At 51.2% G+C, this 142,254-nt stretch overlaps 1 protein-coding gene across 1 annotated transcript; it reads left to right on the top strand.

The window, feature by feature from the left end:
- The first annotated feature begins 52,257 nt into the window (after window positions 1–52,257).
- Ptprf (protein tyrosine phosphatase receptor type F) lies at window positions 52,258–137,070 on the top strand. The gene is made up of 33 exons (XM_059254847.1): window positions 52,258–52,367; window positions 58,816–58,895; window positions 65,702–65,837; window positions 72,906–73,051; window positions 73,243–73,384; window positions 85,295–85,483; window positions 93,858–93,968; window positions 104,515–104,784; window positions 107,231–107,812; window positions 108,001–108,137; window positions 108,598–108,742; window positions 112,413–112,718; window positions 113,320–113,513; window positions 117,580–117,697; window positions 117,774–118,352; window positions 119,036–119,133; window positions 119,312–119,565; window positions 119,651–119,744; window positions 120,192–120,410; window positions 120,775–120,929; window positions 123,474–123,589; window positions 127,846–127,943; window positions 131,455–131,578; window positions 131,682–131,857; window positions 132,532–132,651; window positions 132,874–133,028; window positions 133,106–133,391; window positions 133,493–133,671; window positions 133,886–134,012; window positions 134,246–134,371; window positions 134,536–134,690; window positions 134,797–134,932; window positions 135,405–137,070. The coding sequence occupies exons 3-33, from the start codon at window positions 65,747–65,749 to the stop codon at window positions 135,471–135,473; spliced, it is 5,697 nt and encodes a 1,898-aa protein (XP_059110830.1). The 5' UTR covers window positions 52,258–52,367; window positions 58,816–58,895; window positions 65,702–65,746; the 3' UTR covers window positions 135,474–137,070.
- The last annotated feature ends 5,184 nt before the right edge of the window (window positions 137,071–142,254 follow it).

The raw sequence follows: 142,254 nt of genomic DNA, 5'->3' as shown, positions 1-142,254 counted from the left end.
AAAGATGATACAACATGGAAATTAATGTAACTCTTGGAGGGTTTTATGAAGGGATTGTTTATGAAGGCTTATACAGGGTACAGGGAACCCACAAGGGATTGCACAGTTATTCATTCAGGGCTAATAACCACAGCATTATTAATACTCCTAGGCCTGAAGGAGGGGTGAAGAGAGTGAACAGTTTTCAAAACGCACATGGAAATACCTGTAGAGCCAACCAATTAGAAAGAAGAGGTGCTTTTGGTCAGGGGATACAGCCGGCCCACGAGGACGCTGTGTGTGAACCTGAACTGCTGGGCCCAGAGAAGAGTCACGGGCAAGGAATGGAATGATCTGTCCCAGGGTGTGCAGGGCAGCATCCCTAGGCAGAGAGCAGGGAAGCAGAGAGGGTAGAAAGGGATGGAGAAGGTAAAGAGTAGATGTGGCTGGCGTGGTGACTGTCCTCGTCTCTCCCTGTCTTTGCTGGGGACTAGTTGTTCTTTCTTTCTTTCTTCCTTTTTTTTTTTCCCTAAGATTTATTTATTTATTATGTATACAGTATTCTGCCTATATGCCAGAAGAGGGTACCAGATCGAAATTATAGATGGTTGTGAGCCACCATGTGGGTGCTGGGAATTGAACTCAGGACCTGTGGAAAAGCAGTCAGTGCTCTTAACCACTGAGCCATCTCTCCAGCCCTGGTTGTTCTTTCTTTATTCCATTATTCTCCTCTATTGTGTTCGTCACACTTTTGACGGCAGGGTCAAAAACCTGAGGGGGAAAAATGGCTTACAAGAGAAAGTTGATTTGAGCCTCCAAGCTCATATACTTCAGTGGCTGGTCAGTTGGCAACACTATGGGCCTGGGATGAGACCGAATATCATGGCCGGGAGAATGTGATGGAGCCAAGCAGCTTACCTTGTGGTGGGCAGGAAGCAGAGAGAGAGAGAGAGAAAGAGAGAGAGAGAGAGAGAGAGAGAGAGAGAGAGAGAGAGAGCGAGCATGTGACTGTGCTGGGGGCTGCTGGGTGTTTTACCTTTGTCCTGTCTTGGCCCCCACACGATTGGACAGTATTGACCACATTCAGGACTGGTCATTCCCTCTCAGTTGCTGCCCAACATGGCAACTTCCTCAAGCTCTGCCTTCACAGATGCACCCAGAAGTGTGTTTTTAACCTCTTAGGTATTTCTAAATCAAATCCAGTTGTTAATCAAAATTAACCATCATATCCATGATTTTGACATTCTTTCCTTACTCAGTGGTTTCTATAGACACAGAAGATTATATATAGATTATATATGAATTCGTATACCTGACATGCATTCATATGTGTATGCATAGACTAAAGTACATACACATTTTTTTCTCATCTATCAACTAAACGTCTAGAAGAAATGACACATTGATGTTAGTGCCCACATCTAATGCTAAGTCTCAAAGAAAACAAGGCTCCTTGAAAAATGGATGACCTGGGACATATGAGACCCTGTCTCCAAAAATCAAAAGAACCAACAGTAAACAAGAAAAGTAGTGCATTACAGAAAAGAATGGGATGGTGGCACACACCTTTAATCCCAGCCCTCGGGAGGCAGAGGCAGGCGGATCATGATTCTCCATGCCTATTATCTCAGTACTTGGGACACTGAGGTAAAAGCCTGGCCAGCCTGGTAGAAGCATCTAATGGGGAAGGAGAAGTCTCTCTCTCACAGCAGTTCTGAATGATTGATGTAGATGCTGTGCCCCCAAGGAGCCACAACATAATTCTCTACTCATTCAAGTATGGCCTGACCATCATGATTCTTTCAAAGAATACCAGAAGGGAAAGAGGAAAAGGAGTAATTTCATAGTGAAGCAACCTAGCAAATACTACCTCAGACCAAGGTGAGTGTGAGAGAGATAGGTGGTGTGGTAATGTTCCCCTTGATGCTCGGTGATAAAATCATAGCTTTAACACCCATCTTCCCCTCAGACACAGATCATCTGGCTCTGGTGCACGCAGGGAAAGAAAATCCATATAATTCCAACCTAGCCTTGACAAAAATATCAGACAAATCTGGACTGAGGGACAGCTTACCAAGCATGCCGCCCATGCTCCTCAGGACTGCTAGGGGTGTAAAAATGAGGAAAGCTCAGAAAGCTGTCAGAGGCAAGAGAAGCCTGAGGAGACACAGATGAACGCACTGGAGTATCTCAGATCAGGTCCTTGATAGGAAGAGATGTTAGGTAAGAATTAAACAAATATAAAATACAATCTTTAATTAACAGTGTATCAGTGCCTGCAACCCCAACGATAGGGAGGTGGAGGCAGGGGGATCAGAAATTCAAGGTCATTCTCAGGGACATGACCAGATTGGGAAACATAATGCCCTGTCACATAAATAGATAAATTAATTAATTACTAAATTAATAAACAAACAAACAAATAAATAAATAAGAGACAGGGAGCTAAAGAGATGGTTCAATGGTTAGGAACACTTGCTGATCTTTCAGAGGACCCAGGTTCAATTCCTAACATCTATGTCAGCTGATTCATAACAACCTGTAGCTCCAGTTCCTGGGAATCTGATGCCTCTGACCTCCAAGGGTATAGACACTCATGGATACATACCGACACATAGACAAATAAAGAAAAATAAGCTGGGTGGTGGTGACACATGCCTTCAATCCCAGCACTTAGGATGCAGAGGGAAGTGGATCTCTGTGAATTCAAGGCCAGCCCGGTATACATAGAAAGTTCCAGGCCTGCCAGAACTATATCGTGAGATCCTATCTCAAAAGAAAAAGTATCAATGGTTGTTTCATTAATCACGACAGAAGTGTAGTAAAATGTAAGATGTTGATGGAGGATAACAGTGTGGGACCCATGGGAGCTCTCCATATTGTCCCCTCAGCTTTTCTGCAATAACTATTCTGCAATTAAAATAATATTTTTAAAAATATATGACTGCTGGACTCACTACCTTAGATTAGCATTTTTATTCTATCTCAAACAATAAAAGGGCTTGACAATAGTTTACTTCCATTTCCCTCCCTACTGTATAATTCTTGTCATCTATTTTATGTCTATGTCTGTTTTAAATTCCATAAAGCACTATTTATTGATTTGTTTGGTTTTCATTTTTGTATATTGCTGTAGTGGGTGAGGGTTGCATGTGGAGGTCAGGAGATAGCTTTGTGAAGTCAGTTCTCTCCTTCCTTTACGTGGGGTCCAAGGATTGAACTCGGGTCAGCAGGCTGGCACAGACAACACTTTACAGACTGAATGGCCTTGCCAGCCCTGATTTAGATTTTTCTGAGATTTTTCTCATGAGGTAGCCCTGGCTGGCCTAGAACTCCCTAAATAGGCCAAGCTTGTGATCCTCCTGTCTCTGCCTCCTGAGTGCTGGAGTTACCGGTGGGCATCACCACACCCAGCTTGGTCCTTGTTGCTTAGAGTTTTCAAGACAGGTCTTAAGTATCCCAAGTTGAGCTGGACCTCACTTGTACCACGGATGACCTTGAGTTTCTGATTCCCCTGCCTCCTGAGTCCTGGGATTACAGTCATATACCTTGACAACCAGCTTAGGCACGGCTAGGAATCAGCCTCATACGTACCAGGTAAGCACTCTGTCAACTACATCCTCAGCCACAGCCTGTTGTGTTTAAACACACACACGCACATGCACGGAGTAAGTGCAGGAACTTATATGCGGTAAGTGTAAGAGGAGCTATCTGGATGCATTTCTCCTCATCCTGCCTAGTCCTTTCCGTTTCTCCTGCATCATTATGCTTTAGGCCAGAATTCTTTTTTCTTTACCTTAAGTCTCCCTTCTTTCCTCACTCTCTCTCTCCCTCTTCTTGGTCTCTCAGTGTGTCTATCTCTCTCTCTGCCCCTCTACCTCTCTCTGTCTCCCCCACCTCCACCTGCCTTCTCCTCTCGTTATGTTTCAGTATGTTGCCTAAACAGGCCTTGGATTCCTGAGCTCAAGCAATCCTCCTGCCGTAAGCCCCTGAGTAGCATGGGAGGACAGACGCGCGCCGCCCTGCCCAGACTGAAGCTTCCCTTAATCGTTTGCGGGAGAGCTCATAATGATGAGTTCGCTCAGCTTTTGTTTGTTGGGAAATGCCTCTGTTTTACTTTAGTTTCTACAGTGTAGTTACACTGGATTTAGATTCTAGAGTGGCAGCTTTCAGTTGTCTCTGCCATCCACAGTTTCTGTTGAAGAATCAGTCATGGGCCTCGATATCGCCATGTGACTGTCACATGTCCCTTCCCTTCTTCAGCCATTAGGAAGACACTTTTCTTTCTTTCTTAAGATTTTATTGTTATTAATGCATATGTCTTCTTGTGTGTGTGTGTGTGTGTGTGTGTGTGTGTGTGTGTGTGTATGTGCACCACATGTGGGCGGGTAGCCACAGAGTTCAGAAGAGGGCAGGCATGGGATTCCCTGGTGCTGGAATCACAGGCTGTTGTGATCAGCCTGATCGGGGTCCTGAGAATGGAGCCCCCGTCCTCTGCCTCTAGAAGAGCAACAAGTGTCCCTAACCACTGGTCCCTCTCTCAGTCCCTGGAAGAGATTTTTTTCCTTTGGTCTCCATCAGTTTGATGTGCCTAAGCATGGCCTGTTCTGTTACACACACACACACACACACACACACACACACACACACACACACACACACGCTAAATAAATAAATAAATAAATGTACAGAAATATTTTGAATGTGCATCCTGTAACTATGGTTACCTACCTGTACAAGACCTGCACAAAATCGGACTCTTAAACGTTCCTTCACAGATCAGGGTGGGGGGAGGAGGTGTTATGAGGCCCCACCCCCTCCCTGAGGCTCTTAGCTGTTAATGGTTGCCTGGGTAAGAGAGGCCATTTTCTTCAGTGCTATAGCCATTGTTAAGCTAGCCATACTCCAGGAAATAACCCCCCACCCATGCTCATATAAGCAACTCTAATTAAACTTAGTGGGTCCAAAAAGAAAAGAAAAGGGGCGTGTGTAGAAAAGAAATTGGTTAGGAAGAATGGGGTCAGCAGGGGAGGGGGTGGTAACGAGAGGGGAACAGGGTAAGTCAGCACGGTGCATATGTGTACCAAAGTGTCAAAAATGATGTTCAATTTAAAAACTTAATTGAATAAAAACTGCTTGAAAATTCATTTCCTATGTTGACCACTTAAAAAAAAATAGGTATTTTTTAAATGTGTATGAACTCATATTCTTTGGAAGTTTGTCAGTGGGAACTGAGACCTCTATGAAAAACATGTTCTTCTGTGGGAAGTCTGTTTTATTTTGCTGGCAACTGGGGGCACTACAAACTCGGAATCCTGTTAAATTTTAGGCTTAAGACATTGCAAAAGCGCAGTACGAAGACATCATTTGCCAGTGAGTGCAGGCCTGTGGCGGGAGACAGGATGCTCGCTGCCTTTTCTGCTGTTGGGACTTCTCTAGCCTCCTCCCTTCTCTACTTTATCCTCAGCCAACTTCCTGAGTGGGTTTCAACCCAACCTCCCTACCCCGTTAGGACTCAGATTTCAACTCTGTTCTCTGCATTTTGCTTGGCCACAGGGACTGGCAGGTGTCACTTGGCAACACCAGCTCCAGCTGGAATTTTCCTGGTATAGAACGCTCTCCTTGTTTCTGATAATTTCCCTTCCTTTCCTGACAACATTGCCATGCCTTTAAAAAGAAAGATGCTTTTTGTATTTCATCCAGCATTTTAAGTACTCTATACTGGGAGAGGTTCTTCAGACAGCTGTCGCTGGAAATAGACTACAGTCAGCCTTCGTGAGGGATTGGCTCCGAGACCACCCAAGGTTGCCAAAATCCACGGATATGAGCCCCTTATATAAATGGCGTAGTATTTGCATATAACCTACACATACTTTATGTCCAAATTACTTATAATCCCTATTACAATTACAATGTAAGTGCTAAACGAATCGTTGTTATAAAATACTGCTTGGGGAGCAAAGACAAGAAGAGATGTTGGGGCAGGCGTATTTCTTTCCCAAGTATTGGCAATCCCGGGGGCTTGAACCCATGCAGTTTGCCTACTTGGGATTTGCTTTATAAACGTGAGTGAGTGTGAGTGTGTGTGAGTGTGTGTGTGTGTGTGTAGATCAAATGTGTGTGTGTGTGTGTATGTAGATCAAAGGACAACTTTCAAGAGAAGTTTTCTACATCCACCTTGTTTTCTGTTTGGTTGGTTTTGGTTTTTTTTGGTTTGTTTTTGTTTTTGTTTTTTGAAGGGGGCTATGATTGTTTTGTTTTCTTTTGTTTTTTAATTTTATATGTATAAGCCTGTATGCCTGGTGCCAGAGGAGGCCAGAAGAGGACATTGGATCTCCTGGAACAAGAGTTACAGATGGTTGTGAGCCACCATGTGGGTGCTGGGAATCAAACTCCGGTCCTCTGCAAAAGCAGCAAAAACTCCAAACTGCGAAGCCATCTCTCCAGCCCTGTCGTTCTGTTTTGTTTTTTGAGGCAGAGTCTCTCTTGTTGTTTCTGCCATCCTATGTACTTAAGGGCAGTGGGCTAGAAGCTTTCTATTCTCCTGCCTCCTCCCCCTCCCCTCTCATCCACAGGAGTGCTGGGATGACAGCTTTGTGCCACCTCATCTATCTTTTTGTTTGTTTGCTTGTTTTTCTTTCTCTTTTCTCTTCAAGACAGGGTTTCTCTGTGTAGTTTTGGTGCCTGTCCTGGATCTCGCTCTGTAGACCAGGCTGGCCTCAAACTCACAGAGATCCGCCTGGCTCTGCCTCCCAGTGCTGGGATTAAAGGCGTGCGCCACCACCGCCCTGGCTCATCTATCTTTTTTACACAGATTGAGTGAAGGGAGCTTATGTCACCAGGCAAGCACTTTTACTCACTGAGCCATGTGGCTAACCTGGAATTTGGTTTTATTCACTTACTGTCTTAGGGTTTCTATTGCTGTAAAGAGACACAGTGGCCCTGGCAATTTTTATAAAGGAAAACACTTAATTGGGACTGACTTACAGTTCAGAGGTTTAGTTCATTGTCATCATGGCAGGAAACATGGTGGCACACAGGCAGACATGGTACTGGAGAAGGAGCCAAGAGTTCTACATCTGGATCAGCAGGCTGCAGGAAGAGAGAGTGACACTGGGCCTGGCTTGAGCATCTGAAATGTCAAAGCCCATCCTCAGTGACACACTTCCTCCAGTAAGACCACACCTACCCCAACAAAGTCATAACCTCCTAATAGTGCCACTCCCATGAGCCTCCGGTGATCGTTTTCATTCAAACCACAACATCCACTACTTATTTAGATTATTCATATTTTCAGGAAAGCATGTGCACATGAATGCAGGTACCTGAGAAACCCAAAAGGGTCAGAGTCCCCTGGAGCTGGAGTTACAGGCAGTTGTAAGCCACCCAGCATGCATGCTGGGAATTGAATGCAGGTCCTCTGTAAGAGCAGCATGGGCTCTTCACCATGGAGGCCTCTCCCCAGCCCCTGGAATTGTCTTTAATCTGTGAGGCAGAGGCCTCAAAATCCTGCTACTATTTTCATTCCTTCCTTTTCCTCAGAAACGATACTTTAAATCGGTTTTGACAATAGTTTCCCTGTCTTAGTCAGGTTTCTATTGTTGCAATGAAACACAGATACCAAAAAGCAAGTTGGGGAGGGAAGGGTTTATTTGGCTTACACTTCCACATTGCTGTTCGCCACTGAAGGAAGTCGGGACAGGAACTCAAACAGGGGAGGAACCTGGAGGCAGGAGCTGATGCAGAGGTCATGTCGGGTGCTGCTTACTGGCTTGCTCAGCCTGCTTTCTTATAGAACCCAGGACCACCAGCCCAGGGATGGCACCACACACCATGGGCTGGGCCCTCCCCACTGATCACTAACTAGAAAATGCCTTACAGCTGGATCTTGTGGAGGCATTTCCCCCACGGAGGCTCCTTCCTCTCTGATGATTCTAGCTTGTGTCAAGTTGACACACAAAGCCAGCCAGCACATCCCTCTATGTTTTTCCCCCCTCATTGCTGGCTGGATATCTAAAAGAATAATAAAACCTGCTTGGAAATGAAATATCCCTAAAATAATACTCTTGGCCAGTTTGGTAGCTCTTGATTCTTTTCTATATTGCTTTATAACTAAACTAACAAGCACTCAAAATCTGTGTAGCAAAGTTCTTTTTCTAGCAATCCCAACTAACCAGCCTCCCCAGTTCTAGGATTATAGGCCTGCACCACCACTCCCGGCTTTTTATGGGGATCCCAGCTCAGGTCCTCAGACATGTACAGCAATCACTTTACACCACCCCAGCCTCCCATAACTCTGGATTCTTAAAACCTGAAGTCATACTGACCCAGAGAGTAGGAACAATTTAACAAACAAGTCAACTGTATATCAACCAAATTCACACTGAAGGAAAAAAAAAAAAAAGCTTGTTGCAAGGGCAATTCACCATAGAGTGAATTATATATCACTCAACCCCATTCAGATACGGACAGACAAACACTGAAAGGAAACATCTGTTGTGATTTTCCTAACATAAATTTATATTTTCAATCATGTGAAATTGTTACTTGGAAAGCACGATCAAGGAAACAATAATTTCTGAAGCCCCACAAATGCTGGTTTTTATTTGATTAGCTCTCAATCAAGCTAAAAATACCAAAGAAGAACCCGACAAGTAAACTCCTTATCCAACAGATCAGTCTTACCCACAAGGAAAGCTATGGGAAAAAAATTAAACATAGTTTTAAAGATGATTTTTTTTTAAACTATAATCAGTGAATTAAACTTTTGAGGGAAAGACTTTCCAGTTCTTCTTTTACGGTAAAATTTATAGACAATAGAATATTTAAACTTTATTGAGTTTTGACAAAAACATATATTCTAGTAATTATCATAATCAACATTAAGCTGGGTGTGGTGGCACATGCCTTTGATCCCAGCACCAGGAGGCGGAAGCAGGCAGATCTCTGTAAGTTCAATGTCAGCCTGATACTTATGGAGTTCTAGTCCAGCCAGGGCTACATAGTGAAACCCTATCTCAATTTTTTTTTAATTTTTAAATATTTCTACCACACAAAGAATTTTGCTCATGCTCTGTCCTAGACACCCCCTACCCCTGTAGCTAGCTATTAGGGACCACAACTGATGTCCAGCACCCCAGCCTGGCTTCATGCAGCATTTACACCAGAACTCAAGGAAGGGCATTAGTAAATATTTCCAGCTTCTTAGGCCAGGCATAGTTCTCACTTCTCCCCATAGTTACTCCCCCTTGCCCCTCTTCCTTCTCCTCTTTTACAGCCCTGAAAAATGAGAAAAATTTGGGAAGTAGTGGCAGGCAGATCTCTGTAAGTTCAAGGTCAGCCTGGACTACAAGTTCCAGGACAGAAGACAGTCAGGGCTGTGGGATAGAGAGATTTTGTCTCAAAGTGACAATATAATAATAATAATAACAAATTAATTTTTAAAATGTAAAGATGAAATTGAGGTTGGAGAGATGGCTCAGTGCTTAGGAGCACTTGATAGACACAGGTTTAATTCCCAGCATCCACCTGGTGGCTCACAACCATCTGTAATTCCAGTTCCAGAGGATCTGATGCCTTCTTCTGATCTCCTGAGCAACAGGCACACACAAACATACAGACAACAAACCCATACACAAAAAATAAAAATTTAACTAAAACATAATTTATTCACTTTTAAAGGCCACTCTTTTTCATTTTTTATTTATTTTTATTGTATGCATATGATGTTTTCTGTTTGCATGTACGTCTGCGCATCACATGCATGCATTGTCTGTGGAGGCCAGAAGATGGAGCTGGATCCCCTGGAATTGGAATTACAATACTTGGGGGCTGCCATGTGAGTGCTGGATTTGAACCTGGGTCCTCTGGAGGAGCAGGAAGTACTTTTAACCACTGAGTCATCTCTCCAGTCCCTAATTTTTTGTTCTTGTTTAATCTGAGTCTCAAGGTATAGCACAGGGATATAGGACTTGTCCAGCATATTTGAAGCCCTGTGTGGGACTAACTATTCTGTTTGTTTGTTTGTTTGTTTGTTTTTCAAGACAAGGTTTCTCTGTGTAGTTTTGGTGCCTGTGCTGGATCTCACTCTGTAGACCAGGCTGGCCTCAAATTCACAGAGATCTGCCTGGCTCTGCCTCCTGAGTGCTAGAATTAAAGGCGTGCGCCACCACTGTTCGGTTTCATGGACATAGATATGATTATCTTTGTATTTACCCAGCTTGAAATTTTCTGAGGTAAACGGATCTAGGGTTAGTATAAAATTCAAATCAAATGTGGGACATTTTTCAGGCAGCACTTCTTTAACTGGGATTTGAATGTCTTCCTTTCCAGTCTCTTTCTCTTTTCCTGTGGGGTCCCAGCTATGCGGCTGTTACCTCTTGACCCTCGCACACACGTAGTTGATGAACTGTACCTCTGGGTTTTCTTCCTGTTTCCCGTTCTCTGCTTCAGTTTAGATCAGCTGAGTGTTTACATGTTCCACAATCTTTTATTTGAATGCATCTAAAATGCTTAATTTTCATACAAATTTTAATAGATTCATAGCAATTGGGCATATTTGTGAAGTTCCCTTGACAGTTGAGCACATGCGTACAACATGCAATCAATGATCAGACAGGGTGTTTGATGTATCTGTTTCCTCAAGGACCTGTCATTTATTTGTTAGAAACACTTGAAATCTAACCATTTGCCCATCATAGTGATTCTAGTGTGCTTTAGGACATTGGATATTTTTTCTTCTCCTCTACTTGTGTCCTGTGCTCATTAACCAACATCTCCCCATGCCTCTCCTAATCCTCCTCCAGAGAGCTGGTAACTACTACCAATCTGGTTTTGGTGTGTGTGTGTGTGTTTGTGTGTGTGTTATGTGTATGGGTGTTTGCCTGCATTTATGTCTGTGCACCATTTGAATGCCTAGTGCCCCTGGAAGCCAGGATTAGGGCATCAGATGCCCTGGAACTGGAGTGACAGATGGTTGTAAGCTATCGTATGGGTGCTGGGAATCAAATTCTGGACCTTTAGAAGAGCAATCAGTACTCTTAACCGATAAGCCAACTGTGTTTTGTCTTGTTTTTGAGACAGGGTATCCTGTAGACCAGGCTAGCCTCAAGCTATGTGGTCAAAGATAATCTTAGACTCCTGATCCTCTGCCTTGTAAATACTAAGACTATAGTCATGTACATCCAGGTTAATTTTTTTGTTTGTTTGTTTTTTTCGAGACAGGGTTTCTCTGTAGTTTTGGTGCCTGTCCTGGATCTCAATCTGTAGACCAGGCTGGCCTTGAACTTACAGAGATCTACCTGGTTCTGCTGGGATTAAAGATGTGTGCCACCACTGCCCAGCAATTTGTTCTTTTTTTTTTTTTTTTTTTTTTGGTTTTTCGAGACAGGGTTTCTCTGTGTAGCTTTGCGCCTCTCCTGGAACTCACTTGGTAGCCCAGGCTGGCCTTGAACTCACAGAAATCCGCCTGGCTTAATAGTTCACGGGCTATAAAATTTACTTTTCTAAAGTGTAAAGCCAGTTATTTGCAGTATTTTGTTAAGACTGAAACAGCCGTCACTGTGTAGCTCCAGGGCATCCCCCATGCGGAAGCCACCATTAATAGCGGTTTTCAGCTTGCTTTCCATCTCCAGCAAACTCTCACTCTGGAGCAGCGACATCATCTTCCCTCCTCCATCAGCACTGCACAGAGGCGACAACAGCTCCCCCACGGCCACATTTGTGGGGTCACAGGAGTACGTGTGATGCATGGGATGGGGTGCACACATGTAGTCAAGGGAGGGTGTTGGGTGTCCACTCCATCACTTATTCCCTGGAGATGGGACCTATGGTGAAACTGGAGCTAGGCTGTGCAAGCTGCAGGGTCCTCCTGTCTTCACCCCCTACAGCTCTGGAGTTGCCAGCATGCACACATCCAGCCTTTTATTTCACCTCTCTATCTATCTATCTATCTATCTATCTATCTATCTATCTATCTATCTATTATTTTTGTTTTTTTTTTTTTTTCAAGACAGGGTTTCTCTGTGTAGCTTTGGAGCCTGTCCTGGAACTCACTCTGTAGACCAGGCTGACCCTGAACTCACAGAGATCCGCCTTCCTCTGCCTCCCGAATGCTGGGATTAAAGGCGTGTGCCACCACCGCCACCCGGCTATTTCCTTTATTTTTGTTTTATGTGTTTTGCCCGCATGTATGTTAGTGTACCATATTCATGAAATGATCAAAGAGACCAGAACAGGTCATCAGACCCCTGGGACCGGACTTACAAACGTTTGTGAACCACCATATATGTTCTGGGAACCCAATCTGTGTTGTCTGGAATAGCAGCCGGTGTTCTGACCACTGAGCCATCTCTCTAGCCCCTCTATCGTGTTTTTTGAGGCAAGGTCTCTCACTGACGTGGGGCTTAACCATTTCAGCTAGACTGTTGGCCATCAAACCTCTGGGATCTGCCTGTCTTTGCCACTACCCTGAAACCCATCAGTGCTGGGATTACAGGCACCATGCCACCCCATCTGCTTTTTACATAAGTTCTGGGGGGATCCAACTCAGATCTTCGTGCTTGCATGGTCAATGCCTTACCCAATAAGCCATCTCCCCAGTCCAAATCTTATAATTTGGTCAAGTACAATTTATTTATTTATTTCCTCTGGTTGCTTTTGCTTTAGATGTTATACCTAATAAGCTCTAGGTCACAAAGATTTAGTTCTGTATTTTCTTTTATGTATTCTATAGTTTTAATTCTTACATTAAAATCTTTGGTCCATTTTGAGTTGATTTTTTTGTTCAAGGTGTGCAATAGGAGGCCTCAATTCATTTCTTTGCAGAAATTACCAGCCATCGTTTATCAAAAGACTATTCTTTCCCCTTATTAAATTGTTTTAACATCTTTGCTGAAAATCAATTGACCAGAGACCCTTCATTTTATTCTGTCATTTTTTTTCTGAATGACTACCTTTGTGCTGGTGCCATACTGTGCCAATTATTATAGCTTTCTAGTATATTTTCATTTTCTTTTTTTTTTTTTAACATAGCTTGCGACATAAGTATTTAATAAACTCTGACACTATGAAAGGACACAAATATGTCTGTCTATCCTAACAGCATAGCTCGGTAACAATACTTGTCCGGGGGAATCTCCATAAGGAGTTAAATAACAGTTGATTTACATGTAGAAAAAAAGCTGTGCAACATGGGCGCGGAAGAATAATCAGTGGCCCTCCACTCTAAGGTCTGTCTACACACTGGAATGACAGACTCCACAGAGATGAACACAGATGACCTTGAAAAGGGCTATCTTGACACTTCTGTGGTTCAATCTCCCTTTTCCTCACCTCATTCACCGCCTCATTTCCCTTCAGTGAAGGGGTTGGATCAGCTCTCCCTGGTCTAAAGTCCCGTGATTCCGTTGTGTTGCTCAAAGTGACACAGCTGGCCCAAGGCAAAGCGAGAGCCAGGAATGTGTGACAGCTAAACATTTTACTGCTTCCGAGAAGATGGAGCATAAAATAGACAGGCCACAGTATTAACCACAACAAAACCCTTGGGCCAAGAAACAGGGCATGGAAATGCTCTCATGTCACGTTTACAGATCTGAGCTAACATTTCCAGTAGAACAGCTCTCAACCTAAGATTCCTTCTGAGCCCGAGATTGTTTTTACCCCGAGATCTCTCCCTTGCTTCTTAGCCTAAAGGCTCCTGGAATCCTGGGGAAGCTTCTCCCTGAAGGTGTAAGGACTGACAAGCTGCTCAGGAAGCAGAGCAAAGATAAACTGTGTTCCATAGCATGAAAAGAGCTTCCGTCCTCAGGTCCAATGTGGGAACAAGATGACCTGAGCCTGGAGAGCCGCAGAGAGACAGCCTTAAGCTGCTTCCGGACCATAGAGCTGCAGGTGTGGCCAAGGAGAGGCTGGGTCTAGATAGACAGCTACAGATGAATTCCTTGGTATTTCTTTTTCTTTTCTTTATTATTTGTATGGTGGGGTGTGTGTGTGTGTGTGTGTGTGTGTGTGTGTGTGTGTGTGTGTGTGTTTGTGTGTGTATGAAAGAGAGAATGTGTGTTCGGGCAGGCATGTGCTGTGGTGTGCACGTGGAGGTCAGAGGACAGCTTTTAGGAATTCTTCTTCCATCACGGGTTCCAGGCACCTGAACTTAGGTCAACGAGCTTCAGAACACCTTCACTGGCTGAGCCTTCTGGCTTGTCTTAACTCAGTAGTTTTTAACGATGAGGGACATGCCTCGCTATTTCACATATCTCTAGAAATCCTCAATATATAATAGTTTGAATGTCCTACAGCTTGATTCTCACAACTTCATACCACACAGGGAAGGCAGCCAGGACCCAGCATGATGAAGGACTCCCCTGTAGAGACAGCTAGAAAAGTTTGACCTGAGGTCTGAAGAGGGCTACACAGTCTAGATGACGAGGCCTTGATGGCCTCTGCTAGACGACACCAGCTTCCTAAGGCACCGAGGCGGTCAGTCAAGAAGGCTGAATCCTGACCTCCAAATGTGCCTGTTTCTGTCATGTCCTTCCTGGTCCTTATGACAGAGGGGAGAAGAGGCCGAGTCAAGTCTGAAACACTCCTGGAAATGCTCTTTTCAGCCGCTCCAGACTCAAGGGACTCAGCTTCCTACAGGAAAATGAGAGGAGAGGATCATTGGCTCTGTCTGCTGGCGACACACTTAGGCTCTTCTGAAAGTAACAGGAAAAGGAGCAGCCCCCTGCCATCAACACACTGGAATGAAGGAACAGTACTCCCAGAGGCCCTGGCATATGGCTTCTTAGAGACCTTTACCACTTTGTAGCAAAACAGTTTTGAAAATCAGTGGAAGAGGACTGGGGTCCTAGCTCAGTGGTAGAGCACCGGGCCAGCATGCATGAGGCCCTGGGTTCAACTAGGGGTACAACGAAGGAGACAAAGGAAGGAGGGGGGGAGAGAGGCAGGGAGGGAGGGAGGGAGGGAGGGAATTGTTTTTTAAATTTAATTTTCAGAATTCATTGCTAATGTATAGAAAGAGTTGATTAGGGGCCTGGAGAGACGGCTCGGCGATTAAGAGCACTTGCTGCTCTTGCAGAGGACTCAAGTTGAGTTCCTAGCACCCACATGACAGCTCACAACTCCAAGAGATCTGATGGCCTCGCTAGGCACTGCACACTCGTAGTGCACAGACACACATTCGGGCAAGCACTCACACACATAGAAAGAAAGAAGTGAAGTCTCAAAAAAGAAAAAGTGTCTGACAGAATTCATTAGTCAAGCCACCTGGGTCTGAGCTTCCCTTCTTCCTCCCTCCCTCCCTCTCCCTCTTGTGGAGGTACTCTACCATGGCTACACACCCGGAAATAGACCTTCACATTTGTGGAGATACAATTGTTTACAGAATTCCATTATAATCTTTTATTCTATTTGTTACACTTTAACACCCAATTTTAGTCATTTGAATCATTTTTCTTTTTTTTTGGCTCATTTTTGTTGATTTTTTTTTTTTTTTTTTTTTGGTTTTTCGAGACAGGGTTTCGCTGTGTAGCTTTGCGCCTTTCCTGGAACTCACTTGGTAGCCCAGGCTGGCCTCGAACTCACAGAGATCCGCCTGGCTCTGCCTCCCGAGTGCTGGGATTAAAGGCGTGCGCCACCACCGCCCGGCTCATTTTTGTTGATCTTTTAATCTTTAATTTTAAATGCATTTGTTTGTTTATTTGGGGGTTTAGATAATTTTATGTGTATGGGTGTTTTGCCTACATATATGTCTATGTACCTACCATATGTGTGTCTGATGCCCAAGGAGGTCAGAAGAAGGCATCAGATCCCCTAGAATTGGAATTACAGACAATTGTGAGCTACCATGTGGGTGCTGGGAATTGAACCTAGGTCTTCTTCAAGAGCATTCAGTGTTGTTTTTTTTTTTTGGTTTTTTGAGACAGGGTTTCTCTGTGTAGTTTTGGTGCCTGTCCTAGATCTCGCTCTGTAGACCAGGCTGGCCTCAAACTCACAGAGATCCACCTGGCTCTGCCTCCCGAGTGCTGGGATTAAAGGTGTGCGCCACCGCTGCCCAACCTGCATTCAATGCTCTTAACTGTGGAGCCACCTCTCTATTTGGTGTCCCCAAATTATATATATAATTTATATTTATAAATTTATATATAGTGCATATGTATTGTTTTTCTTTTTCTTTTTCTTTCTTTCTTTTTTTTTTTTCGAGACAGGGTTTCTCTGTGTAGTTTTGGTGCCTGTCCTGGATCTCATTGTGTAGAGCAGGCTGGCCTCAAACTCACAGAGATCCGCCTGGCTCTGCCTCCCGAGTGCTGGGATTAAAGGCATGAGCCACCACTGCCTGGCTTGTGTTGTTTTTCTGTTCTGTATTTTATTTCTGTTTTAATTTTTGTGATTTTTTTTTTCCTTTAGCTTTGGTTTTAATTTTATCTTCTTTTTACAGATTTTTTTAAAAGGTACAAGTTTGGGATATTAATTTCTGATCTTTCTTCTTATTTAATGTATGCTTTTAAATGATAAATCTTACACTCAGGAGGCAGAGGCAGGCAGATCTCTAGGGAAACCTGTTCTATATAGGGAGCTCTAGACTAGCCAGGTATACATAGTATACATGGTGAAACCTTCTCTCAAAAAAAAATTTTTTTAAAGGGGACTGGAGAGAAAGCTCAGCAGTTAAGAGCACTGGCTATTTTTACAGAGGACCTGGGTTCAATTCCCAGCACCCACATGACAGCTCACAGCTGTCTGTAACTCCAGCTCCAGGGAATCATACACCCTCACACAGACATACATGTAAGCAAAACACATAAAATAAAAATTAATTTAAAAAAAATTTAAGCCAGATGATGGTGACACACACCTTTAATCCTAGCACTCAGGAGGCAGAGTTGGGCAGATCTCTATGAGTTCAAGGCCAGCCTGGTCTGCAGAGTGAGTTCCAGGACACCCAGGGCTACACAGAGAAACCTTGTCTCGAAAAACAAAAACAAACAAACAAATAAAAAAGTTTAAAAAAGGCCGGGTGGTGGTGGCGCACGCCTTTAATCCCAGCACTCGGGAGGCAGAGGCAGGTGGATTTCTGTGAGTTCGAGGCCAGCCTGGGCTACCAAGTGAGTCCCAGGAAAGGCGCAAAGCTACACAGAGAAACCCTGTCTCGGAAAACAAACAAACAAACAAAAAAAAAAAAGTTTAAAAAAGGAAAAAAGCTACAAATTTCCCCATGGATATTGTTTTCTTTCTTTTATTTTTTACTATAAAAGGCCTGTTTTTTAAAGATTTATTTGTTTTTGTCTTATGTATGGGTCCTCTGCAAGAGCAGCCAGTGCTCTTAGCCCGCTGAACCATTTCTAGTCCAGACTCTTCCTTCTTCGAATCCCTAGGTTGTGGGGATTTGTTGTTATTACTATTGGTTTTCTTTTCCCATGAAGCAATTTATAGCTTCCCCTTTGATTTCTTCTTTGGTTCCTTGGTTAACTATGAGTGTGTCCTTCATGCTCCGTGTGTGTGAACACCCACATCCCTTCTGTTAATGATTTCTAACTCCATCTCACTGTGGTCAGAGAACATCCACGGTGTGAGCACAGTCCTTGAAAACTTACCAAGACTTGTTTTATGGCCTGTCATATGGTAGCCTGAGGTCTAGCCTGAGTTCATGTACACTCGGAAAAAAATGTGTTGTGTTGGGTGGAGTGTTTTGCAGACATCTGTTAGGTCAAGTTTGTTTATGGTGTTGTTATCTATTTCTTTACTGATTTTTCCATCTAATTGTCGTTTTCCTGTGTGAGTTGGAAACTGTATTCAGTGTCGAAGGCTGTTCCTTCTGCCAAGTTTCTCGTTTGGGTCCTCTAGTGAATTTTTATTCTGATTGTTACATTTTTCAGCTTGAGAATTTAGTGGGGTTTTACAAAAATATCTGCTTCTTTATTGATGTTCTAAAGATGGCAATACAGCATTTCATACTTTAGTTTGTAGACGTGGCTTCCTTTGAAGAAGACTTTAAATCAACAATTTAAGGTCTTTGCCTAGGAAACCCATCAACTGGGCCTCCTCGGAGACAATTTCTATTTATTACTTTATTTTGATAAATACGTTCTTATTTCTTTGCTTCTCTCATAATTTTGGGGTGAAAAAATGGGCTTTTTTATACTATAATGTGGTAACCTAGCAGTTATATTCTTGCCCCTTGCTGCTGCCAGGGTTACTGCTGTTTATCAGTCAATTATTGAGTGGTTTCTCTGAACTAATTCTATAAAATCTGAATTCATCAACATACGTGGCCAACAATGTCTCTATTCGGTTATTTCAATGGCCAGCTAATGTTTGATCAGAAACTCCCTTAAATAACTAGAACCTAGGAATTCTAGTCTTTGCCAAATATTAGCTGACCATCGAAATACTGAACTTCATTTATTTTATGTGTATGAGTGTTTTGCCTACATATATGTATACACACCACATGCATGCCTGATACTCTAGGAGGGCTTTGGGTCCCCTGGAACTGGAGTTATAGGTAATTGTGAGCCAGGTGCTGAGAACTAAAGCCAGGTCTTCTGAAAGAGCAGCACGCACTCTCAACCACTGAATCATCTCTCCTGCCTCAGGCCTCCTTCTTTTTTTCTTCTTTCTTAAGATTTTATTTTTAACTGTGTGTATGTGTGTCTATGTGAGTGGAGGCCACATTTGTGGGTACCTATGGAAGCCGGGGTGTTGAATGCCCTGGAGCTTGAGTCACAGGCAGTGACATGGCACTGGGAAGTGAACCCAAGTCCCTTGGAAGAACAATACATCCTCCTAACCTCTGAGCTGTCTCTCCAGCCCCCAGCCTTTTTCTTTCTTCAAATCAGGTGTTGTTCCCCAAACACAGTACCACCTGAGAGAAGATAGTTTTCCCTATGATCCATTGGATATTTGTCTGGAATCCAGGCTCTTCCTTCCTCTCTGGCACTCTGTTCACTGGAAACCATGGTGTGTTTCTTTCCAGCAGCTCTGCATCTGGATCAGGAGTCTCTGAACTTCCACTATCAAGGAAGTAGGGTTGAGATTAACATCCCTTTCCTCCCAGCAGGCCTCGGGCTTCTGCGCAAATCAGTTCACCTTCTGCTCAAAGACCAAGCCTCCCTATCAAAGGCATATGTAAGAGTCTTTGCTTTTACGAAGCCACAAAGCTTCCTTTTCACCCTTCTCTTAGGACAAGGGACGCCTACCTAACAACTACAGCCATAAATAATGGATACCACCGGTCTGCCCTTCCTGAGTGGAGGAGGGCTGCCTCAAGGGGAAATATTAAACACACCCCAGCAGAGGACGGCAGCAGTTCCTCAGCACTCTACATATGGATGCGCTGTAATTTAATTGATTGTTCCTCCACTTTGGGATATTTGTTTCCCTCCTTTTTTATTATTATAAATAATTCTGCAATGAATGCCTTGGCATGGGTACAAGATATTTCTGTAGAATAGATTCTTGAAAGCAGAATAGTTGGGTCAAAAAACATATGCATTTAAATGTAAAACGTCTCCAAATTGCCTTCCAAAAATGCTTTCCTGAATTTTATTCCCTTGAGAATGTCCGCTTCCTCACTCTATCATCGTCACTATATATTAAGAATCATTTTTCACTGTTGATATTAATATCATTTCTATTTCCATACCCCTGATTACAAGCAAGGTTGAACATGTTTTTATGTTTATTGGCTGCTTTTCTTCTCCTGCAAGCTGAGGATTCATAGCCCTTGCTTATCTGTCTATTGGGTCGTTTGTCTGTCCTTATCTCACACGTGATGTTTAATGCCGAGGTATTCTGACATTGTAGTTGTTAACTGATTACTGCAGACAAATAGACAAGCTATCAATTTTAGGAATTTGGTCTCATTCCTGGCGCCCTTCCTAACATTTGTCATGATTTTAATAGTTTTAAGTTGATTATCTTTCTTTCTTAGGAGAGCCAACATATCGCTTGCAAATAACGTTTTATTGTGATTACTGATGTATTTGGGCTCATTCCTATTGCCTTGCTCCACATTTCTATTGGCCACTGGTTCTAGTTCCTCGTCTGTGGCTGTGGCAAACACCATGACCAAAAGCAACCTTGGGAGGAAAGTGTTTATTTTCATCCTATACTTCCAGGTCATGGCCCAGTGTTGAAGGAAGTCAAGACCGGAACTCATGCACTAACCTGAAGCAGAGACCCTGCAGAATGCTCCTTCGGTTTGTTTTAACTTCTCGTACAGCTCCGGACCACCTGCCCAGGGAGCGGCACCTCCACTCACCCAGAATAGACTGGGTGCTCCTGCATCAATTAGTAATCAAGACAATCCCTCACAGATGTGCCCGCAGACCAGCCTGATAAAGACAATTACTTGACCAACACTTCCTGTTCTGGAGATTGAAGGCTGTGTGGAGCTGGCAGTCAATGCTAACTAACTGGGACCGGTGCTTTCTGGTTTCTTCCATCGCCTTCCCTCTTGCTACTCGATAGAATTTCTCTCTTTCCTCCTCCTCCCCGACCCTCCCCTTCCTAGTCTGTTCTCAAAGCTGTAGTATCTCAAAGCTGTGGCGTGTGCTCCACTCCTGACCTACACTTCTAGACCCTTTTTCTGTTCTTCTGTGGCTCTGCATCTCAGTCCTAGGCTTTGGATGGCTAGTCGTACATATTTTGTTAAATAGTCAAAGCAATTTTGTTTGTCAATGTCAAGAGTCAAGTCAATTTATAACCTCCCCCCCAAACACTATCACATCACTAATACACATTGAACTCCACTGCGCACACCTCACTTCCCTTGTTGAATTGAAATCACTTGAGAGTTTAGCACTCAATTTTTGAAAAAAAAAATTTTTTTTGCACATTTCATGTCTATCACAAAGAGATCCTTTATTTTCTGCTCTTTGCTGTGTATAATGTTCTGTTTTCTTTTGACATCACTCATGATTTAAAAAGTAATAATATTGTTTTTAATTTTGCTGCTGATTGACTTTTGTATTTACCGAACCTAAACGTCAAACCTTATTTCTCCTGAACCTCTATTTCTCTGATGATAGAGGTCAGGAACGGTCAGTAACTGCCAACCCCCTTGCTTATGGCCTCCATCTGTCTGATGAAGATTCTTGGTGCACCTTCACCAGGCTCGCCCTCTCCTCACACATTCTCAGTCTTTTTAAATGTCCCATGGGTTTATAAATTCAGCTTACATTTCAATCATAGACCTGTTTTTCAAACCATAGGGTTTTGGGTTTTTTTTTTTTTTTTGGTTCAATTCTTACAACATATTTAGTTGGTCTCTGTGCCTGCCACCAGACTTTTCTATTGTAATGCTCCTATTCCAAGTTCTTAATTTTAATTCATCTCTTGAACAGCTGAAGTGTGTCTTCAAGCTGTTTGCTTAGGGGAAACGCATGGGTGGTACATTTTCTACCCTTCTCTGTAAATATGGAATATATTTCTGTTGTTTTCCCACATGAATGACAACTTGTTGGGCAAGGGATTCTTCTGTTGACATCTTTCTCACTCAGAACTCTCGGAACGATAACCATTGCTCCTTCACTCCTGGTGCTTAGAAATGTCAAGGCAGCTGGGCATGGGGGGGGGTGGCAAACACCTTTAACCTCAGCATGAAGGAGGCAGAGGCAGGTGGATCTCTGTGAGTTCAAGGTCAGCCTATTCTATAGATGGACAGCCAAGGCTACATAGAGAAACCCTGTCTTGAAAAACCCAAAACGAATAAATAAATAAGTAAAATAAAACGTCAAGGCAAAGCCCAAGCTCCTCTTTGTAATCTCATTCATGTGTAGTTCCAAAGCAAAGTTTTCCCTCCACTTCACAAAACAAACTTTTATCTCATTGGTAAGCTATGTCTCCATTTCTTTCACTAATGATAAAAAATATCTCTTTTTGTTTTGGTAAATGTCTTTTAGCTACTGTCCTTCTCTCCATCTTCCATCACCAAAGTCAACAAAACAGTCTTCAGATTGTGTTTGCACCCTCACTCAGCCCGTTCCTCACGTTTGCTACTCCTACTTGTGCCTTAAGGGCCTGCCTGTGTCTTTACTGATGTGAGCATTGACCTCTCATTGCCCTGCAGTGATCCAGGCTCCGTAGTGTGCTGCCAAAGCCTCAAGAGTACCCCGACTTCCAGCTTCATCTACCACTGTGCTCCCCCCGGTTCCTGATGATCCAGCCACACTGGCCACCCCTCACTGCTTCTTCTAGGCCACCTCACTCCTGCTTTCTGGGGCAACTCCTCTGGATTCTTCAGATCTCAGTTTAACTGTTGCTTCCTCAAGGAAGCCCTCCCTGATGTTCCATTATGGCTTGTTCTAGTCCTAAACTTTTTTTTTTACTTGTTTGTTTGTTTGAGACAGAATCTCTCTATGTAGTCCTAGGGGTCCTGGAACTCACTATATAGACCAAGCAAACCTCGAACTCACAGAGATCTGTCTGCCTCTGCCTCCCAAGCACTGGGATTAAAGGCATGTGTCACTATGCCTGGTAACCTTTTTTTTTTTACTTGTAAGATTTATTTTTAGGGGGCTGGAGAGTTGGTTCAGTGGTTAAGGGCATTTGTTGGTCTTACAGAGGACCTGGGTTTGGTTCCCAGCACCCAAACTCACAACCACCTGTTAGCCAACATCCTCTTCTGAAGGGCATCAGATATATGCCTGGTCTACACAGCAAGTTCCAGGCCAGTCAGGGCTACAAAGTGCGACTCTGTCTCAAAAACCAACAAACAAAACGATTTCTTTTTAGTTATGTGTATGCATGTGGCGGGGGTGGGGGGTGGGGTGGGGGGATATGTGCCCATGAGTTCAGGTGCATGAGGAGGCTAGAGACGTCAGATCCCCCTGGAGCTTAACTTAGGTCCTCCACTAGGAAGCAACCATGTGCTCTAAACAACTGAGCCGTCTTTCCAGACCCACCCCAAAATGTTTATCTTTCATTCATTGTTTACAACAAGTATTTATTGAGTGGTTACTAAGTGCCAGATACTGTTCTAGATATGGAGGATCTGTCAACAAAAGCGACAAAAGTTTCTGCCCTCCTGGAAGTTAGTTTCACAGAAAATCTTTCATAGAACTTCTTAGAAATATTAGTTGAATTGATTGTGAAATTATTTTCACTCTGGTTCCCTCTGTGAAAGGAAGGATCAAATCCATTTGTTTCACTTTATTATTTTTTTTCTTTTTGCAGTGCTATTTATGGAACCCAGGACCTCATGCAAGATAGTCAAGTGCTGTACCACTGAGCCACACTACCAGCCGTCTGTTTACTCTTGCAGTTCTAGTGTGTAAGTCAATGCCTGGTAGACAGTGCACACTTGATACATGCTTGATGGGTGAATTAATGCTTTTTGTAGAAGCCAAGACTTTTGGTGTTTTTTTTTTTTTCAAATCGTAATCCATCTCAAACAAGCTCCAGCCCTAAGTAAATAAATAAATAAATAAATAAAACGGAGTGGATTTATGAGCTGGCTGGCTGGGTAGCCCGTGGGCAAGTAGCATCATGCACAGCTGGATCCAGAGTCTTACTCGATGCTGACAGAGCCACACACTGCTCCCCTCCGAGTGTTGATCTTATTCTTTCCAGCTCTAGATGGATTTCCTCCATGTTGCCAGGGGAGATAGGTACTGACAGTTCCAAATGCACATAGTCTCCGCTTAGCAACACCAGGAGAAAAAGCCCTCATTTCTCTCGACATCTGTACATCTGTACTCAAAAGCCAGACAACTGGGGACTTGTGCCTCTCAGGTCTCCTGTCCCTACCACCTAGCCAGGAGATGGAGTACTCTGATTGGTCAAAGCTTGGGTCCGCCTCTCCCTGAGGGTCTGGGGCAATCTGCTAGGGAGGGCACTGCAATGACCTTCATTCCAGCACATTTCCCTAGAGGAATAGCAGGTGTTGCCAACCACGAAGGAGGAGATGTTACCATGAGGACAAATACAGTGTGAAGGGTTTCTCGCACTCTTCACTTCCCACAGCCGGTGGCTTTGTACGTCTGTCTCCCTCCCAGCCTGTCCCTCTGTCTTGTCTTGAGTAGCTGTTTTTCTGTTGGGGCCCTTTGCACTTGCTCTACACAGAGCTTTGAGGACAGTAGACTCGGATGGCCCTTTTGTATTTGGGGGAGCTCCACCCCCTTACAGTAATAATGTCTGGAGGAGAGCTTCACAGACTCAGCTACAGCACACCATTTACCTCCTGACATTCCAAAGAGCAGAACTTCCTCCACCATTGATCTGATTCCAGACTGAGGAGCAATCATTTTGTCTAGAGGGAGACTATGCACATGCCCAGTTTCCTGGCTGTTTCTGAAACCCAGGGCCTTAGAAGAGTGCTCTACCAATGAGTAACACCCTCAACCTCTTGTGCCTGGCACAGCTAGAGCTGCTTTTGGACACATGTGGTGTCATTGACATCATTTGCTGCCTCCTCCTACTTCTCTTCCTTCCCCCCCCCCTTTTTTTTTTGAGATAGGGTCTCTCTATGTAACGGGTCTTGAACTTGCTATGTAGTCCAGGCTGGCCTAAGCTCCTGATCCTCTTGACTCTGCTTCTCAAGTACTGGGATTACTAGTATATGCCACCTCATTTTAGAGGCTGTAGCTCCCAGGGTCACATTGTTCTGATGGCAGAGCACACTGTTCTATAACACAGAGTTAAAAATCGAGCTTTTGATTGTGATAAACCTGTTTATTCACTTGCATGTAAGCCCAGTGGAATAGTCCAAAGCCAGACAGGATGTAGGACAAGTCTTCACTGCACAGAACTGCCCTGCGCAGGACCCCCAGCATCCCTGAGACCTGACTCCAAGCTGTCAATGCTATCCCTCAACCATCAAGGCAACACAAAATGTCAGCACAGGTTTTCCAAGCACTCGGGGGACTGTCTCCACACAGCTTCTCGTCTTTTGCAGACTTTGAACCTGGGTTTATCATTCCCCACACCTACGTCCTGAGTGCCAGGAAGGCGGTGACTGCAGTGTAGAGCGAGGACAGGAGGACACACTGGCCTTTGACTTAAAATGTCCCTAGTAGTTTCATGTCATTTTGTAAAGAGATTGAGAGCAAAGCCCTCAAGACCACACCAATGGCTCAGGGTGTCTCAGTATGTGTAGCAGCTTGGCTTCAGTGATTTTACGCTCACACACACACATGACTCGTCTACTATGTCTCAGAGGCTGAGCATTAACAAGAATGCGCATGTCTATTATCAGATGCCATTTTCCCTTTATTTCCCCTTTATCTTACTGTTGGGACTTTATTTGAATTTGTTTATGGAAGATTTTATTTTGGTTTATAGTTTAAGACCAGGGCAGCCAGGTAGCAGTGACGCCTGCCTTTAATCCCAGCACTCAAGAGGCAGAGGCAGATGGATCTCAGCGAGTTCAAGGCCAGCCTAGTCTACAAAGTGAGTTCCAGGACAGCCAGGACTGTTACACAGAGAAATTCTGTCTCAAAAAAAAAGAAAAAAAAAAGAAAAAGAAAAGAGAGAGAGAGAGAGAGAGAGAGAAGAAAAGAAAGGACCAGGGCAGCTAGAGAGATGGCTCAGTGGTTAAGAACACTTGCAGGGGACCTGAGTTGGGGTTCCAGCACTCACATGCTGGCTACTATCAGATGATAGTATGCACACACAGGGCGCACATACATACATGCAGGCAAAACACTCATACACATAAAGTAAATAAGTAAATCTTTAAAAAAGGTTTTTAAAAGAACAGATATAGTCCATCATGATGGAGAAGGTATAGTGGCAGGTATGAGGCCACTGGTCACACTGTGTCTGCAATCAGGAAGTGGAGCTTCTACGGGTATTTTGACATTTGAATTTGTTAAATATTCAAAACTGTGTGGTGTGTGTGTGTGTGTGTGTGTGTGTGTGTGTGTACGTACGTACGTATGTACGTACGTACGCGCGCGCGCATATGTATATGGTTATATTATTTATAAGATTATATATAGTAAGCAGCATTATTTATGCATTTATTTCAAGATAGTAGAGGGGATGTTGTGAAACATTTGTTATAAATGTGTATTGAGTGTGATGGAGTTGAGAACACTAAGTGTAGGAGTCTGGCAGATGTCAGCAACAAGTAGGAATCTGTTGTTGTTGAGAACTATCTGATTGCTGGACACTGAGGCACATGCCTATCATCCCAGGCACTCAGAAGTTCTGAGGCAAGAGGATCTTGAGTTCAAGGTCAGCCTGGGCAATCTAAACGTAGATTCAAAGTCTTCTAAAGGTGAGAAGTGAGATTCTATTTATGTTATAAATAAGTAAAGGTGGCTCATGTCTATAACCCCAGCAGCGAGGAGTTAGACAGAGGAAGATCAGGAGTTCAAGACAACCCTCAGTTTCAAGATGAGTTTGAGGCCAGTCTATGAGATATGATCATCTATGTCAACAGATACGTGAATGAACAAATGAATGTAAACTTAAGTAGGGTGGAGACTGTCAGCTCAATGGTATAGCATCACCTAGCATTTGTGAGTCTTTAGGTTTGATTACAAATAGTGAGGGGGGGTCTCACTTTCCTTAATAATAGATCCGCGGGCTGGAGAATGACTTAGGGGTGATGGATGTGCTTACCAAGCAAGCACGAGGACCTGAGTTAGAATCTCCACAACCCACGTAAAGCCAGACCTGGTAGTGCAGGTTTGTAATCTAAGTGCCCTGGTGCGGGGGATGGGAGGCAGAGCCAGGAGAATCTCTGGAATCCAGCCAGACTGGTGTACACAAGGGCTAACAACCAGGGAGAGCCCCTGAGCTCACAGAATGGAAGGCAAGGACAGGCATGTGAGACTGTCCTCTGATTTTCACGTGTGCGCTGGGGCAAGTGCACACCCTCAGTCACACACTGAATACACACACACACACACACACACACACACACACACACACTAATAACAATAACAGGGGCCATCGGGATAGCTCAGCTAGTAAGCAGCACTTGCCTAGCAAAGTCTGAGTTCAGTCCAGGGAACCCACAGTGAAGAGAGAGAATCGGCTCCCAAAAGTTGTCCTCCGATCACCACGCGCACACTGTGGCACGTGTACCCACGCTCTCGTTCACAGACAACAATAGTAAAATGACAGTTAAAATAATAGTAATAACATTAGACCCATAGTAAAGGTATGTGACCTGCCTTTTGCCCGGCTTGCCTAGGTCCTAAAAGCAGGTAAAATTCAGCTTTCTCCACCTGTTTCCTCACAGATATCAATCACACCTAGCATATCTTATCTGCTAACTAGTCAGACAGCCCTGGAGATGGAGACTCCTGGCAATGACAGACTCCCACAGGCCTAGGGAGATGTCTTCTCCCCTCAGCAATGGCCTCTTAACTTCATTGGCTACTACTTCTGAGTATCATTAAGGGCTTCTTCTTCTTCTTCTTTTTTTTTCTGATGCCCTTATACCTATAAATGACTCACAATTCATTGGTCTAGAATCAAATTTAAAATAAGTGCTATGTTCTCAGGTCTGTGTCCCCCCAAATCATCTCCTGGACAGGTGGGTCTCATTCCAGCCAGGCTTTCTGCAGGTCCTGGCTATCAAGGAGGATGTCCACCATTGCTGAGCAGGAGCTGGTTGCTATCTCTGAGTCCAGAGCGATCCTTCCACACCAGATGCTCCTCACCCTCTCTCTCGGAGTCAGGTTCGTCCTGGAAAACGGAAGAGTGGGCACAGGCCTAGACATTTGGATTCCAAGCATGGGGACCTTCCTCACATCCACCGTTGAACTTTTGCTGGATTTTAACAGCTTATCATGTTGCCAGCGGGGTGGGGATGGGGGGTGGCTATACCAGGCTGGGCTCGCTCCCCCTCTGATAACCTTGAGGCCTGTCCTAAAATGTTGTTGTGTTCCAAAGCCAAAGAGCTCTGGTGGCAGTCAAGGAAAATTCAGACTTCGATGAAAGTTCTGTGAGAGAACAGGGGAGTCTGAATTCCCATAAGCTCCTTCCAGGAGGTCTTCTGCCCACAACACCTGCTTACCCCTCCTCCCCCAACCCTAGCCTTCCCCCCTTGCTCTCCCCTTCCATAGCAGCTCCGTCCTATAACTCAGTCAGCATCATCCTTACAGAGGCCGCTGACAAGGTCCCCTGGCATCTCCTGAGGCCTTGAGTCATCTCCCCACCCTCTCTGGCCTGGAAGTCCTTGTGTGACAAAGAGGAACTGGATGTCATTTGCTTTGTCCTAGAAGCAACTCTGGCAGGAGCCCAGCCCCACAGTGCCCTCCTCTCATCCTGCCTCACCCCTGCCTGCATCACGGTAACTTCACCTAGGGATGTCCTTGTCATCCCCAGCCTGAACTGAAGGGGACTCAGTGGTGAGACTGTGGAGCATGTGTGACTGCTGTAGGCAAGTCTGCAGTCCTGGGACTCCCTGGGAACAGAGCCAGCAAGCGCCACAGTTTGGAAGAGGTGGCTTCTCCAACCATCTCAGTCCCGATCCCCACTCGTTTACTGTGTTCTTTTCCCATCTCGGTCTGCCACCAGATGACTTTCGCTGCCATCACCCACACATGTTTTGGGGACAGTGAAGAGTGTCATGCCATAAAGCCCTGGGCTATCCTGGGTGTCCCAAGACTTTTTATTATTACACTTTTTTATTTTAAAGATTTATTTATTTATTATGTATACAGTGTTCTGCCGCCATTTATGCCTGCAGGCCGAAAGAGGGCGCCAGATCTCATTACAGATGGTTGTGAGCCACCATGTGGGTGCTGGGAATTGAACTCCGAACCTTTGGAAGAGCAGCCAGTGTTCTTAACCTCTGAGCCATCTCTCCAGCCCTTATTACAATTTGTATTTGCCACAGCGCTGTGTGGAGGTCAGAGGACAACTTGCAGAAGTCAGTTTTCTCTTGCTACCATGTGGGTATCACGAATCCAACTCATGTCATGAGACTTGACAGCAGCAAGTGCCACTAAGCCAGCCCTCTCTCCCTAAGACCGTTTGACCCTTTCTGGGGCTGATAGGGTGCCCGAAAAGCACAAATCCCAATAGAACAAACCGCCACCTCAGATAACTCAGAGGTGGTATTTAGCCAAGTCCAGGACCTGACTGAGGTGCCCTCAGACTAGGGCCTGTGTCTTGGTTACCTTTCTATCGCTGTGACAAAACACCACAACCAAAGCAACTGGAGAAATAGAGCATTTGGGGCTTCTGGTTACAAAGGGTTGGAGTCCGTGCTGGTGGAGTGGAGGTACGGCAACTGGAATTGCTGAGAGAGAGAGAGCTTACACCTTGATTCGAAGGCAGGAGGCAGAATGGAGGTGGAGAGAGAGAGAGAGAGAGAGAGAGAGAGAGAGAGAGAGAGAGAGAGAGAGAGAGAGGTGGGATGTTGCTAGAACAACCTCAAATGTTGTTCCCAAGAAGAATCAGGAGGGAGATGGATGGGAATCAAGAACAGGAAGGAGCTGAGAGGACTGTCACACAGGGATGACTGTGGCTCTGTGCCATCGGAGCTTTGCATAAGAGGATTGCCCTGGCAGGAAGCAGAAGGGTTCTAGTACTTATGGCTCAAGCTCCTTCGCTTCTGCCCCTGCCCCACGCAGCTTCCCAGGCACTTACACTCGGTGTATTGACTCGCAGTGGGTCCCAGGAGGCTGGCTCACTGTCTGGCAAAGGAGGGAATGAATGCTGTTGGAGGTGAAAGCACTTGACTTGATGATGTGCAAAATGATCGAGGGGTACATGGGCAGCGCACTGACGGCTCCGGCCGTCAGCTCTCTATTCTCTCTTAATGCAAGCTCACTCTCTGAGGCCTGCGTGCTATCACACTTCTCTGGCACACTCTAGCCACCACTTAAGGCACCTCCCCCTCCCCCCCAGAACTCCATAGTCTGTATGCTGGCATCTATTCTACCTTCGGGAGAAGAAGCTGTGCAACCAGGGCACGTACATATCTACCCCCACTACTCTCCCCTTCAGAAGGCGATCTGACCCTTAAGAAATATTGTCAGAGGCTGGGAGCAGATACTGATCTTGCAAAGGACCTGAGTTCAGTCCCCAGCACCCATGTCCAGTGGCTCACAGCCTCCTGTAACTCCAGTATGCTAAGCACCCACTCCACCCACTGAGCCACATGTCTCCAGCCCTTGTGTTTTTCTCCCTCTAGTTTAAGTGTGTGGAAAGGGCTTCCCGTATCTCCACGGATGTGTACTGGGGTCAAGGCATTCTGGGGCCTCCATTCCAGAGAGTCACCTGCCGCCTCCTCCTCCTCCTCCTCCTCCTCCTCCTCATCCTCATCCTCATCCATTGGCTACTTATTTCTCAACAAAAGAGAAGCCTGGCCTTTCTTTGATGTCACCGGAGCATTTCCTGTCTGACTGTGGATTCCACTCCCCAGGGGCATCCCTTGGGTTTGCTTCAAGGCATCACCTTAACAGCTCTGGCTCCCCAGCTGCATGTGTCTAAGCTGTCAAGAGATCCTGGCAGCTGTCCTCTGTCAGATATGAAGTTTTCTTTTCTTATTTATTAAAATGCAAACTTTTCATTTATATTCATTTTATTAATTATTATTATGGCGAGGGTGAGTGTGCACCTGCCAAGGCACTTGTGTTTAGGTCAGAGGACAACTTTCTGGAGGTGATTTTTTTCCTTTCATCTTTACAAGGGTCCCAGGGGTCAAACTCAGGTCATCCGGTTTGTACAGCAAGTGCTTTTACCCACAGAGTCATCTTGCTGGCCCTGAGGTTTTCTTATTGCTCGGCTACCTTCTGCCTAGCTGAGGCCACCAATTCCATCTTGAAACCCAGTGTCCAGACTGAGGCCCTGGCTCTGCAGCTGGGTGAATTTTAAGGAACCTCTTGGTAGGACTGAAAAGAACACCAGGGCATAATAGGCCAAAAAGGGGATTTTTTGGTGCTGGGTGGTGGTGGTGGTGGCGGCGGCGGCGGCGGCGGCGGCGGCGGCGGCGGCGGCGGCGCACGCCTTTAATTCCAGCACCAGGAGGCAGAGGCTGGCAGATCTCTGAGTTCAGGGGTTAGCCTGGTCTACAGAGTGAGTGAGTTCTAAGGACAGCCAGGGCGACACAGAGAAACCCTATCTCAAAAAAACAAAAAAACGAGGGGGTGGATTTATTGGCTTCTAAAGTGGCAAGTAACAAGGGCAGTTAGCTTCAGACTTAGCTGGAGCCAATTTCATAACCAAAGAGAGGACACACTGTCTAAGAGCCTGAATGCAGATGTCTCACCCCGTTCTAGAAGGTCTGACACTGTGGGGAAAACCTTGGCTAAACTGGCCTCTGAGCCCAATCTCACCCACCACCTGCCTTGTAAATACGTTCACTGGAGCACAGCCATGCTTACTTGGTGATATATGGTCTATACATGCTACACATGACCTATACCTATTGAAATATTGTCTACCTCCATGGTACTGAGTGGTTGCAGCAGAGACCCCATATCCCACTGAGCTGAAAATACTCACAGTAGCCTCTTTATGGAAAAAGCTTGTCAACCCAGGATTCAAACAGTGTCCTCAAGAATCTACCTTAGTCCTTGCCTGAAGGATGTTATCAGGTCCCCTCTCTACCCCCTTGAACCGTGATTCCCCTCCACCCCCCTGTAGGGAGATAAATGACTTCTGAGTGGACCAAAACAACAGATGTCCTCTCACCAGGCTCTGAGCTTGTTATCTGTGCAGCGTCACCCTGAGCCTCCATGGTGACAAGCCACGAGCACACTGAGGAGACTGTCCCTGTGTGGCCCCTTGTTGTCAAGGCCAGACAAGATCAATAAGTGGACATGGCTCCAGCCTGACTCTCAAGATAGATAGAGCACTACCAGAGGCATGAATGAGGGCATCTGTGTGCCACCCCACTACTTGTTCTAATCTGGATATGGCACTCCAAGAATACTTAATCAAGTTCTGTTAACTCCTTGGGGAAAGGGCAATGCCCTTGGGAAGAGATCTTCACCTTGCCAGAAGAAATTCTGATGGTAAAATGGACTTAAAAAAATAAAAAAACAAAACCCTCACAATGTCCCTGTGAAAAGGCCTAAAAACAGGATGTCTAAAAACCTGAAAAGAGTCCACCATAAAGGATGCTTCTTGACCACAGTGGATTACCTAGGCACAGGAGAAAGCATTTTCATCCCCTTCCTTCTGGCTTTCAAGGACAACGATCAAGTGCTCCATTTCCTAAGCGCATCCATTCCGAGTCATGTCCAGAGAGGCTGGTGAGTGAGCAATGCTCTCCACATAACACACTGGGCGCAGGTGTCGAGTTTTATTTGGATATTCTCTGCCATCTTGGACCAGAGGAACCATGCCCTAATTAGCCCCAGCATCTGTTCCCTCCCCAAGGCCTGAACTCATCATGCGTGGACCTCTGTGCTTCAGGGCAGCCTTTTGAAACGGTACCAACTGCTTCCACCGTCCATTCATGACGCGCACAGCATCCTGTGCAATATCCAGTAACTAGGGCACTCTCAGTTATTCCCGGAGTAGGGCTTCCTGGCTGCTATAGAGCCTTTACAATTTCCTGCCTGAAGGCCTTGCTTCCTTTACACCATCAACCACAGCTCCACACCTTTCTGAGCTCTTGGTTAATTCCTCACCTGGGACAATGCAGTAGATCTGGGTAACATAATTCAAGGTTATAAGTACAACTTCTGGGGGTGGTCCTTGCTGTCAACCCAGCATTTTTTCCAGAGCCCTTTCCCATGCCTAATAGCCTACAGTTCCTCATTAGAGATGACCTCGGTGACATGAGGACATAACCTTTGGAACACAGCAGCTGCACCTTCAGAACATGTAATAGCCATGCTAGAATTACAGGCCCAGGAGCCTACGCCCTACATGGCTTCTGATCCCCAGTTCAACCCTGGAAGTTGAAGAACATAACCTGGAACAGCTGGACAGATGCTGCACACGCCTCAGATGTAGTCCTGATCGTAAGCATCAGACTTGAAAACCCTAGGCTACCTGTGGGCGTGGTTCATAGTATGCACAGGTTTTCCCCACCCCCAGCACTGCAAGAAGAGGAGGGGTGGGGAAACTTCACTGCCACATGGGCTCCAATGAGCAAATGTCACAATAGCATTGTGTCCGTGAAACTAATACAATACCACTTTTCATCTACTTGTCCTTAATCAAAGTTGTTCGTCGTCATCTGCCCGCATCCTTTCCATTCATGAAATGGTCCTCCTTTATTCCATACGGTTTTAGGGGGTACTGATTCCCCACTCAGTTCTTCCTCCAGGCCCCGAAAGTATGTGATACTGGCCTGCAGACCAGTCTATTTCATTTCTCTAGCCACAGTGGTTAACTGGGGAGTGAGCACATGACCAACCGAGAGGGCCAATCAGAACCTTCTCTGTGAGTCTCCCCCTCTCCCGCCACGCTGGAATTGTCAAGAAAGTGCTCTCGTGTCCGAGAGTTCAAGTTGAAGCTCCTAGTGGCCTTTCACGGTCCACATGAAGGACTTATTTTGCAATAAGGAGATTGAGGAAGCCGGGTGTGGTGGGACACATCTATAATAACCCTTGCATTTGAAAAGTAGGGCCTGGAGGATCAGATATTCAAGGTCGTCATCAGCTACATAAGGAATTCAAGACTAGCCTGGGCTACATGAAACATTTCTCAAAAAAAAAAAAGTTTTTAAAGTAGAGAGATTGAAGCCAACTGGCGAGATGATCTAGGAAATAGGCAGAGAGGAGAGATGGAGAAGACAGAGGAGAGGCTGAGTGGTCCTCAGCTTGTGGACCCGGTCACTGTGGAATCTCCACACTTTTAGGGCATTTCCTCAAGTATTGTAATCTGCCAATCTACCATTTCATCTTGGTTCAAGACTAGCTGAGACCTGTGTTTCAATAGCAACAGATAAGGAATCTTGAGAACTTATTGACATGAGAGATTTGGAGAGGATACAAAGCACTGGACTGAATATAATTATTTTTCTGGAGCAAAGATTAGGAGTAATTTAAAAGGAGAGAGAGAGAGAGAGAGAGAGAGAGAGAGAGAGAGAGAGAGAGAGAATATTAACCATATGGAGCTAAGATCTTATTTCCAGTTACATTCCTTCTTAAATCTTGACATCCTGATATTGAGTAGTTTGTATGCAAGAAGCTCTCCTGTGATAGTCTACTCTAATTACAATATTTTATTGTTTTATAACCCTTAACCTTAAGACTATGATGCTTGTTGATTGTAGAAAATTGTATTTACACACTGTAAGTTTGTTATAGGAAATTGAACTTTCCATCAACCTCGTAATATTTAACCCACTGAGCGTGATATCAGTGTTCTTATTTAAAGCAGTACAAGAGCGGGAGAGCTTCTTGGAGAGTTCTAGGAAAAACATTTGTAAGGTTTCTTCTTTCTCTTTGCATAAATATGCAAGGCCATAACTCAGTAGATAGAGTTCTTGCCTAGCATACACAGTACCCTGGGTTCAATCCTTGGCACCACATAAACTGTGTGTGGTAGTGTAAGCCACATACTTGGGAACTGAAGGCAAAAAGACCAGAAGTTTAAGGTCATCTTTAGACTATGTTGTAAATTTGAGGCCAGCCTGGGATGCTTCAGAAATGGGAAGAAGAAGAAGAAGAAGAGGAAGAAGAAGAAGAAGGAGGAGGAGGAGGAGGAGGAGGAGAAGGAGGAGGAGGAGGAGGAGGAAAAGGAGGAGGAGGAAGAGGAGGAGGAGAAGGAGGAGGAGGAAGAGGAAAAATTATGCAAGAAAAACAAATATTGATTGTAACAGAGTCCTATTAAAAACACAGTATAGGTCCTGAGAGATGGCTCAGCAGGTAAAGGCGCTTGCTGCCAAGCCTGACAACCTGAGTTCAATCCCAGGGACTCACATGGTGCAAGAAGAAAACCAAGGCCTGAAAGTTATCTTCTGAGCTCCGCACATGTGCCTTGGGGTGTGTGCCTCCCCTGCCCCCACTAAATAAATAAATGTAATTTAAAATTTTAAAACACACAGCCAGGCGGTGGTGGCGCACGCCTTTAATCCCAGCACTCAGAGGTAGGCGGATCTCTGTGAGTATGAGGCCAGCCTGGTCTACAGAGCGAGTTCCAGGACAGCCAGGGCTGCACAGAGAAACCCTGTCTTAAACAAAACAAAACAAAACAAAACTTAAAACACAAAGCAGGATGTAAGTTGTTTCTTCTATTTATAAATAGAATATTTATAAATATTGCTCTGTTGATTCCAGCCATCGTGGACAGAATCCTGGCTAGTGCACCTTCCAAAGAGAGTGTCAAGGGAGCTTAGATGCCTCCTGCTCTGAACACTGTACCCTCACAGGTGCGACTGCCCCCGGAGAGCCTTAGTACCGTCTCTAGCTCGGCACTAGCACTATCTCTAGGGCTCCAGGATGTCCTTGTGGCCCACTAATAGTGTGGGGCTGTATGGGATAGGTGTTAGCAGAGTCCTTTCCTGTGCCTGAGCCTACCTTCCAGAAGCCCAGAGACCCCATTCCTACCCTGCCTTCATTCTCTCAGTAATGAGGGTTTAGCCCCGACACCAGATCCCTGACCTATGTGGATTCCTATTCTTCAGGCATAGGAAAGTCCTAATCCTTTCCGATGAAAATAAAAAGCAGGAAGTTATGCTATATCCTTGAACCCACCAGCAATCTGGAATGCACGGAACAAGCGATTCCCGCCACAGACCAGCTAATTCCAATGTGACTGTAATCCAGACCAGGCTTGGGGAAGGGCAACGGATCTGCACACCCTCTAGTGAGGACTGTTCACCACTCTGGAGGAGTCTTGATTTGCTCCTCTCAGCTGTGTCTACCCAGCTGCCATCACTGGATTCCTCCCCTGGAGGCCGCGGCTGGCTGCCTGGACCATCCGCTCTCATTTCCACTCTCCACCTGCAGAGCAGGAGTGAGTGTTAACACAGCTGCCGCCATGTGTGGCCTCTCCTGTCAGTGTTCTTTACCCCGCGGTGTGTTTTTCCGCACACCTCAGACCCCATGAGGGAGCACATTGGCTAGATTCACTGATGCGCTCGAATCTGGTCACAGCTGCTGGCAGCCATGCTCAAAACTTCTAGATGATTCCACTCCAAACGTGAACGTTTGTGATAAAGAAACCATACTACTAACACTAACCAGAAAAGAAAAAAAAAATCACATCTAAAGCAGGGAAAATGTATGAAGTTATTGTTGACTTCTGGTTTGAGGGTTCATTTTTTTTTAAAGATTTATTTATTATGTATACAATGTTCTACCTGCAGGCCCGAAGAGGGTGCCAGATCTCATTACAGATGGTTGTGAGCCACCATGTGGTTGCTGAGAATTGAACTCAGGACCTCTGCAAGAACAGCCAGTGCTCTTAACCTCTGAGCCATCTCTCCAGCCCTTGAGGGTTTATTTTAACTGGTGTGACAGTGTCCCCAGAACTGTTTGCCGAAGTGGCTGACCCCCAGCAGCACTTCCGTGTTAAAAGCCTTTCCATGACATCTCCCACTGGACCTGAAATGCCTACATGCTCAATGTCAAAAGCAAAAAGCCTTCTTCCACCCCCAGCCCAGCTCTCTGGTTTGGGGTGTTGTATGTTCCCGCCTGTGGGCACCTGCCTCTACCTCCCGTGGTGCAGGCACTGAGCTGGTTTCACTCTAGACCAGGAGAGGACAATTAGTTGGTAGAACATCATGGTCAAGGACACACTTCTTAAGTTTCCCCTGCCCATGCCCTCTGGCCATGTGTCCTGTGAGTTTGTCTCTGATCTGGATCCAATGGCCACATGACCCTTTGCTGTTTTGTTTTTTTTTTTTTTTTTTGTTTTTTTGTTTTTTTGTGTTTTTTTTTTAAGATTTATTTATTATGTATACAGTATTCTGCCTGCGTACCAGAAGAGGGCACCAGATCTCATTACAGATGGTTGTGAGCCACCATGTGGTTGCTGGGAATTGAACTCAGGACCCCTGGAAGAGCAACCAGTGCTCTTAACCTCTGAGCCATCTCTCCAGCCCGCTGTTTTGTTTTTTTAATCAGGTTTTTACTGTTGTTTTGTTGGAGGTTTTATTTTGTTTATTTTGAGACAGGGTCTCACTACACAGCCCTGGATGGCCCAGAAATCACCCTGTAGACCAGTTGGCCTCAAACACAGAGATCTGCCTGCTTCTCCTCTCTGAGTGCTGGGATTAAAGGCATGTGTCACCACACCTAGTTCTCTCTCTCTCTCTCTCTCTCTCTCTCTCTCTCTCTGTATAAGATTTATTTTATTTTTATTTATTTATGTATATGTGTGAGACTATGCATACATGAATGCAGGTGCCCTAGTGGCCAGAGAGGACGCTGGATCCCTTGGAGCTGGAGTCACTGGTGGATGTGGGTGCTGGGAACTGAACTCAGGTCCCCTGCAAGAGGGGTAAGCACATTTAGTGGATGAGCCATCATCTCCATGGCCCTTTGTGACTCCAGGCTTTCCGTGTTCCACAGGTCAGGGAGGCAGATGTGGGCACCAGGGGAGTTTACCACACCACATCATAGCACCTGTGCCAGAGACCCAACGCTCAGGTGGTAGTCCAGATTCCACCACCCCTCACCACACAGTGCTCATGTCGTCAATCATTCAGCTTGGCCGTTCTAGTGAGGCAGTCATACTTCAGAGTTTGAGAGTAATTTCTCCTAAGATGCAGCTAGATACCACTGTTGGGTTAGAATGCAGACAATGCCCAGCCTTTCGCTGAGGCTGTTCGTTTTGTGTCGATGCCTGTGTGTGTTAGTGCAGGTCCCAGGGAAGCCGGCAGGGAACCTTGGGTGTCTTCTTTAATTGCCTTTCCACCTTCTTTCTTTCTTTTTGGTTTGATTTTTCGAAACAGGGCTTCTCTGTGTAGCCCTGGCTATCCTGGACCTTTCTCTGTAGACCAGGCTGGCCTCGAACTCAGAGATCCTCCTGCCTCTGTCTCCTGAGTGCTGAGACTAAAGGTGTGCGCCACCACTGCCCAGCAGCCTTTCTCCTTATTTCTTGAGACAGGCTCTCCTACTAAGCCTCGAGCTCACTGAATGAGTTAGACTGGAGACCAGTAAGGCCCACAGGTCCTCCCGCCCTTCTCCCAGGTACCACCTGCCTAGTTTCTTGTTGTTGTTGTTGTTGTTGGTTTGCATGGGTCCTGGGGAATTGAACTCAAGTCTCCATGCTTGCAGGACAAGCACTTTACTGACTAAGGCACCTCTCCAACCCCAAGGACCAACCGGTAACTCATACTAGTCTGTATTCCTTTGAGTAGCGTTCCTACTGTCCTAAGCCGGACTGGAAGCCAGTCTCCACACAGCATGAAACTCCCCAAATACAAACCCAACTCGCATGTCCTCACACTGCCGACACACAGGGGAAGCCCCTGAGAATCACACTCAGAACCTGTGTTCCCAGGGCAGGTGAGACGGCCCAACAGGTAGAGGCACTTGTGGCCGAAAGCTCTCCAGGCCCCACGTGACAAAAGGAGAGAAACAGCTCTTGAAAACTGTCCTCTGTCCTCAACACACTCTAAATAAATAAATGTAATTTAATTTGTAAGATAAAATCCACGCTCCCTCAGCACTCCCATGCCCAGAGGCGGTAGTCATCCTTTCCCATTTCTATCCATCCCCTCCTCCAGCTCCCTCCCTCTACCAGCTCCCAGCTTCCCCTGCCAGGCTGGCTCTGCCTCTCTATTTTGTATATCAGCATCCTGCCAGCCAGAATATACCACTCAGCAAAAGAGAAGCCAGCCAAAGGGCTCTTTACTCAACAAAAGCCCAGTCATTAGCTAAACAGCGAAACTAACCAAATATTGTTCCTGGAGTGTGTCCTGGTGGGCCTCAGCTTGTCCTACCACTCCACATGCAAAAGCTGGGAAAAGCTGGAATATATCCTGCATCAGTCTCTGCCCCATTCAAAAAAGAAAGAAAAACAGCTAAAACTTAGACTCCTCCTCTCCCAAACCCTTCTCTCTGTTCTCAATGTGTGGCGTGCAGAAGTCTATTTAAAAGTTATTGCCAAGGACGGGACAGTGTTACTCCCTCGATGACTTCCGGACCCAACCCTGGATTTGTTTTGCTGTTCTCTTGGTGCTCAGTGCAGTGATGGGAGCGTACTCCAGGCTAGCCCACAAAACTTCTGCTAATCCCAGAGCCGGGGTTACAGATGTGCACCCCTGCGTCAGGCTTTTTATGGGGGTCCCTGGGCTTGAACTCAGGTCCTCAAGCTTACAGGGCAGGGACTTTCACCTGCTGACCCATCTCCTCACCCCAAAATTATTTTGAATTTTATTGAATTGCAGTTACCTTTTATTTAACTACTCACACAAAATAGTGTCTACAACGACAGCCCAACTGCTGCTTAGTCCCTCCTCTGACAAGGAGCTGCTCCGAAAACCGAGTACTTGAAGGTTATTTTTCATCTTAGGCACCACAACAGATCTCAAAATCAACCATGTTCCCCTTTCTCTGCTGGCTATAGGAAACGCAGCCACACCTAGTGTGCACCTTCCCGTGCGTAGCTTTGTAGGGATGGTTTTTATGCAGTGCTGGGGATTGAACTCAGGCCCTTTGCACATGCTAAGCATGTTTTAGGACATCTACAGGCCCCATGGGTACCTTTAGCTACATATTATCACACTCAGTCCATTTCTTTTTCCTACATTCATCTTTCTGTTTTGGTATTTAGGACTTGTTTTTATTACACACACACACATACACACACACACACACACACACACACACACACACACACATGTCTGTGTGAGTGTGCAGGTGCCCACAGAAGGCAGTCGTGTGTCGTGTTGGATCTCCTAGAGATAGACTTAGGTTGGTTGTGAGCCACCTGACATAGATGGTGGGAATCAAACCCAGGTCCTCTGGAAAAGAAAGAAGTGCCCAAAACCCCCCTGAGCCATCTTCCCAGCCCCTGTATTTGTTCTGAGACAGGCTCTTGCTGTGTAGCTCAGACTAACATGAGACTCACCATGTAGTATAGACTAGCCTTGAATTTGTGTCAACCCTCACACCACTGCTTCGTAAGCACTAAGATTGCAGGTGTGCACCAACACACCTGGCCAGGACTGCAGGTGTGCACCAACACACCTGGCCGGGACTGCAGGTGTGCACCAACATACCTGGCCGGGACTGCAGGTGTGCACCACCTCACCTGGCTGGGATTGCAGGTGTGCACCACCACACCTGACTTGTGTTTCATTTTTTAAGTCTATAGTTGAACGATTTTTGGTGAATTTATAAAGTTATACAATAGTCAGCACAATTTAACTTAAAACCACTTGCATCACCCTGAAAAATTTTCCAGTCAGTTACCATCAACCACCACAGCTGACCACTGTCCACATTCTGTCTGTAAAATTTCTTCTGAAAATATCACAGAAACAAAATGACGCAATATGCACGCCCCTTAATGAAATCTATTACATTTCTTAGCCAGGCATAGCAGTGCAGACCTTTAACCCCAGCTCTCAGGAGACAGAGGCAGGAGGATCTTTGTGAGTTCAAGGCCAAGCCTGGTCTACACAGTGAGCTCCAGGACAGCCAGGGCTACATAGTGAGACCTGGTCTCAAAACAAACAAACAAACAAACAAAAATTCTTACATTTCTTCAGTTATTGTGTTTGTGTGTATGTGTGTGTGCACATGAGAGTGCCACAACATATTTCAGGTGGCTCACAACACGGGTGGGGGGCAGCTTGCAGGTTTCAGTTCCCTCATTCCATCGTGTTGGACCCAGGGGTCAAACTCAAGCTATCAGGGTTTGGCAGTACCTTCATCTGCTGAGCCGTCTCGGCAGACACCCCCCCCCCCTTGATTTAAATATCTTTTTTTCCTTTAGGAGAGAACACAGGGTCTGTCTCCTGCTAGCCTTTGCATGCAGAACTATACATAAATCCCAAGCCCACAACATACCTCTTACATCCCATTTCTTCCACCGAGTATATTCTTCAGGTTCCTCCATAGACATCATTTTCCCATTGCCTGTTCTTTTTATTGCTGAAGAGTGCGGTATGCTATGGATGGGCTACATGTTGTTTAGTGATTCACTGAATCATAAACATTTGGGTTGCTTCAACTTTGTGCCATTACGGCTGCCTCTGCTCTGAGAATCAACATATCAATCCTTCCATAGGCATATGTTTTGATTTCTCTGGAGCACATACCTGTAAGCGACATTGCAGGGTCACACGGTAAAACTATATTAAAAATCTGACAAGCTGCCTTTCAAAGCACTGTAGCATTTTCCATTCTCATAAGCTACATGTATGAGGAAGATTCTAGTGTCTCCACGCTCTCATCGATGCTTGCTATTGCCCGTCTTTGCTATTGATCGGAACTATCCTAGTAGGCGTGAAGTGATATCTCACTGTGGTTTTGATTCACATCCTCTCTCTTTTTATACCATGTCAGAGGTTGCATCCAGAGCTTGTGTGTACAAGGCAATTGTTCTATCGAGCAAAAGCCTCAGCCCCTTTGCTTTGCATTTACCTAAGGACTAACGATGATGTTAACCATCTTTTTTCCTTTTTTTCAGACAGGGGAATCACTGTGTAGCCCTGGCTGTCCTGGAACTCACTCTGTAGACCAAGCTGGTCTCAACTCACAGAGATGTGCCTGCCTCCGCCTCCCTAGTGTTGAGATTAAAGAGTATGCACCACACCCACCCACCTAATGCTTTTTTTTTTTAATTACAAAATCTTTAGACTTAATAGAGTATTTTCTTATTGTGCCTTTGCCCTCAGATCCAGGAGCTCTTTGCCTGATCAAAGCCATGGAAACACAAGTCCTATGTTTCCTTAGGGATCTGCAGTTTCAGTTCTCGTCCTGATGTCAGATCCATTGAGTGGATTCCGGGGCAAGTCTGAATTCACAGTGCACATGAGTGAGTATCCGGTTTTCTGAAAGCCATTTGTTAAAAAGAGTGTGCTTTCTGCACCAAATTGCCTTGGCACCTTTGTAAAAAAATCAATTGGCCATAAATACGAGGATTTCTTCCTAGACTCTGGATTCCGGTCCATTGATTTGTAAGCTTGTCCTCAGACCCACACTCTCTTGATTACTGTCCTTGTATTCTTTTTTCCCTGCGTCTTCATACACTTATCTTTAATTTTATTTAACTGGGAAAATATATCATTCCCAAATTGATATTAGCCTTTGGCAAAAATGTAATTGAGGCTTCCTAAAATCAAACCATCAAGGCCTCTCTTGTGAACATCATTGCGAAACCATTAAAGGGACGACAACCATATTCTTATTCAAACAAACCCCAAAGGGGATCAAGAAAGGAACAGACATCTACCCTTGCCACAATAATCGGATTTACTGATTCTCAGGGAATAGGGAAGACACACTGCTAATTAGGAGGCAGTTAAGGAATTATCTCCCCTCTCAGTATAGCTTTAGAATGTACTAGACTGAAGAAGTAATGTCTGTCTTTGAGCTGCAAGTCTGAAAGTATTTTATTTAGCAGGCTCAGGAAAGAAGCCAGTAACAACAACAAATACTGAAAAGAAAGCCATGTGTGGTAAGCCGGTTGGTGCCCACTCAAAGCTTAGGAGGTAGAACGGCGCCCTTACCTCCTAGAAACACCTTTGAGAAGCGGTTCCAATCCCAGCATTACTCAGTCTCTAAATGCGCCCTGCAGATAAGACCAGGAGAGGTGACTGGGAAAACGGAAGGGCCCCAGGGAGATAGTCTAGACCGGGAAGGAAGGAATTGTTTCGTTCCGCTGTTGTTTGAAACAGGGTCTTGCTCTGCAGACGCGCTGGCTTAGAATCTCCTATAGAGCCCATGATGGCTTCAAAATCGTGGCAATCCTCCTGCCCCAGGCTCTCAAGTGCTCAGATCCCAAGCCTGAGCTACATGAGGTAGGGAAGAATTTTCTGAAAATGAGAAACTCTTGTGTTGCCGGGGTAGGGAGGACTGAAGGACTGTAGAGGAGAGGGTGGGAGGGGAGGGAAGATGGTTCAGCAGGTGAAGGTGCTTGCCGCCAACCTGACGACATATGTTCAATCCCTAGAACCCACAGAGTAGGAGGAGAGTCTGTATGGCGGAAGGAGAGGCAACCCCAGGAAGTTATCCTCAGCTTCCACAAGCACACCTAGGCTCACACCTCTCTCCATTCAAATGAATATGTAAATTTAATTTGTAAAAGTCTTTGTAATAAAAAGAAGACAAGAGAATAGAGATAGCTTCTTCCCCAATCCCTCTTATGCTTTTTGTTTGTTTGTTTTTTGTTTTGTTTGATTTTTTGAGACAAGGTTTCTCTGTGTAACAGTCCTAGCTGTCCTGGAACTCACTGTGTAGACCAGGCTGGCTTTGAACTTACAGAGATCCACCTGCCTCTGCCTCTGGATTACAGGCATGCACCACCACCGTCCGGCCTCCTCTTATGGTTTTAAAACAGAGTTTTGCTATACTGTCCAGGCGGGCCTCCAACTAGTGGCAATCCCCCTGTCTTAGCTCCCAAGTGCTAGGATTACACGCGTGTGTCACCATAGCCCGCCCCATTTGCCTAGAGAATCTTTTCTTTTTGGTCTTTGGGATATCCTAGTTATTACCCCGATGCCATGTTCTGTCTACATTGTGAGCCATCTTTTAAGTTACATTATCAGGGTCTGGGTCAGGTGTGGCTCAGCTGGTAAAGTGCTTGCCTAGCATGCAGGAAGCCCCAGGTTCAATCCCCAGTACCACATGAACCTGGTGTGGTAGTGCATGCTTGTCTTCCCCTTACCCTCAAGGTGGAGGTAGGATGGTCAGGAGTTCAGTTCACAAGGCAAGCCTGAGTTACACGAGCCCCTTTCCAAAATCAATCAATTAATTAGTAGAAGAAAAATTGCACTACTCTCCTTTAAAGGGAGTCACATGTGATAGACCACGATCAGGAGATGGTCTTGGGGAAAATAAAGGTGATGTGGTGAAGGGTGGGGAGCTAGGGCTCGGGGGAGGGAGCAGTATTTTCTGGAGATGGGACATCTTCAAGTTCCAGGTGCTGACCAACCTCAAGAGGTGACCCCTGCAGAACTTAAGACGTTTACACCGTGATGAACCAGCTCCCAAGGAAACAGCTCAAACGGAATGTCAGACTGGATCGTCCTCGCTGATGAGAGCACTAACAAGAAGACACGGCGGTCTAATTCTTTATCTTTTTAAATAAAAAGTTCTCATGCTTGCTGTAACTGTCTAAATCAGCGGTTCTCAACCTGTGGGTCACAGCCTTCAGAAAACACGTATTTCCAAGTCTTAGGAACCCCCGACCATACATTTATTTTCATCGCTACTTCATAATTCTAATTTTGCTACTGCACAGTGTCTTAGTTCCTAAGACCATCTGAAATATGTCTTTTCTGATGGTTGCAACCCACGGATTGAGAACTGTTGTTTTAAGTGATTTACGTTGACTTGGAATGTTTATAACTTACGAGTGAGGCAGCAAGGATATCACCCACATTCTACATTGCTACTGTTTCATATAAAATAAACTAGTAAAGATTTAAAAGAAAGACTTCTGCTTCCCTGTTGAAGTTAGATGAAGCTCACCTACATCGGGGAGAGGTAACCTACATGAGTTTTTTCCTTTGTGTGTTTGTATGGGTGTGTGGTGTATACGTGTGCCGCCTCACACACAGGGAGGTCAGAGGACACCTTTCAGGAGTCAGCTCTCTCACACTCAGATCACCAGAGTCACGTGGCAAGTGCTTTTACCTTCTGAACTATCTCAGCAGTGCCTATATGAAATTCTGAACTGTAATTTATAACGAATATATTCCAGTCGTGTGACAAGCCTTTTTGGCAGGGATCACCTCTCTTGATGTTGGTCAGCACTTGGAACTTGAAGATGTCCCATCTCCAGAAAGTATTGTTCCCTTTCCAGAACCCTAGCAGCTCCCCACCCCTTCACCACACCGCCTTTCTTCTCCCCAAACCCATCTCTCAAGCCTGCGTTTTTCACTCAGCTCTTTTGCTTGAGGCAGAGTCTCATTATGTAGCCAGGTTGACTTCAAACTCATGATCGCTTGCCTCATTCCTGAGGGCGGGATTCCAGGTGTTCACCACCATGCCAGTTTACCTGAATCCTTTTTGAAAAGAGATAAGAAGAGGCAGGGAGGAAGGGAGGAGGCACAGAGAGAAAAGGGAGAGAGAGAGAGAGAGAGAGAGAGAGAGAGAGAGAGAGAGAGAGAGAGAGAGAGAGAGAGAGAGAGAGAGAGAGAGAGAGAGAGAGAGAGAGAGAGAGAGAGAGTCAATAAATCTTGGTTGAATGAAGGAACTGTGAGAGCCAGATGGCAGGAGCCTGAAGTGAGCAGGCTTTTCCGTGAGGCTGCAGGAGTAATGATCGGGGAGTGGCTTTGGGAGTGAGAAGGGGCTGGACCGGCCTCTGCTCTGTGATTGTGGAGTAGCAGCCTCCCCTGGGACGGTTGCTGCTTCCTTGGTTAGGCAGGAACTGGAGGGAAGCTTCTCTGAAGGGGCCTGAGAGTTTAAGACATAAGGGAAGAAAAAGTAGAGTTAGACTTGGCTAGGGGATGTGCCAAAGGAGGTTGGTGGGGGGTGGAAACGGCTTCCGTTTAAGTTTTGTTGAGGTTTAGCCAGTATGTGAGATGGGGTGAAATGGGCTTGTAAATGCTTCTCCAAACTGATGCTATTAGAAGCTTGATTATGCTAATTCTAAAACCATCAAATTGCTTCTACGCTCTAGAACCTAGGCTGTCTCTGATTAAGTGCTTTACAAACATGATTCTGTGTCCTGCTTCCAATTCTGCAGAATTTTATCCCCTTCCACAGAAGAGGATAGGAAGGCTTAGTGAAAAGAAATGATCTGCACTGTGGGCGTCATTCAGACCCAGGTCAGCATTCCTCAAATGTCAGGCTCACCTTCAGCAGTCTGGTCTGTCCTCACTGAGTCTCTGGGTGCTGATGGCAGCGTATGGGGAGCCTCTGAGTGCTTGGGGGGCATCCGGCATCACGTGCCTGCGCAGCTTCAAGAGGTCCGTCCTGGCTTCTGAAGCCCTTCACTTGTATTGCCTGGTGTTCCCTAGATTCCACCCCACTTTCCACAAAAGACCCAGGATCCCCAAAGATAAGAACCCCCCAGGGTGATGCTTATTGTAGAGCAGCTGACCAGCAAGTACTCCTCCTCCGCCCAGGGGTGTGGCTCCTTGTGCACATCTCTGGTCTTCCTGTCTCCCAAGAAGCTTTGTACGCACTCTCTCTCTCCCTTTCCCTCTGTTGCATGCACTTAATTCACTAAAATCCATTCCTCCAAAAACAAAACGAAATCAGTGCCACTTGGTTGCTTTAGCACAGATAGGAGAAGGCAGGAGGGCTCATTCAGAGCTGGGGTTTCTGCCAGCCAGATGTGATGAAAAGGTGGAAAGGCAAAGGAGCTTGGGTGATTGACAAGGAGCTTGGATGATTGACAAGAGTGTCATTAAGAGTTAGGCTTTGGACCCTAAATTGGACATGGAGGAGAAGGAAGGAAGGAAGGAGTCGACGATGCACCGGGAGATGCAGGGGTAACCAGCAGGAGAGTTTGATGAGGACAGCAAGGTGCAGCCGGGGCTGAGGGAAAGGCCCAGTGTGTCCTGCTAAGGAAGGGGCCTCGGACCCTCAGTAGCTCAGGGCCTAGTGGAATGCTTGGTTAGGGTGGATGAAGCTTGGGTCCCAGCCCTTGAAGCACTTTAACTAGTCATGGTGGTGCTGGTCTGTAATTCTAGCACTTGGGAGGTGGGAGCAGAAGGACCAGAGTTCCAGATCATCCTCAGCTGTATAGAGAGTTAGTGGGCACCGTGAAACCCAGAAAAAGATGGAGGGGCAGGGGAGGGGACAAAGAGGGAAAGCAAGGGGGTGGGGGAGAGATTTTCACATAACTTATAAGAGATGAACATTGTAATGACAAGGTCAAAAAACTGGTCTGTCTAATGGGCATGGAAGTAACTCAGTGTGGTGGCCGGAAGCAGGCAAGGCTGCTGGGCAGTCTACTAGGCTGAACATGGAGACACAGCCACTGGACTGGGCAAATTCCAGGCAGTCATTATAGGGCCTGGGGAACCCATCTAATGCCAGATGCAGCAGTGGCAAGATGGGAAGTGGAGACAGGAGAATCCCCAAAAGCTTGTAAGCCAGCTAGCCTGGCACACAGAGTGGTAGACAAGAGATACAGTCTCAAAGACCACAAAGACAGAAGACAGACAAGGTTCTCTGATTTCCACATGCTCGCCTGCATTCCCATCCACACATGTAATGGACACACACCTCATACACACACAGAGTGGTTACGAAGAGGAAGTTAGTGGGGCGATCATCCAAACCTGAACTCTGAACTGCAGCGGGCCCCGAAGTGAGCCAGAGATGGAAGAATGAACACATTTACCGGGAAGGGAGCAGAGAAGTGCCCGAGTCTCTCCCACTCTGTGTGTGTGTGTGTGTGTAGGGGGTCGCTCGAGGGAGGGAAGGCAGGAGGGACTTGAGCATGGCGGGGAACAGGGTATAGCAAAGAGGATGCAGTGAATGGGGGGCGGGGGGCGGGGGGGAGCGGGCAAAGCCCTGAAGGAGCCAGAGGCCCTGGGAGACAGCCACTGCCAGTCCCCTTGAAACCCTAGGGATGGACAGGAAGGAGCAGTTGTGGGTGGCTTCGCTTGGTGATAAGGACATTAGGGAATCCTGCTAGGGTGAGGTCATCAGCAGCTTGTTCCATTCAGAAATTAGCTCCTGTATCATGCCCCCACCACAGTGACTCACTGGCAAGGAAGCAAAGACATTAGCCAGTCTTTGTGTTCTCGGGCCTCAGCCTTTCTTTCTCTCCCATCTGTACCTGGGAAGGCAGGCCGACAGTCTGGTAGTTCTGCCCTCTGAGCTCTTCCTGACATCCGAGAGAGGACAGCACTGTGATCCAGGGGGAACTGACTGTCCAGATGCAGGAGGTAGGTAAACAGCATTGTCTACCCCCAGCCCCGGGAAAGCGCCTGTGGGTGATGGAGAATGCCAAAGACTAAAGGCTGCTGCAGCCTTGTGAAGGGTCTACAGGAGGAGCTGCCTTGAAAGAGCTTGGGATGAGCCGGGTAGTGGTGGTGGCTCATGCTTTTAATCCTAACACTAGGGAGGCAGAGCCAGGTGGATCTCTGCGAGTTCGAGGCCAGCCTGGTCTGCCGAGTGAGATCCAGGACAGGCACCAAAACAACACAGAGAAACCCTGTCTCAGAAAAAAAAAAAAAAAAAGAAAAAAAGAAAGAAAGGAAGGAAGGAAGAAAGAGCCTGGGATGAACAGGGGATGGGGATGGGCAAGTGAGGCCTTGTAGATGGTGTGTGTGTGTGTGTGTGTGTGTGTGTGTGTGTGTGTGTGTGTGTGTGTAAATGGTGGATACACCATTACAGTGATGGTTAGCGTTTATGTATCTGTTTTAAATCTCTCCCTGCATGGCTCCCTCATGGGAGCACAGAATCCCCAACTTTAGAGCTGTGCAAACCCCCAGAATTCTTGGACTTTTGGCAAGCAGAGGGGAAGACAGCTGTGAGAGACACCAGAACTCCCGCTGGTCTGGTGGGGTGAGGGGTACTCATGCTGAGTATAATTTGATTTCAACCAACTAAGAGATGTACTGACGTCATGAATTTGAGGAGCGTCCAGTGGGCCCAGGCTCTGGACAAAGGGTGAAGAGGGAGTGAGAACTGACATCTGGCGCTCCACGCACCCTGCACCCTGGGGCTGGCACATAGCGTGACACAGAACTACCATGAGACATTGCTTGGCCTTCACATATGAGCACAAGGACGTGCCTCCCCTCCAGGCCTAGGAGCAGGGCAGCAGGGCAGGTCCACATGGACCCTGGGCTCAGAGTTTGGCAGTTTGGTCTGAGCCCTGGCTTCTTTTCTTTTTACGCCATCTAGGCCCGGCCACCAGAGATTTTTTTTTTTTCCTCATCATGTGGCCTCGGGCCCTGAACCTCTGGTTTCATTCCCTTGAGTTTCTGTGCTGTTCCAGGTGCTGAGATCAGAACATGGGGGTCCAGAAATCTGCCCTGCCTTCGTATTTACTATATAAATTGGAGACCAACAGATAGATGAAAAATGGGCTAGAGACCAATAGTTTGAGATTCTGAGATGCCTGCCGAATGTATCTCTGAGAGTTTCAAAGCGCAAGTCTGGTTGGCTTAGAGCCAGTGGGTCTGCCACCTTTAGCTATGGGGTGGGGGTGGGGCAGGGCTCCTGCCCTCCTGCCTTGTGGATGTCACATTCACTAAACAGGGCGGACATGCAGGGCCACCAGACAGGCCTCATACTGCCCCTCAGGATGGTACGCTGAAAAGACAGGAGAAGTGAGCCCTCTTCTCCTAGATACCAGGCCCCCGAAGGCCGAGGTGTGGAGGTCTAAGCCCTGATGAGGGAACTTTTTCTTCACCTGGTCTTCCACATCTGGTGGCTCCTTGTGAACAGAAAGGGAAAGATGTATCTTCTTCATTCTTTTAATAAATGTATACCAGGCACCTGCTGCGTGTCAGGTCCCCTTGTTTGGCCACTGGAACAAGGCAGCGGATGAAGCCGGCTCATCCCTCCTGCGCTTACAGAACCCACAGTCTTAGAGGAATAATGAAACACAAACAGATGTAGCCCGTGATGACTTAGGTGGAGAGACCTCACTAACCCAGCCCAAGGCTTAGGTGTGGCTTCCTGGAAGAAGCCAGGGTCCTTAGCAAGTATGACAATTCCCTCCAGGTGCAGCACGTCTAGGGAGGTGGAGATGGACGTATAATGATGTATAAGAGAGTTTATGTCAAGTTTGGTTTGGGGTGGGTTAATATAAAAGTCGGAACCAACCCGTCAATCTCTCCCCGACCCCTAGTCGTTCTGACTCCTTTACAACATTTGCAGGACCGATGACCAATTGGGAAGGAGGATCTGTATTGTCTTTCCGGACCCCGAGGTCCTTGCCTGAGAAGAACGGGGACAGACCCAAGCTAGGAGAGATGGGAGCTCTACTTATCTGGGGGACAACACAGAAGTGTCATGGAGAAGTTGGCACAAGGGGCTGGGGCTCACAAGAGATCCAAGGGGTGGAAGGAGGCAGAAGGAGAGGCCTAGTACAGAGCCCTGGAAATGGAGAAGTACAGCAGGGTAATTGGAAACCCAGTAGCCATGAAGGACAGTGTGAGCCAGGAAAGCCAAGCAAAGAAGCTGTTTCCAGAAGGCCGCAAAAAGCAGGCCGGAAATTATATGTTTTGAAGTTGGGGGACTAAACAGTCAAAGTTCTGAAAAACAGACAAAATATATTTAAAGATGCATAAAAATTGCAGCAGCTCTCCCACAGCACAACAAAATTACCCGTGGGTGAAAAACCACTGCCTTTACGAACATTCATTTTTGATCTGTTTGTCATCTGGGCCAAATTGCCCAGATTCACGGGAGCCAGGCCTATTGCCTCGTCATACACCAGGGGGCGCACTCGCACTGCTTGTGAATACAGGTCCAAGACAAAAGCAGGCTGGGAATTAGGTGTTACCCTGAACTTGATCCCTCAACTCAGATCTAAACCTAGCAGGAAACCGCTGAGATGTCAGAATCTAGGAGCCCCAGCAGTCCTCAGATCTTGTTTTTGTTTCTCATTTGATTCTAAACTCACAGGAGAGCCGGAGAGCCCTCACAAAGGGTCTTACCTGACCCAGGGTAGGGGAGAGTATTTCATCTTCCCTTAATGGTGAAGTCTCATAGGGTAGGATTTGGCGCAGAAAAAGGAGGGTGTAGCCAGGGATGACTTTCTAAATGATAGTTGTATGGACTGGGTGTGAGGAGCCTGAAGGCTTTGGTGCCAAGGCTGGCTGGCTCTTGTTTGGAGATTGCCAAGTCCCTATAAGCGCCACTAGGAATATAAATCTTCAGGTAGGTTATCGGTTTAGTCCAGAGCAATCCCCAGCACTGCATACACTGGACACGGTGTCACGCGGCGCATTTGAACTCGGTATGAGTGACATGAAATTCAGGTGAGATTAGGTAGCTTTGAGTTGGTACAGCTGTAGACAAGGAGTCTGAAATTCAGTGTCAGGGTTTGTGTTGGACCTGGGTCTTGAGACCAGTGATCAATTTATACCTGTTGGAATTAACATAGACACTGGGGTGTTGGCCAGCCTCTGGGTGGGGCTGGCGTCAGGTCAGAGCTGTGGAAGAAGAACAGTGTAGAGATAAAGGCTTGTGAGGAGTATCTACAAAGCCAGTCCTATCTTGGGTTGCACAATTAGAGTTGGGTCAGGTTATTGTACAAATGATCACGAAGGCAGGGAGGGGTATTGAGGTCTATGTTAGGGCGTTTGTTGTTGTTGTTGTTTGTTTATTTCCCTCTTCTGGTGACCTTATCCCACTTTTGCTACTGAAATTGATAGTTCCAGGGTTGGAGAGATGGCTCAGCAGTTAAGAGCACTTAAAGCTGCAGAGGACTTGGGTTTGGTTCCCAGCATCCACACTGGGTTGCTCATAGCCTCCTATATCTGGTTCCAAGGGATCTGAAGTCGTGTAAGGCCTCTGCCAGCACCTGCACTCACACGGAGCACACACACACACACACACACACACACACACAAATAAATAAATAAATAAATACAGAAATAAATAAATAAATATTTTGTAAAAAAAAAGTGAGAATCCCAGTCAGGAAATGTACATATCTGGGATGGAAATAAACCAGTGAAATTTTACTTAGGAGCTCAGACTCAGGAAAGCATTGGGGCAGGGTGTGAGGTGGCTGCCTTAGAGCTTAGTAGGTTTACTTGGAGTCCATTCAGACCAAGAGTTCCGGCCTCTGTCAATATCAAACTTAGGCCAGATAGAATGAATGAAACCATTTAGGGTTAGAATCTCTAGCTGGGGTTAATATACTACAGGGATGCAGATAAAAATTACTACTTGTTTTGGTTGCTAGCAAATTTAGGGGTCTGGACTCAACATTGGGTTCAAAGGTGGCTCTGGGCTGAGTATCAGATTTCCGTCTGTATTGGGGGCGGGGGGGGGGGGGACCCTAGAGAAGTATTAGGTTCATGTGAGGATTTGGGAGGGTCTGGACTTGGTCGTCGGAGTTTGGGTCCATCCACGCTCATGACTGAGGTTTAAGCTCAATCCTGGCGTTGCAGTCGGTTTAGACTTGGGGTTGGTCTGCAGCCTCGTTGGGCCTACGGCGGCTTCACTCGTCTACAAGCGAGAGTGCACGAGGGGAGGGGCGGCGCCGGGGACGCGCACGGCAGGGGCAGGGACGCGGGCGCGGGCGGGCGGGCGCGCGCGGCTGGAGCTGGCGCGGGAGCGGCGGGAGCGGTGGCGGCGGCGGCGGCGGCAGAGGCGGCGGCTCCGGCTCCAGCTCCGGCTCGGGCTCGGGCTCGGGCGGCGGTGGCGGCGGTGGCGGGAGCGGGCGACGGCGGCAGCGGCGGACTGGAAGCGGCGGCGGCCTCAGCGGCTCGAGGGGGGACATGCAGACCGACGGCCCCCGGAGAGGCGGTGAGTGACCCCCCCCCCCAGCCCCCTTCGGGCCCCTCGGTGCTCGGCCCTTCCGCGCCGTCCCCGCCCTGCCCCCGCGCCCGTGGAGCGGAGCCGGGGGCGGGCCCGGGGGCGCCCGGAGGCTGGGCCGCGCCCCCACCTGCCGCGCCCGCGATCTCGGCCGAGCCCCCGCCGCACCTGAGCCGCAGCCCGCGCCCCCGGTGCAAAGTTTCCCCGCGCCGGTGGGCGCCGGGTCCCCCCCCACCCGCCGCGGTCGCGCTCCGGGGGCGGCCTCCAGCCTCCCCCGCCGGCCCCGGGCGGGTCCAGGCCGCCTCCCCGTCCCACGGCGCCCCCTCCCCGCCGGCGGAAGAGCCGCAGCCGACGCCGGGTCTCGCGGGCGACCGGGCGCACGTGCGGCCCCGGGATGCGCGGGGCGCGAGTTGGGAGTCGTCCCCCCCCCCCTTCCCTGGTCTCCTCCGTGCGGAGCGCGGGCTGGGGAGGGACCGGGAGGGCGGTCCCAACCCCCACCCCGAGCGGCGCCCTCGAGGCCCCGGAGCCACTCGTCCCGGGAGGACGGGTGCGCTCGGACCCGCTCCGAAAGTTCACTCAGTCGCCTCCCGGCGTCCCGCCCGGTCCCGTCCCGTCCGGGCGTGCCCGGTCCCCAGTCTCTGCGCCCGCGTCTTCGTCTCGGCGCCTTTCTCAATTTCCCTAGGTGTCTCTTGTCTCCCTGTCTCGCTCACTGCCTCCAGGTCTCAGTCCCTGCGGTCCCAGCGTGTCCAGCTGTGGGTCCCTCTTGCCTCCCAGGCTCCGTGTTCTCTCCCCGAGTATCGGGTTCTTCTCCCCGGTCTCCCTGTCTTCTCTCCCCAGGTCTCTGTATTCCCTCTCCCCAGGTTTCCGTGTTCCCTCTCCCCGGGTCTCCCTGTCCTCTCTCCCCAGGTCTCGGTGTTCCCTCTCCCCGGGTCTCCCTGTTCCTGCTCCCCGGGTCTCTGTGCCTCCATGTCTCTGTAGTTCCTTGGTTGTCTCTCTGCTAGGTGTCTCTGTATTTCCCCCCCCCCTCCCCGGTCAGGCCCCTTCCCCCACTTCTCTGGAATGCGGCCCCTCTGGTTCTTCTACCCCGGGAGGGGGAGGGGCTAGCCCTTCTCCCCATTTCACCCCCTCCCTCTGCAGGGCCCCTGAGTTGGAGCCCGTGGGGTGGGAGCCCTACCTGCCCCTAGCTGTGGAATGGGAGGGAGGACCACCCTGAGAGCAGCCAGTCAGGGCTTGGGGGATGCTGGATGACCTAGGGTTGTTGAGGAAAGCTCCACTTCTGCTTCTGAAGGGACAAGAGTGGCATCCTGAGTGACCTGGTACTGGCTCTGGCCTGGGAATACAGGGAAGTGTTTTGCGGTGGAATGGCAGTTTCTGGATGAGGGACCCGGTGTGGAATCTGATAGGATCCAGAGGAGAGGTCTGACAGGAAATCTGAGGGATTCTGTTTGGCTCCTTATTAACTCTTGCTTCAGGGAGTGTGAAAACCCTGTTTTTACTGATTGTATGCATCTGCCTAGGGCTTCATGGACTCCACAACAACCCTTCATTCGCAGCCAGGGCTTAGGCCACACACCCCGCCTTCATTCCCAGTCTCTGCTCACCCTCCATTCTTCCGGTGCACTTCACCTTCCCTGCAAGAAGGAGCCCCATGCAGAAACCTGCGGTGCTTGCACACTCACAGCACACCTGTGCACCTGCACACTCAGTCTCTTCTTGCGCACATAACTTCCTTGCATATTCTAGTTCAGACTCTTCATGGTTTTGTTTTCTTTGAGTTACAGTGTTCCTCTTCCTTTAATGAGGAGAATTTTAATAGGATTCTCACTTCCTTTCCTCCTGCAGTGGCTGACGCCCCTCCCCTCTGTCCAGTCAGTCTCCTGTGTTTAGGGCTATGGAAAGAGGAGTTCCTTTCCATAGTTGTGGGTGCTGGAGAAGCAGTTTTCGGGGAGGCGGGGAGGACTGCTGCAAGGGTAGACTGGCTGAAAACCCTTCCTTGTGAATCGTGTTGTTGTGCAGCAAGATACTGTCCTGCGGTTTTGTGTTTTCCCTATACTTCTTCCCGGCCACCTGTACTGGGAGTCGGTTTGAGGTCCTCAGTGGGGGAGGTAGCCCCCAGACCTAAACAACTTCTGTGCTCCAGCTTGTACAGCAAAGGAGGCCTCTTTGGGGTCTCAGCTTCAGTTCCCTGCAGAATGGGGCTGGTAGTCAAGTGTAGGTGGGCCCCAGGGCTGCTGTGAGAAGCCCAGAGGGCCGCGTGGCCGTGCAAGTCAGCAGTGGCAATCACCTCGTGGGAATGCAAAAGCGATTCAGTAACCCATTATTGATTGCTGACCCTGTGCCAGGCACAGGGCTAGGCACTTTGGGCATGGCGGTCTGGCTTCCTGTGGGACTAACAGCTGTGTGGAAAAGGAAGCTTGTCTCTTAGCAGCTGCTGAGTTGAGAGCATTAGCCACAGAGAGTAACTGCCATTCCAAGCTGAGGTTAGAAGATTGGAGGAGTCCGTGTGAGACGGGAGAGTTGCAGGTTCAGGGTGAGATGATTCTCAGAGGAGACTAAGAAGGGGCTCTCTGGAGTGGGTTTAGACAGGTCAGTAGGAGTTTGCCTGTTGGGAAAGAGAAAGGATGCTGCAGATGAAGGAAAAAACTTAAGATGAGCCGCACTGGAAATGATGCTGCGGGAGAGCCCTCGCGAGCGTGCGTGCTGAAGGCCCTGGATTCAGTTCCCAGCACTGCAGAATTAATTAGTTTACTCAAAGAATTTAAACAGCGTGCGTAAAGATTGAGAGATGTTATCACTTGTGGCCTCTTCGGAGACATGGCAGTTCACAGAGCCTTGGATGTTCTGTGAGGTATCCGGGAGAGACACTCATGGCTTAAAGTTTGGGTGGAGACGTGGGTCATACTACAGATTTCTTCACTAGAAGATGGTTCTGGGCTATGGAAAGTTCTGGGTGGAGACAGGATTCCCAGCAAGGAGGATGCTGTGTGCAGAGTGTCAGGTGAGGGGAAAGGCGGCTTAGGGGGCAGGGTGGCGCAGGGCCGCCGAGAATGCACATTTGTTGACAGGACAGGGTGGTTTGTGGGATGTGGAGTGAGGAAGTCCTGAGCTAGGGACCTGGCGAGGAAAGGCCAGGCCAGGTAAGTGTTGAGCCCAGGCCCCATGTGTTGTCTGTGAGGCACTTGGGTTTTGGTGACGGGGTTTGGTATGAGGCGACAGTCTAAGCCAGGGACACCAGGAGTTACCTGGGAGCGATGTTCTCTCAGGGAAGACAGCTGTCAGCAGTAGCCAAGAGCTGACTTTGTGAACTGGAGTTTGAGTTGACCTTGAACAGTTTGCTAACCACCTCCGGACCTCATTTCTCAAATGGGTATGCTCAAACACCATGCATGCCTCGTGCATGGGCTTGTTAGGGGGACTAAAGAGGAACAGGAAGCGTTTGGGACAGGGCCTCACATCTTGTATTGTCCCCCAGTGGTGGCACTTGTTTTACGGTCATCCGTAAAAGACGAAAATACACTCCTCCCTCAGAATCACCAGATCCCAGAGTTGTCTTTGGAAACACACACTGTCCAGGCAGAGGTACCCACAGCAGCCGGCTCTGAGCTGGGCCTTTACAGGTGGGGCGCTCAGCCAGGCGGGGGCAGCCACCTGGTCCCCCAGCCTCATCTTCGCCGGGAAGTGTGTATTTGACCTTCAGGGTGCAGGTGGGTGTGAGAAGGCTGGAGGTGGGGCCCTGGAGGAGAGAGCTCTTGATGTGGATAGAAGGGGATTCTGAGAAGGGGCATCCTCTGCGGTGGATTGCCTCGCTTCCTCCCAAGATTCTTTGCTCTGTCTTTGCCTCCAAGGTCCAGAGGCACCAAGTCTGGGTGCACTGGGGCTCTGGGTCTGAGAACTCGGAGTTTGTTTCCTTGGCTCTGTGTTATCTGCCGCCGCTGCTGGGGACTGTTTGTGGTGCAGCCCCAGGGCTGCCTGGAGGTTGCTTCAGTCTGTGTCTGTGCCCTGGGTTTCTACTTGCTCCTCCTGGTCCCACTGGTGGGCCGGGCTTCAGCCTGGCAGGTGACGCAGAGCCCTACAGGGGCCAGGTTGGTGCAAGGGCCTTCTACGTGATCTTGGTCATGACTGTTAACCAAGCCTGGTCTGGGACCTTTCTGGGTGTTGTACCCAGTGTGAATCCTCACTGAAATCCTATCCAGTTAGGCCCTGGCTGAGCAGCTGTCCGGTCTCCCTTCCAGATGTCAACGCCAGTTTGTTCTCTGGGTAGCTGGCCATCTCGACTGTTCTAGGTCTGTCCCCTTGTGGGTCTGGAGTGTTTCTGGGGGCTGCTGGGGGCTGACCTGAAGGTGACTTGATCGTCAGGGTTGGGGCTCTTTGATCCTGGACTGGTGTGATCCAGAGTACTGTTCTAGAATACTGTCTTGGACTATTCTGTGTTCCTTGGCAAGGTGTGTGGGGGGGGTGTCTTGGCAGCCTCAGGGTCCTGTGTTTCTAAGACTATTTCATGGCCATTTTGGGCGTGTGCCTTTTCTTCAGATATGGATTCTTCTTTAGGTAGGGCCTGTCCCAGTCCTCAGGCAGGAGGCCCAGTGCTGCTGGTATGGCCTTGGGTGTGACACCATTGCTTTGAACACTACCCCTCTGCCTGGGTTCCTGCGAAACGGTGGAGCTAACAGCCCTGCGTCGAGCATTGTGAGGCTGGGCCGGCATCTCCAGACAAACGGGCCTTTGAGTTTGCAACACGGAAGCTGGTTTCTCTGGCCAGACCCGCTTGGCAGCCTGCTGCAGAAGCAGCGGCCACTGGGAATGTTGTGGAGAAATGCGGTGGACTGGGGGTAGGAGCCCATACCGGCATCCTGCGGCCCAGGGCCTTGGGTTCTGATCTGGCTGGGGGTGGGTGGGTCTGGTGAGGCCTTGAGTGAGTCAGTAACTTTTTACCTAAGAAGACTCCGTGACTTTCCAAAGATGACTTGTCTAAAGTAAGGACAAAGGCCTGGAGGGGTGGGTGGCTCAGCAGTTAAGAGCACTGGCTGCTCTTGCAGGTGTCCTGGGTTTGGTTCCTAGCACCCACATGGTGGCTCACACCATCTATAACTCCAGTTCTAGGAGTCTGGTGCCCTCTTCTGAATCTGGGCACCATACATGCATACAGATGGTGCTCATACATACATACAGGCAAAAAACACTCATACACATCAAATAAATCTAAAAACAGTTAAAGTAAGGATGATTCCCTGGTGCGGAGGTTTGTCTGTGGATGGTGATGAGCATCGGGCCTGGGTCAGTGAGGATGTTCCCATCTCCCCTCACAGTTTTCCTGTTCAGGAAAGAGCCACAGTGGCAGGACTGTGGGATGAACGCTGCTGGAGAGGGGCGGGGGTGAAGCCCAGAAGGAGCCCTAAGTGGGCTGTAGCATGCTTCAAGTGGGCATCAGCAGAGTAGCTGAGCTGGTGATGAGGTGATGTGGGCGTGGCTAAGCCCTACCCCCACCCAGGACCATGCGCATAGTGAGAGCTCAGTGATGATTTTAGAAGGAAGGCACAGGGCTCTGACGCTGTGTGTGTGCCAGCGGAGGAGGCATCCAGGGGCACACCTTCATTTTAAAAATTATAGAGAAGCAGAAAGTCAAAAATAAATATTGCTCCTGAAGTGACTCTGAAGGCTGGTGTATGTGCTGGGGCGTGTCCTGGCTGGGCTGTTTTCTGTGAACTCATATTCTCACTGTGTGTTGACTGAGCACCTACTGTGTGCTGGGTTCCTAGTGGGCACTGGGGATAGTGAGTTGAGCCAGGCAGGTGTGCCCCATGTGTTTACTGAGCTTATTTTAGTGACTCGGAGTCATGTAAGTAAATGAATACGTTTGTGGTCACTGCTTTGAGGCAAAGTCCAGGCATGTAGTTGGTGATGTCATGGTAAGCTTACTTGAGAAGTGCTGTTGGATCTGAAATCTGAGTGGTAACTGGTCAGAAGCATACAGGTAGCCTGTTTTAGGCGGTAGCACACATCACGGGCAGGGCTGGGAGGCAGGAGGAAGTAGGGCACACTTGAAGATTGGAAGAGAGTGCGCTTGTGGCTGGCTAGTGAGGGGAGAACCTGGGCAGGTGGGCCCCAGAGGTAGGGTGGGTGACTGCTCTGCTCCAGGGTCACTGTGGGATTCAGACCCAGATTCTGTAGCCATGGTTGGAGACTTGGCCTGTGTTGCTCACGGGCATAGGGACGTAGACAGATGGGCAGGCACATAGTAGGTGCTTAGGGAGCATCAGACAAATGCAGTAAAGTAACCAGATGGATATTTGTACTAAAAGGGGATCATCTGACACCGACAGATCCATAACCTGCTTTTCTTTTCCCTGCATAAATAGTGTGTTTCAAGTCTGTCTGTGTCAATTTATACTCTGCTTTGATGGCAGTCTTGATGTTGTCTCATCTTTTCCCCTCTGTCCAGGAAGGAGCGGAGGCCCTGGTGCCCTGCCCTCAGTGCTGACTGTCCAGCAAGAGTGACTGATAGAAGCAAGCAGAGACCCGGTGAGTGTGCCCCAACATGTGGCCAGGTGCATGGTTGTGGTAGGGGGGCGGGGGAGCTGTGGGCCAGGCTGAATGGTTTGGACTTTCATGCTATAGGTTGTGGAGGGGATATCCAATGTACATGTGGTTGAGCGATGGTCGAGGCCTGGACAAGGAAAGAAGAGAAGGGATTTGAGTGTTACTTAAGCAGGTGGAGTAGATGGAGACCACAGTGAAGGATTGAATGTGGGACGTGAGAAGGGGAGGTGTCTGGCTGGCGTGGAGGACGGAGGTGAGTGGGGAATGATACACAGCCCATCAGCTGCTGTAGGTGTGACATAGGCTTCTGGGTAGCACCAGGGTCTGTCTGCTTCTCCATTTGTCGTGTTTCTGTAGGGAAACAAGACTGTCTGTCAACCGAAGATGCTGTAGAAGGGCAGGGTACTCGGGGTGTGGGCTGGGATTGTAGAGGACAAGACCAGGAGTTAGTTAGGAGTCTACATGGTGGGCTGGGATGAGAGACTGAAGGCTGGAGACTTCCTCCAAGGGTGCTTCAGAAGCCCAGAAGGTTCTTAAGCCGACAGCATCCGGTTCATTCATCCAGCTGTCCCTTCATTCACAGAACACTGGCTAGTGCCTCCCATCAGCCAGAAGAGCAGACAGCACACATGGTGGGCATGATTGGATTTTTTGTTTTAAAAAGGGATTATTTATTTTTGTGTTATGTGTATGAGTGTCTGCCCCCATGTATGTGTATACACCACGTGTGTGCCTGGCGCTCCTGGAGGCAGAAGAGAGGGTTGGATCCCATACAGATTGTTGTGAGCCCCTATGCGTGTTTTGAGAACTGAACCTGGGTCCCTAGCAAGAGTAGTAAGCATTCTTAACTGCTGAACCCTGTCTTCCAGCCCCCAGATCTGCACTTCTGTGAGCTGAAGGGACCGTGGTTGGCTTGTGTACAGGATGGATTGGAAGGGAGGGACCAAAGGCAGGAAGCCCACGGAGGGGATGAGAGGTAGTTGGGATGGAGGAGGGGGAAGTTGAAACTTCCTGGCAAGATGGAGGTTTGGAATGAGTAAAGAGACTTCAAGGATTTGCTGACCTGGATGACAGGTTGTCCCCGAGCTTGTGGGCTTTCTCTGTAAGCTTCCTGAAGACAAGACCCACATGCCTCATGGCCGTCACCCTGTTCACCGAACAGTTCTAGATAGATGGTTAAACAAAGAGGCCATGACAAAGATTGATCTGAAGCCAGCGCGGTGGGTCAGCAGGTAAATGTGCTTGCTTCCTGACAACCTGAGTTCGATTCCCAGAACCCAGTGGTAAAAGTGGGAGCAGAGAATTGACTCCACAAAGTTGTCCTCTGACCTCCACGCAACCACACATACAATTATAACAAATTTGAAAAAGAGAAATGGGTCTGGCCCAGATGGAGAGCAGTGAGGATGCTGTGAGTCCTCACACTCGGTGAGGTGGGCAGTGGGATTATGCGGAGGGGCACAGGGGAGGACTCCTGGTCGGGAAAGGTCAGGTGCGGAGAATGTGTATAGGGATGTTAAGCGTCCTTGTGTTCATCCTTAGGTGAGGGTCCAATCTGCCTATAAGCCCAGTCTTGTCAGAAGAGGCCCTAAAAAAGGAGCCCTTGTGCTCTGGTGAGAGCCCATGTGAATGACACGTCTGGAGGGTGGAGATGGGTGTACAGGGCCCCCTGCTTCTAGAGGCTGAACTGATTTGGGGGGGAGAGGAAGATGCTTTGAGATTCTAAAGACCAAGAAGGTACTGATAGAATGTCAGGAACTGCCTTTGGTTGAAGGTGTGAGCAGTTCCAAGGGGGAATGGGTCCTGGGGCTGGGGCTAGGTCAGGCTGTCGGCTGTATAGCTTGCCCCCTCTACCAGGGTTTCTCAGTCTTGGTACTATAAACTTTTTAGACAAGGTGATCCTTTTTTCATGGGCCTGAACTGATGTTGTAAGATGTCTCACAGTATCCCAGGTTTCTTCCCATTAGATGCTAGTAACACCTACCTCCATCCCCAGTCCTAACAATCAAACATGTCTCCAGACATTACCTCATGTCCTGTGGCAGGGCCGGGTCACCCTGGATTGAGAACCACTGGTTTGTCTCACCTCTTGTGATTTTACTAAACTGTACAACCTGGGAACCTAGGGAGAGTCATGTGGGGGAAGATTTACATTGGTGGATCCCTTGAACCCAGTTCTGAAGTGGAGTGAGTGTCTGGGGCAAGAGAAGGAAGGGCATTGTTTGCAGTAGAGATAATACTGGGTACAGAGGCCCCAAGGCAGCAGGGTTGGTGAACATTAATCCGAGGGGTCCCACCACACCCCCCTAGGAAGAGGCCTAAGGACTTACGGAACCCATGTTGGCCCTTTCTGATTTTTGTTTAGTTTTGTTTTTGTTTCTTAACTCGGCCCCTGTTAGGTCCTTGGCTTCCATTCCCAGAGATTTTGACACCCCTGGTTTCTCCTGTGACTCCCCAGAGAGTCAAAAGCTGAGAGATATAAAAGGGGCCTCAGTGTAGTTAGAGGACCCCCAGTTCTGGAGTGGGAGGGAATGTTGTTCCTGGCTCTTCACACAGACTGGCCGCCCGGCTGGAGGAGGTAAGGCAGTCTCAGGCTCCTTCCTGCCAGCCAGCTCCTCTGGGCCGGGGTCGAGGCCGAGGCTGTGATTTATTCCCGTCCTAACCCAGTGGTTGGTTTGGTGAGAGTTGGAAACATGTTGGTTTTCCCTTCCCAAGGGTGACAGGGCCCGTTTCCGCCTCCGCGGCCGCTGCTGCAGTACCACGCGGTAAACTGTCCAGGATATGACAAAGCGGCTCGGTTAGCTGCCGCCACAGGTTCAAAGATGAACAGCTCTTGGCTCTCCCTGCCTGCCCAGCATGCATCTTGTTGCTTAAGTCTTGGCCTCTCCTTGGCTGAGCACACCCTGGAACCCTGGATGCCCCTTCTTCTGTCCATGTCCATGTTTGGTCTCCAGTCTCCTGGGAGCCACGTCCTGGCCTGAGGAGGAGCAGTGGGGAAGGCCAGAGGAACAGGTGGTATTTGGAGACTAATTAATATTTGTGAATAATAACTCATGCCCACGGGAAACAAATCAATCTGTGTTTGTATATTCATGAGGGGGCCTTGAGAATGATCCCAGCTGTTTTCCATCCGGGAACCCCTCAGTCCTGGCGTCTCATGGTCTCTTGGGGGCCCTCTGGCCCTGGCAGGGATGGTTAGAGTGGACCTCATGGAAATGACATGCATTTTCCATGATACACATACATGAGTCCTGCGGCTTGATGCTGTGCCCGCCGCTGATCCCTTCTTCCTCAGAGCAGGGATTCCCAGGCTTTTCGGTTTCACATCAGTTCAGCTTCCAAAAGTGCTCAGGGCCAGACAGGGGGTTAGCAGTTTTTTATTTTGCCAAGTAAGGACATTATTAAAAAAACAACTACTATCTGCTGTCCCCATCACTTCATACAAGAAAGGACATTTTAGCACCAAGGACAAAATTTGAGAATAAAGGACATTTCTTCCTAAGAAAGGGCAGTTGGCAGCTTTACGGTGGTGTGGCGGTGAGAAAAGATACATCAAAGCCATTCTGAATGTAGAAAAATTACACTCAATTATATCCTATAATATCATACGCCATGTAATTGTTTTCCTGCCCAAGTATGTCAGTTTGGTAGAACCAATGGCCCACAGTACAATTCAGAGATGAGCTTGAGAACCCAAGTGTTTGGGCCTTGATTTTATCTGAATTGTCCAGACTCACCCATCCACGTTGGTGGAGTGGGTGTCTGTTCTAAGAACTGCCGTATTGGGTGGGTGCACAAGGTCCATGGCTGTCCAGCAAGGCAAACTTGTTCTGTAGGGGACCTGGAGATCAGGGTGTGGGCAGGACCAACATCTAGACTCAAGCCCAGGCCTGAGACTCACGGCTGCTCACCTCTCTTCTGGTGAGGGAGGAGGCCCTGGATCTGGGAGCCGCCTGGACTGCCCGACACCAGGGGCAGGCGCTGTGCCCAGAGTCCAGGGGTGGAGCAACTTGCTCACACCAGGAGCTGCTGAGAGGGAGAGGCCCTGGCTTGGAAGACTGTGGTTGCCAGAGCAGTTCCCTGAGATTGTACCCATGTTTATGTCTGTCCCTGAGGTCTCCTGGTGTTTCTAGTTGTCTGTATCCCTGTGTCTAGGGATCACTGGGAGCAACTCTCTTGGGAGGAAATATCTCTATTTTCAACTTAGAAAAAGGTTTTAACATTTTTCTGTGTATGAGTGTTTTGCCTGCATGTATGTCTGTAAACCATGTGTGTGCCTGGTACCCACAGAGGCCAGAGGAGGGCATTGGATGCTCTGGAACTGAAGTTGTCGACAGTTGTGAGCTGCCGTATGGGTGCTGGGAATCAAATGTAGGTCCTCTGGCAGCCAGTGCCCTTAACTCTGCACTGTCTCCCCAGCCCCTGTTTTCAATGCTTCTGCCTTCTTCCTACACTGTGGATCTGAACAAAGTGTTCTGAGCACTCTGCCTACATACTCAGGGGGTCTTGAGTCCCCAAGAACCACTGGCCTTTGCTTCACTAGGGATTGGGTTCAGAGGCCAGAATTTCACTTACCTGTTCTGGGAGTGAGATACTGTGATGGCTTTATTTATTGAGTGGCACCTTGTTCCCCTTTATTTAATAGTGACACCCCTACCCCCTGTCTGTGAGAGTTACACCTCCATGGCAGTGTACTGGGGAGTCTTCTCCCTGTGATGTCCTTATCAGGCAGCTATAAGCACAGATGTCTATACCCTCTGTGTACACCCCCATGATGTCTGGACCAGACACTGTTTCCATGTCTGCTCCTGGGAGTCACCATGCTGTGATTGCTGTACCAATTGCTGCAGCTACAGGAGATTAAGGCTCTGTAATTGTACTGGGGAGTTCTGTCCCGTGATGACTGTGCTGTGCGTTTTGTACCTTGGAACGTCTATTCTGTTTCTGCTTTTATGTCCATACCGGGGAGATGTGCCTCTGTGATACTCGTCCTGAAGATTATGTCCATATGGTGTCTGCACTGCGGGGTGGGGAGAATGTGCCTGAAATGGTCGCGCGCGTGGAAGTTAAACTCTGACTTTGTGATGTCTCTCCCACGAGACCTGCCTAGGCCACTCGTCTGACCTGTGGTGCGACACACCTCTGAATTGTACCCTGGGTATCTGTACCAAAGCTAGAGTCCTCTCTGAGAGCCATGTCCCCATGGTAACCTGGTCAGGCAGTTCACCACCTGATGTCTTAGCCACACTCAGATAAGCACGGTGCTGTGAGGAACAAGCCCAGATAGGGCCTTCATCCTGACATGGCAGTGTATGGCCTCATTGAGGACTGAACCTCCTCAGCTCTGTGATCTCTCAGCGGAACCCACAGCCCGGACGGAATAAGGAGTGCTGGACACCACACCATGTCCTTCAGCGTTACTGCTTTTGCTGCTTCCGTTTTACTTCAGTTTGGGCAAGCTCCCGGGACAGGGAACTTCTCCCCTCCCCCGTGTCTCCAGCCCCTGCCTCACTTCACAGTGCCACCTGCTTTTTCCACCTTTGCTCACCGACTGCTTATTCACCTCATGATCTTTGACGGTCCTAAGTTCAGATCAGGGTTCAGGTTCCAGGAAGGAGCAGAACCATGTTTGCGCTCCATCCCTTGGGTTCACCTGTTCCCTCAACTTGAAAATTCTCTTAGCACTGTGGGGCGGGCCCCAAGGTGTGTCCACTGTCACCCCCCTCATTATACTCTGTTGTGTTTTCAGAGCATGGGTGAAGGCCTGGCCATGTGCCAGTGCCCTATATGTGGCAGTATGGGCACTCTGCATGTCACCTGAAGTCCCCAGGCAAGGAACATGGAAAAGAGACCTTTAGACCTTTAGGAACATGAAAAAGGTGGTGGCGCACGCCTTTAATCCCAGCACTTGGGAGGCAGAGGCAGGCGGATCTCTGTGAGTTCGAGGCCAGCCTGGACTACCAAGTGAGTTCCAGGAAAGGCGCAGGGTGAGCAGGGTCTTGAAGGCTTCAGCTAGCTTCCAATACAGCCATCCCCATCTGCTTTGGATGCCTGGAACAAGGGGAGAGGGAGGAAGCATGGATGTTAAATCTCAGAGTCTAGCATTCCAGTCTCAGCCACTGAAGTCTCCTTAGCATTTGTCTTTGGGGTAGGAAGGAGCCATGGGAATTGGGTAGGTTGAGGGTGGCTGGGCAGGGCAACTGTAACTTGTAGAGAGCAGTCCTGGCGAGCCCTGACGGGTTGTGGCTTTGGCTGTGAGCCTTTGACAACGTGGACCCAACAGCTGCTGAGTCTGTGTTCTGGAGCCTGTGCTGAGGACGTTGAGGTCTGGCCCCTTGCTTCCCGAGGAAGAGTATCAGAATGCTCCAGGGACTGGGATGCCCCTGGACTGTGTAAATCTGCCTGGCTGCTTATTGTTCCTGTCTCTGTCTTGTTTTTGTGTGATCTTGTGTCCCAACCTGTGTATGTTTCCCTGTTCCCACCCCCTTAACGGTGTGAGTTGAAAACTCAGTGTCTGGAGTGGACCACCCTGGTGCTAGTTTCCAGCCACCTCTTTCCTCCTCCTGGGGTTTAGAGAATGCCCCAGGGCTCTCCGCCATCCCTTTCTGTAGGATGGGTTTGACCCTCAGCACTGGTGAAGGAGCTTGGGTGACCATTGCACAGTCCTGTCTGGGACTGTTGAAGTCAGCTCTGAATGGGCGGTGAGGGCGAGGGGAGGCCGAGAAGCAGCATGGGTAGTAGGAACACTGGCTCCCAGCTAATTGGCTCTGCCCTTCTCTCCCTTACAGGTGGATTGTCTTGGGCTGTGGCTGGCTGTGGAGTTAGAACCCTGGATGGGCCTGGAGCCAGCCCCAGGGAGGATGATGGTGCCCCTTGTGCCTACACTCGTGATGCTTGGTCTGATGGCAGGTGCTCATGGCGACAGTAAGTCTGACCCCTCATCATCCAGAGGGACCGGGATGAAAAGCGACCTAGCTTCTAATGGGTCTCTAGCATGGAATACAGGACTGAGTCCTAGGGTAAAGAAACAGGATAAGCAGATAGCTACCCTCAAGTCCTTCTGTTCTGGAGACCCCCCACTTGGAACGCTCCCTTCTAAGGGGTGCCTGCTCTGTCTGCTTCTCTGGGTATCCCTTAGGCTCTGCAGAGCACTGCATATCTAAGTGTGTTTTGGACTTGGGGAGCCCTGTCTGGGGTTCATGTGATCTCTGTGTGAACTGGATAGACATGTGCTTTCTCCACATTGAAGATCTCTGCAGAAGGCCCCATGTAGAAGGGAGCATGAATAGAGTACCAGATGTGTCCACAGGTCCAGGGAGGGCTCGGAAGCCGGCTTACCCAGGTCCTTCCCTTTTCCTAGGAACCTTCAAGGCAAAGGACAGCCTTCCCTGGGCCAGGCCTGCAATCCCTAGAAAATGGGGAAGATTGTTACTTGGCTTGCAGGAAGGAGAGGGGGAGTGGGGAATGAAAGTGCGTGTTTGTGTGTTGGGGGACAATTTGTCCCCTACCCAAGTCCAACTCTGAACTTTGGTCTCTTCCTGCTGCTGCCCTTCCCCCTGCCTGGCACTAGAAGACTGGCCATAGCCCGCCCTGTCACCATGGTTACCACTGCTTGGTTACTGGTGGGAGGCGGAGCACAGGACAGGCTTAGCCAATCTGCAGGCTGGGGGAGGGGCAAGGTCGGAGCTGAGGTCCCCTGGGGGGGAAGGGGCTATTCCCAGTCTGTCCTGAACCCAGAGGCAGTCCAGGGCCAACCCCAGGGGTCAGGCCTCAGGAAGTGGGCCATAGGGACTCCTCTATCCCCTCCAGGTCTCTAGACAAGAGCCTTATCCCACCAGGGCTCTCTCTCTTAATGGCTCATTAATAATTCAGGAGCCAGTCATAGAAGGGGGTGGCCCTGGAGCACCCCTCCCTTTGTCCTCAGAGGCTGGGCCCTGGGTAGGGTAGAATGGGGGAGAGAGTTTCCATTCCTCTGGAGAGTAGCCAGGGTGGTGCGGCTGGGGGTCTAGAGAAGTCAGGTGGAGAACTTTAGAAAGGGGGCTGGGGGTGGTCCTCAGGCCTGGCTGGGGTGAGAACTTGGAGCTACAGGGACAGGCTGGAGTAACACTAAGTTGACAAGAAAGAGTGTACCAGCCTGGGGTAGGCAGTGGCACGTGGATATTGAAGGACCCTCTTGAGACAGTGTGGCCTAGGAGAATGGCTGCTTCTCCTCCTGCCTCTGACCCAGCACGCCCCAGCCTGCACCCCTCACCCCTCGGCCCCACCCTCCTGTCTGCCTCCAGTTTTTTCTCTCTGACTGGCATTACCACCAAGTCAGGCACCTGGGCCTCCTTCCGGCTCCCCCCCCCCTTTTTATCACGCATGTAATCCATCTCCAGGTTCTGGGGCCTCTACCTTTGGTGTGTCTTTGGAACGCATCCCCTTCGCTCTCCTCACCACTTCTGCCAAGGCTCCTTGAGCTTCTTCTGCCTGGGCTGTAGTGTGCATCAGCCTTGGTCTGGTCCCCTGCCTCCAGTCCTTCCCTCTAACCCAGGCTGTATCCCACAGTGAGAGTCAGGTTGCATCAAGGTACTCGGTTTCGGCTCCCCTCCAGCTCTTCCTTCCCCGCTCGCTGCCTTTGGAGTCGGGGTAGTCTCTTCCTGTCTGCTGACTTGACTGCCTCTCCACCCGGAACCTGCCATGCCGTGCTCTCTCCTCTCAGCGACATCTAGCTCTCTGTGTCCAGGTTCTCTCCATTCTCTTTCCTCTGCTTGAAACACCCCTTCCCTGTCAGGTGTGGCACAGGCCTGTAATCCTAGTACTTGAGGGATGGAGGCAGTATTAGGAGTTTGAGTTTATCTTGGCTACCTGGTAAATTGAAGACAAGCCTGGGCCACATGACACTCTGTCTCCAAAAACAAACAGAGGGGTGGGGGGAGGCATTTCCCTACTCCTACCTGACCAGATCTGACTCAGCTCTCACTGTTTCCTGCAGCAGTGTGGGTCATGCTCTGGTCCTCTGCACTCCTCAGAGCATGCTATTGTGGCATTTTGCCCTAGGTCTGTCTGTCCTGGCAGGCTGGGAAGTCTTGGGAGTTTCGACATTTCCAGCTCAGGGTCTGGAGGGGCTGGTAGATAAGAAAGTAAAAAGGGTCGTCGGAACAGGTCTGACCTCTGTAGGAATCAGGAGGAGTGAGATGTAACTGTTTTAGGGCAGATTTCCAGGACTCTCTGCTGGTTCCTTAGTAATTTGGTTACAGAGACCAAGCAGGTGCTCGAAGGTGGGAACCAGGTGAAGAAGCCTCTGCCAAGGGTGGACTTCCAGGTGCCGTGCCTCGAGCACTGCCAGGCCTAGAGCCGTAGAGCAGACAGCAGCTGGGAGCCGTGGTAAGCCTGCCTTAGGAGTCAGGGTCTGCCCTCCTAGCCTGCCCTTAAATCACACTCACTTTGGAATCTCTCCCCACTGTGGCAAGGCTTGGCCTGAACTTCCAAGACTTCTCACTAGGGGCAAGCAGCCAGCCAGACACGGACAGGGCTGCTGCAGAAGGCAGGGCGGGTGCCCCCAGAGAATCGACGACCAGAGCAGTGAAGCGCAGAGCGGACAAATGTGTTTCTATAGGCCTCTTAACGAGACAAATGAATGGGGGCCCTGGCCTCAGAGGGGAGTGGAGAGAAGCAGCTGCCAAGAGTGAGCCCGGAGGCCTAGCGTCCATGCCTAGTCAGCTCCAGTGGAAACCTGGGGACCAAGGCATGCTTGCTTGCATGGATGCACACTTCTGGAACCTCACTTAGCGTCTTCCCAACCCGGGATTTTGTGCCTTCTTGATGGCGGGAAGGTACATGGATATGGGGTTAGGGGTGATCTTGGTTCAGCCCTCAGGCAGAGGTTTCTGCTGGTTCATGTATGTTAGATGCTAGGACAGAAAGAATCCACTCAGACCTGTCACAAGACAGAACCCACTGAGCTGGGCACAAGTCTGTGAGCTGACAGAGGAGCAGGAGCAGGTTGGGGCCGTGCTGGCACAGGCAGGAGCCGGAATATCTTGGGAGGGTTCCTGGAATCGAGGGCTCCTGAAGATGAGTGGGCATTTGCTAACACAGAGTATTGCCCAACAAAGAGATGGGCCTGGCGGGAAGAAAGAGTCATACCCCTGGGCTTCTGAGCTTACGAGAAAGCCAGAATGAGACCTTCAGACAGCACGGGACAGCTGCAGGGCCCCAAAGCCAGGTGCAAGTTGGGTCCTGGTTATGGTCAAATTATTTGTAAGTCACTAGAGTTCAGCAAGGTGTCTGGTAGCCGAAGGGGTGGGGTAGGTGCTATGCAGCAGATGCGGGTACAGGTGAGCAGCAGCTTCCTCCAGAGCCCCTGATGTTGGAACATGGCAGGGCCCTCCCCCTTGTGCTTATGGGTGGCCTGTCTAGACCCCGCCCCCTGGAGCTTCCGGCACAAGTGCTTTCTCTGAGCCTGTTTGCCTGTTGCACAACAGGAGTAATCACTCCTACCTGTAAAGGTTAACTGGGGTCACGTGGGCAAGGCACCTGGCACCTATTAAGTGCTCCCCCTGTTGGAGTGCCTCCTGGAATTAGGATTGCCCTTGAGTGGACTGGGCTGGGGAAGGTTACCAGAAGCAGTCACAGGGGCTCATTAATGAGTCTCCAGCTTGCCCGCTCCCCCGCCACTCAGGGCCTGGGCAATCACCTCTCCAGCAGCTCCCCTGGCCTCCCGGTCCTTCACTGCTGTGTATACTTCTCTTTCCGTGTGCAGTGCTCTTGATGTGCCTGTGTATTTGTGCCCCTCAGGGAGGCACAAAATAGCAGTCAGTCTCCCTGTGGAGGAGGTAGCCCAGTTTAGCTGTCTCTGGAGTTGCAGGCCTGCAGCCTCTCCAGGGGGTGTGCTTCCCCTCGCCCAAGCCGGTTCCTGTCTGTGGTCACGTCTTCTCATCGACAGGGTCAGCTGTTGACATGTAAAGACTGTCCCAGGCTAGCCCACTGTGAGGAGCTGCCCACGGTGCTGGGTGACACAGTGGATAACCGTGACTCAAAGCTCCTCCTAGCACGTTGAGATGGCACCCTGTTTTCTGGACTCGGAAGTTTTGTTCACAGACCAACAGCATGGCTCAGCAAGCGAAGGCACTCACCAGCAGGCCAGAGTTCACGTAGTGGAGGGAGGGAACTGACTCACCAGTGTGTACCACCACGGCACATATGCACATGCATTCACACACACACACACACACACACACACACACACACACACAACTACAAATAAAATTTACAGTATTTTTTGTAAAACAAAAAAAATGCTCTGTTTAGACTCAACACCAGCTGATCAGGCCCAGGGCAGAGTGGTCACAGGTTTTGCCTGCCCGCCTGGCACCCCAGTTGGCAGTGTGATGAGTGTCAGGCTTCCACTGTCTGGAAGAGGGGCTGATGAGGGGTACAGGGTGCACTCAGAGGCAGGCCCAGATGGTGGGTAAGTGCCCCAGGGCCCAAACTAAATTCTCAGTGTAGTGCCTGACCTCAGGCCAGGGAATACAAGATACTTGTGGAAAAAGGTGAATCTAGAGAGGCTAGTAGGAGCACATTTGGGGAGACAGTGTAGAGACAGGGTTTGACTGTGCTCCCCAAAGGTCCCCTGAGGAACAGGAAGACCCAGGACTACCTAGGGCTCTGGAATGAGGGTAGATCTGGGGCTCTGTGTGGGTCCCCTTGATAGGAAGCAAGGCAAGACCTGGCCCTAGAGGGGCCCCAGCCCTGGGTAGCCTGGGACTGGAGCAGGACCGCCTGTCTGATCCTGGGCAGCACCCTGGCGCTTGGCCAGCCTCCAAGGGAGAGGAGTGAGTAGTCCCACCTCCCTGATGGCCCCAGGCCTTGGGCACAGTCCAGCCTCCTCACAGCTCCCAGGCCTGTTCCTCCTGGCTGCTCGTGATCTACGAGGCTCTCCTGCCCAGCCTCTCTGCTCTTTGTTTGGCTCGGAGGCCCCTCCCCACCCCGCCCCAGCCCACTCCTAGTCTTTCTGGTTCTTCTGGTTCCCGTGGCTGGTTTCGTTGTAGACACGTTGAGGCAGGACCTGGAGGGGCATTTATTCCCTGGGTTTCTCTCTTGCCTGGAGGGAAGGTGTATGTGAGGGGCCCCAGTCTCTACCCACCCCTCACATTCTTTCCTCTGTCCATTTCTTCCTCTGTTTTGCACCCCTGGGTGTCAGGAACTGGGTCAGACAGTGGGACAGGGCAGGAAACAGGACAGGCGTGGAATCTGCCCTGCCCAGGGTTATGGTCTGTTTGGGAAGCCGTTATTAAACACCAAAAAGGTGGAAAGTTGTAGCCTCACATTCATGCTGAAACTGAGCACACTGTAGGAGGCAGAGAGCTTAAAACCAGGGCCTAAGCTAATGGGGCGGGTGGGTAGGGGCATGGGGTGGTTTTCTGAGGAGATGATGTTTAAAGGTGACTTAGAGGTTTAGTGGGTAAAGGGTAGTCTAAGAGGTTCTTAGCAGAAGGTGCAGCTTACGCAAAGGCCCTGAGGCTGCAGGGAGCGTTGCCTATTCTGGGCTCCAGCGCCAGGAGAGTGATTTGGTCAGACCTGGCAGGGCTTTGTCTACAGAGGTAGGAGTTTACTTTTTTTTTTTTTTTTTTTTTTTTTAAATAAGGAGCAGTGGGAGGCCTTTGAGAGATTTCATCAGGAGGAGGCTGTTCTCTGGCTTCCAAATAGAGAAAAGAGGAGGTGGGGTGGGGGGTGACACAGGCAGGGACATCAGCTTGTTCAGCCAGCCAGTTGTCCCATGGAGGGAAAATGGCGATCCAGGGTGGCGGCTGTGCAGATGGGGAGCTGGGAGCTGCTGTAGGGTGGGGGGTGAGAGGTGACCTCACTGGACCCTGGAGAGGGAGGGTCTTGTCAGATAAGTGCGGCTAATAGTGACAGTCTCTGCCGCCCCTCTGACAAGCCCCCCCCCCCCAGTCTCGTGTGAACTCTTTATGTGTCTTGGCCACTACTCACGGCTGTGTGACTTTGGACACATGACTTCACCCCTCAAACCTATGAAGTAGAGGCCCTGACTGTGAAAGAGGAAGTGAATAAAGTACCTGGCGCACAGTGGGCGCTTTTCTGCCAGGGCCCACACTGGGCCTGAGCTCGTGGGCACCTAGCAGGTGGTCTGAAGGATCAGTTCCCAAGGCACGAGCTTTCCTGGAACTGTTCATTGGCTTGATTAATAGGAAATGGATCCACTGTCAGGATTAACGAGGCATTTCCACGTCTCAATGAGCCCGGTTTCTTGGGGCTTTTGACCCTGGGTGGTGGGACTTGAAGGGATAAGAGACTGTGGGTCAGCCCTGGCATGTAAACAGGGTATGGCAGGCCCTTGTCTGAGCCCCTCTCCTCCTCTGGAGGAGGAACTCAGGAGCTGCCCATGCTCTGGGAAGGCGGTTGCCAAGCCAGTGGGGGCAGGGTGGGAGGGGCAGAGTTATAGGGAAGCATCCCTCTGGGAAGCCATCCAGAGCCTCTCAGGGGCTGGAATGTTCAAGCCTTTGGGCTATTGGAATGTAGGGTGAGGGGAGAGGGGGGCGTCCTCGGGTCTGCTTAAGGCTTAGGGTAGGTGAGAGTATCTAGGGGGAGTCTGGGGCTCTTCCCAGAAAGTTCTCCAGTACATTTTTGCTTTCTGTTTTTCCTGGAGCTTGGAGTGATCAGAGGCAGCAGACACATGGAGACAGGATACCCCGGCTTCAGACTCTGCTCTTTGTCAGCCATGTCACGTTGGACAAACACCTTGACCTCCCTACACCTTGATTTTTCTCTGTAAACAGTAATTATAGCACCCACCTCCTCAGCTTCAAAGAGTTAAGGCTTCAGCTCTTTGAACAGGGCCTGGCACTTACAAGCGCTGTATAAAAGTTAGGCATTATTGCTGTTTCCATAAATCTTTCTTGCCCCTCACCCCCAAGGACTGCTACCTGAGTGTTGGATCATGCCTGATGTGACCATGCCACGGCGACTGAGTGTCTCTGTCTCTTCCAGGCAAACCTGTCTTTGTTAAGGTCCCCGAGGACCAGACTGGGCTGTCGGGAGGGGTGGCCTCTTTCGTGTGCCAAGCCACAGGGGAACCCAAGCCTCGGATCACATGGATGAAGAAGGGGAAGAAAGTCAGCTCCCAGCGCTTTGAGGTTCGTCCTCCTCCGCGGGCCGGGAGGACTGGGCAGGCAGGCAGGCTTTAGGGTTGGCCTGCTCTCTGTGGGTGGGGCCGTTCTCTTGGTCCCCTAAGTCTCCCTCAAGGGCCTTGTGGGGATGTGAGGAAAACTGGCTCTAGTAGATCCCCGCAGCCCTAACAGGTATGACCACATCTGTCCTGTGACAGGTAATTGAGTTTGACGACGGAGCAGGGTCAGTGCTGCGGATCCAGCCGTTACGAGTGCAGCGAGACGAAGCCATCTATGAGTGCACAGCCACCAACAGCCTGGGCGAGATCAACACAAGCGCCAAGCTCTCGGTGCTTGAAGGTATGTGCAGAGAGGGGCGTGGCGTGGTGGCTGGGGGACGGGGGACGGGAGACGTCCTGGGGTGAGTGAGAGCCAGTGCTAAACTGGATCACTAGTGAGAGCCAGTGCTAAACTGTCCTGAGGCCAGCTGTGGTTGCTGGCTTTGTGACCTCCTGCTGACCTGGGTCATTGCTCTGTTGGGTCTGGGTCAGGCTGGAGGTATGATGCTGCAGCTGTGCAGCCCTGGGGTTATGTGACCGTGACAGTGAAGCCTGGCAGTTGGTGTCAGTGTATTCCTGGTGCCCAGATCAAGGAGCTGGGCTCTGTGCGTGGATTTTAATGTCGTTTCTTATTTGGCGGCTCATTCATTCATTCATTCACTCACAAACTTTCCTTGAACTGCCATGAAGCCCAGGATGTCGCTTGATACGTGCTACCCTCGTTCAGTGTCCAGTAAATTCTGTAAGGAATGGGGACACTTGGCTTCCAGGCCTTTGCAAGGCCCAGGGTGTGAGGGGAAACAGAGCCTCCAGAACTCTGAGTGGTCAATTGGAGGCTTTTCAAGTGGCGGTTGGAGAGCTGGAGAACACGAAGAGGAGGGGAGAGTAATTCAGTGAGTCTGGAGGATCGGGCTGAGAAACGAACCCTTTCTTAAGGACATAGAAAGCCACAAATAGGGTGGGAAGTGACATGATTAAACCTTAACCACAGTGGAAACATGAATCTGAATGCGCGTTTTCAAAATACTGCATTGATTGTTGCTTTCTTTTTGAAATGCAATACCAATATCTGTTCACGGTTAAAAAATTGAGAAGTATAGGCTCGTGCATAGGGAGAAATAACGATCTCTTACTGTCCTGCCTCTACTGCTGTTGGTTGTTTCTTGGTGGCCCATTTACTGTGTGTAAGGTTTGTATATGTGTGTACATACATTTGTATTAATATATATAAACAGAATAGTGATCACACACTATTCCGTGACTTTGGGGCTTTTGTTTTGATTTTTCCCGTGCTAGAGGGCAAACTCGGGGCTTTTTAGACACGCTCCCTCACTGAACCCGAAGCTCACCTATTGGGTTAGCCTAGCTGGCTGGGGAGCTCTAGGAATCCACCTAGCTCTACCTGCCCTTCCTAGCATTGGGGTTCCAGGCACTGAGCAGCCCTGCCTAGCTCCTTACAGGGGTGCTAGGAAAGTGAATTCAACCTTCATGCTCGCTCAGCGGGTCCTTTATGGAGCCATCCCCCAGCTGTTGCTTAAAAAAAACATGTATTGTGAACATTTTCCTTGCCATTAAATATTCTTCTGCATCATTATTTTTAATGGCTGTGGGTAAGCTGTCCCATGGAAGCACCCTAATTTTATTTAGCTCCCTTTCTGTTGGGTGCGTCTGTGCTCAGCTTCTCGCCTTTATAAGTAAGGTGTCATACGTGTTCTTGAAGATAATGTCACTTTGCTGATCATTCCCATGTTCTAGGTTCATGGAGTAGAATTGCTAAGTCAGAGGGCACATGCATTTTTAAGCTCTCAATATTTCTAGAGGATTGTATCCGTTTATATTCTTACCAGGGAGAGCATAAGAGGGAGGGCCTCTTCCCTGCACATCTTCACCAGCAGTGGAAATTACCATTAAAAAAAAAATCTTTGCCAAGTTAATAGGCAAAAAATGGCATCTCCATTTAATTTGCATTTCTTTGATTACAAGAGCAGTTGAACATCTTTTCACATTGGCCATTTCTACGCTTTGGCTTTATGTGTTCACACATGCATCCATTCAGTAATTCTTCCGTCTGTGTGTCTTGTGAGAGTCAATGGGTTCTAACAGAACTGTGTCAGACCCTCCCCTGTAGAGGGGCCATAGATGACAATGGTTAAGACAGGGACCCTGGACTGGGAACTGTGCCTCCACCTCATTTATTCTATCTTGAAACCAGGATGCAGTACCCACTGTCCAAGCTCGTGTGGAGCTCTAACTACAATGTAAAGTGCATCCCAGGATTTCGGTGTGAGTGGAGTTGGAAGTTGTACATTCTGAAGCTTGGACACCTGAGCGGCTGCCATGTGGCATCATCTGGGTTGTGTTAGCCCCACTATCCGTCCCGTTTGGGGAGCAGGAGCCCAGACAGCCTGCACTGGGATGGAATCATTGGCTCTGAGGTTCCTTCTGGTCATTTCTGACCTCCATTTCTCCACTTTTATGAACCAAAAGGAAAAAGTGTTTCTGCCCCAACTTCCACCTGTTGGCATCTGCCCGTGCCCTGCCTAGCATTTGAGTGGAGTCTAAGAGACAGGAACTGCGGCCCCTGTCCTGATGGGCATCTTCTGGGGCTCTCAGGCTGGGGAGCAGTCTCCTTGTGAGAATGGAAAGCTAACTCCTCCCAGATGTCCCCACTGCCCTGGCACCTTCCTGCTTTAAAGGGTCTCTCCAGGCCTGGGGAAGAGAACTCACATTTGCAGAGGGTTGCCATTAGGAACGGCCTTTCTGGTCAAGAGTTTCTTCTCATGGATTAGGGCTTATTCATTTTTATGTGGTGTTGGGGATGGAACCCAGTCCTAGACACACACTTTTATCCCCAGGCCTGGCTTGAGAGTGTATGTTTATGCCTCTGGGGACGAGAAGGTGTCTGATGAAGTGTGGGACAGGTCCCTGCTACAATGGAGTGGTTGGAATTGTGGGCCTCACGGGCCCCTCCTGCTCCTGAAGCACTGCACCAGCAAGACAAAATGCTGACCTATTGGTCTTTGTAACCTTGACCAGCTTAAGGCCTGGCAGGAAGGAATGTCAGGGGATGGGACCTCAGAGAGGCATCCTAGACCAACCGGGCCCCATTTCCTCCCCATTCCTCCTTCCTAGGGGGGCCAGGAAAGCTGTATAGAAAATAGGCAAAAGATGGCTTTTTTTTGGAGTGCTGGGGTGACCCCAGAGGCGAGCCAGTGCCATTGTGAGGCCACCACAGAGGCTTAGCAGTGAGGAGGTGAACTTGGCTTGGGGGCTAGGAAATAGTGCTTGAACCCCTTACCCATGTCTCACACAGCATGTACTCCTCCAAACACACGAGGGTGTAAGCCTGCTCATCAAGAGAGCTTTCAGAGTGGCTGGAGAATGCCTGGGGAGCCTGGTCCAAGTACAGGATCAATGTATCTTAAAAAGGGAACCCCAGCATTACACTTCCTTGGGGGCCCTCTGCCCTTGACTCATTCTGCCCCAGCCCAGCTCGGGCCACTCCCACTGCAGCCTCTGGGGACACTACCCTGCCAGGTCCCTCATGACCGCTGCTGTTGGAGCAAGACTGTTACTCCTGGTGTGGCTGTGTGAGCCCTTAGCCCACTGTCCTGGGATGGCCAGCCTGTGTGCCGATGTCCCAGTCAGGGTACAAGGTGGGGTGTCCAGCACCGGCTGGCAGGGGGTGGGCCGGGCCTGTCCTGGGCTGTGAGGAGTATCAGGGCCTGCCGCCCAGCGTTCCTGTCTGAGTGGTAATTGAAGCCATTAGCGCGCCAGCCTCTCCCTCGCCGGGTAATGGCAGGAAAAGCTCTTCTCGCTCCGCACTCTTGAGGCGGTGGCTGAATCATTCCCCCTCCAACCCGCCCGCTGCCGCCACTGAGACAGGGAATCTGACATTTTCCCTCACGAGGGAGGGGAGGGTTGGGGGAGGGGAGCCAGGCCTTGATTCTGGGCTTTCCCTTCAGAAGTGGGGGGGATGGTGAGGGTGGTGAACTCGGTTTGGAGGTCATAGAGTCCCCAGGGGTTGCGGAGTCCGGACCCGGCAGAACCATGGTTGGGGAACACGCTAGGGGGAGGCTGGACAACCAGAGGTGTGGGTGGAGCCTTAGTAACTGGGAAGGTTCTGAAAGGGACACAGAATGCCCGAAGGAAGATGGGGGAAGAGCCTGTGAGCTGAATAGGCTGTTTCTGACTTGTCCTGGGGGCCAGGCTCAGGGGCTTAAGTGTTTGTCTGTTCATGGACATAGCAGATGGTGTGCCCACAGTGGTGTGGTGTGAGCCTGTGTGAAGTGTTGTCTACACCAGGAGTGCACTTCATACAAAAGGAGCTGTGTAGCAGGATCTGTGCACGAGTGTGCCTCAGGCAGTGGGGGAGGGGCATGTGTCAGCAGGTGGTGTGTACTTTATGGGCTATGTGTGCAGCAGGATGTGTAACACATGCACGTGTGCACAGCAGGCAGTCTCTGGATTGTGGGATGCATATGGCAGGTGGTGGTAGCGGTGGCCGTGGTGTGTGTGTGTGTGTGTGTGTGTGTGTGTGTGTGTGACACAAGGTTTGCAGCAGATGGTATCATACCTTAGCTTTGTGAACTGTGAGAGAGTCAGCAGCCTGAGCTGGATGTGTAGGGTCAGTCTGGTGCCAGCGGGAAGTCAAGGGGGTTGTATTCAGATTTGTCGTCTCTGGGACTCCATGAAGTCTCTGCTTGGGTCTGTTGGGCAGTCGGACGGCTGGACAGCCATGGCTGCTGGGCAGCGTGGTGATGCTACAGTATTACGGGCATCTGCCACAGTGGACCTCAGCAGTTCTTCTGTAACCAAGCCAGGAGGAGGATTTAGGACCTCCCCCACCCCAGCCCTCTTGTCCTTCTGCCTGCTTCCATCTGGCCCCTGTGTCTGCAAAGTGGGCCGGACTGTGACCCTTATGCCCCTTGGCCCAGGGATCCAGCTAGGATGTCTGATATTGCCCACCTGGAAGGCAGGCTGTGAGGCAATGGCCAGGGTCAAGGGTATTTCAGGTAACAGTGGATCTTGGGTTATGCACCTGCTCTTACCTGGTAGGCTCTGAGGCTATAGTGTGGTGAATAGCTTCTTGAGATACACACACACACACACACCCCTAATGCACACACAGTAGGCTCTGAGGCTATAGTGTGGTGAATAGCTTCTTGAGATAGACACACACACACACACACACACACACACACACACACACACACACCCCTAACGCACACACAGTATGATGAGCAAACTATGGTCCTGTCCCTAGATGTCCTGCCTGGGCTGGGCAGGATGAGAATGTTCTCCTAGGAGTCATCTTTCCCTGCTCTACCCCCTTTCCTGCGCTAAGCCTTTCTACTCCTTCGTGGTGGAAAGATTTGGGTAAAGAGCTACTGTAGAAAGCCCTGAATCTCGTACCCCAGGCAGCCTCTGTTCTCCCCTGGCAGCAGTGGCACTAACATGCCTCTGGCCCAGCAGCCTTTGGGACCTAACCTCCATTTCGAGTGACCACAGTAGATTTCAGAACCATGCAGATGTGAGTACCGTAGCTAGATTATGGAGGTTTGGGCCCCATTTTGAGATGGGAAGGCACTGCTGGAGTAGGGCAGTAGTGGCAGCTGGAAGGTCAGCCCCTGCGTTTCTTGGTCCCTGGAATCCTCTAATCTTTTCCAGTTCATCTAGTCTTCAAGGACCCCAGTGAACTTCTTTTTGAATGGATCCTCCTATGCCATGGGGTTAGCCTCTTGTGTTAGTGGTGAGCACTAACATTTCCCCTGTGCCTAACCTAGCTCTCAATCCCTCTGGTCACAGGTGTCCCTCAGGCCTGTGGGACTCGTTGTACTTACTTCCCTTTTCCCCTGGCTTGTGACCATGGGCTGAACCCGCGACTCTAGAAATAACTGAAAGTTGGAGGTTGTAGATGCCCCTGGATATATATTCTCCATCCTCGGTAAGGTATCCTCATCCTGGTTGCCCCGGGGAAGGAAGGGTTTAAGAGGGATGGCATGACCAGATTCGTGTCTCAGAGAAGTCCTTGTTGGTGCAGAGTGGGTGGAAGTGTGTCACAGCAGTGGGAGGAAGACATGGTCAGTCCAGGCAAGAGCTAGTATTGCCCTGACCCTTGTTGTGAGTCGAGGAAGGGAGAGAGATGAAGAGCATGCTAGGTAGCATCCTGCCCAGCTGCCTCGCTCTGAGGGCCCAGGTGGCTCTGGGTTCGTGGTTCCAGGTCCAGGACTGGGTGGTACCAATTTTCTAAAATTGAAATACAGGAGGAGGCCCAGGTCTGAGAGGGTGAGTGGATAAGTCTAATTTGAAAACTGTCAAGTCAGGTATGTGCAGGCATTCAAGGAAGGATGTATATATGGGCTTGCCTGGTACCCTTGAGGGCCGCTGGAGATGGGATCGGGAAAGCAGAGAAGCCAAGGCAGAAGAATCCCGGGAGCTGACTTTGGCTGTTGGGAGGAGCTTCTTGGGAGATAAGAGGGAAGCCAGGAACAAGGGAGGCATTGGAAGGTGGTGAAGCCAAGCAAGATGAGCATTGGGCACTGGCCTTTGGATTTAGCTCTGGAGTTGTCGCTGACCTTGGCAAGCATGCCATGGGAAGAGGCGGGGGAGGCAGCAGGGCCGCAGGGGGCTGAAGAGCGAGTGGGAGGCTGTCAGTGGTCTGGAGTGACAGGGAGCAAGGCCTGAACCTAGAGAGGTAAATGGTTAAAAAGGGTATTCATGGAGCAGAACCCGGGTAGAAGAACCCCAGGAGGGAGAGAGTCCAGCATAGCCAGAGCCAGGAACTAAAATGTGGGGACCAGGCAGTGGCCACTGGGTTTACTGTGTATGCATGGTGGGGAGGAGGCCTCACCTGCCAGGTTGAGTAGGACGATGTGGAGTGCCAGGGAAGCCCAGGGGAGGGGGGGTTACTAAGAGGGGGAGGCCCTGGCTGCCGACAGGCCCCAAACAGCTCAGACTCAAAAACAAAACAGGCTTTTAAGATGCCAAGTTTGATGAAATCTGAGTGCTAGAAGAGGTGGGAGTTTTCTCTTGGAAAAACAGCTGAAAGTCGAGACTGAAAGCTGCGAAGGGAGATGGGCCCTGAGGCCCCTCAGGCCCCCCTTACTGCCTGGGAGCCTGGGGGTGGGGTGCAGTGCGGCTAGGCCCTGAGAATGAGAGCTTAGAGGTTTGGGAGGGCTTGCTGTCCTGACCCTGCCTTCGCTGAGGATGGAGCTGCTTTGGGGACAGGACTGAGGTGTCCTTGGGCTTCCTTGGAGTGTCCAAAAGGCAGGGTGGGCCTGGCCACCCACAGAGGTTCCTGCATGGTTTTGGTCTTTGCCTGTGTCTCCAGGTGCACGTATCTTAGCATATGTGCCTCTCCTGGCTTTGCATGTCTTCACAATCTCTGCGCATACCGCCTCTGGATCTGCTTGCAGGAGTGTTTCCACAGGTGCTTGTCACTGCAGATGCCCCTCCACATGCACATGGAGGTTGCTATTTTTGCACCTGTCTCTTTCTCCATGTAGTTCTCTAGGTCCCTGGCTGTGCATGTTTCTAAGGTGTCTGTGTGTTCAGGGACAGGGTGATATGCTCATGCACAGAGGAGGGGTCAGCCGCACAGACGGTACCACCCCAGGGAGCCTGGGTGTGTGCATGCGCATATGTGCCTGTATTCAGAGATGCCGTGAAGCTGGGTAAACATGGGTGAAGAGGTCTCACTGACAGACGGTGCTGGGGCTTGCCCCTACCGCCACCCCTTCCCCTCTAAAGCATCTGTTAGCTTCCCTGGTGCAGCCCCCTGCCTCTGGCCCAGACTCCGCCCCAGGCATCCCAGGCTGAGCTGGACAAAGAGACCTGTGTGTGCTCTCTAGGGGGCCTTCAGCAGCCTCCTTCCCCTAGTCCTTGCAGCCTGTCGGTCTAAACTTCCCCACCCACCCCTACCCTGTCCTCATCTCTCAGAACTCCAATACATACCCCCAGATTCACCTTGCTTATTTATTGTTCCTCCATCCTCCTTGTAGTCTTTACTCAGGCAACATGCAAGGAAAGCTCTCTGACTCCCATATACATTCTTGATCCCCCTTCCTCCAGGAAGTCACCAAGATAGCAAATGAGAGGTGGAGTCACACAGATTAGTTCTACTGCTGAGGGATCTAAACCATGCTCCCTCTCCGCCCCCCCCCCCATCCTCAGACACGCCCTCCCACATGCCCTCTCATCTCTGAGACTACCAGGACCTCTCCAGGGAAGGGGTTAGGTCTCCCAAGTACAGTATCTAAAGCGGAGCACAGTTGGGTGCAGGAGCCATTCATGAACACTTGAACGCTCGCTCTAGGCGCACAGATTTGTGCGGGTGGGGCAGACTTTCCATTGATCCTACTTGCTGCTTATGTGTGGAGGCTGTCCAGGCTTAGGCTACCCGGTTGGTGCCTCTCCAAAGTCCCCCAAAGCCTCAGTGGGTTTCTTTCTGCTATGGGGACCCTAGGCGCAGTAGAGAGTCTGGCTGACACTGCGGACTGTATATGCAGAGGCAACTTACAGCACTGTGCTGGATGGACCCTGGCAGGCGGGAGCTGGGTGCGCTGCGTCGGTGGAGCTGGAATGCTTAAGGGGGAGCACCCCCCCCCAGCAGGGTCTAGGGTGGGGGCGCGGCTGTTCCGCCCAAGCGGGGGCGTGAAAGGCGGCGCCCAGTAGGACTTGGACACGGAGGCGCGTGCCCGCTCGGACACAAGCGCGCGCACAGCCCTTCCACCGTGGCACCCGCCTCTCCGCCGTCGCCATGGTTACTGGGTGGCCTGGATGGGGGAGGGGCCCTCCCGCGCTAGCAGCCCCTGGGCTGGCAGGACGCGTTTGTTGGGGCTATATAGCATGACCCGTGCACCCCGCCTGTGGAACATGGGTGCATGCCAGGGGTGTCCACATGTGAGAAACATTGGACTTGGGTTTGCAGCACCTGAAAACGCAGGGGCATGTGTGCATGGGGGGTCTGCAGTGGAGCCCAGAGCCGGAAGCCAGTTGAGGGTGTAGAAAGGGGGAAGGGCGTGGTTCCCCCAGGGATGCCCCTCCCTTCCCCTTCCCCTGCCCTGCCCTGCCCACCTTTTCATGCTTGCTGGCTAAAGCACCTGGGTCTTACCACCTGCTTCCCTCTAAGCCCCACCTCCAGTTTAACTGAGTGACCTTGGGCGGGTTTCTAGATTTCTGCCAAGTCCCCATTTGCTCATATGCCTCGTAGGGTTTTGGTAAAGATTGTCATTTTGTAAAGCTTTTAGAGGGTACCTGCAAAAGAGTGAATGCTTCATGCTTGAAACCTTTTATCCCTCGTGTCCACAGGCCTCAGTTTTCTCAGTTGTTGATGGGTTGGAAGTGACAGTGTGACATCCTCTTGAGAAATTTGCCCTGGTCATTAACCTGAGTGGTTCAGACTGCTCTAGACACAGCTCTGGTGGTACTGGGGGGGTCAAGGTGGCAAGCGTGTCAGTCATGCTAACCCATATGGGGCCAGTCACTCCACAGGCATCTGGGAAATATCTATTGTCCTTAACTGGTGTGAACATGCTTAAGGCTCCAGCATCAGGTCAGCCTTGAGGGGCTGGAGTCTCCTGTGGGACTCACTCCCCCGCCCCAGGGGCAGGGGGGCAGGGGGGCAGGGAAAAGCAGCCTTCCCATTACTGCCTGGGAGCCTAGTTGGCACCAGGGACTGGCTTTTGGGTCCTGCTGTTCAGTAGACAGCTCTTTACACTCGCTGGTTTTAGGCTTTGGCGGTGGTGCCTGAGGGATGATCTGAGCCAAGGACAAGCCATTTGAGGGCGTGATAATTGAGGGAGGAAAATTAATTGTCCTTAATTTGGCGTAGGTCCCAAAGACCTTCCCTGTGTCAAGAATTCAGAGTAGATTCCTGGGACACAGGGCTGCAAGCATTTGTACTGCTTTCATTCTTGGTCCGTACCTCCTGGCAGGTAGGTGATAAAGGCTAGATAGCTCCTGGGCTCTGGCTCTGGCAGGACCTAGCCACCCCTCACCCTGCACCCGATTTGTTTAAGCAGGTAGAAGTAAGAGCTGGGAAGAACAAGCTTGGTGCTCTAGTCAGTCTGGAGCATTCCCAGCTGCTGGAAGGGGTGGGGAGGGTGCCCTAGGCCTCAGGTCCTGCTCTTATCTTCCAAGTGGTAGCAGACCAAAGGAACCTGTGCACCTGCACAGCCACACTCCCGCCCTCTTTCTGTTCTCTTGCCCGTGTCTAATATAATCCCTTTCAAGAATCAGAGCTGAGAGTCAGGGCACTGTGGGATCGTAGTTAGAGCCAAGGAGACCCGGTGTTTACATCTAGAATTTATAGGGCTGTGAGCAGGGAGTGTATAACCAGTTCCTGGGCAAGCCTGGGAAGTCAGGGGCCATGCTGAGAGTTCTCCTGTGCCCCAGGCCAGACACCCTTCTAGGATGTCCCCGGAAGTTGCAGCTTTAATGGGGCTCCTCTGCCTGCTGTGACTCCTCCGGCTTCATCTCATGTGTGCCCCTAGCTGTCCCTCTTGGGTCTCCAGAGTCAGTGGGGAAAGCTGGTGCCCTTTACTTTTCTCCCTTCTGAGGCTGAGTCTTCCTGGCTTGGGAGCCTGTCCTCAACAAATGTCCCCACACGCTAACCCCATGCTGGGCATGTGAGAGGGAAGTGCAGAGGCCCGGAGCAAACGTTCCCTGAGCCCTCATTGGGTATGCCTAGAACCAAGCTTGGGGAGAGGAGAGGGACTGCTGAGTTCTGGAGAAGACTTGATGGTTTTGTTCCAGTAGGAAGGACTTCTTAGCAGCCTAGGATGGGAAAGGGATCGTAGGCTATGGTTCAGTACCTGTCTGCCTCAGTGGCTCAGGCCTGGTTGATTATAACTTCTAATAGTCAGTCACTGGGTGCAGGCTCTGTGTTAGGCACTCCCCAGTGCCCTGTGTTCTCTCTCTGATGTAGTCTTCAAGGTGTCTTTACACAGTGGACACCTAAACCCAGTAGACACATGGAAAACAGAGGAAAGAACACACACAGGCCCTAGAGGGGATGGGCGGGTAGTGGTAGAGATAGGAGTGTTCTGAAAGGAAAATGGCGCTGGTTGTTCAGCGGAAGAGTCAGGAGCCATGGCTACCAGAGTTAGAATGGGCGTTATTAGGAAGAAGAGGGGATAGGACGGAGAAGCCAGGCCTGGCAGAGAGGAAACAGAGAGGCACAGAGAGAGAGAACGTGGGGGTGCATGTCTGACTTTTAAGGCTTTCGAGGCTGGGACACAGTCGTCCGTTGATGACGTGATAAGGTGCCAGACAAGACCCTCAGCTGCGCCTATACAGAATCCTTACAAGTCCCCCATGGTCTACACTGCTCCAGCACCTGTCTTCCCAGTTCTTGGTGCTTCTGAAAGGCGAGGGTTGGGTAGCTTTGCCTCAGCCCATGAGGACTGCTTCAGGAACAGGTGAGGTGGGAATGGGTCAAATGGAGGTGATTTCCTCCGAGTCGCCAACTCTAGGAAAAGTTGAGAGGGAAAACCAGGTTTTTTTTTGTTTTGTGTTTTGTTTTGTTTTTTGTCTTCTTAGCCAGCACAAACTCAGACATGGTCCTTAGGCCTTATCAGGGTTCTCAGGGTCAGGTTTGAGTGAGAAAGAAGGCTAAGGGTCAAGGCTTCAGTAGAGGATGGTCAGAGGCAAGACTAGCGTTAGTTCATCAATAGGGCAAGGTGCCCAGGGTCAGTGACCTGGGGTTCCGCCACATGGCAGAGCTGAAGGGATGCAGGCCAAGGAGGGACATCACGTGTGCTGACAAGGAAGTGGAGGCTGGACAAGCACAGAGCCTCGGGTGGGGTTGTGGCTGTTGATGCATTGGGAGCTCTATCTCCCCTGCCGCCCAAGCCCGGTGTCCGAATAGCACTTTCTGCTGCAGCCAGCAGAGAATTGATCTCTGTTCTTCCCAGGACCTAGAGAGATAAGTGCTGATGTCTTCAGTCTGTGCTTCCCAGACTTGGAAACTCCCCAGCAGGGATGTGGTGGTGCGGGCCCTCCTGCAGCCCCTCCCTGCCTTACCAAAAGGGACCTAGGTCTCTTGACGACTCATTTGGGGTAGGGCTCATGCTTAGAATTCCGGGGTGGGAAAGAGAAGGGTATTGTGGGTCCCAGCTAACCCGGAAGTTGGGAGCAGTTATGCAGAGAGGCCTTCAGGAACGAGCAGAGCCAGTCCTAAGGTCCAAATGTCACCCTTTGTCTGCAGAGGACCAGCTGCCGTCGGGGTTCCCGACCATCGACATGGGGCCTCAGCTGAAGGTGGTGGAGAAGGCTCGGACGGCCACCATGCTGTGCGCAGCTGGTGGGAATCCAGACCCTGAGATCACATGGTTCAAAGACTTCCTTCCTGTGGACCCTGCTTCCAGCAACGGCCGCATCAAGCAGCTGCGCTCAGGTGAGCCGAGGGCAGAGTTAGGCGCCACGAATACCTCGGGGAGGACACCTTCCAGCATAGTCCAGTTAGGGGCTGGGGGGATGAGGTTTCTAAGGCAGACTGAGCATCATTCCCAATGTCATGGACCAAATCTTGCCTAGGGAAGAGGATGTGGTGGCAGGTGCTGTCCTGACCCTTCTGCGTGGCATGCCAGCATGGCTGGCCTGAAGAAGGTACCCCTGGGTTTTCATCTCCTACTTTTCCCACAGCCCAGCCTGCGTCTCTGTTTCTCTAGGCAGGAAGGGTTTCTGGGGAAGGAGCCAGTGATGTTGATTCATCAGGCATCAAATGGACCTTAAGATCCTGAAACTAGGGGGATTTGCCTCTGTCCTTTGGCCACCAGAGCCACCTGTCTCCTATGGATATCTCAATCGAGCCACCTTGGAGCCCTGGGAACAAGGATGCCACTGTGACCAGGAGGGAGGTGTCGCCCCGTTGATCGATCTGCCTGTGAGGCTCCCCGCCAAGAAAATTGATTCTGATTTTGTGGGGATGGAGTGGGTGGGAAAGGAGGCTCAGAATCAGCTGGGCTGCATTCTACATCCTCGAGCAGCTCAGGATAGATCCACAGACTTGGCTCCAAAAGTCCTGCTGGTTGGGGGAAGGTAGGCCACTGTTGGCTTGAACTCCCGCTGTCCATCAGCTGTGATGTCACCATCATGAAGGATGTGACTGCCTCTTTGGGGGATTTGCTGGCTTCAGAGGTGCCCACCACTCCCCTCCCAGCTCCTCCCCAGCCTCTCCCGTCAGGCCCACACCATCTTGGTGCCCAGGGAGAAGAGAGAGTGATGAGCCACCCAGCAGGGCAGGATTCCGGCCCCAGCCACGGCCGCCTGAGACAGCCCACGAAGTGTTAGCTCATTTAATTTAATTAAAACTCAACAAGATGGAGGCAGCTGTAGTGCAGTTAATTAAAACAGCCATAATCAAGGCAGGAAATGGTCCGGCAGCGTTTGTGGCTGCTGCCCAGCCCAGCGCAGCGGCCGGCATGGCTCGGCTCCCCTGCATTTGCTCATGGGTGCCCCGGGCAGGTTCCCCATGCTGCCAGACGGTCCTCCCTACAGGCCTGACTCCTCCCCGGAATGGCATTGACTGTCTGTGGCAGGCAGCAGTTCTGGGAAGGCCCGATGTCTCCAGCATTTGTTCATCAAGTATTTATGTAGTGCTTACTGCCAGACCCTGTACCACCCCTCTCCTGCCCGTCACTCCACTGGATACTGCTCAGGCCTCTTCCTCCTTGTCCTCCTTCTTGAGCAAACCCTCCTGCCTTCCTTTGGCTTTACCACCCATGACTGGCCTCTAGCTGCCCTGTTACCCTTAGTGCTGGAGGCCTACCAGCCTCATCTTTGTGGTACCTCCTTATCTGTGCCCCTACTGGTCAGCACAGCCCAGACGTCTTGTGTGAGCTCCAGGGCCCCCCTTCAATGCCTTCCGGATGTCGCCCTGTCCTGGACGGACAATGACTTCCTTTACAAACAGCCATGCCCTGCTCCCACTGACCCTTTCTCCATGAGTGGCAGCTCCCCACCCCTTAACCTGAAAGAGACCCAGCACTCTGTCCAGTAAGGAACCACACATCCTCTCCATGTATCACCGTGTGGCTCTCAAATTGGTCCCCTCTTCCCTTTCTGTTAACTCTGTCTTATCCCGGAACACCACTATTCTCCCTGCCTCCAGGATCTCTCTGAAAACTGTGTCCTCTAGCAGCTGATGGTATTGTCTATTCATCTTTTTCCTAGACTATGAAAGCCATGCTATGCTGGACCCTGGGCTTATAACCCTTGACCCTGCCTGCATGGTCAAATACGTGCTCCTGGTCAAGGCACCCTGGCCACATGGCCCGCTTTATCTCACCTGTCCTATCTATATACACCCTTATTAGCACTGTGACCTCAGTTAAATTAACTTCGTTATCAGTCTTCCCATCTTACAAAAGTAGCCACACAGTGAGTGACAGTTTGCCGTCAGGTTTATGGTAAAGGCTCTGTTCCTGCCTCCCGCCATTTCCCCACTTGTAGGGACCACACTGGCCCATCCTTGCCCACCTGCTGGTCCTCTCATCTCTGTCCCTTCCTCCACTGGGAGCCTGTACCCAGCTTCTGGCTACTCCCGCAGGAGCTACAGTTATCACCGTCTGTGTCCAGCCCTACTTACCTAGGCTGGATGTGGGAGATTTGCTTGGCAAGGTGCCCCTCCCCACCATGCCCAGTTCTCTAAATCTTCATTGGAGAATTACTTTGTTGACCTTCGGGACTTATCACTGAAGAGGATGTCTACTCATTTGACCTTTGCTGCTACCAGGAAACTGTGACTTACAGATCATAGGTGTGTGTGTTGGGGGCGGGTGTTCCTGTGTGTCCAGTGCTTAGGATGGAGCCGTGTGGAGACATCCCTTCAGAGAGTGGGGTGTCCCCTGTAAACTGCATATTTACAAGGACCCTTGTGGGTTTCACATCACCAACAGTTCACGGAGTGCTCCTCTGCCTTTATTACTGCTGAGTCTCTTGCAACCTTTCTGAAGTAGGACAGGCCATGATTATCATATCTACTTTCCACAGGTCAAAGGGTCACCCACCTGTGGAGACTAGGGTCTAGGAGCTCTGCTGGGAGGTAACCTCGGTGCCTTCTAACAGCATATGCTAAACCTGGAGCCTGAGAAGCAGTAACATCCCACCAGAGCTCCAGACCTTTGCTCTCCAGACCCCAGCCCCTCTCACAGTCCCCACAGTCCCCCACAGTCCTCTGGTAATTCTGACCTGAACCATAGTGCATCTACCTATGGTGTGGCCCCGACCAAGGGCTGGCAGTGTGCACGGCTCTGCGTGAGGGGCTTTTTTTCTGCGGCAGCGATGTGATATGCTGCCGCAGCAGCCTCCTGGGCACTTGAGCTTGAGACCTGAGGCAGGCCCAAGAAGGACAAATGCAGAAAGAGTGGCCTACTGTGGCTGTGACAGAACCATAGCTGCAGCAGCCGCACCTCTCCATGGGATCCAAGGCTGGGTCCTGAGGGGGGGCTCTTAGCCCATAAGCTCTGCCCAGCCTGAACAGGACTTTCCTGTGCTTCCTTATAGCCTGAGTATGCCACTGTAGAGAGCACGCTCATTGACCCACAGAGCCAGCCGAGCCTTCTACATGCCCACCACCCAGTGGTGGCAAGCAGGGATGACGGCTCTGGCTGCAGGGGCCTTTGACCTCTCTGGTGAGACGCTTGTAATTTCTCATTCTGCTGGCTGGCCTTACCTCTGGCTAGAAGGCCCATCCATCTGTGTTTGGCCGGGTCTTCCAGAAGGGTACAGTCAGTGTGTGATTACAATTTCTGAGCTCATTGGCATGAATTTCCTGGGGAGGCTGACTCTTGGGGGGCCCCTCAGTCCCGTATACCTGTCTAGTGAAGTGAAAAGGACAGATTCTCCGTCTGGCAGGCAGAGTATGGTTCTGAGAAGTCAGTAGGTTAGGTCTAGAAAAGCAGAAGCTACAGACTCAGAGTTCCAGTGTGCTGGATACACTGCATACACTGCAACCCCTGGCCTAGACCACAGGAGATCAGTGGTTGTCAACTTTCTGCTCTTAGTATTCCTAACTTTAACTCAGAGGACCTTAAGGTGGTTTTGCTTATCTGGATTATACCTATTGATGTTTACTATACTAGATATTTAAGATGGAAAATTTTTAAATATTTACTAATTACTTTTAAATCATTTAAAAGCTATTAAGTGTTAACATAACATTCTAAAATAAAAGATAATTATATATTCTAAAACTAAAATATATTTAGTAAGAAAAGCCTCGTTGTTAATGTTGAGCTTAAATGGGGCTGCATTTAGCCTGTTATGATACTACAGGTTGTGCGCCCTCCAGGAAATACCACTGTATATTCATGAGAGAAAGAGGCTGAATAAGACCAATAACTATTTCTCTGTTTTTGAAGCAAGGTCTTCACTGTGTGGCCCTGGCTGGCGTGATACTCATTATATAGTCCAGCCTGTCATGAAACTTGCCACAGCCATCCTATCTCAGCCTCCCAAGTGCTAAGATTACAGGGGTACTCCACCAACCCTGGTCTAAGTATTGGATAAACTGACTGTAGGTTTTATTCTAGTGGACCCCCTAAAAGGTTCTCAGGGGGTCCCCCCCCACTAGACCTGTACGTGGACTACACGTGGAGAATTGCTATAATGTTTCTTTTCACTTAGCTGTCGCATACACTCCTGTCCCCGCCACCCCCTTTCCTTCTGTCTTCCCTGTCTAGGTGGTCAGTGGGAAGGCCCCGAGTTAGACTAGCCAGATCCTGCTGCCTCGCACCTAAGCCTCTTAATGTTTCCAGGCCTGTGTTTCCTCATTGTGCATAGAGATGGGTATTTTTCCAGGTGGGTGTTGCCAAGTTCAGGAAGACAGGAACTGATCTGTGGCCCTGAACACTTCCAACCCACCCCCGCCAAACGAGCCAGAGGGTGGGTAGACTTGGATCTGGGTCTGTCTACAGGTTCCTGGCTCCAGTGGTTGAAGTGGGAGTCTCAGGAGAGGCACGTGTTGGAAGGCAAACCTGCTCAGGCCTCATAATAGACCTGGCTTTGGAAGTGCCTGTCCCTCTTGGCTGCTGATCCCAGGGCTCTGAGGCAGCAGACACTCAAGGGGTGGGTGCTGGCCTTCTGCCTCTCACCAGATAGGCTGGGGAACTCCAATCACGCTGGCCTTAATAGGGTCAGGTGGGTTTTATGGGCTGTCAGCCACTGGGCTGTGAGCTGACTGAGTCCCACCCATCCGCTGTTGGATGCCAGGACTGGTCTGTTTGGGGAGCCCTGGTCCGTGGTAACCTATGTGAGCTCTTCCCTTAACCCTGGTTTTCACCCAAGGCTTAAGTGCCCTGCCTTTGTTTTGGTGAGTGCTGTCCTCGAACTCTTAGCCATGGGATTGGGTGATCTTTAGGGCGGGTGCTACCTCTTTTCTTCCCCTTCCCCTCCATCAGCCCAGCCAGCAAGGGTCACAGGAGCCCAGTCCTGCCTTCCTGACTCTTCCTGACACCTCCTCTTGCCCTCCACTTCCTCAGAGCAGTGCCATTGACCCAGGGGACATGCTTCACCCACACTCAGCTTGGCCCAGCCTGGTGCTTACTCACACGACACCTGAGTCACCTAAACTGATGCCTCAGGTTCTCCGTATAGTTAAGGCCCTTTCTAGTGTTTTGTTTGATCTGATTTGGCTTTTGTGGCTTTCCTTCCTTTTGTACTAATGTTTCTCTCTGATCTTATTTGCATTCAAATTACCTCACCAGGTGGTTCACCAATCAGAGGTAAGAATGCTGTCCGTGCATCTCCCATGCCACACCACACCACGCCACACCACTACTGTCGCCGTCGGTCACCTCCACTCCATCCCGTCCAGTCCGTCACCTCCCCATTCCCATCCCGACCTCTCCAGTCTCTTCATCTCCAGCTCCAGCCCCACAATACCACCGGCCACCACACACCTCCACTCTCAATCATTCCCTCCTGTGGACTCATTCATTACAAGTCTGCATTGTGGAGATTAGCGGCTGAGAGCACCCAGGATGGCGAACCCTGCTCCCCAGCCCTTCTAGGCCAGCCAGCCCCAAAGAACGGATCCATTTGGTTCCCATAGTGAAGCCTAGCCTGTCCCTAAGGCTGGCATAGATGGAGACACTCCTATAAGGTTGGGGAGCACGACCAAGTCTGGCCTTTTTCTTGAGAGCTTCCTTTTTCTTAAAGTCTACTATCTCGGTCCTGGGGTCAAATGAGGGTCCTCCCCTGTACATCTTCAGCAGCAGGGACTAGAGATTCTAGACTGTTTCAGATGGCGGTAGGGAAATAAAGAGACCCATCCAAAGCTAGGGCACTTGACCTGTCTGTCAGCTTGCAGTCCCTCCAAGCTGCCTTCAAGTAATAGGCACTGCAACCTGTTGGTGAGAATATAGATGCTGGACTCCTAAAGATCAGGGTCCAAGTGTGACTCAGCCACCTCTCAAGTCCAGCTCCTCCTCTTAGAATTGGAGCCAGGCCAGCCACCTTCAGGGCCTTGAGACTTAACAAGAATGGGGATATACACAGTTTGTCACCTGAAGATTGGTAGTTTCCGTTTCTATCCTGTAATTTTCTTCCCACATTGGTCAGTATTTGTGGGCACATCTAGACCCTTGCTTGGTTCAAGACTAAGAATGCTCAGGGTAGAAGTTGGGGCTGGGAGTAGTTGCCTCCCATGGAATGCTCCTTGTCACCCTGACAACAGGACTCAGTTCCCTCCTCTCTCTGTATCTCCCTGCACGTGGACTTAGCACATGCTGACCCTGCTTTCCTTGCTACTGGGTCTGGGTGTCAATGTCAGATTTGGAGACATCTGTGTACAAATAGACTCAGGGTCTATATTGGGTCTTAGTTAGCTTTCTATTGCTGTGAGAACACCATGACCAAAGGCAGCTTTGGGGAGGAAAGGGTTTATTTGGTCAACATGTCCCCATTACCGTCTGCCATTGAAGGAAGTCAGGGCAGGAACTCCAGCAGGAGCAGGGACAGTGGAGGATGCTGCTTCCTGACTTGCTCTCCATGGCTTGCTCAGCTTGCTTTCCTTTTGTGCAGTCCAGGACTACCTGCCCAGCATTGGCACACCCACAGTGAGCTGGGTCCTCCTACATCAATTGTTAATCAAGAAAACATCCTACAGGCTTGTCTACGGGCCAGTCCAATGGGGGCTTTTTCTCAATTGAGGTTCCCTCTTTCCACATGACCAGCTTATGACAAAAATAACTAGCCAGCAGAGGTCTCCTGACCAGACTCTTGTCACGGGGGTTTCTTCCTTCTGGTGTCTGTAACCCCAAACCAGGCACTATTTCCTACCCTCAGCTTGTGGCACCAGCTACCCGTCTCCACCAAACCTCTGTTGAGCTGACCTTGGACAACCCCCACTCGCCAGGGCCCTGATGTGTGCCTGCTTGAGTGAACGTTTGCTGTAGCTGTGTCCATTCATCCCATGAACATGGCACGTTGGCTGCCAGTCAGCGCTGTTCTTGCAGGAGCTGGGTATTTGGCTTGTGTTCTGAAACGCTCTGATGCCCGTCGGGAGGCTGAGGTCAAGGCCATGGAGAGAGACCAGCCCTTTTCTCTTTTGTATTGGTGGCATCCCCTCCTGTTCTACCTACAGCCCTCACCTTCTGGTGTTCACAGCCCCTCCTGCTGCCCTGGGTGGTGATAGAAAGAGCAGGCAGGAGCAGGCTTTGAAGGAGCTGTAGCTTAGACTCATAGTGTCTACCCCAAGGCCTGGGCTGTGCGAACACAACTTGGAATTCCCTCTGAGGTTCCTGTCCAGTCCAGTTAGGTGGGGCCTGGCAGGTTCTGTCTGTCCTGTGTGGGCGTGATTGTCAGTTGGGGTGGAGAAAGAAGCCCTTTAGAGCTGTTCCAGCTGTTCATGCAGGAGGTGGTTTTCTGTCAGACTGTGTCCTGTGGGGGTTATTAGCTGTCCGTTGGACTGTCCTGTGTGGGTGTAATTGTCTGTCAGATTGTTCCAGGGAAGGGCATGGTGCTTTGCCCTGTGAGTTTCTCTGTCATAGATAGCTTGCCCAGTATGCTTTCACTAGGGGGAGGGGTACATGATCCTTCACCTTGGGGTTCACTCACTTGCCCTGACAGGACAGGTCCCAAACACAAGTTTCATACATCCGTGTAGAGGGTCTTTTCAGCTACCCGCACCCTCAGTCTTGGCTCCTGTCTGTCCATCTGCGGCCAGAGCAGCCCCTTAGGGCGCTGGCCCGGGTGGGAGCTCCAGTCTCCATTAGCCTTCTGAATTATGCAGAAGCCTCGGTGGGTCGAAGCACTTTAGCAGGACCAAACTGAGGAAGGTAGCCGGAATGGGCGGGGCTGGCAGGGTGGGGGTGGGGTGGGAGGAGCCGGTGGGAGTGTGGGGCAGAGGCTGCTGGGCACCAAGCCCCAAGGCAAGCCCCTTCCAAGTAGGTGATAGTGTCTCAGGCTCTTGCAGACAAGGACATTGCCTGTTTAGGAATTTCTAGGCCTGTGGGTTCTAGGCTTTGGGACAAGAAAACTGATAGGCATGATTATTGGTAAGCAGGCCTGAGGACTCTTGGGACAGTGACGAGCACTCTGTGGACAGCTCCTGGGTAGTAAGGACATCTTGCTTCAAAGTACGAGTTCTTGGTTCTTGCTTAGAGGGACCTGGCTTATCAGAAAGAGCTTCCTGGAAGCCACACAGGCCCTAGGCTGTGGCCCAGGTGAGCCGCAGCCGCTGGGGCTACACATGTCGTCAGGGCCTCCGTGTTCCAGGCCACACTCAGCGTGGACCGTGCCTGACCTCTTGTCTTGTGTCCTCACAGGTGCCTTGCAGATCGAGAGCAGCGAGGAGTCTGACCAAGGCAAGTACGAGTGTGTGGCAACCAACCCGGCGGGCACACGCTACTCGGCCCCCGCGAACCTGTATGTGAGAGGTAAGAACTCGGCCACCCCTGGCTCTGTCGTCACCTTGGAGCCAAGCTTCACCTGCCAGGCATGCGGCCCGGAGACTTTGAGGCAGACACTGGAGGGACTCGGCGGCCTGCCTTTCCTTCCCACCTCTTTTGCAGCAGTACCCGCAGCCACCACCTCCGTAGCTCCCACTGGGCAGTACCCGCAGCCACCACCTCCGTAGCTCCCACTGGGCAGTACCCGCAGCCACCACCTCCGTAGCTCCCACTGGGCAGTACCCGCAGCTGCCACCACTTGCCTTCTTTCCTTTCAGGCCCTTGGGGAAGCAGACACTCACCCCACCCACACCCCTGGGAGCATTTGTATCTCTTGTAGGTCCTTGCTGCCTGGGCCTGAGCCCTTTGGGAGTCTGGAGCCTTCTAAGCAGACGTGTGTGTGTGTGTGTGTGTGTGTGTGTGTGTGTGTGTGTGTGTGTGAGAGAGAGAGAGAGAGAGAGAGAGAGACAGAGAGAGAGAGAGACAGAGACAGAGAGAGAGAGACAGGGACAGAGACATTGCTCTCTTGTTGTTTTTGTTTGGTTTTGTTTGGTTTTTGTTTTTGTTTTTTTTTTTTTTTTTTTTTTTTTGGTTTCTCAAGACAGGGCTTCTCTGTGTAGTTTTGGAGTCTGTCCTGGATCTCACTCTGTAAACCAGGCTGGCCTCGAACTCACACAGATCCACCTGCCTCTGCCTCCCAAGTACTGGGATTAAAGGCGTGCGCCGCTGCCCAGCTTGCCATTGCTGTGTGTGTGTGTGTGTGTGTGTGTGTGTGTGTGTGTGTGTGTGTGTCTTTTGTGTGGGGGGGAATAGACACATGTGTTTGCATGTGGCTGTGCATACCTGATCTGACTTTCCTCCTGCCTACCCCCTCAGGGTGGGCTCCAAGACTCTGGTTCTGAACTTTGGACCAGATGGGCCTTCCTGGAGGAGCTTACTGTGTTCCGTCACCAGCTCCCCCCACCCCTCCCCATGGTAGGGGTAAGGCGAGGTAGCTGTGCATACCGATGGGTATATTGTCTTGGGTGTTCCTAGTTGGAGCTAGATGGACTGTGTGCTCTTTACAGTTGGGTCTGCAGCTGACAGTCTGGGGACTGTTTTGGTGTGCACAGCCTCTGTTCATAGCCCAAGGGGATCAAACCCTGGCCCTCTCTGAGAACACATGGGATAGTCTAGAGAGCATGGCGCCCGGGCGAGGCCATGGAAGCCCTCTACCCACACTGCCCCTTCACCTAGCCCTCCTGTACAAATGGATGTCATTAAAAGTTAAGTTGCCTCTCTTAGGGGATCACTGGGGAGACCCAGCTTCCCTGCAGCTGTGAGTCTATCCCGAGAAAGGTTCCTCACCTTTTTGAGGATGGTCTGCCCTTCCTCTAGCTCGTGGAGCCTGAGTGATGGCAGTGGCCCATCTTAACTCTCAGAGCAGTTTGGTGGACTTGCTCACTCAGGGCCTCAAAGCAAGCTGCAGCTACTTACTGAGGGCCTGCCGTGCCCCGGGGTACAAGTTGGTTCTGGAGAGGCCATGGGTGTCAGCCTGTTAGGTGAGCAGTCCAGCGAAGGCAGAGGAGGTATTTGTTTTGGGCCAATCGTGTCCCTTCATGGGAGTTGGGAAACCCCTATCACTGCCCCTGTTGTTAGGCGTCCTGTAAACCAGTTCAGTGGAGATGACCCACTGCCTGTCTTTAGGAATGCCGTCGGGACAGAGACCAGGGACCCAAACACTTCCTGAAGGCTGAGAGGGGTAGAGATGTAAGCCTTCACCCCAGGCTGACCCAGGCTCAGTATCTAACAAAGGCACAGAGTCTGGCCAGTTCCCTCTGGGAGGTTAGCAGCCGAAAAGACTCTTGCCAGTGACCAGCCTCCTCCCTCTTCAGCCACAGTGCGTGAAGCCCCTGGCTTCACCGAGGCAGCCTCTGTCTGCACCTGGCTATGCCAGAGAGGAGAATCGAGGCAGAACCTTTGTGAACCCCAGGCCAGGGGTTAAAGCGCTGCTTTATGGCCATTTCCTAGGGTGGAGCGCCCAGAGGCTGTACCAAAGCAGGAAAAGGCCACCCAGATTCAAAACGGATGATGGGGGCATCTTAGCTAGGCACCACACCCTTCAGCTACACTGTCAGGCTGTGCTGTGGCCCTGGTGGCAGGTGGTGCTTATCTCTGGAATTGTGTGGAGGTGGCTGCCAGGGCACTGACCAGGAGATCTTAATGCCGTGGAGCTTCCCTACCTCCAGTGTCCCCACTGTCCCCTCGTGATTGACTTGGACATGACTGTAGCTGGATCCTGCCTTATCCTGTCTCCTGGGATAAACTCCACTTAAAAGAGCTTTGGGAGGTGGGGGAATATAGCGGTTCCTTTACCCTCAGCTCTTCCTGTCTAGAATCTAACACAGCCAACCTGGCTTCTGGCCCATGCCACCTCTCGGCCCTGCTTCATATCTAGAACCCTTCTAAATCCATACTGGCCCTTTGGGTCTAGGATTTATGTACATAAGAAAAGCCCTGCTCCTTGGGACCCTCGCCCCATAGTGTTCCCAGTTTTCTTTTTACGCCTAGCAGAGCCTCATCTGCCCCAAGGAGTGCTCTGGGACAGCCTGTGTCCTGCTAGCCACCAGCTCTGCATTGGGAACTCTGCATGTGGGTGGATAGGCATGGAAGAACCCCGCCTCGCCCCGGTGTCTGTCTGTTGGCCTCTTGTCTCCCAACATAGTGGCTTCAAGACTTCCTTCCATAGTGGTTCCTGTTACTACCCAGACGTGGAAGTCTCCAACTCTGTCAGGGTCTGAGCATCCCGGTTCAGGCCAGTGTGGACTATAGCTCTGGGTTTTGTTTTTTTTTTTTTGTTTTTGTTTTGTTTTGTTTTTGGTTTGGTTTGGTTTTTTGTTGTTGTTGTTGTTTTGGGTTTTTTTTGTTTGTTTTGGTTTTTTTTGTTTGTTTGTTTGGTTTGCTTTTTTGAGATAAGGTTTCTCTGTGTAATAGTGCTAGCTGTCCTGGATCTCGCTCTGTAGACCAGGCTAGCCTTGAACTCACAGATCGCCTGCCTCTGCCTCCAGAGTGCTGGGATTAAAGGTGTGCACCACCACTGCCCAGCAGCTCAGGGGTTTCTTCACGTTAGCACTGTTGACATTTTAGACTGGATACGTCTCTTGAGGGCTATTCTCTGCATAGTAGGGCACCAGCCAGGCACCAGTCGTGCCTCTTAGTCAAACCCGTGTAAATAACCCCAAGTCTGCAGACACTGGCAGGCAGAGGCAGTTTGCCCCTGTGGAGACCCTCTGCCTCCTGAGCCCTTCTCCTTCTCCAACTTTGTTCTTGTGTGTCTGTTGACGCGTCTTCTCAGACCTAGCCTCCCCTCACTCTCCCTCCGTCCCCCAAACTGTCAGGACTCTCCCTGGGGCTGCTCCCACCAGTGGGGCAGTACGGGTAAAGCTCCCGGCATGCTTCCAGGTGCACAGGAAGCCCGTGAGAGTCAGCTGTCTGGGTGTCTGTTGGGATAGCGCTGGGGGACACACATCGTGCATTTACATCTGACTTTGTTCACAGTTGCCTGCAGTTCCGCCCACAGTCTAGCAGGCCCAGGCTTGCTGGGTGGACCAGCCTCTTTCTCCATCACCATCTGACTCCCTCCCTGAGTGACTCATTTTCTCCTCCCATCCGCGGCGTGTCTCCCTTCCAGCTCTCAGGCATACAGCTTCCTGGGCCGGGGCAGAATCCTGCCCTTGGCAAAGCCTGGCCTACCTGTACCACGACTACCATCCTCCCCATTCTCTTCAGGGCCCTGGCACCCCAGCCACACTGCTGTCTGAGATGAGGGTGTGGCCGCCCAGCCTTTCTTCCCACAGGCATCCAGACGTGCTCCTCACACTGGTGGTGTGCGGCATGGGGCTTCCTCACGGTGGCGGGGCTGTGGTGGCTCGTGTGCCTTGGTGGGTTTGTGATCTGGGTGGGCCCTGGCCTCAGAGCCCCGTTTACCAGGTCTGTCTGAGCTGTGAGGGTGTGTGAGGTATGGGACTGGCCCATGCCCCGCTTCTACCCCACCAGTTCTGCCCTCACGGTCCCTGGCACCTGCCTGGTGGGCCCCAGCCCTGTCCACTGTGTCCCTCCATGAGTCCTGAGTCTTTTGTGAGCGGCGTGGTCCGTGTGCACCTGTGTGCACGTGTGTGTGCGAGGGGCACAGGAGTCTTGTCTCGTCCCTGTGCTGTGTGGGCAGATGAAGGTTGGCCTGTTTTTACTCTCTCTGTGTTTCTCCTTGTCTTTTTTTTATTCCTCCTCATCTTCATCGCACTCTGCCATCAACCCAAACTCTCATCTCTCAGATCAGCGAGAAGGTTGGTCTTTTTCACTTCTTACCCATCTACAGTTCGCCCACCGACTGTGCCCGCCAGTTGGGACCAGCGGGCTTGGTCAGCTCCCTCAGGCTCGCTCCAGCCGTGCCTGCCCGCCAGTTGGCCTCTGCTCATCAGTGCGTGGGCTGGCTGGCAGGCAGGACCAGGGATGGGTGGGCAGGCCTTCTGCCCTGCATGCTCCTGCTGCTTGAGTCCCTGACGCACTGTGTGTCTGCATGTCCCCTTAGCCAGGCTCCGCTGCTGGAGCGGCCACGCATGCATGGTGCATGGCACAAAACCGCACCCCACCTTTGCACCCAGGCCAGGCTAGCTATCTGTTCCTGGTGGAGTTCAAGAATGATTGTGGAGAGCTGTGGTCAGAGGGATGTCAGGGCTGAAGTGCTTGACATGTACAGGGGCTTGGAGAAGCCTCTGCCATCTCCCCACCCTTCTGTAGGCCATGTTTGCCTGAAAGAAGCCAGAACTGCAGGAGACAATAGGAAGAAGCTAATTTAGAATGAGTTGTCCCTTGAGATCTTGCAGTATACGACACAGTCCCGCCATGTCTGCCCTGTCCTTGAGGCCCCCAGAGCCTTACCAGTGCTCCGTGAAGCAGACTGGCTGTTTGAGACTGAAGACCAGCCGTGGTCTACCTCTCAGAGACAGTGATAGCTGTGATACAAGGCAGGTGGCATCACCTGGGCACTGAATCTTTTCTTTCTCCTGCCAAGTCCAAACCAAGGTCATCCCGCCTGCCTAGACCTCTCAGCTGAGCTTCCCAGCCGGCCTCTGTTCCTCTCCAAGAGTAGAGTCTATGTGGCTTCCTAGCCAGCTGACAACCCTCAGCCCCATGCTGGGAAGTGGCACTGGACGTTCAGATCCAGGTTGCTTATTCCTGGAGTGACTGGATCATCAACTGGAATGTGCTGTGGCCTTGAATAGCAATCCAGCTCCACTGTAGGTTGGGCAGGGCTTCTAGAAACTCCTTGGGTCCCCTCCCAGAGCAGTCCCCTCGGGCCAGCAAGGGGCTGGTGGTCCTTTACATATCCCGTGGTCTAAAGAGTCAGAGTAGCTCTTCTGTCCACTGGGCTTTGCGTGTCCAAGGAAGAAGCGTAGGACAGACCCAAGCTACCAGGTGCCCTCTGCATCTTGATCTGTGGTTTTGAGTTTACTCCAGGAGGACAAGGGAGCCGGTCAGGAGGAAGGCTGCAGCCTGGGCTCAGATATCAGCATAAGCCTCCATCCATATGCACTCCTGAGCTCTGGGGCATTTCGGTTACACCTTTTTGCTGACCGGGCGGATCTGCCAGGGCGTTCAGAAAACAGACATCAGCAGACAGCCGTGTCCGCAGCCGCTCCCCATACACCCCTTCACCTACCCTCTGCATCCTTTGTCCCTTCCTCCACCCACCCCGTGGTCCCACCAAAAATAAGCACATACACAAATATTTAACGGGAAGGAGAAATGAGTTTCTAAATATTCCGGGGGGATTTGCCGGGCTGGTAATTTGTTTGGTGCTGATAATTGCATCTTACATTTTTTCTAGCTTTACTTAAAACTGTGTGCCGGGTGTGCCAGCATTTAATTACTGCTCTGCGGCAGCCACAAGGTTATTTATTAAAGAGTTATTTTATCTTGATACAGTGGATCCTGCCCCTTATCCCCTCCTTAATGTTGTGTTATTTTCATCAGAGAAATTTCCGCAAGTGAATGCAGATTGCGGGGCTGCCTCCCCCTGCGATTAGGCTGTCACTCCACTGAATGCTGATGCCTCTGGGCGCCGCACCGCCCTATTATAGGGGGTTGTCAGCGCAAATAATTAGACTTAAAAGTTACAGCTGAAATATAATCCAGAAATGGCAGGGCCCTGTTTTGGAAATTGTCTATAAAATGTCAGCACTAAGGATGCACAGAGAACGGTAATAGAGCGGCATTGTTGGAGCCTGAGACCCCTAAGAGCGTTTCTCCCAGCTCCAGTTCTTCCTTCCCTGCTGATGCTTCTGTCAATAGACCAAGTCCAGGGTGAGTCCTGGTCCCCTTGGAGGCTTTGTGCTTCTGGCATTAGGGGGAGGATGGTGGGAGATGCTGTGTTGAGGCCCCGGCCACTTCCAGCTGTTGGCACAGGGGTAGCTGTTCAGGCAGGTCAGGACACGGGCCCATGAGCATTCAAGACGCTCCCTTGCCCCTTATCCCCACACTGTTCTCTGCAGATGTGCTGACCTGCCTGTGTGCTAGGAAACTGCTTTCCAGGACTCTGCACATGGCTGGGACCTAGTGCCCTTACGTGTGAGTGAAGACATCAGTGGTACACCTGGGACCTGTAGTGGAGTCCCTTTCCTAGTACTGGGGCAACCCTGACTCCATACTTCTCTGTAGCCCCTAGAGTTCTCCCTGTCACCGCGTCTTGGAGGAAAATAAAAACCATTCTTAGTATCAGTTCCTACAGGGCCTCAGTTTTCCGACAGTGACTAGAGTTGGAGACTTTTGAAGGAGTGGGCAGGGCACTGGCCTGGCTTTAGAGGCTGACCCATGAGTTCTCTGCTGGGTCTGAAAATACTGTCCACCAGGGACGATCTGGAGGGTAAAATTTGGACATGTTGAGGTGTGGGACTGAGGTTTATTGACCAAGGACCCTGCAGCAGAATCTCCTGGCTCTGACACCCAGTGGCCCCTTCTTACCTTAGGGTTCCACCATTAACTAGAGTCAGACTTGCAGCCTTGACCTTTCCCCGGCATAAATGTCAAAAGTCCCATCTGTATGCCTTCTAGAGCTCCAACTTTCTGCAGCTCTACCCAGCCCTAAAGCTCTTCCCATAGCCTCCTGGGGCCTCCTTCAGCCCTGTCAACCATGGCTTTCGAAGATATGAACTTTTACCACACAGGCCTAACCTTACTGTCCATATAGAGGCAGACATGCCACTTCCCATGTCCGTGTTGACTCTTCTGCAGTTGAGACACGGTGACAATGGAATGCTCAAGTGGCTTCCTTCTGGGCATGGTGATGCATGCCTTTAATCTCAGGACTCAGAAGCCGGAGGCAGGTGGACCTTATTTAATTCAAAGCCAGCCTGGTCTCTGTAGTGAGCTTCTGGATAACCAGGGCTGTATAAACCCTGTATCAACAAAAAGAAAAAGAAAAAAGAGTGACTTCTCCTGTCTTCCTTCAGTGGAGATGGCAGCTGGCCTGGAGGACAAGGAGGCAACTCCTGTCTTCTGGACTGCTCCGTTCTTTGGCAGGCCTGGACCTGGCTTACACTCAGCCCCGTGTGGCCATTCCTCACCTTGTAGCACCCACCTCTGAGACCTGCTCTGAAGCCCATGGAGTGTCCATGCCCCGTGACAAAGTCTGTCTGTGCCTCACCTTGTGCCGGCTGAGAGGTTTTGAAGGGGAGTCTGTTGTCGTGGGACACCTGACAGCCAGGCCCCTGGGACACACCTGTTCCTTGCCATAAGAACTGCTGTGTCTGTGATGTCATCAGCCATGTGGCCTCCTGACATTAAGACACATGATAAAGGGAACTGGAGAGATGGCTCAGGGGCTAAGAACACTTGCTCTTGAAGAGGACCAGGTTCGGTTCCCAGCACCCACAAGGCAGCTTGCAACCATTTGTAACTCCGGTTACAGAGGCTCGAACACATTCTCCTTGCCTCTCTGGGCTTCAGGATAGATGTGGTGCACAAATACTTATGCAGTACTGTGCTAGGGATTGAACTCATAAATTTATAAATAAAAATGTTTAGGGCTGGAGAGTTAGCTCAGTGGTTAAGAGCACTTGTTTTCGCAAAGGGCCCAGGTTCGATTCCCAGTATTTACGGGAAGCTTACCATCTCCTTAGGCATCGGGCATGTATAGGATGCAAAACACTCATATACACAAAATAATAATAAAATAAATCTAAATAAATAAAAAGATTATGTTGGGCAGTGGTGGCGCACGCCCTTAATCCCAGCACTCTGGAGGCAGAAGCAGGTGGATCTCTTGAGTTCGAGACCAGCCAGGGCTATACAGAGAAACCTTGTCTCGAAAAACCAAAAGGTAAATAATTTTTTGAAAAGAGTGATGTTAGAAACCTACTTATAGAAGCAAATGCAAGCAAAACAAAGACTCCTTTACGATATAAGACTCCGGGGTGTAGAGGAGATTGGATGTCGGGCAGGGCTGGAGCCAGGTCTTCAGACAGCGTGGTCAGGCCATTGTCTGTCCTTGCCTCCCGCTGTCCGTCCCTCCACTGCTGTTATCTTTGTACTGGAGCAGGTCCTCCCATGCCCCGGGCACGGCTCCAGCCTGCGCTCAGCTGCCCCGTCCACTGTTACAGCTCCCACCGGCTGTGCAAACAGCCAAAGGTGGTTTCTGGTCCAAAGGTTGTTTCTCGTTAGCCCGATCTGGATCACACACTCCATGTGCCAAGAATGGAGACAGAGAGGTGGCTCCCCTCGCGAAAGTGAAGATGGGATTGGAAGTGCTGCTCAGTGGTAGTTTCAAAACCTAGCATGTATGAGTTCCTGAGTTCAATCCCTAGCACTCTTTAAAAAAAAAAAAAAAAAAGAGGGTGGGGAGGAAAGGATGGGGGTGCTGCTTCTGGACAAGGCAGGAGTCTGGACCTGAACAATACACTCCTAATGAGTACCTGACGTGCGTCTGGAGAACAGACCAGGTCTGCGAGCCGTTCGCTGTGGCTCATTGGGGCTGCCAGTGTTGAGATCCACCTGTAGGACCTAGTCAAACAGCTGTAGAAGGTGTGGAAGCAGGTTCTGTACACGGTCTTAGAGACTGGACTTAGAGCATCAGTAACCGTGCAGGAGCCTGTCAATCGGGGGAATGCCCACTGTGGGGAGAGTGGGAGTGGAGAATTGAGAGGTAGAGGGCCAGCGGAGAGCTACTCCAGTGACCCCAGAAGGAGTGGTGGTAGTTTAGATGTTCGTAGTGGCATTTACCTATGTGTTTGGAGGGAAATTGATGTTGAAAGAGGTCTTGGACAGCCTTAATAGAACCTGGTGACTTTTACTAAATGTCTCAGCTCCGAGCTTCCGTTTGACCCAGTGAAATGAGGTGAGGTTGGACCTGGTGCCCTTCCCCAGTGCTTTAGCTCTGCCTCTGTGCTCTGGGGCTGAGTGAGATGCCTTGTATGTGGTACTACGCGTCCTCTGCATGTCTGGGCTCCCCAGCAGGAGTCCTCAGAGACCAGTGCTCTCATAGTGTGCCCTGGGGTCACTTAGGCTTGCTGCCTGTCCTCTCTGGCCCTTTGTGTAAGACCATAGGAGCCTCTGCCAGCAGCTGCATGGCCTGTCTGTATGCCAAGCATGCCTATGTGTGGCTAGGTCTTGTCCACCTTGCCCCTCTGCATGCTCTGAATGTCTGTGCCAAGCTTGCAACTTGAGGGATTGGTTCCGGGCTGTGCCCTGGACTGAGAAGCTCAGGACAGCTTCTGGCCAGGGGAGTCCAAGGCTGGGGGGTCACGGCCAGGCACGGTCACCCTCGTCCTTGAGACCTTCGCTCACTGGTGCAGAAAGCCGTCTGTTGGGCACCCTCATCATGTTACTGCCATCTTCATGCCCATCCTGCCCGCGGACCACGTCCCTGGCCCGCCCAACCCCTTGTCCCTGTACTAGCCCTCCTAAGAGGCAATCCACGTTGTGGGTCCCAGGCTGACCTTAAGCACAGCCAAGGTCCAGCAGGTGGTTGTGCCGTTTCCTCTTCTCTCCTGGGGCCGTGGCCTGGAAATGGAGAGTTGACTTCAGAGAAGGTGGCCATGTTACTCCTGGAATGATCCTTTGCCCTGTCCCAGCCATGCTCTGAGGACCTGGATTTCTTTCATTGGTGCCCCATCTGGTTCCTCTGGAGACACAGGAGGAGCGGAGTCAGGAGAAAGCAGGGGTGGTTACTGGAGGACCACCTGGACTGTGGCTCTAACCAGGCCTGGCTCTTGCACTAAGTCCTGTGTGACCTTGGCTGAGTGTCCCAGGCTGTAGGATGGGAGCTTGGTTGCAAGTTCTCACTACGAGGTGTTCCAGATGGTCCCTGTGTGCAGGGACCGCTTCTAGTCCCAAAGCGAGGTGGGAAATGATGAGCCAGGCCCCAGGGGCACCACTCCTCCTGTCTCTGAGCATGGGCTTGGCTCTGACAAGAGAGGCTTCCTTGATGAGGGGCCCCTGCCCTTCTGTCCACCCTTGTGGCCTGCCCAGCCTGTGAGCCCCTCTCTCCCTCCTTCCGCAGTGCGTCGCGTGGCTCCTCGTTTCTCCATCCCTCCCAGCAGCCAGGAGGTGATGCCGGGTGGCAGTGTGAATCTGACGTGTGTGGCAGTGGGTGCACCCATGCCTTATGTGAAGTGGATGATGGGTGCCGAAGAACTTACCAAAGAGGACGAGATGCCAGTTGGCCGCAACGTTCTGGAGCTGAGCAATGTCGTGCGGTCTGCCAACTATACCTGCGTGGCCATCTCTTCATTAGGCATGATAGAGGCCACAGCCCAGGTCACAGTAAAAGGTAAGTGTACGGGATGCCTCCGCCAGCTGATACCTTCCTCTGTCTCGGGGGACTTGAGTGGCGGGTGAGCGGGAGCTGGCTGATCCGGGCACAGGCAGGGCTGAAGGATCATTACCCTCCTCTAAGGTGCCCCAGCTCTGGGCAGGTCCTTAGGAAGAGGATGGGTCCTGGGAATAGCTAGCTGGTATTCCCAATTGGCAGGCATCAGAGTAAAAGTTGATTGTGCTTTTTTAGGGAGGACACGGGACAGGGGCTCTTATTATTCCTGTTTTACAAGTGAGCGATTCAAGTACTTCTTTTGTCCAGGGTCACACCAGTGTAAATGACAAAGCCTTGGTGGTCTGAACTCACAGCCTGAACCACTAGTCAGAGCAGATCCGTGGATTGAACAGCCTCCCAGTGAGAGGGGTGTCGTGGTGGCTAAGGCCAGGAGAGGTTTTCTCTGCCCAGGCCTCTGGGGACGGACACATACAACATTAATATTTATAATTCTAAAAAAGTAATTATTAAGGATTTATTCAGTTTATGTGTGTTTTGCCTGCGTGTGTGTATGTGTGTGCTTGGTGCCCATGAAGGCCAGAGGAGAATATCAGATCATCTAGAAGTGGGGTTTATGGTTGGTTGAGAACTATCATGTAGGCGCTAGGAATTGAATCCTGGCCCTCTACAAGAGCAACAAGTGCTCTTAACCACTGAGCCATCTCTCCAGCCCAAAATATGTCTAGTATTTTTATCTATCATCTATCTATTTATTTATTTGAGACACTGTCTCAGTATGTAGCTCTGGCTGTTCTGGAATTCACTATGTAGACCAGGCTCGTCTCAAACTAGTGATCCAACTGCCTCCGTCTCCCAAGTGCTGTGACTAAAGGCCCCCACCTTGCCCAGCCATATATTTAGTATTTATGTGACAGACTCTGCCATGATCTCCCTGCTTCTATTCTTGTCTGGCTTTGACTCATCCTTCATTCTGCAACTTGAATGGTCCTTTTTTTTCTTTTCTTTTATTTTTTTTCCTGGGGGTGGTTGGTAGGAATGGAAACAATTTATTCTGTTGCTCTGGAGAACTCACTGTTGTAAACTAGGCCAGCCTTGAACTCACAGAGATCCTCCTGCTTCTGCCTCCCAAGTGCTGGGGTTAAAGGCGTGTACCAATGTCTTTAACTTGGGTGGATTTTTTAAGATACGAACTAAGAGCTGGGGACCAGTTCGGTTGGTGGAGCCCTTACCATGTATGAAGCCCTGGATTCAATTCCTAGTACTGCAAAAAGCAAGAAGAGTATGTAAACCAAGATCGTGTCGTCCACCTGATCCTCCTTGAGTCCTGGGTTCCCTGGGATGGAACCCGGGGCCTCACACCTGTACTGAGAACAGCACTGCTGGCCTTCTGTTTCCTTTTATGAAAGCAAAAGGTAGCTTTCTTCAGGGGCTCACGGTGCTCTGGGAGTCACCCAGGCACACCATCTGGCCTCCCACACTCAGTACCGACCAGCCACACGGATAGATGCTGTAGAGTCCCCTTGCCTGCACCTGGTCCACGGTAATAGTCCAAGGTTCGCCATCTCCCTTCAGGCCTTGGCACTCTGAGACTTTTCCTGTTCACCCCAACTGAGGAGAGGCTGTTTTTCCCTGCTGTCCTTGTACACAGTTACCATCAACTCATTTGTTGATTATTTCCCCAGGGTGTGAATTTCAGAAAGCAGAGATGTGACCACGAGCCGTTGTGGCACCAAAGTGTACCTGGTATTTAGTGGTTATTCTTCATGGAGCGAACATGGCCTGGGGGTTTGCCACCTTCACTTTGAGCCAAGTCATGGGGCTTTTTTGTTTTGTTTTTGTTTTTTCAAGACAACGTTTCTCTGTGTAGCTTTGGAGCCTGTCCTGGAACTCACTTTGTAGACCAGGCTGGCCTCGAACTCACAGAGATCCGCCTGCCTCTGCCTCCCAAGTGCTGGTACTAAAGGCGTGCGCCACCACGGCCCGGCTCTTTCTGAACTCTTAAAGGCCAATTCCTTGAGAGATACTACACACACACACACACACACACACACACACACACACACACACACTGTTACACATACTTGGTACAAGTGAGTGTAGGTGAGTAACAAGCAGGTCTCTGCCTAGTCTTGGTGTGAACTGTGTGGGCCTTCACAGGACCAGGTCTGTTAGGTGAATCACATGTGCTAATGTGATGATCACTGGGGGGCAGGTTCCCCAAGAGCAGTGTGTTACACACTGAAGAGCCCAGGGCTCCTGGGACCACCAACAGACCTTGCTGCTGTGTGTCTCAAGTAGCTGCCCTTAGAAGTCACCATAAGCTCTTCAAGCCTTTTTTCAAGTGGGTTGTGGGTGTCAGCCACACTCAGGTGGCCATATGCTGCGTTTGGATGATGCCTTGGATTTGTTCTCAGAGTCGTGACCTCCAACAATTCTTTCTCCTCAGCTCTGCCAAAGCCTCCAATTGATCTTGTGGTGACAGAGACAACCGCCACCAGTGTTACTCTGACGTGGGACTCTGGAAATGCAGAGCCTGTGTCCTACTATGGCATCCAGTACCGTGCAGCTGGCACCGAGGGCCCCTTCCAGGAAGTGGATGGTGTGGCCACCACCCGATACAGCATTGGTGGCCTCAGCCCTTTTTCAGAGTATGCCTTCCGTGTGTTGGCTGTTAACAGCATTGGACGCGGACCACCCAGTGAGGCGGTGCGTGCACGGACGGGTGAGCAGGCACCCTCCAGCCCTCCCCGCCGTGTGCAGGCCCGAATGCTGAGCGCCAGCACCATGCTGGTGCAGTGGGAGCCGCCTGAGGAGCCCAATGGCCTGGTACGGGGATACCGTGTCTATTACACTCCAGACTCGCGGCGCCCCTTGAGCGCCTGGCATAAACACAACACTGACGCTGGACTCCTTACCACCGTGGGCAGCCTGCTGCCCGGCATCACCTACAGCCTTCGTGTCCTCGCCTTCACTGCCGTGGGCGATGGCCCACCCAGCCCTACCATCCAGGTCAAGACACAGCAGGGAGGTAGGTGGGGGGCCCGCGTTCTGGCTAGACGGCTGGCGGCAGAGGCTTGGCCAGGGCCACTCCTGCTTCCTCAGCCTATGAAATTTGGAGTTTGGGGAGGGCGAGGGTGCTGTACTCTACAGATGCGTGGTCACAGGGGGTCAAGGGAGGTGTCGTGAAGCTGACGGTGCCTGGGGTGGGCATTACAGTGCCTGCGCAGCCTGCAGACTTCCAGGCCGAAGCTGAGTCGGACACCAGGATCCAGCTGTCATGGCTGCTGCCCCCGCAGGAGCGGATCACCAAGTATGAGCTGGTGTACTGGGCAGCAGAGGATGAAGGCCAGCAGGTGAGCCGTGAAGCTGGCAAGTGGGGAAGGAGGATCCTCCGGGTCCTCTGGGGTCTGTGATGGGCACACCTAGACAGGTTCCAGCTCCTGGGTTTCTCTCTGCGGCCCGGTGGCTCTTGGAGCCTCTGTAGTTCTGGAATCTACACCGCTCCTGTGCGGGCGGGAGGCAGTGTCTAGGGTCTGCCTTTGGTCTCTGGCGTTTGTGGCCTATGTGCTATATTGTCCTAGCCCTGACGTTTCGCCCGGGGCCATAGATCCCTGCTGGTCTTTGTGACCTTTGAGGTGGCTGTGGTATGAGTCAAGCCGTGTATTTCTTGGGAGGCTTGTGTGACTGTGTGGGGTGGGGCCTGACCCAGAACCACAGTGGGTCCTCTGCCAGCTGCTTGCAGCCCATGTGGGGAATAACCTCTGAGTGGCCTTTGATATCTGAGCAGTCAGTAAGTGCTCTCTGCTCTTCCAGCACAAGGTGACCTTCGACCCCACCTCCTCCTACACTCTGGAGGACCTGAAGCCTGACACACTGTACCATTTCCAGCTGGCTGCCCGCTCGGATATGGGGGTGGGCGTCTTCACGCCCACCATAGAGGCCCGTACAGCACAGTCCAGTAAGTGCCTGCTTAGGCCACACCTGTCACATCTGCTTAGGCCATACCTGTCACATCTGGGCTGGGACACACCTGTCACATCTGGGCTGGGACACACACAGACATACACCCTTCCCTTTCGAGCAGGTGGGTGGTCAGGTCTGCTGAGTCCAGTATTGGACTCCAGTCTGGGCTCTTGAGTCTGGACCCCAAGAAAGGGACAGGTAAGTGTCCTGCTAGTCTGTGTCCAGGCGGTGGTTGCCTTCTCTGCTCCCCACCCAGCCTTCTGACCCTTTCTTACCCCTGTGACCCCTCTACCCCACCCAGGTAAGTTCTGTGTCTGTGACTCATCTTTACCCTCTGTCCTCCTCCTTCTGTACCTAGATCATGCCACTGATTGGTGGGCTGCCATGTTACAAACCGCCTAGGTGCCTGACTTCCCTCCCCAGAGCCCCACATCTCATCATCCATGCCCCCTTCCTCATACCCGACACGACAACTCCTTGGGAGCTGTGTAATCTCTCTGAGGCCTCTGCACTCAGGGACAGGTCCATGAGAATGTGACTGTGTGAGGACCACATGGCTTGTGTGACAACATGACTATGTAGAACCCACTGTGAGAGAGTATGAACACCTGGCCTGTAGCACCTGAACGTGTCAGTGTGTCCTGGGTGTGACCCTGTGACTATATCTGTCTGTCTGTAGCTCTCTAGCTCCCCAGAGGAAGATAACAAGGTTGTGGAAGTGTGGGGGTGGGGGTTAGTGTGATACTAGATGACCCATCTGTGATCGTACGCCACTGTCTGCAAGGTTGTGGAAGTCGGGGGTGGGGGGTGGTTAGTGTGATACTAGATGACCCATCTGTGATCGTACGCCACTCTCTGCAAAGTTGCCTATTCGATAAGATGATCATAGTATGGGCTGAGTGGCATTGTGTCCCAGAAACCATAAGCATGGGTGGCAGTGTCAGTAAAGTCCTTGTGACATGGGACTGTGTGTGCAGAGGTCCCTGACTTTGTATTCATAATGTGCTGTGCTCTTGCTGGGGGCCATGGCGGACATGCTATCAGTCTGGCGGCATGGCCAGAAGACAAAGGCGCTATCCATAGGGCCCTACAGAAGACCGAGACGTACAGTGTGCTTGTAATTACCCAAATGAGCTTTTAATTATATTTGCATTAAGCGAGATGGGAGGGTGGAAACACCATTGGTGAGAGGTCAAAGAGAATTGTCTTAGAGATGTGACACTTCACCTAGGCTGAAGCATGGATGGAAGCTAGCTAGGTCAAAGCTAACTCTGGTGGCCCTAGGCAGGGACGCTGCAGACCACTGTTTCCAGAGCAGCCACCCAGGTGGTAGCAGTCAGGGCTGAAGAACAGGGACAGCTCTGCCTGCTCTGTGAAAATGGGCTGGTGGCCCATGAGATCGCTTGGAGGCCTTTTCAGTGGAGGAGGTGAAGTTTGGAGGCTTGGCTCAAGTGGTAATAGTGGATTTTTGAGTTATCTAGGAAACGGACTGGCCAGGACTTGGTGATGGATGGAAAATGGAGAGCAGTGGGATAGGGATGTGGAGGTATATCTGGTTTCTGGTACAAGGCTCTGCAAGAGCACACTGCCCCAGGACAGGAAATGGATGGAAGCAGGTGTGACCAGTACACCTGGTTTCAGACACCCAGATTCAGGATGATGTGTCCGTCAAGTGTAGAAATGTGGTGGTATGGTGGGACTAAGCTGGAGGCAGGCCTGAGAAGACTGGAGATGAAGTGAAATCCTGGGGTGGGAGGAAGACAGAGGAAGTTTACGAAGGTGGACCTGAGGCTGCTGCTGAGTGGCCGAGAGGAATTGGATGTAGTGGGAAAGCAGACTTGGAGGAGATGTGAGGGGCTGTGGGAGGTAAGGAGGTAAGCTAACATGCTTAGATGTCATCAGGAAGCTAGCTGTAAGGGGACTGTGGAAACTCGAGGGCCTGTGGCGTTGAGGATGGGGTTTTCTTCTCAGGCAGGAACTCCTGAAGTGCATCTAAATGCTGTTGTGAGAGGTAGGGCAAAGCAGGAAGCATGGAAAGAGGGGACAGCTGGTAAAGTCTCTGGAGGGAGAAAGAAGGGGGCAGAGTGTGGGTGAGGGAGAGGTTGGCCTTGGACTCCACTCTTGAGAGTACAGGAAGAGGGGGGCTGGTAGCTGGAAATAGAGAGGGCTCCTGTAGGAAGGCAGCAGCAAGCTTCCGTGCCTGTAGGCAGAAGGAGCTGGAGGTTAGGGAACTGTGGGTAGATTGCCTTATCTGTAAAGTGGCAGGGTGAACAAGATAGAGTGGACTTGAGCAGGTCGCCAGAGAGCCAAGGGGAGGGGGGCATCCCCGGAGATGCAGCTTCTCTAATGGCCTCAGTGCTGCCTTACTTATTACCTAGTATGGGTCAAGCAGTGGTGGGAAAATCAGGGGCTGGGGAGATGACTCAGCGGATTAAGAGGGCTTGCTGCATAATCATGAGGACTTGAGTTCAAATCCTCTGCACTCACACAAACATTTGGGCATGGCCACATCCACACCTATGGCGCTAACACTGCTGGGAGGCTGAGACGGGAATTTCTGGGGCTTTCTGACTGCCAGTGTAGCTTAGTTCAGTGAGAGACCATTTCAAGGGCATGAGGTGGTATATTAGAGTAGGGTACCTGGCATCGTCCTCTGGTTTTCACATAGGTGTGCGCAGGTGCACGTACCCACATATTCACATACACGTGCACCACACACACATAAAGAGAAAGAGGAGGAAGTGAGTGTGGGATACTGTGAGAAAGGAACAGTGGTGCACCTTAAGTCAAAGCTGAATTTAAAGGCTGTAAGGACGGTGGTCCCCAGGGGGGAAGAGTAGAATGCTGGGGCCCGGGTGACTTACCTGAGGCAAGAGGTAGGTTGTACAGGGGAGGTGGAAGGCCACAGATTTGGAGGGAGGGCCATTCCCAGCACTGGTAGTGTGCTCGGCATCGGCAGAGATGGGCAAGGAAAGTGACACCAAACCCCTGAAGAGCTGGTGCTCTGTTGCCAGTGAAGGGAGGGCTGTTGAAGTTACCTGGGCCGGAGGTGGCAAACCGGAGGGTGTCTAGGACAGTCACCAGGCAGAAAGACAGCACACGCTTTGCCTTCTGGTTCCTAAGGAATCCTTTGAATACTTGCCTTCCAAACCTCAGTGGCCACTGGCCATCCTTGTGTCTAACCTCAGACTTAGGAACCCAAGCACAGAGACCCTGACCACATAGGCACAGGTTACGGTAGTCTTAACCCAAAAGACAGATTTGTACCAATTATCCCCAGAAGAGGATTATATTCTCCAAGTTCTGGTGTGTGTGTGTGTGTGTGTGTGTGTGTGTGTGTGTGTGTGTGTGTATGTATACACACACCATGTTTGTGTGAGACGGCATATGCATGAGAGAGACGTTGTTAGAACTCCATATGTGCGTGTGAGATACTGCACGTACCGTCTGTGTGTGTGTGCGTGTGTGTGTGTGTGTGTGTGTGTGTGTGTGTGTGTGTGTGTAAGAGTAGAAAGCTAGTTCAGAGAGAGTCAGACCATCTCGGCAGCAGTGTGACTAGAGGGCCTCAGGATGGCTGGGTGAGTCTCCAGTCCTTGTGACTTGGTCACTGTGCCTGTGACCCCCACCCTCCATTTGCCTGCTTTCCTCCCATTTGTCTTCCCCAGCCCCATCCGCCCCTCCCCAGAAGGTGACGTGTGTGAGCACGGGCTCCACCACGGTCCGGGTAAGTTGGGTTCCACCGCCAGCTGACAGCCGCAACGGCATTATCACCCAATACTCCGTGGCCTATGAGGCAGTGGACGGCGAGGACCGTAAGCGGCGTGTGGTGGATGGCATCAGCCGTGAGCATTCCAGCTGGGACCTGTTGGGCCTGGAGAAGTGGACGGAGTACCGGGTGTGGGTGCGGGCACACACGGATGTGGGCCCTGGCCCCGAGAGCAGCCCGGTGCTGGTGCGCACCGACGAGGATGGTAGGTCGGGCGACGTTGGGTAGCGTTGTCACGGAGGGTGGGAAGGGAGACGCACTGCCTGGGGCTGCCTGCCAAGCACCCCAGGGTCTTCCCTCCACAGGACCTGAGAGACTCATTTCCTAAACTTACCCTTAAAGGTCTAAACTCTGGGGGGATGCAGTTGGTGGGTAACCCATGTCCAGGTCCTGGGTTCTGGGGCGTCTCCAAGATAGCCTTAAAAACCTTTAAGGGCTATGGCAGGAGAAGCAGCTCCACCCAATATGAGAGCCAGGATGGGAAGACGAGTCAGAAGACTCTAGTAGAGCCAGTGGGCTTTGGCGGAATGTTGACGAAATTTGTGACCGACGGTGTGAGCCTGGGTACCTCGCCTGTGGCTGTTCCCCACCTCCGCTTCCCCCGCTAATAAGTATCCCTGCCAGAGGGGTTGACAGGGATGACCCAAGGGAGCAAAGGTTTCTCATCAGACCAGCCAGCCAAAGAAACAGCAGTGGAACCTTTTCCAGGGCGTGGGGGCAGAGTCACGGCCCTAAAGTTAACTGTACATACCTTGAGCCAGACTCAGTTCCCCCAGGGCTGACTTCCTTCTCTGCCTGGCCTCCAGTGCCCAGCGGGCCACCACGGAAGGTGGAGGTTGAGCCTCTGAATTCCACTGCTGTGCATGTCTCCTGGAAGCTGCCTGTCCCCAACAAGCAGCATGGACAGATTCGTGGCTACCAGGTCACCTATGTGCGGCTGGAGAATGGTGAACCCCGAGGCCAACCCATCATCCAGGATGTCATGCTGGCCGAGGCTCAGGTATGTCATTGATGGCGCTGGGTGGCTGGGTAAAAGGTGACCAGTGTGTCACATTTACTCCCCAGAGCCCAGACTTGGTCCCTCCCCTGCCTGCCCTCAGAGGTGTTTGTGCGTTTTATGGTCATATTGGAGCTGCCTTGGTCTGTTGGGGGAGGTATTGAGATCAGGAGGTGAGGCCCAGGTGCCAGGGATACTTCTCTTTTGTGTTAGGATTGCTCAAGTTGTGCCAGCCCTGCCGCCCCCCTCCACCCTGGTAGCGATCTTAGCCACCAGCGCTCAAAGGGCTATCTCCAGAGCTCCCCAGGCTCCTTGCACACTGCCCTGGCCTCAGCCTTGTGACTTGCAGGAAGCACATTTGCTGTGGCTTTGAGCTGTGATGTCGCCCCAGCAATGCTGTTCTGAGTACCCCGTGCCACACAGCCAGAGGCAGACAGGGACTTGGAGAAGTTCGCTATCCTCTTTGGCCTCAAGCCAGTGGCTGAGGCAAAGCTGTGCAAATAATCACCTGAGTGATTGACCCCTGACGTTTATCTCCAAGCCTGAGCCCGCCTGCCAGCCCTCTCTTGTTGGATGCTCCTGTCTTCATGGGGGGGTTCTCCCCCCAAGCTTTCAGTGAGGTCCCTCAAGTATTCGGACCCCTGGCTTGCTGTGCCATCGAGGAGCATGAAGTGTTAGGAGGTTGTACATATGTATGGCCAAAATGAGGCCGCAAGTGGATGGCAGGACTCGGCCAGGAGGCCCAGTCTCTACCCTGGGGAAGGACTAATCGAGAATCGGAAAGCCTGTCTCGTCTGCCTGAGTCTCTCCATCCAGAACCAGATCCTGAGGATTCTTGGGCCAGCGCTGAATTCCAACAAGAACTTAGATTCCCTTCCTGCCCATTGTAAACCCAACTTTCTGCAGGCTGTGCTGAGGGATGGGCTCCCACACAGACAAACAGCCTTCATGCCTTTGCCTGGGCTCCACCCTCTGAGCCAAAATACTTCTTTGCCTAGAGGGTGCCCTCTTTCTTCTCCCAACCTGCCTATGCTGAGGGACCCAGGGGTGGGGGCAGTGGGTGTGTTCACCAGCCTGCATTCCTGGGGCAGGTTGAGGGCTCCTCACAAGGTCTCAGCAGACACACCCGCCCAGAAACATCCAGAGAATGACTCGCTCCGGCCCCTCCTATCCTAGGAGTCTGGCGCCACAGCTGCAGCCTCTGGGGTTCCAGGAGAAGTCACTTCATACACTTTTGTGTGTTGGTCCCCAGCAGTTTGAAGGGGGTTGGGCAGTAAGATCAGGGACATTGTCCCCATATTTGTGTCCTTTACGAGTAATGTACCCAAGCAGACTCCAGTGGGGCCGTGGAAGACAAGGCCTGCCTGGGGCCAGTGGGAGACCAGATGGAGCACTTATCCATCCTGGCCCTAGGGCATAGATGTCCCTTGTGTGACTCTAGTCAAGGACATCCTAGCCTGCCCTTCTCCACCTAATAGAACCATCTGTGCAGCCCGGGGCCCCAGTAGGATCAGAAGGAAACATGTGATAGGCACCCCGACTTTTCAGTGTATAGCCCAGCCTGCCTCCCCTGTGCTCCTTCAAATGAGACTCGCCAGTCCCTGCTTCCTTTTGTTCCTTTCTCGTGGTTTTTCTCCCACATTCTCCTCTTTCCTTCCCTCCTCTCCCTACACCTCCAGCCTCTTCCTTGTCCTTCCCACCGCTCTCCATTCTGTTCCAACCCTGTCTTCTCCCTTATCACTGCCTCATAGGAGAGGCTACATGTGATAACTCCACACCGGGGCCTGCCTTGGAAAGCCCAGGTCTCCCCTCAAGTAAGGAAACTAAATAGAACTGCTAGTCTCTGCCCACTCTGCAAAGTAAACACGATCTTTAGGGGAATCTTTAGAGCCTTTCCCATATTCTGTCTCAAAGACTTGGCGACAGAGCTTGCCAGGACAGCTGGTGCTTGGCCACTCCAGCACCAGGCCAGTGGACAGAGGCCAGGCCAGCTCCATGAGGGTGGTCTGCCTGGAGGGCTCCAGGCAGGGCCTGTCCTTCACTGGCCAACCCCTATCTCCAAAACCACAGGGACCTTGGGTTGGAGGCCTCAGTCAGTCCATTTACCTACCTACTAGCCTACCTAGGCACACTGGCGTTAGAATTTACCATCACCGGCCATGAAACTAGTTTTCCTACTTTGACCCCAGGTGCCTGTAGAATGGAATTCAGGAGTGTGAGGTCTCCCTGTGGCTATGGGGGAATGCCCAGGCTCCAAGCTGGCTACTTGGCAGCCTTTGTAATCTTGCTTGCAAGCCTGGCTCTTGGCCTACGCTAGCCATAATTCTTGCACTGTGTTCTGGCACACTCCTCAGAGTGTCACCTTAGCTCAGGTGACTCTTAATTTGATGTTTCAGTTGCGATATTGAGAGTGGGGAAAATAAATACGTAAGGCTGAGCAGCCATAGCAAGCTGTACATAGAGCAGGACTCGGGGCACACCAGGGTATGCAGTCACCCCTTAGTGTCTTCCTTCTGCGTGAGCTGTCAAGCCTGTCTCCATAGCTGACATCGTCCATGTCTCCCTGCCCTAGTGAGGCCTGGCACACACAGCTGGTGCTCAGTGATGCAGGGACTTGTGTCGAGTGGGGAGTGGTCCGGGCTGTCATCTCAGTGGGCACTTCAGAGCTGTCTGTCAGTCCTCCATGGGCCAGGTGCTCTCCAAGTCAAAATCCTTCACCATCTTGTCTCCCTTTCTTTCCCTCTCCCGTGGGTCAGTGGAGACCAGAGGAGTCCGAGGACTATGTAAGTAACAGGTGTGCGAGCACGGCAAGACTGGGTCAGGCTGGGCTCATGGGACACTCCCCCTCTCCCAGCCTGTGTTGCCAAGATCCACAGGGCACCAGCCACATCCAGAGAAAATTGGCGTGTAGACATGAGCACCAGGCTGAGCAGTGATTGGCGTTTCCTCTAATCCGTACTCCTCGCCTGTCGAGCAGCAATTTGAGGCCAATGTTCACAATCGACCAGGACCTGGCCCCTGCTCTGGCCAGACAGGGATGGAGTTAAATCCAATCCTGATCATTAGGCCTTATTGATCCCTGGAGTGAAAAATCACCTGCTCAGGCCCAGGCTGGGAGAAGCACTGGGGAGCCCAGGTCCTGGAAGACCCTCCAGCTTGGGCAGGCAGGGCCCTGCAAAGGGTTGTTGGCATCTGCAGTTGGCTCCACCTGAGGCTTAGAGCTGGAGGGATACCAGGGCTGGTGCTGACAGCCCATTCCTACTCCACGGTGGTACCCTCCCTCCCTTCTTCCTACTCTTCTGTGTGGCGTGGCTTGGTCTCCTATGGTGTTTCTCACTGTGTCCGGAAATGATGCCTTTGCTGGATGGGTGTGTGGGTAGGATCTGCCAAGGCAGAAGGAAATGGAGTGGCTGACTTCTCGGGCATCAGTGGAAACAGGAAAATGTGTTCCCGGGTCTGGGGAGTTCAGTGTCCTGTATTTATTTCTCCCACTCTTCTGTGGTCTCAGGAGGGACTGGGTATCAACGTCACTGAACTAGATGGGGTCCCCCTGACTTACAGTGTTGTGCCTTGGCCCTCTCCTCTACCCTGCGAGCTCTCTCTCCCCGTCCCTCTGTGTGTGTTTGTATTGGTGTCTATAAGTAGCCTTGTACCTGCTATTTCAGGAGGGACTATAGTCTGTAGCCTGTGCATGTGCGTGCCAAGAGGCATGCAAGGTGCTGGGTGCGTGCAAGGCTCTGTCCTGGTGTGTGTGTGGGGGGGACCTCATAAGGTGTCACTCACAGCACAATGGAGTGAAAGAGACAGTGTGGCCCTTTGTTCTTCTCTGAAAGGAAGAATGAGCTGTCTGCCCCAGGCATGGGGCTTCTGGGGTGGGTGGCATGCTCCTAGCCCACATCCCACCTGTCTGTCCTGCCTCCAGCGGAGTAAAGATTTGTGCAGCTCCACCTCCCAAGTCCTTGGTCCTGTATACCTGAGGGCGCCCTTGGCTACAGTCTTCAGGTGGCTGATAGTCTAGCCTCTTCTCGCACAGTGTGATGGGACCTGCCCTTCCCTCCTTCTCCTTCAGGAAACCACCATCAGTGGCCTCACCCCTGAGACCACCTACTCTATTACTGTCGCCGCCTACACCACCAAGGGGGATGGTGCCCGAAGCAAGCCCAAAGTGGTTACTACAGCAGGGGCAGGTGAGTTAGGGGGTCGGGGACCAAGCTGGGTGGGCAGCAGGGAGGGCGGCACCAGAGCCCAGTGCGTGCTGTTCAGTCCCAGGCCGGCCCACCATGATGGTCAGCACCACGGCCATGCACACGGCGCTGCTGCAGTGGCACCCGCCCAAGGATCTGCCCGGAGAGCTGCTGGGCTACCGTCTACAGTACCGTCGGGCTGATGAGGCGCGGCCCAACACCATAGACTTTGGCAAGGATGACCAGCATTTTACAGTCACCGGTCTGCACAAAGGGGCTACCTACATCTTCCGGCTTGCTGCCAAGAACCGGGCCGGCCCAGGTGAAGAGTTTGAGAAAGAGATCACGACCCCCGAGGATGTGCCCAGTGGCTTCCCTCAAAACCTTCAAGTGACAGGGCTGACCACATCCACTACGGAACTGGCCTGGGACCCACCGGTGCTGGCAGAGAGGAATGGGCGCATCACCAACTATACTGTGGTCTACCGTGACATCAACAGTCAGCATGAGCTGCAGAATGTCACTGGCGATACACACCTTACACTGTTTGGCCTCACACCTGACACCACTTACGACATCAAGGTCCGTGCACATACCAGCAAAGGCGCCGGCCCACTCAGCCCCAGCATCCAGTCCCGGACCATGCCCGTGGAGCAAGGTGTGTTCTGCGGTCATGGCAATGCCCGCCCAAGTGTGACTGCTCCTAGGGACCTGTGCTGTCCTTGACCCACTGACCTCTCGCAACTGATCCACCAGCTCCTGCTGTGTGACTCTTCAGTCTCATGATCGCTAACCTCTAATGAACAGGCACCACATTCTTGGGTGTGTGACCCTGACCTCTGCTGTCCTTGACCTACTGACCTATGCTGCGTGACCTTCCAGTCTCTTGTGATCTTGAGCCACTGGCCTTTTCCCGCTATGCCACCGTTCTAGGGTGGGCAGCTTACTGTGCTTTGGTTTGTGGCACTAATCTTTTGGGGTCTAACCTACTGACGTTCAGAGGCCATGCTCTGATAGGTGGCCACATGCTTCTCATGCCCACAACCCACTGATCCCTGGCTACTCTGATCTGGTGTCTGAGCTCAGGCTTTCGCCCATGCTCTTGGAGATCTGGCCACACGTGCTGCGGCCCCCCATGCCAGTCCAGTGCTCACTGTGGAAGACCCTGGGGTAGGAGTTGGACTATGTGAAGCTGACTCAGGGTGCTTGGTTGTCACCCCCAGTCCTCTCCTCTCTCCCTGTCCCCTACTCCTCTGTGCTTTAGCGGTAGTCACAGTCTCTGGCCCACTCACCCCCACCCCAGCCAGCCACAGAGCTGACTCCCTCCTCATGCCTCCACAGTGTTTGCCAAGAATTTCCGTGTGGCGGCCGCAATGAAGACATCGGTGCTGCTCAGTTGGGAGGTCCCCGACTCTTATAAGTCAGCTGTACCCTTCAAGGTGGGTAAGGACCACTGCTCACCTAGACCAGGACACCACATCTGCACCGCCATGTGATCCCGGGGCACACGGACATGTGTCTGTCAACTGGGTCCTTGTTGTGCAGCCACTGTGCCCTGCTGACATGAGATGGGGTCATCCCCCAGAGGCCTTAGCTGCTCTTTCTCTTCCTCCACAGATTCTGTACAATGGGCAGAGTGTGGAGGTGGACGGGCACTCGATGAGGAAGCTGATTGCAGACTTGCAACCCAACACAGAGTACTCGTTTGTGCTGATGAATCGCGGCAGTAGCGCTGGGGGCCTGCAGCATCTGGTGTCCATCCGCACGGCTCCAGACCTCCTGCCACACAAGCCTCTGCCTGCCTCGGCCTTTATAGAGGATGGCCGCTTCTCCCTTTCCATGCCTCAAGTCCAGGACCCCTCACTAGTCCGGTGTGCAGAAGAGGCCAGAGGCTGGCGTGGAGGGGGATGGTAGCCACTGGCATTTAAGGTTCTGATTGTGGCCCTGTCCGCACAGGTGGTTCTACATTGTCGTGGTGCCCATTGACCGTGTGGGCGGGAACTTGCTGGCACCAAGATGGAACACACCGGAGGAGCTGGAGCTGGACGAGGTACCTAGGGAAGGATCAGCACTAAGGGCAGCCCCATGTGATTGGCAGTGGCTGCCAGCCATGCCCTCTCTGGGGAGAGGGACTCTGAGAGGGAACCCCCTCCCCCAGGAGTTTTTTGAGAACTCCAGGAGGGCTTACAGAGACTTCCCTGGAGGTGTTTGGTAGGAATCCCATGGTATAGGAATCCGTGGAGACATCTCTGCAGTTCTAAGAGTGTCCTGAGCCCTGTGGACCTCAGAGAGGCCTGTGGTGTAGAGCAGTCCCTGCAGGACTGATAGGCTCCTGAACACATGAAACTGCCTGTTGCCTGAAATCGCTGCCAGGCCCGCAGCGGTCCCTGAGGGAGAGGGAACCCCTATATCGGCCTCGGGAGCTGATGTCCCAGGGTATGGCCCCAGGGTCAGTACGTTCCCAGGCCTTGCGTGACTCTCTGCTCTGCTCTGCCAGCTTCTGGAGGCCATCGAGCAGGGTGGGGAGGAACAGCGGAGGCGCCGGCGCCAGGCAGAGCGGCTGAAGCCATATGTGGCGGCTCAAGTGGATGAGCTCCCCGACACCTTCACCCTGGGGGACAAGAAGAGCTACCAGGGCTTCTACAACCGGCCCCTGTCCCCGGACCTGAGTTACCAGTGCTTTGTGCTCGCGGCCCTCAAGGAACCCACGGACCAGGTTGGCCTGAGCTGGCATGGCTCTCAGAACCCTGGGACCCCGGGCTTAATCTAACACTAGGAGACCCCAGGTCTGCATTATCCCTGAGACTGCAGCAATCTTAGGACAACCCTGAGGACTAAGACCTATGCTAGGTATCCCACGGCACTAGGCCTCGGGACCTAGAAGACCGCATGTACCTTGGCTTCAGTAACCCAGTCCTGCTGACCTGCTACAAGTCAGTTCTGACAGGGTTTAGAGCCTGGGTCAGCCCAGTGTGTCCTAACCTCAGGGTCCTCTCTGGGTTTGATTGGTGAGGGGGGGGGGGGGGGGGCGGCTCTCATGCTGTGCTCACGGCCTGTGCTCTTGCTTCACTGGACCGCAGAAGCGCTACGCCTCCAGCCCCTACTCGGATGAGATTGTGGTCCAAGTGACACCCGCCCAGCAGCAGGAGGAGCCCGAGATGTTGTGGGTGACAGGCCCCGTGCTGGCGGTCATTCTCATCATCCTTATTGTCATCGCGATCCTCCTCTTCAAGAGGTGAGTGCTGCGCCGGGCTCTGGGGACAGAGCCCGCCTCTTGCCTCTCAGGCACTCTCTGGTGTGGTATTAAGTCGGCCGCCTCAGCCTGGCCCCTGGGTGCAGTGGGAAGCCAGGATGGACAGAAACCGTGGCTCTGTGTGTGCATGCACTTCTGTGCAGGTCCACCTTTATGAAGGAGGGCTGAGGTGAACCGTGTATGTCCCCAGGCATGTCCGTCTGTCTGTGTCTGTGCATGTGAGGCGTGTCTGTCTCCTTTCAGTCGCCACTGGTTCCTAGTCTCTTGTGTAAGCACTTTGCTTCTGCTGGTTCCTGGGTGGTCCCCTGGCCACCTCTCCTGCTCAGGCCCACAGAGGTCCAGACTGAGCTGAAGACCCACGTGCCCTGAGCACTTATTCCAAGTCGATCACACCCATAGCTGTCTCTGAACACTTCCTCTCTTGGGTAGCTGTAGCACCTGTCCCTGGAGGTGTCCCGTCCTCCCGGCTTCCAAGCGGCTTCCAGGCATTTGACTTGTCCGTCCCCAATTTCTTTCTTGCTTTTTTTTTTTTTTTTAAGTTTTCAGACAGAGTCTCACTCTGCCCTAGAACGCAGTGTGTAGACCAGGCTGGCTTCAAACTCACAGAGATCCACCTGCCTCTGTCTCTCAGGTGCTAGGATTAAAGGCATGTGCCACCACTGCCTGGCTGGGTAATGTAAGCTTTGGATGAACTGGACCTGTGGTTCAGACCTGGGATCCCAGCTACTCGGGGGACTAAGGTAGATGGATTATTCAGGGCTAATCTGGGTAATTTAGCTAGATCTTATCTCAAAACGGAAAAAAAATTTTTTTTAAAGGTCTAGAGCTATAGCTCAGTGTGGAGTGCCTGCCTTCCCATGTACAAACCCCAGGGTTTAATCCTCAGTACCACGAACCTTTGAGCCTGACAGTTGAAATGCCTGGTTAATTGTGTCTTTAGCATCGCATCGCCCTTGGCATCATTACACCAAATAAATGTGGTTCCTTGGCCCCTGGGTTCTTGCTCTGCAGCAGCCCCACCCCCACCACCCAGTCCCTCCTCCTGTGGCAGCTGTCCCTCATCCTTCTTACTCACTTCCGGTCTCTGGGACTTAGAAACCTCTCTGGCTCCTGGTCCCAACTTCATACAGCCCTTCATCTGTCCCAGAATGCCCCACTGGATATGTGCCGGGCCTACAGTGCTTATGCTGAGCCCCAGCAACCAGCACGTGGCTGGTTGTTGAACCTGCGCTGTTCCGTGTGTGATATGTCCCCTGATGGAGGTGCCCACCTCCTGTGCCCTGTCATCACTCTGCCCTCGTCTGGACCCCAGGCTCCTTCCTGGCACGTTCACTCCTTCCTCCCACGGTGGACAGACCTGTGGACAGGCACTCAGGAGTGTTCTTCACACCCACATCTCCCTGTCCCCACCTGGGTTCTGGTGCCTACGTAGAGGTACCATGTCAGGGTACCACATTTCCCTTGTCATGTGAGGGCTGAGTGCTCAGCAGAAACAATGACCATTCCTTTCTTCTGTCCTTGCCTGTCTCTCGGGACCTAGTAAACAAGAAAGGTAGGAGTCGCTGTTCCTTCTCTTTACGCGCCTCCCCCTCTACTTATCCCTGTGCAACCCTTGGGCTGGCAGGGAGGGGTGGAGCTCTGACCGGTACCCTCTTAGCCTGTGGCTTTCTTTAATCAGCAAGCTGTCTGGCCAGCACAGTAGGCTCCCTGGTTCGGGATGAGTCCTCATTGGCATGAGGGGCAGGCTCTGTTCCGTTCCTGTTAGTCCAACTCTGTACCTTCCGCAGAAGATGCTCCTCCCTGGGGCATGTGCACGCTGCAGCCTTCACTGCTTCCCTGAGTCCACAGAGCTCTCCAGAACCCTCCCTAGGCTCCCATTTCTCCAACCTAATTCCTACAAGAGACCGTCTCTCTACACTCTGCCGAGCAGCAGGGAAAGGTGTCCCGATGCACACATGCGCAGGCGTGTTCCAAGTTCTCCCCAGACGCTCCTGGGCAAGGACTGCAGCTGGTCCCAGGGTAGTCTGTCTCTGACCCTGTCCTTTCAGATGGGCAAGTTGAGGCCAGTGAGAGAGGACTCAGTCTGGCTAGGGCCTTTCCTGCCCCTCCCCTGCTGCTCTGGGCATTACCCTGATACTCTGAGAGCCAGGCAGCTGGGACCCAGTCCCTCGCAATGTTTGTGTATTTTATGTGTCGTTGCATGTTTTTTCCTGGTGGCTGCTGCTGCCTCCGCTGTGGTAGTCTTAAGGACAGCGGCCACTGGCCAGTGGTGACCTGCCGCCTCCTGTCCAGAGGAACCCCAGCCTCTATGACTTCCTTCCCCGCTGCACTGCTCCCTCTGCCCCCGCCACACCTGCTGCCCCCTGCCCCATCCCTGCCCACCCTGTGTTCTCTCATGTTGACACCGCTCTGCCCCCGGCTCATGCCCAGCGATCCCAGGATGAGGTGGGGTGGGTGAGAAGACAGCTGTGGCCGTGGGGGCTGCCTGTGCTCCAGGTTTTCACCAGCCTCCCCTTGCTTCTCTAGGAAGAGAACACACTCCCCGTCGTCAAAGGATGAGCAGTCAATTGGGCTGAAGGACTCGCTTCTGGCCCACTCCTCCGACCCTGTGGAGATGCGAAGGCTCAACTACCAGACCCCAGGTAGGCTGATCCCTTGACCTCTTGCCCCCAGCTCTGTCCCGCAGGCCATAGGGCTCTCCACAAAATGACCTTAGTGCACGCTTATCTCTTCCTGCTTCTCTCCTTTTTTCGTTTTTGTTTTTGTTCCCTGTGGATTGACATTACTGGGGCTTCCTATCGCACAGGTGGACAGGCACTCTGGGGCGAGACTTCTTGAGACAACAAAGGTCCTTGTGTGTCTCCAGTCTCTGAATGTGAACTCTAAGGAGCCTTTGGTGCCCCCATTTCTGCAACACACACATCATACACACACACACACACACACACACACATCACACACACACACACACACACACACACATCACACACACCACACATACATCACACATACACACACACACACACATCATACACACACACACATCACACATACATCACACATACATCACACATCACACACACCACACACACACACACACACACACACACACACATACACACACATCACACATCACACACACCACACATACACACACATCACACATCACACATACACACACACACATCTCACACATCACACACACACACACATCACACACATCACACATACACACACACACACACAATCACACACACATCACACATACACACACACATCACACACACACACACATCACACACACACACACATCACACACACACACATCACATCACACATACACACACACATCACACACACATCACACACACATCACACATACACACACACACATCTCACACATCACACACACACACACACATCACACACACACATCACACATCACACACACCACACATACACACACACATCACACATCACACATACACACACACACATCTCACACATCACACACACACACACATCACACACATCACACACATCACACATACACACACACACACACATCACACACACACACACACATCACACATACACACACACATCACACACATCACACACACACACACATCACACACACACACACATACACACACACACCACACATACACACACACACATCTCACACATCACACACACACACATCACACACATCACACACACATCACACACACACACACATCACACATACACACACACACATCACACACATCACACATACACACACACACACACACACACACCAGGCTATGTTAGAAGTGAGAAGCTGTTGCAGGAAGCATGGTAGATGAGGGGCTCATACCTGACTCTGCCTGAAGGTTGTTTCAGGTTTACTCTGTAAGGATGTGGTGCCCAGCTCCAGATTCAGGGCCTGTCCCTACACCCCGGCCGCTCTTCTGCTTCCATCTGTTCCATCCACCTGAAATACCACTCCTTCCCTACACCCCAGAGACCTCAGCCCATCAAGATGTCTCTCAGAGAGCTGGGATTGCCTCAGTGGCAGTCTCTAGCTGAGCCCCAGGATCCGTCTCGTCCATCCCCATCCTTGTATTTATTGTGCAGTAGATTCTCACTGGATGCCTGTGAACACACAACAGTGGAGCGAATGAGTGCACTAATGTGTGCGCACAGAGGGTTTGTGTGTGTGTGAACTAGTTATCACTGCACATCAAATTACCCCTCAACTCAGAGGCTTAAATCAACAGTGATTACGTATTCTCTCACAGTTTTTATGAGTCAGGAATTCAGACAGGGCCTGGCAGGATCAGTGCCTATTCCAGAATGTCCGGCCCTCAGCCGGAAGACTTGAAAGCTGGGACCTAGAATCATTTAAAGTGGGGCTGGCAAATTACGGCCTGGAGCCAGATACGGCCTGCCACCTGCTTTTGTAAATAAAGTTTTCTGTCACACCACTACACCCAGTCATCTCTGGGGACATTTGCACTACATAGGTCAATTTACAAATAGAAAGTGGAAGAGATCCAGGAGGCAAGCCTAAAATACTTATTTTCTCTGCCCTTTTGTAGCGGACGTTTGCCAACCCCTGGGCGATTTGTTCAGGTGGTGGGTAGTTGATGAGCTAGCTTCTTTGTGTAGCCTGGGCTTCCTCACAGCATGGTGACTGAGTTCCAAAGACATGTCTTGAAAGAGTATGCCCTGTAGACCTAGCAGGCTCTTGTAACCAGTGACTGAATCTGTGAGGAATGCACCAGAGTAGTGTGACTAGAGAAGCAGAGGAGCCTGCTCTCAGAGGATGCCAAGCCTTGTGGGCAACATCCAGGAAGTTGGCTTGGAGGTGGCTCTAAGTGGAAGCAGTGTGTACATCAAGTTAGAACCTGTAGTATTTCTGCAGCCTTGGAGTATTATACCAGGGGTAGCTGGGACTAGGCCGAAGTCTCCCTAACCAGCAGGCTGAGCAGCTGAGACTTCATCCTGAGCGACCTGGGACTTGTTGAAGGTCTTCCTCAGGGGAGCAGCAGGGCTGCTATAGAAACACCTCTGACTGCTTGTGTGGAGACTGGACTGATGGGGAAGAAATCGGAACAGGGCACTTAGGCGATAGGGAAGTGGCACTGGGGACAGAGGCTCAAGCTGAAGGTGGCTAAGGCAGACGGGTTTCAGCTTGAGCCCACAAAGGTGGTTCTGTGGCTGCTGCCACAGAGGATGTCCAAGTGGCAGTAGGCTTGCGGATCTAGACCTTCGTGCTGACCTCAGCGGTGAAGCCATCGGTGAGTTGGTGCCAAGGATCATGCAGTGGTCAAAGCCCAGAATGGGCAGCCTCTCCGAGGATGGGTAGAAAGGGAAAAAGGAACCCACGGAGGCAGGATGCTGCAGTGTTAGGAGAGAATGTATGCAGAGGTGCCAGGCAGGACGGGGCCCTGTCTCGTCTCGGGTGCTAGGGTAGTATGATACTGAGAAGGGAGCGCCAGTAGCTTTGCTGAGGGAGATCTTGGGTTGTAGGACCCAGCCGGCGCATTTCCGGCAGAATACCCAGCAGAAGTATTTCCGTAGGTTGAAGAGCAGCAAAGGTGACATTCAGAGCCTATTCAAATGTCAGTGTGTGCAGGATACCATGGGTACATGGCATCCTCGACAAGAGATGGTGTGAGGATAAAAGGTTTTTCATTTCCAGTGTGGAGACCGTCTGAAAATAGCCATGGTCAGATTTTGAGGGGCTGAAGGCTGGATTCAAGAGGTCACTCTGCTGGGACCTGTGGTGTGGGGGAGCACTCACCCCCGCAGTGGGACAGCTGTGTTACTGGAAGACAAGGGGGCTGGTAATGGGACCTACCCTGTACTTCCTGGGCCGTCTGTGTCCCTTCCTCTTGCCCTTCATCCACACCGCTGCAGTGTCCCGCTGCAGGACCAGGGGACCGGAAGAGGGTCCCTGAGCTCTGCCCCCTCCTGCAGTGTCCCGCTGCAGGACCAGGGGACCGGAAGAGGGTCCCTGAGCTCTGCCCCCTCCTGCAGTGTCCCGCTGCAGAACCAGGGGACCGGAAGAGGGTCCCTGAGCTCTGCCCCCTCCCCACTGTTTCTTGGTTTGTTTTCTCTGCAGGTTCCAGTGCCCCCAGTTGCCCGAATATCTCAAGTTAGTTTTCAAAGTTCCCATGTTTGGGGACACTTTGGCTTCAGTGTCTGTCTCCACTCTTCTGCTCTCTCACCTATCCCGCTATCCTCCACCTCCCTCCCTCCCTCCCTTCCTCCCCCTCCCTTTCCTCTGTTTCTTCTCTCCCTCCCCTCCCCTGCCCACTTTGTTTCCCCCAGTCTCTTCTCTCCCACCCTGTCTCCTTGTCCCTCTAGTCTCTGTCTGCCACCATTCTGGTGACCCTGCGTCCTGTTCCCTTCTCTCCCCACTTCTGTGTCTCTGCCATTGTCCTGGTACTCCATGACCATTGTGTCCGCGCACTCGGGTGCCTGGGATGACAGGGTCACCCAGTCTCGCGGGGTGACTGGCATCGATGAGGGGTGGGGGGTCTGTCTGAGACAGGGGTGGTGAGAGCCCAGCTCCAGCCTGTCTACTGCGCACACTTCCCTGACCGTCTCGGGGGAGACCTGCCAGGCAGAGAGCCCTGTTGTCCCTGTGTGCCGCACCAGATCACCTGGACGTGCTTCCGTGTGCTCACCGTACACGCACCCCCCCCAACCCACCCCCACCCCGGCTTCCCCAGCCACTGTGTGTTCTCCCGTCCCTGTCGCCGCATGTGCTGATGTCTCTCCATGCCACCAGTGCCGACTACTCCATGATCACACGTGTTCACATACATGCCCTGGGCTGTCTCTGCCACCCTGTCCGGAACTCACACTGATTCTACCTGTGTGTGTGCTCCACCTCCCCCAGGTATGCGAGACCACCCGCCCATTCCCATCACCGACCTGGCAGACAATATTGAGCGCCTCAAAGCCAACGATGGGCTCAAGTTCTCCCAGGAGTACGAGGTGAGACACCTGCCACCCCCACCATGCAGCCCTGGTCTTCCTGTCAGTTTTTGTCTTGTTCTGGGTCCCAGCTCCGGCTAGGAAGAATGTAGGCTTTCCTGGAATAGCCAGGGGGGGTCAGTAACCAAGTTCAGCTAGGGAGCTTGCCTCCTTAGGTGTTAGGCCCAGCCCACAGGCTCGCTACAGCCCTCTGGTGGTCACCCCTGGAAATGCTTCAGAAGGCTCTGCAAGGTGACCAGGCAAATGTCCCCATGCCAGCAGAACCAGACATTGATCTTAGTAACAACAACCACAATAGCTAGTCTCTAACAAGAGTAGGTCAGCACTGACCAGTCACTGGGCATCCTCCTCCTGCTTGCTTCCCCAGGGCCCAGTGAAATGGTTCTGAGTTTTCTTACGTCCTGAGAAGCAGGACTCGGACAGGGGAGTGAGTTGCCCAGAGTCAAACAGTTGAGGAATAGTGGAGCCAAGATCCCAACCTGGACCTGCCCTGGGCCTGGCCTCCTGACCATACCATCCACACCTCAGGCTTGGAGAAGTGTTACTGCGTTTCCCCATGGTGACCACTGCCAGTAAAGGGCAGGAAGGCTATCCTCAGCCTGGCTTCTGTCCGTGTTTGTTACTAAGCTGCCGACCCACCTGTGATTGTGTGCGCACTCAGGAAATGCACGTAGATGGGGAGTCAGGAAGCCCTCTAAGTGTTCACCTCATTGGCCATGACTTGTGTGCTAGGAGCTCAGATTTCAGGGTCAGTGAGCTTCTACACCCCCCCACCCCCCCCATCCCACCCACACAGCTCTTTGTCAGGGATAACTGAGTGTCTCCGGGCCATCCAGGCAGCAGCTTCATAAGGAAGGGAGTGAGGAGGAGGCGCCCACTTTCTTGGGGAAGCAGGTGGAGATGGCTTTCTGATGTGTCTACCACTCTTTCTCCAGCTTAGCATAGGCCTCAGAAGATGATTGATGGATACATGATGGAGGAGTTGGTTCAGCTGGACCCAGGAGTTTGCTCTTTAAGTCAGGTGTCCACTCTGAGTTATGTTTGGGAGACATCCCCAGGTAGTGGAATTGCCCTTCTAAAGGCCATGGGCCAGGTAGCTCCCAAGGGCAATAGGCCAGGCTTCCAAAAAAGAAAATAGAGCTTGGCAGGTAGATGGATGAGCATCTCACTGGACAGCAACTGTACCCACTGTAGAGTGCCCACTGACTGCCCTGCGGTGACCCTACTGCAGTGACAGTGTGTAAGCCAGGCATCCTGCATTCAGCTTGGCTTCTAGCCAAGAAGGCCTTTCTTGTTTCTCACCAGTATTCATCCTTGTCCTGCCCCACACCTACCCATCCTTCCAGTGACACTGCCCATTTTGGCTCCCAGGGCCACCTACTGCCTATTCCTCATATCTGAGCTTGCTTTTTTTTTTTTTAATGTGCATTAGTGCAAGGGTGTCAGATGCCCTGGAACTGGAGTTACAGACAGTGAGCTGTCATGTGGATGCTAGGAATTGAATCCGGGTCCTCTGGAAGAGCAGCCAGTGCTTTTAACCCCTGAGCCATCTCTCCAGCCCCCTGAGCTTTCTTTAAAGGACCTTCTTTGTCCTAGAAGCTTTCCCTGCCTCCCCAAATCTATCATGGACTCTGCCGTAACTCTCCTTCACAGTCTGTTAGTCATTTGCGATACTGTTGCTATAGCATCTTAACTGTGCCAATCCCTGTGCTGGATGCTGGGCACAGCGACAAATGGCCTTGGGACGTAGTCACTGAGAAACACGGGCGGTAATCAATGCTGAATGTGTGGTTCTGACAATATATACCGAAAGTATAGCGAACATGACGGTGGGTGTGTCCCAGGGGTGGAGTCTCACAGAAGTGGTGAGCCAGTCTCCTTGGAGAATAATGAGGCTGGGACCAAAATGGAGGAGACTTTGTGCTATGGGTGTCGATTCTGTCCATCTGCAAAATAAGGATAATAACCAAGCCTGGCTTGAGTAAAGAGATGCAGAAATGTACGTGGCTGCTTAGAACAATGCTGGACACACCCTGAGTTCCCACAGAGATGTAGCTGTTAGCAGTTTTGTGCCCTGAGCCAGTCAAGAGCATGGGAGGCTTTTAAGCAGGAAATTGATACCCAGATCTGCGTTGGGTTGTTTTTTTTTTTTTTTTTTTTTTGAAGGACTGTTCTTGATGAAGGACAGAGTGGGTTGGAGTAGGGCAAGAGAAGAGGTGTGGGGGTGCCAAGCAGAGCGGGTGCCTCGCTGAGGGCAGCGGCCACAGGTGTGGATAGCAGAGGAAGGGAATATGGTGATGTGGTAAGCTGTGGGAGGCGCCTTGGAGAATTTCGAGGTGGGCTGCAGACGTTGGCTAGACTTCCTGGGTAAGTGGGTGATGCTGCTGTCCACCAAAAGGGAGTCTCACAGCAGAGCCTGCTTTGAAAGGAAACTGTGTTGGCCTTTGAAAGAACTGAGGTAGCCGTAAGACTTGTACATGGAGATGTCAGGGGGTGCAGCTCTGGCATCTGAGCATAAAAATCCTATGAACGGGGGCGGGAGGGGGGGTGCAGGGCGGGGCTCAGTCAGGGAAGTACGGACAAAGGTCCTGATCAACCCCCAGAACCCATACAAACATGGCAGGTATGAATGTGTAAAATGTGCACTTGTAGTCCCAGTATGGGGAAGTAGAGTCAGAGCATCCATGGTACTCACTGGCTAGCCAGCCTGGCCTAGTTGGTAAGCTGTAGGCCACTGAGAGATCCTAGTTCAAAGAAAGTGGAAGCTGTTACTAAGTGTGTCCTCCAGTCTGTCCACCATAGAGAATATAAAAACATCTTGTGAATGGGCTGTGGACGTAACTAATTTGGTAGAGTTCTTGCCTAGTGTTTGCAAAGCCCTGGGTTTAACCTCCAGCACCACATAACTGGGGTAGCGCACACGCTGCAATCCCACTGCTCACAACGTGGAAGCAGAAGATGAGAAGTTCAGGGTCATCCTTAGCTACAGCAAATTCAAGACTAGCTGGGTGTGCATAAGACCCTGTCCAAAAAAAAAAAAAAGCACTTCATGAGCAGTGAAGGTGAACCAGGAGAGGATGCAGAGAAAGGACTTGGAAGAGGCTGTGGAGGAGCCTAGGCCCTGCAGGGAGGGCAGGGCAAGGGGATGGGTGGAGGAGGAAAAGCCAGAGTTGTGGAAGAGAGCTGGGCAGCATGGTGCGTGGATCTGGAACCTGGGGCAGTTGCCAGCGGGTCCCAGGTGGCCGCAATGGCTTTCATCGTGCCTGCTTATTTCATAGTAGGGTGCAGGGGCCTGTCCCACGCCCCACCCCATCCTCAACCACTCTGCTCAACCACTCTGCCTGACAAGGGGATCTGGTACCAAGTTGAGTCCTCAGTTTGCCGCTTTCTGGACTTGGGATGTGTCAGCTCTGCGACTGGGGACTAGAGGGGGTTACTCAGCTGCAGCCACACCATAGGTAGGCCTCCTTCGATTGGTCCTCACCCTACCTGTTTCTTCTGTTTCTGGCAGTCCATTGACCCTGGACAGCAGTTCACGTGGGAGAACTCCAACTCGGAGGTGAACAAGCCCAAGAACCGCTATGCAAATGTCATCGCCTATGACCATTCTCGAGTCCTCCTCACCTCCATTGATGGTGAGCACGGGGCAGCTTGCTCTCTTGCCCCCCTTGCTCTGAGGCACAGTGGGTTGGCCCGGGGCTCCTGGGTTAATGCTCTTGAATGCCCTGCCGTCTTTAGGTGTTCCTGGGAGTGATTACATCAATGCCAACTACATCGATGGCTACCGCAAACAGAATGCCTACATCGCCACACAGGGCCCGCTGCCTGAGACCATGGGCGACTTCTGGCGGATGGTGTGGGAACAGCGAACAGCCACAGTGGTCATGATGACCAGGCTGGAGGAGAAATCCCGGGTGAGGGAGTGGATGGGAAGTGACTCCGGGATGCTGGGTACCACCACCTTCTGTGAAATTTTTCCAGGGATTCCAAGGGTGATGGTTTTCCTGGAGTATTGTCTCATTCCCTAGATACTGAGGAACGGCTGCGATGTAGTGTAGCATGTTTCCCAGGTGTTTATGGGTTCCCGGGATGTTAATATGTTTCACCAAATGCTGTCATTTTCTGGAATGTTCATGTGTCCCCCAGTTGCTGGCATGTTCCTGGGGTGTTCACATGTTCCCCAGATGCCAGAGTGTTCCTGGGGCATTCACACATCTAAGTTAATTAGTGGAAGGAGCTGCTGATGTCTGCTTTTGCACTCCGAAGCATTGACTGGAACATAAAATTTACAGAGCTTGAAAATGGGGCATAAACGTTATGGGTAAATTTGGCAGAAAATGTGCCTGGTGCTATCTGGTGTTGAATAAATAATTTTCAATTATGGCCCTCCTTCAACCAGCGAGGGCAGGGGTGGTGGTGCCTTGGTGTGATGTGGCTTGGTAAGGAAGAAGGGGGGAGAGTTCAGGGCTGGGCCCTCTGTAGCCAGGGGAGCTGGACTTTCCACTCTGCTTCTGCCAGTTCAAGCCTTCGGGCATCCTATAACACGGTCGCCTCTGCCTTACCCCCTGTCCTGCCCATCCCCCTCCAGGTGAAGTGTGATCAGTATTGGCCAGCCCGGGGCACTGAGACCTATGGCCTCATTCAGGTGACTCTGGTGGACACTGTGGAGCTGGCCACGTACACCATGCGCACCTTCGCGCTCCATAAGGTATGGCCCCGAGTGCACTAGCACTCACCCACCGCTTAGATTGTAGGGATAGTGGCCTGAGTGTGATGAGCTGGTCAGGGCCTGGGGGACCTGCGGGGTTGTGACAGCCTGTGTTATGTGACTTCTGAATTACCACCTGAGGGTGGGGGGTCTGGCCCCTTCCCTGGGTCTGTGGCAAGCAAACCCCAAGCCTCCTCATCTCTGTTGACTCGGTTCCCCCAGAGTGGCTCCAGTGAGAAGCGTGAGCTGCGTCAGTTCCAGTTCATGGCTTGGCCAGACCATGGGGTGCCTGAGTACCCGACTCCCATCTTGGCCTTCCTGAGACGAGTCAAAGCCTGCAACCCACTAGATGCAGGACCCATGGTGGTGCACTGCAGGTGAGGGAGTACTGAGCTGCCGGTGGGGTGGGACGGGAAACCGAGACCGCCGCCCCAAGCCGCTCCCTTGTCCTCAGTGCTGGTGTGGGCCGCACGGGCTGCTTTATTGTCATCGACGCGATGCTGGAGCGGATGAAGCACGAGAAGACGGTTGACATCTATGGCCACGTGACGTGCATGCGCTCACAAAGGAACTACATGGTGCAGACCGAGGACCAGTATGTGTTCATCCACGAGGCACTGCTGGAGGCTGCCATGTGCGGACACACCGAGGTGCCTGCTCGCAACCTCTATGCCCACATCCAGAAGCTAGGCCAAGTGCCTCCTGGGGAGAGTGTGACTGCCATGGAGCTTGAGTTCAAGGTGGGACTCCAGTGGGGCCGCTTGACTCCAGGGTCCTGGGCTGGGTCCCCGGAAGGCCTCCTGGCAGGAAGCCAGGCCTGACAAAACCTTCGTCTTCACAGTTACTGGCCAACTCCAAGGCCCACACATCTCGCTTCATTAGTGCCAACCTGCCTTGCAACAAGTTCAAAAACCGCCTGGTGAACATCATGCCCTACGAGCTGACCCGAGTATGTCTGCAGCCCATCCGTGGTGTGGAAGGCTCGGACTACATCAATGCCAGCTTTCTAGATGGCTACAGGTCCGAATGCTTCTCCCTCTCCTACCATGCCTTGTGGTACCTCGGTCTGCTCCTGGTTGTGGGGAGTAGGGGCTCCCAGAACAGTGAGCTGGATACCCAAGTGAGGGCTTCCTAGAGGAGGGCTGCTCTGTGAGCAGGGTCCTAAGGATCTAGGCAGCGTCGGGATGGGTGTGGGCAGCAGCACCTCCAGCATGTCGAGTCTTATGTCACCCAGACAGCAGAAGGCCTACATAGCTACGCAGGGGCCTCTGGCAGAGAGCACCGAGGACTTCTGGCGCATGTTATGGGAGCACAATTCCACCATCATCGTCATGCTGACCAAGCTTCGGGAGATGGGCAGGGTGAGCCCACCCCTTCCCCTAGGGCCCCTCTCATACCAGGGAGGACACCAGCCACCATTGGGAAGGGCGCTCCTTTTGTGAAACTGCTCTCATACCCCAGCTTCCCATCAGTATAGCCTTGGGCTCTCTTACCAACACCCGAGGCCTCCTATCCCAAAGTCCTCAGAAGCCTGGCACTCTCTTTCCCGGCCTTCCCACTTAACCACGGGGGGTGCCCACTGTTCTCTCCGCAGGAGAAGTGTCACCAGTACTGGCCAGCCGAGCGCTCTGCTCGCTATCAATACTTTGTTGTTGATCCAATGGCTGAGTACAACATGCCCCAGTATATCCTCCGTGAATTCAAGGTCACAGATGCCCGGGTGAGTGTTGGCCGGAGAAAATGCACACAGGCATGTACCTCACACTACCTGAGCATGTGGGTGGAGTCCTTGGGAGTGCATCCCTGTGTTGTTATGCTCCTGGCCTAGAGGGCTTACTGCCTGAAGTACAAACCTTCATTCTGGCCCCTGGCCATCTCTCCCAGGATGGGCAGTCAAGGACAATCCGACAGTTCCAGTTTACAGACTGGCCAGAACAAGGAGTGCCCAAAACGGGTGAAGGCTTCATCGACTTCATCGGGCAGGTGCACAAGACGAAGGAGCAATTTGGCCAGGATGGGCCCATCACAGTGCATTGCAGGTGAGGTAGTCCCCACGGAGGGCCGGGGTGGAGGGTAGTCCTGAGGGCCTGGGCAGCCCCCCTTCTGAGGTGAACAGGACTCCTGACACAGCCATTCTCTGAGCAGTGCTGGCGTGGGTCGCACGGGAGTGTTCATCACTCTGAGCATCGCCCTGGAGCGCATGCGGTACGAGGGTGTGGTTGACATGTTCCAGACCGTGAAGACCCTCCGCACACAGCGCCCTGCAATGGTGCAGACAGAGGTATGCAGACCAGTGCGTGGGACCCAAGGGTCTGTGTGCCTACAGCACCCCTCCAACCCTCCGCTGCACCTGCAGCTGGCCCACGTGCATTTGTTCATGCTGCAGCCGTGTGGCATAACTTGTCCTGCCTGACCTGCGTCGGAGAGGAGAGTGAGCTGGGTTCATTCAGTAGCTCTGTCCTGTGCTCTGGTGTCATACTGCCTTCTGGGTCAGGGTTGGACACAGCAGTCTGTGTAAGACGCATAAGTCTGGGTGCGGACAAATGATGGTTGGAGTAGTTAGAGGTTAATACAGGCCGGGGAGAGGGAAAGGGGGGAGATGGGCCCTGAGAGGCTTTTTTTTCCCTTCTCTCTGGAGAGTACCTGGTCAGCTCTCTGTGAGTTCAGCATCTGTTCTCTGCCAGTTCTGTAGCCACTGGCTCCAGCCTGAGTACCCTCCCCTCTGTCCACACTGACCAGCCTTGTCTTCGCAGGACCAATACCAGCTGTGCTACCGTGCGGCCCTGGAATACCTCGGCAGCTTCGACCACTATGCAACGTAACCGCTGCTCCCCTCTCCTCCGCTGCTCCCCCGAGGGGCTCCGGGGGGAGACCCAGCTCCTCTGAGCCATACCGACCATCGTCCAGCCCTCCTGCACGGATGCTGTCGCCCGCAGAGCACAGCCCACTGGGATCACAGCATTTCGGGAACATTGCCACACCAGTCAGAGAGCCCGGGACACCTGGGCGAAGTAGGCGGACTGGCAGCCTGGCTCTGGGCCCTCGTCCACCGGGCCCAAGTGGAGCCCCGCTTCAAGCTCTCTGTTCAGCTCCGCGTTTCTCATGCTTCTCATGGGGTGGGGGAGGGGCAAAGCCTCCACTTTTTTAATACATTAGGCGGGGTAAACTGAGGGATCCTAGCCTCTTCCCTCCAACTTTCCTTTTGCAAATCTGTCACCGCAGATGGGCTGCTGTGGGAGTCGGGGCTTATTTTGATTTCCTTTTTGAGTTCACGTTGGATCCTTTCTTGTACGACTTAACGCTGAAGGGTGGCACATGCCTTCCTTGTGCAGAGCTAGGGCCCTGCCTGAGCAAGTCGGCTGTGGCCTTGGAGGCAGCACCACACCTGTCCTCCAGCCTTTCAGAGATCCCCTCTTCCAGCCAAATGCAGGGAAACACATTTGTTGTTGTTGTTTTGTTTGAGGTTTTGTTTTTCCTCCAGAGCCTTTTTTTAGGCCCCGCAGACAGTGGTGGGCGGGGAGGCGATAGGAAACACATCTCCAGTGCGCATTTACCGTTCATAGCCCACAACCACAGACGTGTCTGGGGGGGCCTGGCAAGGCATTTCCTCATCACCATCGTGTTTGCAGAGGTTCAAAAAACAAAAATTTAGAAAACCACAAAAATAAAATTTTTTTTAAAAAAAGAAATAAAGATTCATCCCCTGGCCTCTACTTCAAATCCCGAAGTGGGAGGCAACTCGATGTGCCTGGGGCTCGCCATGGGCCCACAGAGTCTCCCCATCATCCCCAGCATTGCAGTGTGGCAGGTGTTTGTAGGCTGTGGCTTCTGGCCACCTCGGTACGTGAATGGCACAGGTGAGGGCTTGTGCCACGCCCCACACCTCAGGGCCAAGCGGGGGCGTGGCCGGCCCTTCAGGTCTAGGCCAGTGGGCCTGGTAGCACATGTCTGTCCTCAGCAGGGGCCAGATGATTTCTCCTGGTTTGCAGCTGTCTTCAGATCCCGCAAGACTCGCTCTTTTCCACTCCAAGTTGCCCTCATAAACCAATGTGGCAAGACTACTGGACTTGTATCCATGGTACTATACTCAGTCTTATTATCTCAGCTTGCTGAGGGGCAGGGAGAGGGCCTCTTCCTCTGGGCAGCACTATCTAGATAGGTAAGTGGGGGCGGGAAAGGGTGCATAGCTGTTTTAGCCTCGGGACTCGAACGCAGACGTCCCCAGATCTAGCTAGGCTAAGTGGAGATCAACAATCCAGGGTTGGTGGTGTTGGATGAAACATTCATTTTTACCTTGTGGATGCCTAGTGCTGTAGAGTTTACTGTTGTACACAGTCTGTTTTCTATTTGTTAAGAAGAACTACAGCATCATTGCATACTTCTTGATGGTAATAAATTTGAATAATCAGATTTCTTACACACCGGGCCTCTGCCTCAGCTCCTTCTGACTTAGTGTGTGGTGTCTAACTTGGTGGCTTGGGTGGGTTCTGAGAGGACAATGTGGCCATCCTGAATGCTTGTGACAGAGGCTCCTGCCATGGCTACCTACCTGAATGGGCTAGGCCTGAGCTGCAGCTGGGAAGAACGCCCAGTGTCCTCATGACCTTCGTCCCTTGCCCTTGTGATGCTGTGTATTGCCAAATGGAGGCTGTAAAGCCCTGCCCCTCATCACCTCCTTCATCTTCTCCCGTGTTCTAAGATCAGTTTTAAATCCCAGGTTGCTGGGTTCCCGCCGCTGCCGCTGATGTAATAAGCCAATCAAACCGAATTAATAAATCCAGGTTTAATGAGCAAAGCAATCCTGGGTGACCCTTGGGAAGGCAGGGAAAGAGTCCACAGAAGGGTCACAGAGGAAGGGTCACATGGCAAATATGGCTACCAGGCCTTAAGTACTCGGGAGCCCCAGGGAGGGCCTTTTGGTAGGCTTTGAGGGGATGGGTTTGTGGAGAGAGATGGGGGAGGGGAGTTGAGGTAGACCTTCCACCAGAACATTCCAGGTTCTTGGTATATGAGTGCCAGGGGCTGAGGTGGAGCTTCCACCAGAACACTAAGGAATGGGATAACCCTGTGGACTTAGGAAATGGCCATGTGGAAGTTGATTAGCGAGACATCTTGTCATTTTTACCATGTGGATATTAGACACCAACAGCAAGACCCTCCGGGCTTGGGGAACATAGTGCAGATTCACTGAGCCCTGCCTGCAGCCTCCACACTGGCCATCAGAAGGTCCTGCCTGACCTCAGACCCAGGGAACTTCAAGTCTCTTGTTTGCAGTAAGAGACTGAAAACAAGGGAAGAGAAATAACCTAAGTCACACACAGCAGAGAGCTGTCACAGACTTGCTGGGGGTGCCCTGAGGTGGCACCTGGCTCTGAGGAAGACCTGGAGGAGGTGACAGCCGGATTCGGTGGTTTTAGGGAGTAGAGGTTAGTTGCAAGAGGTGGAGAGTTCCTAATGGAGGGAATGACCTGTGCCACAGCTCGGAGACCTAAGCCACAGCAAGTGTGACATTCTGAGAAGTGCAGAGTGACCAGGTGGGCTGCAGAGGGGCCATGTGGAGCCAGATCCTTGAACTGATGGTGCAAGGGAGGGATGCAGATGTGCCTGCAGATGTGCCTGCAGATGTGCCTGCAGATGTGCCTGCAGATGCCCTGCCTTGTATTGTCCTGGGTCAGCAGGGAGGAGGCCCTCTGCATATTCCAGGATTAGCAGCGGTCTCCTGGGGGCTGAGTGACCTGGGCCTGAAGTCGGCCCCTCCCACACACCCATTTATCTGTATTTGTCCAGAGAAGGGCAGCCATCATGCCATGATGTCTGATGGAATGAAACTTGAATGATTAGTTGCTAAATCAAAGACTGAGCCGTGAAACAGTGTCGAGGGAAGAGTAAATACCAAGCCTACTCTTGAGAAATGCCAGTATTCAGACCTGCCCCAGGTGGCCTCAGCACTAAGAGCTTTACTGACCTAAACCACGGGGCTCCCCACACATCAGGGGATCCTTTGCTCTTAAGAGCTTCCACCAAAGAGACCACGTGGCAGGTTAAGCACCGGAGATGGGACCCTCCCCACCCGGTGCCTGTTTGAAAGTCTCTGTCCATCCCCAACAGTAGCAGCTCCTCCCTGCTCTGTTGGTTGGTTGGTTTTCTTTTTGAGATGTGGTCTTACTATATAGCTTTGGCTGGACTGCCCTGGAACTCACTCTGTAGACCAGGTTAGCCTCACACTCAGAGATCTGCCTGCCTTTGCCTCCTGAATGCTGGGATTAAAGGTATGTGCCACTATGCCCAGCCATTTTTTTTTTTTTAAGGCATTACCTCATAGTCCAGACTGACCTCAAAATCATAGTTTGGGATGAACTTCTGATCCTCCTGCCTCCGCCTCATAAGTGCCGAGATTACAGGAAGATAGGCATCTCTGACTTCGTGGGTTCTGGGCAAGCACTTGACCAACAGAGCTGTATGCCTCTCCTGCCCTCACAGTCCATGCTTGCCTTCAGGCCTGCCCCTCTTAGGTCTCCCATCGCAGACTTTAGCACCCCAGGCACTAAGTTTTCTAATCAGGCATCTCTCCTTCCTTTACCCCCTCATTCCACCACCAAACCCCGCCCATGTGGCCTCTCACACCTGTGTTCCAAGCCATTCACTAGGGCTTCCAGCTTGAGACAAGACTCTCACTCACCCTATAGCTCAGGCTAGCTCCACATTCAGGTTACAGTACTCTTGCCTCAGCCTCCTAAGCACTGGGATTACAGTCATGAGCCACCATGCCCAACTCGAAGCCATCTTTTCCCACCTGGACTATTGCATGCCTTCTACATGATCTGCCTGTTTGCAGTCCCATCCTAGCCAACTCATTTGCAACACAGCAGCCAGAATGGTCCTTCACACCGGGCAGCTCTGACTAAAGAGACCCAGCATTCAGGATCAGCCTTAAGTCCTTGTTTTTCCAGGCCTGGAGGATCTGGTCTCCATGGCCTAATCTTCTCCCTTTACCCTGTTCCCCAACCACGGTTTTTTTGTTTGTGTTTGCAGTGTTAGAGATGGAACCGGGGCCTTGCATGTCCCAGGCAAACTATTCTAGCCCCAAACCAGTTCTCGGAGTTTTTTGCTTTATCATCCTTTCAACTCTAGACCTTTCTACAAGCATTCTCCCTCACTCTCTACCTGGATAACTCTTATTTCATTTTAATTAAAAACATTTTTTTCAAACAATATGCTGATAACGATACCCCCTCCCCCACCCAAGCCCACCCCCACCTCTCCACCCACCCAACTCCAAGCACTCCCCCCCCCCCCCCCAGACAGGGTTTCTCTGTGTAGTTTTGGATCCTGTCCTGGATCTCGCTCTGTAGACCAGGCTGGCCTCGAACTCAACAGAAATTTGCCTGGCTCTGCCTCCCGAGTGCTGGGATTAAAGGCGTGTGCCCCGCCGCCTGGCTACACTCCTCATTTCTTTAGGTCTCAGCTGAAAATACTTCCTTCAGAAGGCAGCAGTAACTATCCTAAATGAGGCGAGATGGTCCCACTATGCCAGATATCTGGTCTATTGTTTCATGTAATCCTCACAACAAGCTATAAGGTTGCCCCTATTATGCTCATTTTATCTCTTAGAATGTTACATTTCCTTCACTTCTCCAGGAGCTAATGAGAACTTGCCATGTGGCAGTCCCCATCAAGGGTTCAGAGTAAACACATCAGTGAACCCCACAGATGCTGCCTAGAGGCGTGTGTTCTTCAGGGGACAGAGGATGCACATGGAAATTAATGAATAAATGTATTTGTAATGCGTCAGAAGGTGGGAAGTGCCATGGTGGTACAGTAGGAGGAAACCAGGCAGCCTTCATTGAAAGATGGCATATTAGCTACTTTCCTATCCTGTTACCTAAATGCTTCAACTCAAGGGCAGGTGAAGATGGATCAGTGAGTAAGATGGGCCAGTCATAAAGGACCCAAGTGCAAATTCCCAGCATCCATTTATAAAAAAAGCCAGCCATGGCTGTGGATGTCTGTCATTCCAATCCTGGAGGGCAGACATAGACCTCCAGAGCTCCCTGGTCAACCAGCCTAGCCCAAATGGCTTTCAGTTTAGTGAGAGACCCCCTGTCACCGAGTAATAATGAGGAGTGTTAGAAAACTGTATTTGATGATCTTTACATGTGCACACATGAACCCACACACCTACACATCCAACATACCTGCACTACATACACACACAACACATTACCACCACACACAAACTTCAAAAGGAAAGGAAGAATGAATGAACCAAGGAAGGAAAGATTTCTTCTCGGCTGATGGTTTCCGGCTGTCATGGTAGGGCAGCACAGTTTGTCATGGCGGGCCACAAAGTAGAGGGGCTGCTGCCAGCTCTTGCCTTCCTTCCCTTAGTTCAGTCCAGATCTCCACATTCAGGGTGTGTCTTCCCTTCCAGTTAATCTTGTCTGAAAATGCACCTCTCGAGCCAGCCAAGGGGACCACGCAGATTAATCATTAGATTGGATTGGAGGGGACACTTGGGCACTACAGAAGAGTTTGCCAGCCATTTTTGAGATGAGTACCCAGGGTCGAGAGAAATGGTTCAGCAGTTGAGAGCATTTGCTGCTCTTCCAGACGGCCCAGGTTCAGTTCCCATGCCCACATGGTGGCTCATACCCATCTGTGACTTCAGTTTCAGGAGATCTGATGTTCTCTTTTGACTTTCTTTTTTTTTTTTTTTTTTTCTTTCTAAAGATTTATTTATTATGTATACAGTGTTCTGTCTGGAAAGCATGCCTGCATACTAGAAGAGGGCACCAGGTCTCATTACAGATGGTCATGAGCAACCACCATGTGGTTGCTGGGAATTGAACTCAGGACCTCTGGAAGAGCAACCAGTGCTCATAACCTCTGAGCCATCTCTCCAGCCCCTCTTTTGACTTTCGAGGCTAACAGGCATGCAGTAGTACAAGCGGGCAAAGTCCTCCTACACATCTAAGAGGGTGCGCGTGCACACACCTGCTAGGCAAGAGTTCTCTCTCTAAGCTGCTGCACCAGCTCCGTCTTGAAGGGTCCAAATTGAAGGTAAGCCTCCTCTTTGCGCCCAGCTGGTCTGATGGTCGACTTCATATGTCGTTAGCAGATTAATGTCTGTTGACTCCTTGGCTATAAATGTGACAGGTTTAGCAAATTTACTTGACCCCTTGCCTCTACCTTCCTTCTACCTCCTGATTCTGTAAGATACATTACTATTTTTAATTCGTCTTGCGCTCCCTGCATGGCTTTAAATGTGCTAGTTAAGCCTCTGTTTGCTGATTGATCACCTGTGGACGGTCCCTATTGATTACCTCAGGGAAGCTGAGGAAGTCAGTGTGCCTGTCTCCCCCTCCTCCCCTCACTACCTTTTCCTCCCCTGTGATCTCACGTTGTTGGTGTTTATAGCACTTTCTGTTCCGATAATACAATGAAGTCTCTCATTCTAAAAAACTAAAAGCCAGTAAATAGCATTTTAATTGTATGTTTCAAGCATCCATTTCTTTTTTCTTTTTCTTTTTTTTTTTTTTTTTTTTTTTTTCTTTCTCCAGACAGGATTTCTCTGTGTAGTTCGGGCTGTCCTGAAACTCGCTT

This window comes from Peromyscus eremicus, chromosome 2 (assembly GCF_949786415.1).
Source record: "Peromyscus eremicus chromosome 2, PerEre_H2_v1, whole genome shotgun sequence".
NCBI lineage: Eukaryota > Metazoa > Chordata > Mammalia > Rodentia > Cricetidae > Peromyscus > Peromyscus eremicus.
The sequence above is the reverse complement of the archived record's forward strand: the minus strand, read 5'-3'. Positions and strand labels throughout refer to the sequence as shown.

Bases quoted from the DNA above. Each gene is read 5' to 3' on its own strand.
- Ptprf (XM_059254847.1), top strand. From the start codon at position 65,747: ATGGGCCTGGAGCCAGCCCCAGGGAGGATGATGGTGCCCCTTGTGCCT. The intron at 73,385-85,294 runs GTATGTGCAGAG...CTTTGTCTGCAG, and splicing joins CAAGCTCTCGGTGCTTGAAG to AGGACCAGCTGCCGTCGGGG. The intron at 119,566-119,650 runs GTGTGCAGAAGA...CTGTCCGCACAG, and splicing joins CAGGACCCCTCACTAGTCCG to GTGGTTCTACATTGTCGTGG.